Source organism: Rhipicephalus sanguineus, chromosome 11 (genome assembly GCF_013339695.2).
Source record: "Rhipicephalus sanguineus isolate Rsan-2018 chromosome 11, BIME_Rsan_1.4, whole genome shotgun sequence".
Lineage (NCBI taxonomy): Eukaryota > Metazoa > Arthropoda > Arachnida > Ixodida > Ixodidae > Rhipicephalus > Rhipicephalus sanguineus.
This window is the reverse complement of record NC_051186.1, coordinates 23,184,652-23,306,547: the sequence shown is the minus strand read 5'-3', so window position 1 is coordinate 23,306,547 and position 121,896 is coordinate 23,184,652. Positions and strand designations below refer to the sequence as shown.

The 121,896-nt window shown below is 47.2% G+C and overlaps 1 protein-coding gene across 1 annotated transcript; it reads right to left on the bottom strand.

The window, feature by feature from the left end:
- Positions 1-1,712: 1,712 nt before the first annotated feature.
- LOC119374356 (uncharacterized) lies at positions 1,713-45,262 on the bottom strand. Its single transcript, XM_049411078.1, has 14 exons — positions 44,610-45,262; positions 42,385-42,549; positions 41,236-41,391; positions 40,310-40,404; positions 39,036-39,136; positions 38,427-38,543; positions 32,676-32,733; positions 25,193-25,285; positions 24,637-24,798; positions 13,104-13,355; positions 12,460-12,583; positions 11,119-11,275; positions 6,201-6,396; positions 1,713-4,081 (listed from the first exon to the last, which is right to left on the bottom strand). Exons 1-14 carry the CDS (start codon positions 44,668-44,670, stop codon positions 2,378-2,380), a joined length of 3,441 nt encoding a protein of 1,146 aa, XP_049267035.1. The 5' UTR covers positions 44,671-45,262; the 3' UTR covers positions 1,713-2,377.
- Positions 45,263-121,896: the final 76,634 nt, after the last annotated feature.

Sequence of the window (121,896 nt, the reverse complement as noted above, 5' to 3'; positions counted from 1 at the left end):
CTGTGTTCGTACTGCAGCTCTCAGTTGCGTGACGATTGTGCCCGCCAACTCTCCCGAGAGGCGCTGTCTCATGGCCGGAAAAGAAGAGCCTCCTGTCTTGTCCAGCCATAGTCGTATGTTCCACGGCAGGGCTGGAATGCCCGCAGTGTTTCAGCGCTGCTGTTATGCATGGCCACACTGGCAACGTTTGATTTCCATGCCGCGCATGGCTCTACACTCATTGCCCTCCGTTCTCTCGTAACCTCGTGCTCTGATTAGCTTGCGACAGGTGATGTACTTCTCCTGGCAACAAAAATCGTCCTTGAACCGATCGGTGCGACAAAAGCTTTTTCCGGTCACCCGGCGTCGCACAATGTGTCGAGCGATTCCTCAAGTGACCGGAAATCATTCAGTCTGTATAGGGCTTAATTGAGAGCGTAAGGGAAAAGACATGCCAGACAAGAATTCTGACGCTCAGGTTAGCTGAAAGTCAGCTTATATGCAGCAAGCTAGGTTCTGGATGCCACCTTCGATGTGCAGGCGCACGTTCAAAAGAACAAGCACTGACTGTACTACGAGCACGACATAATGCCCACATTCATAGAAACATGTCAGAGGAAGCTTCTTCAAGGTAGCATCAACTAGAATGCCCTAAATAAGAGCGTCAGCATTTGAAAGCCGGTATTTTGTTTTTCGTGGTGAGAATGGACCATAGTTTCCTTGCTTTTGGTCTTAACGTGCGGGCACTGCCTCAAACGGCTATGAGTGCTAGCTGCGGTTAATCCAATATTTGGAGAATGGTACAGGCCACAAGCAACAACTGGACACCACACGTTACGCAGATGCTTTGCCTGGCGTTCCTAACCACACAATCAGCACAACTTTTACGCAATAATTTACCTTGGGTAGCTACAAGTGAAATACCGTCACCAGGGATGGCCTTTGAATCTATAGCATTCTTTTTACTGGTGAACCTCCATCACATCGATTGAGCAAGATTTGCAATCTAATGAAGTTTTCTGCTGCAAGTGTGGCTTTGTTATACTAAGGTTTGACTGTAGTATCATAATATTTTTAAAAAGACAAATGTGGGACAAGATTGACATCATTACAGAACTTTTGATGATGACACATACTTGCCTTCTTTTTAGTTTCTATTAACTAGTATTAATAAAAGGATGCTCATGTTGCATTTCAATATGAAACAAAGTGCACCCATTTTACTTAATTCTTTTCTGCTATCCAACTTGCTCATGCAAAGTCTTCAAACTGCTCTGCTGGTGCTAAACGCAGGTGGTTTTCTGCATCACCTATGTACAGTCCCTTGACTTCTCAAGACCAATACAGCCAACCAAACCCATTCCTATATAGTGCCCAGGCGTGCATGACAATTGCAATTTCCTCTAATCAATAGCATTTTTTTTCCGGCAATTAAGTCATTGTTTTGGCACAATGAAAGCACTGCGAGATTTCAAGGAACGCAACATATCACTAGCTAGACCTGGCATCTGCCTGTCTATTATAATAGAATGTACGATTTGCAGCTACAGTATGTTTTGCAATATTCATTACACACATAAAAATGATTATTAGTTCATACTCCTGGAGCTGTTTTTATTTTTTCAACTCTCTTTTGCTTGCTCAGTGTTGCCCAAATACGGAATGATTATTCAAGTACTGCAAACCTAGAAGGGCAACAGAATCCTGCTCACTTCACACTATACACCAGACTACACTAGCTATAACACTTTACATAAAAGCAAACTAAAAGTGATAGTTTAAACTACACATTGGGCAAAACACAATGGCTCTCGAAAATATGATCCTTACTGTGTTTCAATAGCTGCACATAAGGAGATCACTTACCCTTCCATGCAGCACACATGAAGTGTAAACAACGATAACAAAAAAGAAATTAGGTAATGCCTACATTACCAGCAAGGCTCAATCGAGACTGCAAGTTTCGTTTCTTCTCAGCATTTCAATTGATATAGCCTGATTTAACAGTACCACTGTTCAAAGTCGTTTGAAAACAGAAAAAAAAAAGAAGCTGTGCATGCATAGATACTACTCAATGCAGTAGAGCAGCTTTGCCACATCAACGACACTGACATGCATGAGTGGAGCAAAATAATTCTGCTATGCAGAGCTTGATGAAATGGCCCCAAGGTCACGCAATGCAAGTGATCGTCTTGGTGCCACACTTCCTGCATAAGCAGGGCCACGAAGCTGTAGTAAGCTGAGCTGCCGAAAGTGTGTTGCGCCACCGACATCGTTCCGTGTGAAGTTCAAATCCCGGACACCAAAGGGGCATGCAATGAAAGCAGTGAAGCACCGACCGTACTTTCTTTGGTTCATGCTGCACTGGGCATCCAAGATAGGCACATGTGAATGGGGACTAGGAGTCGGATGCCATGTTTGCCTGAAACTTGTTAACAATATGCTTCACCCAGCCTTTCTGCCGGCACGTCACTGGTGCAGGGACGAAAGACGACACGCACAAACTGGGCTCCGTGGGTGCTTGCTGCTGGTCGACGGGAGTACAACCCTCAGGCAGTTTCTCGGCAACAGTTTGAAGCTTGTCGCTATCGGCTCTACGGTCCAGTTTCACTGCAATGTCACGTTCACTGCCACTGACCTCCTCCGGATCACTGTAGATTGCCGAATCACGGAACATGTCGTCGGCCAGGATGTCCTCAATGGCCTCAAAGTTTCTCTCGTAGTAGCTGTCTGCCGAGGAATCGCTGTTCTCGGAGTCCGTGTCATCGTCCAGCACAACATTGGCCGAGTGTGGAACGGACGACGGGGACTCTGGACTCCTCTTCACCTCCGGCTGCGGACTGTCGGTGCCGATGACACTTTGGTTTCTGTTCAGTATGGCTAGAATTGTCTGTGGAATGCAATAATCGGGCTCTAGCTGCCTAGCGATTCGGGCCGCAGCTGTGGAATTGCCCTGGACACTGTGCACGCTCGACAGCCGCGGAAGATGTCTCGTCTTGGAACTTATAACGCTCGCGCACGCTCTGCCGAACGTACCAATAACCTTAAGCTGCCGAGAATCGTTGCTGCGTACGCTGTCTCGACTCGAACCGTGGCTCAGGTGGCCTTCGTTATTGCGCACGGGGCCGTCATTCGGGTGAGGCGACCACAAGCCGCGCGTCAGCTTTGTACCCAGACCCAAGAGTGCACTACGCCAGGAGCCACCGTGCAAAGCATCCCGGCGGTATATGCGGTGCTCGGGGTGAACCACGGAGGATGTCAGATTCTCCACAGAGTTAAGTTCCTGACTGCTGAACTGGCCCTGAGGCATGTAGCCCGTAGGCCCGTCGATGAAGTCTGCTCGGGAGGGCTGGTCCGACGCTATCGTGAACGGGCGCTGCTCCGGGGCTTGCTGTCGGAGCCGCTCCATGCGAGCTCTGAGCTGGTGTGTTTTGGTGGAGCCCGTCTCGGAGCAAGGCGACGTGTCATGACGGAAACTGCGTGGAAGTGAGCCGCACCTCTTGCAGGCATTCGGAGGGAGGTGTTCCTCGAGACTGTTCAACCAGTCTTCCGGTACGCTGTTCTCCCTTCTGACTCGTCGAGGGTTCTGAACCTCGCTTCCCTCGAGGCAAACCGTCTCGGCAAGCACTGCCTCGCTAAAGGAGTGGCTCCTGTGAACTGGTTTGTCGGAAGGTTGAATCGAAGAATGCACACCGAGCCTTGCACGGACTGCGGTATAGTCGGCATCGGCAGGAGCGCAGGACGTACTGCCATAAGACTGCTGGCTTATGTGCCGACTAGCAAATTCGAAAGTGACATACTCGCCCGGGTATTCCTCAGTGCAATAGCTTGGCGAGCGTACGGACGGCCTGTAGCGGAGGAGTCTGCGTACGTCTACCATGCAGGCACCGTCTTCGTTTTCGGTGTCACTGGTGTCCACGCTAGTTCTGGGACACTGCTTACAGGGCAGCCACGGCTCCTCACTGGAACTTCTCGATTCGAGCCTTTCATCCATCCTTGCCTCTGGCTTGCCTGCATAACACGAGATGTCGAGCCTCGATGAGGTGGGCGAGCTTGGACCGAAATTCTGGCCGGTCGTCGTTGCCGTATCAGGTTGGTTATACTGGAGCGTAGAAGAAAGAAACAATGGTAACCAAAGCAAGTCAACCAACGGGAAGGATAAAAACGCAGGCAACAGGTCAAATGACCAGATCTCCTAATCAGCTTGTGCTCTTTTAACCATGATATGCAGCATGCACCTCCAGTTTAACCACATGCGCAAACTAATACAAATATACAAGTGCAAATCATGTGTTTCAACTTGGTTTCTCACTGAAGTTCTAGCAAGTGTGCTGGCACACACTAAAGACTAGAATGCAATAGTCTTCTTGTTGCATATAGCAGAGGGTACCAAAATTAAAAATACAGTGAACTCCCGTTAAGACGAATTCTCGCTTATACCAAACAACACGGGACCATTTCTTTGGTTTCCCATAGACTCAATGCAAAAAAAAATTCGCTTAAGACGAACCGCCCAACTGTACTCTTCTATTAAGACGAACTTTCGCAGTGATCGACAACACTAGCAATTCTGTGAAACGAACACTGCAGTCTTGGTGGGGCATTCAGGTGACCAAGAAAAAGCAAAAAAGATTAAAAAAGCGCTTCCTGCAGCAAAGACGCGAAGCAAATCGCGACGCAGAGGGCACGAGATAAACGAAGAAGACCAGTCAGGGGATAACGCCGGTATCCCCTCTCACCCCCAGCCTGTGGATGGGAGAGGTGAGGGCTTTATGAGCAAAGAAAGCAACAAAAAGAGTAGGGGATTTACAACTTGGACCCCCAAGCCACTGCGTCCTTTTGTGTTCCCCCACCCCCCGTTCTTCGGTTTCCCAGCTGGAGTACAAAGGAGAACAGAACACAAGAGCTTGGGGCCCCTCCGCCGTGATCAGAGGGGCAAATGCAAGGGGAGTGGGGGAAAAAAAAAGAAAGCGACAACAGGAACAAAAATGGTGTGCATTACAATCGAGTACGGCACCGAAACTACGATTGCAGCGCACTCCCGTCAGAGGGGAGGGGTCAGGTGCATTGTCATCGCCATCACACAATGGCGGCCGAGCACATGTATTTTGTGGTCAATTCGCGTAGGACCTGTGCGCGTTGTATCTGTTCCCAGTGAAGTGTGAATTGTGTGATGAGCCATTTTGATTATGGAAGCGCACGACAAAGGAAGGCTATTTTGCACAGGGAATATAGCTAGGTCGCATCTTTTTCGTGTGCACGAGGCTTGCGACCGTGAGTAGCGCGATGGGATATCTTCAGCTGCACATCGATCAGGAAAAGTTACTACGGGCCGAAAACGGGAAAAATATCCCGGGCATCGAAGAAAATCTTGCAGACTTTCTTAAGCAACTCGGCGTATAATGACTTTGTCAAGACAACAGCACGTAACCGAGGCGTATCCAGAAGTGATCTTAGAGCCAGCAAAACAGGCTCACAGAAGAAAAGGAACTGCCAGGACAATAAATTTTACATTCTTTGAAGGAAAATTGTGCTTGTCTCTTAATTTTTTTCTAATCGTCAACATAGGAGCTTGTTACAGTTTTATCATTAAAATGTGGTAGCAAATATCTTCATGAGCATTTTTATTTTTGAACACGCAAAATCGAGTGCTCGTAAGATTCGTGTAAATACTCTGCTTGAAGGCATAGTTTTTACCTAGATGAGCCAAATAAATGCTTTTTCTTGTTTTTTTGCCCCCATTGTAAGTCTACTCCATTCAGTGTTTTCAAGTAACATATTTGGATGCACTTGGCATGTTAGCATGTCTCTTTTTGAGGGTACTTCTGATAGGCCGAACTCCTGATAAGATGAACAGATGACCGCGGTCCCTTCGAGTTCGTCTTATTGGGAGTCTACTGTATACAGATCCAATGTGGTTCAATTTCATTCTGGCTCTGAGAAACAAAAATTAGTAACAGTTCACTTAACCATTTTAACTGCAGAGCCATTTGTAACAGAAGTGGTCCACTGTGGATCACCAGATACACATCCTAAACTTTATCTTGCTTTATGGCAGCATGTTGTACAGTGCTACCAGCCTACAACACTTTTTAATGTTACCACGGAATGACCTTACTATTGGACTCGCCTCACAAATCTGCCACCATAAGAATTCTTCAAATCTGTCGAGTATAAGCGGCGTTATTGCATGAGACAGCAACACATATCGGTATACACACCTCTGGACTGCCGTGAAACTCTGCAGGGTCCGGTGCACTGATTCTCTGGCATGAGACGGGCTGACAGGAACACGACTTGGTGAGGCGAGCCTGCAAGACAAGATTTATGCAGCAAACACGGCTTCGTTTTATTATGTCAAGGGCAATAGTGAAAGATGCTACGCGAGCATGTCGACTTAGGCGTGTTCCATACTTGCTGTGACATTTTAGTGAGACGACTGTTATATTGAGGTTCAGCTGACAGTTTTGCGGATGATGGCGTTATCAGCACTGGTGCCTCAACATCAATGTTGATGTCCATTTGGCCCTTTAGACCTGGCCGCCAAGCATGAAAAGCGCAGCAACAACGATCACAGTAGCAAGTATGTCGTGCCATGTGTTCCCTAACTGGGACAGTGATAAACGTTTAGCTAGGGCAGTGCACAGTTTAATTTATCTATGGCTAACCCAATCACTGTTTCAACTAACAAACTTTTCAGCACAAGTGGCATGGCTGGATTGTGCCGCTTGCTTCGAATTACAGTCAAATCCCGCTATAATGAATACCACTACAATGAAATTTTCGCCACAACGAATAATTTTCTATTCCCCGTCAGCCGCCCATAGAAAACAATGCGAAAAATATCTCGTCACAATGAATACTTTTTTCCGGGCATTTCCACTTGAACGAAGTTTTTGCGAGTGCCAGAACATAAGGAAAAGGGGCTTGCCGAGGATTGCTGCGAAATTTCTCTAGAAACTCGACCATTTCTCGTTGCCAGAGCCGTGCGGCCGCATCGCAGGACCCGTGTCTTCATCGGAGGCATGCTTTCTGCCCCCACACGCACATCCCGGTAAATTATTCGCCATTGAGATGCTCAGCGACAGATCGTCCATCCGCCATGATGCTGCCGGTGGGTTCGATGCGCGTTTGGGGCGCGGAAGAATCGTTCTTCAAGAACCCCCACCATGTTTTTGACATAGCACTCAAAACAAAACTACTGCTCGTCGTCACGAGCCATGCGATCGTGAACGACATCCACGGCGTTTTGAAGGCACACGCGCGGGCAGCGCGCACCTAGTCCAAGCGTAACTACATTCTGCCGCAACCGTTGCGAACACAAATGCGGTCGTGTCGACGCGATCATGGGTGACCACGAAAGTATTAATATCTGGGGTTTAACATCCCAAAACCACGATATGATTATGAGAGACGCCGTAGTGGAGGGCTCCGGAAATTTTGACCACCTGGGGTTCTTTAACGTGCGCCTTAATCTAAGTACACGGGCCTCAAACGTTTTCGCCTCCATCAAAAATGCAGCCGCTGTGGCCGGGATTCGATCCCGCGACCTTCGGGTCAGCAGTCGAACGCCATAACCACTAGACCACCGTGGCGGGGCGACCACGAAAGTACACGCACATCCTACGTACGCGCACCGACTCAAAGCAATGCTGCGGTCAAAACCGCGGTAGACGCGATCACAGATAGCAACGACGCAGTTCTGAAGGCACGCGCAGGCACACGCACGGCCAGCGTGCACAGATTGGAAACGGAACTATCGTTTGCCGCAACCGCTGCACAGAAAACCGCGGTCGCTATCATCGCGATAATCAATAGCGAATACGCTGAAGTACGCATCTAACACACCGGAAGACAGATTAAAGGCAATAAAATCGTAAAACGGCACGAAGCATTTCAGCTTTCCTTTCTCTCGCTTATGACTGTGGTAGTGCGCAGCTTCGGCACTTCGTTTTCAGTTAGCCTCTAGCCAACTTTGGCATGCTCCTTCGTGGCGCTCGGCACGCTTCGAGGGTAGCCTGCATATAGCATTTGCTCGTGTATAACCCACGTGTATAACTCGCGTATTGACGCAAAGCCGCCATCCTTGCATTACCGTGAAGCCAACTTGCGCACCGAATTTCGCGTATATCCCGCACCCCGAGTTTGGCGCTAAATTTTTTGTATAGTTTGTGCGTGTCATACGCGAGAAAATACATTCACTCGGTGTGCGGCCAAGTATGTGTCCGAGTCAGCGAGAGTTAAATGCAAAGGACAATGCTTGCTGGGACCAAAGGACGAGTCATGATCATCAGATCTTCCGAACTTTTGTGGTCTATAGATGAAATCTCGCTGCAATGAAATTCCGCGACAACAAACTTTTTCGCGCGTCCCGTCAATTTCGTTGTAGCAGGATTTGACTGTATCAAAGGATTTGAATCATTGAGGGGTGGACTAACGAGCTTTTACTGTATTTAATTAATTGGCCCTGCGAGATCAGTAGTTAGTTGACAAACCAGATAGACAATCATATCAACGTGCAGTCATAGGTTGGTAATCTCACTCATGAGTTGACTCACTCGGACTCACTCACACTCAGATCAGGCCGTGAGTCTGAGTCTGAGTGAGTCCGGCTGAGGAATGTGCTAGTGAGTTTGAGTCTGAGTGAGATCGGTTGAGAAAAGGTTTAGTGAGTCTGAGTCCTAGTGAGTCTGATAGAGGAAAATTTTGGTGAGTCTGAGCCCGAGTGAGCCCTCAGAGCAAAATATATTTCTTGAGTGAGTCTGAGTGAGCTCCAATTTTTTCGCAGACCTATGCGTGCAGTGCTTCATGGCGAAAGAACGTAGGCATGATGCAGACACGGACACAGGAGAAAGATCTCATCTCTTGTGTCCCTTCTTTAATCATGAATCCGCACCAACTAGCTCAACTTTCTGTCATTCCGAATGCCGTGCTTATCCTTTACAAGTTCACACTCACACATGCCATTAGTACTAACGCTTCCATATAGAGCTCTATAAGCCATCTTCACTTACATTAACCTTCGATACTGAGCCCCACGGTGCCCAGCATTGCTTAGCAAACTAAGTGATGTAAGAAAATGCAAAAAAAAAGGGGGAGGGGGGGACCTCGCAACAGAATTGGTGAAGAGGTGAGAGGTGCTCCCAAGATGCACCAGCCCTGGCAAATGCGGTTGGTCTCACCTTTCTTGAACCTGCAAGAAGACAAGACACCGGTATCATGGTGAGTCATGGAAGGTCCAAGACACAATGTCACAGGACACATGTTCCAGCACAATTTGTCAAAACAGCAAGTGCTGCAAAACAAGGACTCATATCAATATCATGGATATAAGCTTCTCTGCAGAGTTGTCCCATAAAGCAGACCAGTTACCGTATATTGCCGATTATAAGTTGACGTTTTTTTTCATTAAATGACCTTCCAAAGTTCGTGGGTTGACCTACAATCGGAGTCGACCGATACGCGGAATCGTAAAGTCGATGTATCTGTGGGGTCCGACGAAAGGTCGTCGTCTTCGGATTTCCTGCTATTCGACGCATCGATAACATCAGCCGCAGAGGCAGCGGAGTCGCGGCAACAGCTATCTCCCAATGCACGCGCGCTGCTTCCGGAGCAGGACATCTTTGCGATCTGCCACGACGGTCGCGAAAATATAGCGAAACCACGCGAGGCGAAACTACGGAGCACGTTTAAAAATCACCGCTGATGGCATTAATGCGAACTGCTTGGGAAACACGGTCTCGAAAGCAGCATTTCGAACCTTTGATAGAGGGCAAACAATGTTCTATGAATAAAGAGGAATTTATCTTGCGATGCGTCCTGCAGTTTTGTTTTCATGCAATAGAAACGATTCGTTGACAAACCATCGGCGTTCCACAGAAAAGCTGGCAGCGCCGTGTGGGCTGGCAACACTTCGCGGGGAACTAAACCACATGACCAGTCACATGCACCCACAAGCGTCTTTGCGTCTTTTTGCACTCACGCCTGTTCGCCATTTCTGCATTTTGCTTCGCTTGCGAGCAGTGGTGTGCGCGATTTGCGACGCTGCCAAACGGACGCCAAGATGCCACCGCTACGCCGGCAACAGTACAGCGCTGCTTTCAAGAGGCAAGCGATCCTCTACGCAAAGTCGGAAAGCAACGTGAAGCAGGGCGCAAGTTTGATGTGTCGGAAAAGTGCCTGAGGGAATGGAGAAAACAAAGGACCAAGATCTTCACGTGCGCTGCTACACGCCGTTCCTTTTGCGGACCGAAATCTGGACGATACCCTACCGTTGAGGAGGCGGTTCGAGATTGGGTTCACGACCACAGCCACCCCTTCCGACGGCGAGCAGCAGCAGTGGCTCACACGATGGCAATGACCGCGACTGCGTCCTTCTCTCAAGCAACGACGAGTCGTAAGCAATGTTTCACGGGCAAATAAATGTTTCTTTGCATCGCTCCCTCTTCTGAAAAACTTATTGGTGAGCTATGGCCACAGCATGAGGCTGTGTTCGGAGTCAACTTTTTTTTTTCCCCTAGAAGGGGTTGCAATTTGGGGGATCGACTTATAATCGGAGTCGACTTATAATCGGCAATATACGGTACTTGCTGATCCAGCAACATAACATAGCCCCTGGGAACACACTGAACAAGTTGGTAATGAATGTGTACAGCTATAAGGTGGGGTAAGTGGTGGTCATTCATCTTACAAGGTGCACCAAGTAAACGCCCGACATCGTGTGTCCCTTATTTTTCGTTCTGTGCAGTGTCTCTGTTTACTTAGTGCACCTTTTAAAATGGTGACAAATTATCATTATTTGGCTGACACACCAGCAAGATTAAAGTCATCGTTGCTTTTTGCCAGATAAAATGTGCCCCAGGCTGAAAAGAAGGAGCCGAATAAAAATGGTATTCGCCTGACTTTGCTTAGTGTACCCAGAGCTTTGAAACTATTGTTTGGCTCAAAAAGTGGAATTCACAGTTTGTTTTTTCATCCATGGGTGACACAACAGTCGTCAGTGCTTGTCACCTTTCTAAGCAGCTTCAAATAACTCGTTGCCTCGCTTGTAGTGCTGCTGCCGGCATTATTTCCCATTTGTTCTTTTTTTTTTTTTTTTTGCCCACTGGAACTGCCATGCTGCCGTACTGCAGAAGACACTAGAGTTGAGAAAACCTCGACCCATTCTCACCTCGTGACAACTGCAGGGCCCTCTGCAGGCTGCTCTCGGACTTGCGCCGGTCGTACCTCCGTCTCTTCAAGTACTCTGGTGCACCGAGCGTCTTCTTCACCGGTCCCCTCTCGCACATCAGGCCTCCTGCAAGGCAAGCCAGTCAGGGCTGCTGCTGCTGCAACCGTTCCATAGTGATTCTGTGGTGCAGCCTGCTTAGAGCTCTCCCTTTCCTGTAGGCCAAGCAATGCTTATGACTCCTTTACAACGCTTATATTTCCTTCATATTTGCCAGGGGCACATGCTGTTCAGAGGTCTTCAACCATGTGCGTTTCAGAATTTTTCATCGGCCCCACATACCGAAATCCGAACATGCCACTGGCTGAAATCGCAGAGGTCCGTTGGTTGTAATGCCACATGTACACGGGAAAATGAGCCACTAATACTAAACAGCAGTTTTGTGCGTTGCATTGCACAAGCCTGCATAATGCCACATTGATGAAGCACGCAGTCTGTTTATAAGGAGGCACTCCTCAGAACCCCCCCCTCTTTTTTTTTTTTTTAAGTATTAAAGTAAGGTGAATGAAAATTGTACCACATACAGAGCATGATTTTCTCATTTCAACTCGCGTTTTTATTTTTGGGATAGCTCAGTGCTTTCATGTCCTAAATGCCATGCATAAGTGAAAAACAGTGGTGCAGCTGTTGAAGATAGCAGTTAGCATGATAGTAGAGTGGTGCAAAATATTTTTTCTTGTCCCTGACACTCCAAGTGCCGATAAGCAAAGTAATTTCATCCCCTTGGCAGGCAGCACTTTGAGAGAATTTTATATCTGGTGCATGGCCTTCAGTGGCTGGTGCCACGGCATTTTGAAAATTGTCATCCTTAAACATAGTCTGATTGCATTAAAACCCAGATAAGTGAATTCTAAACATTCAAGAAAACTTATTTAGCCTCACTCCTAAAGCACGTGCAAGCAGGCCTATCTTTTGCCGCCATTAAATGTCCTGGGACTGTCTAACAAGTCACACCATTTTCCATTCTTTTCTATTGCTGCCAGACTTCTTTCAGTGCCATGGTCACACCCACATTTGATGGAAGTGGGAAACGAAATGGAACACTTCTGACATACAAGCCTCAGCGGTATCAAGCATAGGTATCTAAAATATAATTATTACAAAGATTAAAAAATAGTTACGCTAATTTTTCTGTACAATTTAACAATAGAGACTGCACACACTAAAGAAACTTGATTACTTTACTGCCACTACGTAGTTGATGAATGTGCCATGAAACCTTCAAAAGGATTAAAAGCAGCCAACACACGTACTGTCATTCTGGCCAAGCTCCAACACCAGCTGCTTGGCATGGCTTGGTATGACAGCACTGAAGCTCTCAATGATGGCTCGTTTCAGCTGCAGGCACCACTCACGCTTCTGCTCCAAACTGCGAGCCTGCGCATGTACAAGCAATCCACAAAACAATGATCTGCAAATCTGACTACGTATGCTCTAGAGGATTTCAAAGGAAGGCAAATTACAATTTATGCCACAGAGCCAAGTCTAAAACATCAATGTTATCCGCAGCAGCAACTTAGTAATCGAGAAATTAAGGTCACGATTTGTGCCACCAGTGGGACAAGCTAGTACGTTATCCTGACGACATACTAGGCCCTCAGTACAATTAATCCCTATTATACTAAAACCACCCACGATAAAGAAGGGCACTGCAGAGCATTGCAATATGGTATAAGATACTAGCTGCACACTTGTGTTTGATTCATGGAAAAAAAGAACTTGTTGGCACTACCCTTGAGAACTACGCAAGTAATTAAAAAGTTCCATTTTCGACAGTCTTTGCTTCGCTGGTGCAGTCACATCTCAGAGGTAGTTTCATTATCATGCACTGCTGGGGTGTGTCCCGTTGCTGTCCAACCAGCAAGTCCTGAATCCTGGGATAGGAGGACGCCCCCACCTGGAAGGAGTACTGGTAGTCGGGGCTGTTGAAGGGCACCACCTGGAAGCAGAGGGGCTCCCCCTGTATGCTCTCGATCAGCATCAGATTGGAGCACACCACGTGCGTCTTGTAGTGCAGGATACCCTGCTCACGCTGCTTGGCCACCAGCAGCAGCTTGTCAAAGAGGAACAGGTGCCGCAGGGCCTTGGCACCCAGCATGCGGAAGCAGCCCTCCGCCACCAGCTCTCCAAAGGTGGTCAGGTCTTCACCCTGCACACAGAATTTTCCTCTGTGCCCCGCTTCAAAAGATACCACCACAGCAAAGTCCATCGAGTGCCTAATTACACTTTGACCATGTTTCCAGAAAAGATGCGAGAGCTACCGTTGCCAATTCTGGAATTAGGAAAATGTTGATGACCAAACAAAATGCGTGCACCCTCAGCAATCAAATGGGCACATGCCACCCACAATAAAAGTGCAAGCAGCAACCATGACGCAGCCTATGTCTGTAGCACCAACAGTGACTACGTCCACCACATAAGCTACGTAAAGGAAACCTTAGTTGAAAGAATTACCCACGTGACGCTCTAAACAAGGCCTACAATTAGGCATGTAAATCACATAGAAAATCAGCACTGCTTAGAAGAGCCCCTAAAGCACAGCCCAAACAGCTACTAGCATATAAAAACAAACTACTCAAATGCGCTCCCAGACATAATGCTCTCCGCAAATATTATCCAGTGTTAGCAGGCAATGAGCGCCTTACAAAAGTGTTTTCCGAAGTACCACAGTACCCCCGCAGTGTATCCCCGCAGTAGGAATTTTAAGGACGTTAGTGCATGCAAAAGTAAACCCACATAACTCCCTGTTCTTATCCAAGATCGACGACATGCAAACACCTTCAAGGTGACGTTACCATTAAAAGCGCCGAAAGAGATTATGTGCATCACATAAAATTTAGTTTCACCTGCACTATTTCAAACATTATCTACATGATCAAATGTTCGTATTGTCACAAACAATATACACAGACGAAACGGGACAGCCTGTTAATATAACACGGGTCGCGCGGACATGGCACAGGAGTTACCGAACGCAGTGGCACGGCATTTTAATGTACCAGGTCGCAACTTTAAGATCTCAAACTTTACATAATTCAGTCAAGCTTTCAGTCCCAGAGAGACAGAAAATATGGAGAGTCATATCTTATTTAGAAGCAGTTTAATACACTCCAGCCAAGAGGTATAAACATTGTTTCAAAGGGTCCATCCGATATGGCACACACACAACGAAAACCAGCGACAATTAAGCCTTTCTTCTAGGAACTTCTAACCGCTCTTATGACTGTAAAATTATCATTGCCAGGTGGTGCTCACTTTTGACAACCATAATTGAGCGACACAAATGCGCCCCCTCACTTTCTTTCTTTCAGACTGTTTCCTCTTCCACTCACCCAATCAGGCATGCTGGCCCCTCCTCCACCCCCATTTCCACAGTTGCCCTTTCCTCCTTTGTCTGGCATGGAGGAGAGGGTAGAAAGCATATACATCTCATTGATACGATCCTGCACAATATGTGTTTCAGCCTAATACGTTTTTCTTTTTAATCTCGGCCAACATCCCTAGGAAATCATGCCTTTTCATGCATTTAATACCATCACATTTTTGCCCGAAATTGGATAATACGACCATGAAAGTTGATCTTGACCGATATGTCTAGAAATACTACGTTTATTCTTGGGTATACTAACACAAACCGCGCCCCAACAAGCCCCGACCTGCACGTTACACAGCCACTAAGGCCACAGCAGCGTCGGTCTTGCGGTGAAAAGAACCCCGCCAGGCGCGGCCACTGCGTCCAACGATTCTTCTACAGCTTTTTTATTTATTTTTTTTACTTTTCAGAAGAATTTCCTCCTAGACATTGAAAAGATGAAAAATTAACCAGCTACTTCAATGTTAATCATTAGTGAGTTGCTGATGGAGTATCCATATTGTTAATGTGATTTTTGCAAAATACGTTTTATTTTCCGGTTCCCGTGAAAAACGTATCAACGAGGCTCCACTGTGCATACACGATGCAATGGTAGGCAGTTGCAGCCTTGAATAGGACAAGACCGCTTGTTGAAACACTGGCTTCAGCAAAACCCTGTGTCGAAGAATTTTTTATCTCTTCCCGCTTCCCCTGCTTTTTCAAGAGGGTTCCAAGGTTGTTATGGTGCAAATCAAGTGTGGAAAGCTGCACAAGTGGTGTCTCCGCAGCTGGCTCTGCCCTTCAGTTCAATGCCCTGTTTGACAGCATCAGCCGTTCCATCAGCATGCATATTACCAAAGAAAGAATTGTGCATCAATTGAGAAGTACACCTGAGCAGCATTTGATACATCAAGTGCAGAGGTGACCAGGAGTTCAATCTACACGTAGTACAGTTGAACCTGGATGTAACGAAATTGATGAATGCCGGCAATATTTCATTATATACAGGTTTTCGTTACATGCAGTTTCACGTGAAAATCGGCAAGTATCATGCAAAACAAAACCAAAACAAGACGGACATCACTTCAGAAGACCTCGCCTCTCACATTTATTCAGAAGAAGAAAACTGCGTGATTTTGGCTTGTGTTTTCTTCATATATGATGACATCAAGCGGTGCTCCAAGGAAGTTAATTCATGAAATGCAGCTTCATCATCCTGCGCGCAGGCGGCACGATGCAAGATGTCCAATGCGTCCATCACTTCCTTCGCAGTAGGCGCAGCAAACAGTGGATCTTTCTCTGATGCACCTTCGTCGTGACCGCGATCTTGCACCATTTCAACAAGCGCCGCATCTGACATTTCCTCAGTACATACGGCGCCGTTGTCAGCAAAGAAAAATACGCTAAGTTCAACGTCGTCGGGCACTCCCCCGTTCACACATAGCGCATCCCACAATTTGGTTACATCCGCTCGATTCGCAGGCTCCTCTCTGTCATCGCAGATTCCAGCTTCAGCGATCTTTATTTGGGCACTGGCGATGCAACTTGAAACCGTCTGAGCTGCAGCTTCTTGCCACGACACAGCAATCATCTCGACCTCTTGATAGATGTTGATCTTCGTTTGCCGTTCAAAACGGATGTTCGGAAGAATCTTTTCTATCACACGATGGCGGTAACAGCACTCGAAGCTGTAGATTGTTCCCTTGTCCAGTGGCTGTATCAGGGATGTGCAATTGGGAGGAAAATATATCAGCTCTATGTCTGAGAGCTGAAGGCCGTCAACGTGGTGCGCAGAGCATATGTCAAGGAGCAAACAGATTTGGTGGCCTTGTCGCTTGATGTCTTCTTTGAAGTCTTTCAACCAATTGGAAAAGATTGCCCGCAACATCCACGACTTTGAATTGGCCACATACTTTACAGGAATTCGCTTCGTTCCTTTGAAGCATCTGGGCCGGGCGCTTTTCCCAATAGTCAATGGGAACCATTCGCCATCACTGTTGGCACAAAGCAAAACTGTCACGAGGAGTTTGCTTTGCTTGCCTTCGTGGCAGTCTTCTCCTCTAAGCACCTGCGTGCGATTAGGCAGCATCTGATAAAACAGCCATTTCATCAGCGTTATAAAACGTCAGCTGCCTCATAGCGGCTCAAAACACCAGGCAGCTCCTCGGCCACCCACGATGCACAAGCACCGCTATCGGCAGAAGCCGACTCACTGCTAATGATCTTCCCGACGACTCCGTTTCGGCTCTTAAATCCTTGCAGCCAGCCATTGCTAGCTTTGAAGTTGTCGTGGCCCCGGATGCAAGCAAAATCCTTCGCTTTTTGTTGTAGGATGGCGCTGTTTATGGGCACGTTTTGAGCATGTGTGTCCAAAATCTACATAAGCACGGCTTTGTCCACATTGGCATACGTTGACAACTTCATCCTTTTTTTCTTCAAGCTTGTGCCCGACTCTACTGCACTGCGGATGCTGTCTTTCGCACTCAAGAGTGCCCACAGGGTGCTGGCAGGAATGTTGAATCACGCAGCGACATCCTTCTTCTTCTCGCCAGCGGCGTCCACAGTGACGATCGACAGCCTGTCCTCGAAAGACAAAACTTTATGCTTTCTCGCCAAACTCATTTTCGAAGCGAACAATTGCTGTGAGAAATTCGGAATACACACTGCTGATGTTCACACTCCCGTTGATTCTTCGCAGCAGCGGCAGTAGTGCTCCTCGCGCACTGGCTTATGCATTCCTCTTGCTTGTACAGATTTTGGAACATCTGCTGGATAACCCGCACATGCCGTCCAGCAGGCTCTCTTGTCAAGCCAAGCAAGGTCTTCACTGAAGGCCACCAGATAGTGCTGGCTTGTCCCAGCATCGCTACTTAAAGGGAGCCTTCATCTACCATCGACCATTCTTGGCAGCAGCGGCAGCGGCAGTAGTGCTCACGCATTCCTTTTGCTTGTACAGGTTGGTTTCCACAGCTTCTGTCGTTTTATTTATCCTATTTCTGCCGCTGCTGCCACGAACTGTTTTTAGCTACCTGTACCCGTGTTTTGTATGTACAGTGCCTTGTGTAGTTTAGTTAAGATGCCCACCTGTGCCGAACTTGCTAAGAGAATTGATGAACTGGAGTCGAAGCTTTTCAACGAATCTGATCATATGACCGATCACATCGTTGACATCTTCTTTTCCGTAAAAACGTCGTCATGACCTCGAACTAAACACTCCCAACTGTGAATCAGTTTTTATCGAATTTGATTCACATGTCTTCAACATTGACAAGAACTTATTGGTCGGCTGTATTTACCGCTCGCCTTCCTCATCTGTTTCAGAGTTCTGTAATGCTCTTGATCATACCATGGAAAGAATATCACATGCTAAGTGCAACATAATAATAGTATTGGGAGATATCAACATTAACATCTTGGATACTACTTCACCTAATTCTGCTAATTGTTCTAGTACATTTCATAGCTATGGGTATGAATGTTTGATTACTCTCCCTACACGCTGTCCTACCAATAATGATGACACCTTGATTGATCATGCATTATCAAACTTATTTGACCAACCGGACGCTGTAATTGTCAATACTGACATTACTGATCATTACCCTATTGTTCTACGCTTCCAAAATCAATCAGCTTTAAGGAACGCTACTTATTACACATTCACACTTTACAAACAAATGCTCATGGATAACCTATCTGAAACTGACTGGTCGGAAGTTTTGTCATGCAATGATCCCCAAAAAGCTTTCTCACAGTTTTAGGAGCTTGCTCGCCAGGTTCTTAAGCTGGGGCAAAGTCCCGCGCCGTAAGCATAACCTTAGTTCCAGAGGCGACCGCTACAGGCGCAGCTTGCGCGAAAGAGAAGTCATCTTCCTTTTGTTCTTCGAGCGCCTTGATGATGACATTAACGCAGGCAAAACCACATATAGCATAGCCAACTGTAGCATGCGGCGCTCGCTCCACTCCGGCAGTGTGCTTTGATACTAGCAAACTGGTGACCTCTTCCTGCAGGAGGGCTACCTCTTTTTCATACCAGTGATAGCGTTAGCAATCGCCAAAACCAATGTCACTTACATACTTAGCGATTCAGAAACAGCCATTCTTAACTTTGCCCGTGGTTGCGTCCATCCTCCCGCATGGCAAATATTGAAGGTGTGTTCCGTAAATTCCGATAGGTTTATTGAACTCGTGTGGGTGCCGGGGCTCACTCTGGCAATCCCGGAAATGAGGGCGCCGATAACATAGCTTGAGGACTTCTTATCAGGGCAAATGGCGACCCCAGCCGGGATTTCTCGAGAGAGCAGGCACACATGTTCTCTGAACTCACCCAACAAGCACGCCTTCCCCGTCGCCTCTACCCCCCTCCCCACCCCCACCTTTCCCACTCGCACCAAATCATTTGAAGGCGATTCCAGACCCGAACTCTATGCACCCCTCAAGTCCTATCCCACTTCCGCCCCATTTCTCCGGAGTGCACTCTCAGTGGAGAGTCGCCCGCCACCTTAGACCACATTCTCTTTGGCTGCCCTGCCGATCCTCCCCCGCAGGGGCAGCAGTACACGGGAGGCCCTCCTTGCGTTGCAGGATCTGGATGTACAGCTTGGCTGTGTGAACCGGGGTGCCCTGCGTGGTCTGGACACATAGGCGCAATGTGATGGCCGTGTGGTGGTCCAGGGCCCGTAAGGGGCCCAAACTCACTGGCCCAATAAAGTGTTTCCTTCCTTCCTTCGATAATAATAACATGAACGAAGAAGACAAGGCGGTGGAGCGGAGGGCTCGCAAGGCAGCAGCAGCGCAGGCTCGCCGCCAAGACCCTGCGGTAAGAGCTCGCGAGGCCGCAGAGAGACGTCAGCGCCGTGCGGACCCCTAGATACAAGCGCGCGAAGCCAAAGCAGCACGGAAGCGGAGGCAAGAGAACCTCGAAGAAGTACGGGCGCGGGATACAGCAACCAAGCGCCGGAAGCGGTTGCTACCTGAAGTTGGTGGCGCCGACACGTGCTTCAAGCGCGATTTCCTCGACCACACGTTCGGCCACAGCTGCAAGGTCTGCGACCGCTTGTGGTTCGACGACAACCTGACCACAATCGCTACTATAACAACGTGTGACGTCTTTATATGACAGTATAGGAATTGGACGGAGCATTCACGGTTTACCCGATTATGTCCGAGCCAGCTCCTCAATCATCATTCACTTTTTAGCTATGCTTTCACCGTATTTCGACTCCCATACTCACAAACAAAAATGCAGAAAAAAGATAGCATCACCGCAAAACCCTTGGCTTACAGATGGCCTTCTGACAGCTATGCGGTCTCGAGAAAAATTGTATAAAAAAACAAAAAAAACCTTTAAATATTAAATTACTTGCCCGTTATAAGAAATTTTCTAATTTGCTTTCCGCTCTGCTGAGGAGTGCGAAGAGAAATTATAACGAAGTAAAGATTGCTCAATGTGGTAATAACGCTAAGAAGAAATGGGAAATTGTTAACTCGTATCTTAACTACAGCAACCAGTATGCTATATCGAGAATTTTTCATAACAACATCATATACAGCAATCCGCTAGATATTGCTAATGCCTTTCGTGATGCCTTCTTTAATAATGCCTCTGGGTCCGCTTCATGTTGTAAAATGTCTTTAGACCGCCTACCTCACTCATTTTTCCTTTTTCCGACTAGTAATGATGAAGTAAGTTCGATAATTAAGGCCCTTAAAGCCACGAGTGCTCGCCTCGATAACATTAAAGCTCACCACATTAAAATGATTGCAGAGTATATTGCTCACGTTCTTTCATCTATCATCAACCTGGTTTTTAAATCGGGTGTTTTCCCTCGTGAACTCGGAACGCGCTCACGTCACACCTGTTTTCAAAAAAGGTGATCGTACACTGTTACAGAATCATAGACCCATTTGTGTTCTCCCGTTTTTAAATAAAATTATCAAAAAAATAATCGAGAAGCGGATCACAAAATATTTAAATCAATTTAATATTCTTTCCCCCTATCAGTTCGGCTTTCGCTCTGGCTTTTCAACAAATCTAGCTCTTATAACACTTACCGATTACCTTAAAAAGGCGATTGATCAAGGTGAATTTGCAGCATCCGTATTCATAGACCTGTCTAAGGCCTTCGACACTATTAATCACCATTCTTTTCGCAAAACTCGAAGCTATTGGTATAACAGGTCCACCTTTGCTCCTCATCCGCAGTTATTTACAGGATAGAAAACAAATCGTTGATATATCTGGATCTTATTCTAAGGAAGCAACTACTAACATAGGTCTATATTAGGTCCTCTTCTCTTCTTAATTTATATTAATGACTTGCCGACTAGCCTCTCCTCATCTAATTGTATTCTATATGCTGACGACACGACGATATTTAATTATAACTACTCCATATCTACGCTAACACGTAAGCTAAATGAAGATCTTTTGAAAATCTGCACGTGGTGTGAACATACCATGCTGCAAATTAACCGTAATAAGACCAATTTCGTCATTTTTACTTCGCATTAGCATTCGTTCGATCCTTCTCAATCCATTTCTACCATCAATCACATCATCTCTACAGTTGATCACTGTACATTTTTAGGGATGGAACTTGATCGCCACCTTAAATTTCATCTTCCCGTGTCTAATGTAAAAAAACAAATGGCTTATGGTATACGCGCTCTTATCAAAACTCGATTTCATTTCTCCTTTTCTACTCTCATACCGCTTTATTATGCTTTCATTCATTCACATATTAACTACAACACTGAATCATGGGGTAACACGTACAACAGTCAACTGACATTATTACAAGCCATTCAAAACCGAGCTATTCATCTAATAACGTTTTCATCACGTGTTAACACCAGTCATTTACTGCATTCTCATAATATTTTAAGTGTGTCCAATCTTAATAAATATAACCTCGCCATTCTTGTTTATAAGGAACTACAAAATAATATTCCTGTATCCATAATACCAAGGACATCCCTCGTTAATACTAATAATACTAGATTTGCAAGCAACAATAACTTTATTTTACCCATCGCTCGCACCAACTACGGCAAGCAGACTTTACATTTTTCAGCGCTTGCTTTTTGGAATTCATAGGTTTCGATGCGAACTCAAGCACTTTCTGTTAGATTCGTCTAACTCTGGTTCTTCACTGCTCTAGGTGTTTCTTTTGTAGTTTTTTTTTTTCTGTTTTCTTATCTTCCCGCACTTTTGTATCCTTTTTCGAGACTTCATGTTATTTGCTTATTGCATTTCTGTTTTTGTTGTTCTTTGTTTTATTATCTTGAAAACTGCATTACTGCTTATTCATTTTGAAAACATCTCCCACCCTGTCCTCCTTACTCTCACTGACCAGGCCACACTGACTAGGCCTGTATTTTGTTCAATGCATTGGTAACTCTGGTTTCGGGTTAGTTTTTTTCTTGCATAAGATTAGCTTTTGTCGGTATTAAACCTACGTATTGCCATTTTGCTTGTATTATTTACCATTTTATCATGCACAGGAGGTCCCATTTCAGTTTCTAACTATTGGACCTCCTCCTGTACTGTCAAACACGGATATATCGAACTCGAAGGGGATCGCAAATTAGTTCGATATACGAATAATTCGATATAAAAAAATACAGGCCTCGAGACCTTACCAGTGGCGGACGATCACCTACAATCGGCGCATTCAAGAATGACAACTAATTCCACACACACGATGCAACAGAATTTTTCATTTGCGTGAAAAAAAATCGCTTATCTTGGCCTGCTTTTTCGTCTTCGAAATGAAGTTGAAGACGCTGGCCTTGATAAGATCGAGGCTGTCCGGGTGCGACAGCCCAGTTCACTCCACATGTTGCCACAAAAACGGCGAATCGAGCCAAATGCTGCCGCCTTGAAGGACTTGATGATGCCCTGGTCGAGCAGTTGCAGCTTCGCTGTCGTGTTGGCCAGCAGGAACTTCAGCTCGATGTTTTGAGCTCGCAGGGGAGCACGCACGCAAAAGAGGAATGCGGTGGTATGCGACAACTCACGGAAGTGAACTCCACCAACAAAGCGCTCGCGATCAGTCGCGATGGCGGCGATGGCTAACCCGGGCTACCTGCGAGGCCAGCAGCGATGTACGAAAGGCGCGAGCTGTGGTTGGCTGATCAAAACTCACAAAACAGCAACAAAAAAAAGAAAGAAAAGGCAAAAGGAGGAGACCGCCAGCTCCTTCGTTCCTGCTCTCCGAGCCGACTGTAACGCGAAGAGCGTAGGAGAGAGGTAAAAAAAAGAAAAAAAGCCGTTCCGCAAGTTGGAGAACACGCCCAGCAGGAGTACAGTCCGAGCCCTCTCGCCCTCACATTTTTCGAGCGTTTTGGGTGTCGCCTGAGGCGCAGTGCCGCGAAGGTTGCGGTGCTCAGCGAGTGCCGAAGCGCGCCTTCCAGCTTGCGCGGCGTTCGATATATACGATGGCGGGTAAAAATACCGTTCGATATCGACGTGCGAATTTTTATACTTTTACAAAGGATTTTCAAGGGGATAATTTACGAGTTCGATATAGCCGAAAATTCGATATATGTGGGACCGATATATCCGTGTTTGACTGTATATACTAATGATGCACTCATCCCTTTGTTTGACCCGAAATAAATGATTCCGATTCTGAAAGGGGTCATGAAGCACCCCTTGGGCTTGTTGAAGAAACACATCCTGTGGAAAGCTGACACGGCTATGAACTGCTCAGCCAAATATTGCAGTCATATGCGCCGCATAAAGGCTACAAGCAGAGCGCGAAGTTGCTGTTTTCTCAGGCACCCTCTTTTCAAACAGAGGCCGGTTCTCACTCTCATCGGTGGGCAGGGCGCCTGCCAGCTGACGTCGTGTATCTGTTTCTCCGCATCACAAATGACATAAGGTCCTCACTGGCCAATAGCCGACATAAATCGAGCGGCGTTCAGATCAGATGTGCTTCTTGCCACGGGGTGCCGCCACTTGCCAGCGCCACACTCCTCGGTCTGCTAACTTTACACGGTCGCGCACGCGAATCACAGCGAGAGAGCGATCGCATTTCATGACGTGTGCTGACGTAACTTCTTTCCCCCGTGCCATCCCTCCCTGTGTAGCTTCCAGTGCACTCGTCGGGACAAGAAAACAGAGAAAGCGCTGAAAGCGTGCGCCAAACGCCCGGACTCTACTCGTTCTTGACGGATTCGAGAAATTTTTGTGCCAATCGATTCGGGAGGCAGTAAACTCCGATAATGAGGTCATTAGATCATTACTCTGAAAAGTGGTTCATGACCCCTTTAAGGCTCACCTCGCGTCTACTCACACACGATGCACCGACAACAAAATACGCACAAGCCTAAAAAAAAGCAAACAAAGTCAGATACGCACAACAGCGACACCTGGTGTCACGATGCGTAAGCGAAAGAAAAGGGGAAAAAACTGCCACAGAGGGGCGGCTTTCATCATCATCATCACCGAATCAACTACTCTGGCCCACTGCGCTCACATGCGTTCCTCTCGCGATCGCCGCTTGCCTATTTTTTAGCAATTGCAAAAGCTACGCATTATTTATCCGAATTTGCGGCAGATCTACTGCTCAAAATAATGAATCATGAGCCTGGAAAATTCATTACAACCAGGTCATTTGCCAAAATGCCTTCGTTACATGGAGGTAAAAAATACATGGGCTTCTATGGGGATGCAGTTTAGGAATGAAAAAAATTCGTTAAATCCAGGAATTCGTTAAATATAGCTTCATTACATCCAGGTTTAACTGTACTTTTGCACGAGATTTCCAAGAGAATGTTAGAACTGTGCAACATAGAGATAACTGGCTTCTGTTTTGTCGTAGGTGTAGATAAGGGTGAAAGGAAAGACTGAGTTATGGCAATGGCAGCATGGCGACTGTGGTGTTTGGGCCATGTAGACTCCTGGCATTTAGTTTCTTCAACAATACTTGAACTTTAGAAGCTGGACAGCCAATGACAAAGAAAAAAGCATTGTGCTTTAGAATGCAGTGAGTATCTGAATACAACAGGTAAGAGGGGAAAAGTACCGCCCCCTTCAAACACGCATCTTGTTCTCATAAACCCAGCTTACCTGCCATCCGTAAAGGAGTGACTGTATCTCCTGCACTCGTACTGCATGTTCGTGCCTCCGTTTCATGTCATTGATGTGGTACGCTATGCCTGTCATCACAGACAGGGCATTCTTCACATCAGGGTAGCCTGGGCTCTCCTTATCCACGTGCTTCAGTATGTTCTGTGCACATTTCCAAAATGAAAAAAGGAAAATAATTGTCGCAGAATTCTTGTCTGACGGGAATGCAATAGCACTGCTGTACAGCCAGTGAAAGAAATAGCTAGAGTCCGCCAACAGAAGTCAGCAAAAACCATTCTTTAGCAAAAACACCAAGTGCCGTCATTTCTTAAATTAGTGCCGCTATGAGCAAGAACGACGTTGGCTCCCACGCCTGGCAAGCATGGGGTGACATTTTCGTGAGAGCACGGGAGTAAACCATGCCAACAAAAGGGAGGGAAATTTCTTTTGCTTTCTCTTAATGCACTGTCATTGACCAGATGCTAGGTGCACTACACTTGACTGTGCAGTAAAGCACATCTTTTGACACCGGAGAGCCTGTCCAAACAATGTTCACCTGAAGGAGGAGGTGGTACTTGAGAATCCTCTGCACAGGCTTCAGCAAGTAGGATCCCAGAGGCAGGCTGTGGTGCAGCGAGGTTTGGCGTGCCTACACAGGATTCAAACACACGTGCCCCCCCCCCGCCTTTATAAACAGAATGCAGTCGAACCTTGATGGGGATATACCCACGTGAACGAGGAATTCAGAAAATGTTACAAATATATGTTTATAAAGGTTTATAATGAAGATGCCGCAACACTACCAGCCGTTTTTATTCTCCTGTACACCGACAATCCGCAAACAAGTGTGCAGACAAACAAAAAGGTATTTGAGAACGATCACCAATTAGCATAAGCTCGGACAAAGTGGTTGTGTCTTCAGAGGTGAACTTACAACCGCAGATGCACGGATCCTACAGGTGTTGATCGGATACAGCGATGCTCACTGCACCGACGAGCTGAAGCGACTCCGACTGCCCATTGCCTTGCATGCCTTAAACAATGTTACTACTTTGCAAGTCACCAATTGCTAGACTAGCATTACACAATGCTGCTACGGCAATACATGGTGTTCAAGAAGAGAAACATCGAGATAAACACTGTCACGCAGCTCACGTCGGAGCTGCGTGACAGTGTTTAGCCAGAAATTTTTTCCGGGGGGGGGGGGGGGGGGGGTAGGGGGGCTGGCATGTCAACATATATATATATATAGAATATGTGTGTGTGTGTGTGTGTGTGTGTGTGTGTGTAAGCACTCGAATCGCAATTCACTAACAGTTCAAAAGCATATGCACAACAGTAGCTAACTAACACCAGTTCAAAAGTAAACAAAAGCTAGCGTCCGACAAGCCAAGGAGTCGAGCAGTCTGCAAGAGCGCTGGCGAGTCTTCTTGCATCGGATGCAACTGCAGAGCAGTTTTTCTCGGGAGCCTAGTTTCGCCACCTATGCAGGTGGCATTCTCAGTATATATATACACTGGCAATAAATGAGTGGAGATCGACCAGTGTCGCATACATCCTTGTAAACATCCAGTAGGTGGCCGCGGCTGTTGTTGCAAGCCGATGGTTTAAGACAAATGAACCACGATTCCAGTAGTTCTCCTTTGCCTCACTTTCGTTCACGAGTCAACGTCGTTGCATCGATTTAAGTCGAAGCTATGTCCTGCGCAGGGGTGTGCATGGGTGCATATGTGGCAAAACGTCTATGTCATTTTGTTAATAACTGTTTTGTTAAATTGGAGTAAACCTTTTACAATCATGAATTCACCCGTCTTTTAGAAGATTTTTGCATCTAATGAGATGTGTACATCTTGCACCTGCGATTTCCTCATGGAAACGGAATGCTTTATTCATTCCCAGCCCGCGCGGCACACGGTCGTTTCATCATTTTATAGCCCTGACATAAGGACACTCTAAATACCTTTACGTGATAACTTTAATCTAGTGGTATCGCAGCTCAAGGAATCTCAGCAGTACAACACTGCAAACTAACGTATTTTTGCGCCATAAAACCCAACAGAACTAACATGCGTATAAAATCAATCAATCAGCTTACAAGAGGCAAGTATTACACAATTAACAAACAGTAGTAGACATTAACACAGGCTATGCATATAGGTTAACAGCGGATGTTAATCGAGTTAACAGTAGCTAAAGATGTGGAAGTTCGAAAGTAAACATATGAAGGCATACGTGCGATGACTGGAAGCGTTGAGTCCCCGACGATCGGATGCGAGAAGTCACAGAGAGGTAAGGCACGACTACGATGTCGGTGGAGTTTCAACATTGATCTTATAGTGCTTCAAGGGGATCTCAGGCAGGTTGAGCTAACTTGAGATTGAAGTTCCAATGCCTATGTTGCAGATGTTAATTACGCGTCTCAACTAGACGAACGGGTAAGTTTAGGTGGCCAGCCAATACAGAGCCACACTAAAAACTTCCAGAAGAGATATTTGCTCATCTGCTTCCACACCGTGTTAGACAAGTAACTAGACTGATCAGCAGGGCGATATCCCTTTGTGTCTCCTGCTTCTATTCCTGAAGGAAAAGGGACCTCCACATGGGTCCAATCATGCACATTTTATTGTTACCAACTCAGCCCTAAAAATGTATTGACCACGCACCTTTTTAATTACGGGAGGGTACTCAAGTGAGTAAGGATGACAACCTGTTAAGGTGATGGCATACGGCTTGCCCACCTCCTGTTTTCACCGTGAGCATGGGCCATTTCCTTGGCAATCAGCCGGTGCGTCCTGCAGTCTACATCGCGGCCTTCAACAACCCTGTCGTTGCCGCCAGTACAGGTACAAAGGATCAAACGTCAGCGGCAAACGTTCCAAGAAGAACACCCCTTCGGCTCTAAAGACAACGCTCTCTTGTCAAGCGGTATTGCCAGTCAGCGGAGGAGCGCGGGGTCCGGTAAGCGTGTATCCACACGACGGACTTCTCCGCGGAAATCTCTTCCACGGACGATCGTTCCGCCGCCCGCCCGGCTGTGAAGCACATCCAGACGACGGACGAAGCGAGTAGACGGACGCGCCCGAGAAAAAAAAACATGGCGGTGCTGTCTGAAGCGAGAGCTGCCCATTTCGAATCTTTGAGCTCTTCGTCGCGCATTGCGTGGGCTGTTAGTCCCAAACTGACGATTGTGTCGGCTTAAGGTTTGTGTTCTCAAGCTTCGCCGGCAACGTATTCATGACAATTTGGTACTGTTTCCGAGTGCCGTACGCGTTTTCTGAGAGCTGTAGGCTTAGCGACTGCCGCTATTGGCAGAACATGAGCTCAGTGATCTGCGATAGCGCAAGTACGTGCTACCAAATCTCAGAGGTCATAATAATGTGCGAATGCTTGCTTGTTCCTTTTTTCTCTAGATGGCACGAGCAGCCTGAAAGTCTAAAACACATTCATCGCTAGCAAAAGTATTGAAGGTTTTTATGTCTCCGTCTATGGCGCAGAGTTTTTTTTAAGTTGAAGATGGAGTTGGAAAGAAAGCGACCATTAGCTGCAATGGCTGTAGTTTTGTCAGAATTAGACAATGAAGAACTCTTGTTGCCTGCAAAAAGAGCTTGTTGGCAAAAGGACTACATCGCCAACAAGTATCTGGGTATGCAGCATCAACTGTACCGTGAGCTTTGGGTCAGTGACACCGAAGAATACAGGAGGCTGCTACGAGTGTCAAGAGAGGAGTTTGTTCAGTTGCTGTCGTGCGTGGGTTCCCGCATAGAACGACATGATACCGTGATGCGGCTTCGTCGGCTAAATCTAGAAAACAAAACGAAAAAAAAAGAGCAGCGCTTGTTGCCAGACCTATAATGGCACCCTCGGCTAAATCTGTTGTGTTATTCCGCGCGAATCCGAATGCGAAAAAGAGCTTGGCATTTGCCGTCCGCGGACGCGGCATGGATGGCACAAATCCGTGATGCGGGGTCACGTGATGCGCCGTCCGCGGTGGAAAAGACGGATTTAGTCCGTCGTGTGGATACACGCTAATCGGCGTGGCGCCGGGTCGCGAAAATGGCAATCGTGACACACGACAAAGGAGTATCTCCCTCCCGGCCATGTTCCTTTTCGGGAAAGCAGATCCCACATCAACTTTTTGAACATAATGCGGTATTCACACGGGGGACAAATCCTCGGGGGATAAAGGTGGAGCCTTGTGACGTCCGCTCGCGAGGGGAATTCCCCAAAAATGTCCCCCACTGACACGGTAGGGGAGACCAGTGTTACGAGACTACTCTGGTGGCTCATACTGCCCGTTTCACCAGCTGCAGACTGGACACCCACTGCCGCTCTCTGCAGGAGCAAGTGCAACAATGTGGCCAAACAACAGCCCGAAATTCCGCTATATCCACCACCACTGAGGGATCGTTTGTCCTGTTGGGGAAAAGGTCCCCATGTCCTCCGAGGAGGTGCAAGGGGGTCACGCCCACTCACTAATCCGTAACGTCGCGGTAACGTGATCCGCAATTCCTCTGTGTCCCCCGCGGATTTCTCCCTTGCGCACACAACTTGCACAACTCAACAATGCAGCCTTTCAGAGAAGGCTTCGTGAGTGCCGCCTAATCCCCTCTGTGAAGTTGTAAATATGTGTGACCCCCCGAAAATGCACTACCGAGGCAGTGACGTCACCTTTTGTAGACCTGCATCAAGTCGCTAGCACCATCATGTAATTCCGGCAGTGTCATTTGCTTTTTACAGCATGGACCGCTTATAACGTAAGTCTCCGGAGTCACGAATATCCGCATTATAAGCGGTACCACACTATAACCAAAACAACCTTCTTCAAAGGCTGCACTTGCACAAAACGTGTTGAGCATGTAGCCTCGCGTGTCCGATAATCGAGACATGCAATTCGGGGCACTTACAACCACTTAGATTTCCGAATGTTCAAAAATTAACCGCCAAATACCCGCATTGCCAACGAAATGAACGCACAGCAAAAAAGCAAACAAAACAAAGCGCCATTGCGGAAATTCACCGACTACGTTTCAGGCCACCTCGAGGTATGCGCATTACACAGAAACTATCGTGACTGAAATTTCGCGTGCTGAACGGTACCGATTGTTCGATTTCACGGGCGTGCACCCAATGTCCAAGACATTGTAATCGAATCGGGAACCACCATTCGAGAGATGCATGTGCCAACCATGCTCTTGTTTTCACTAACGATAGATCCTTCTTATATGCCTCGCCTGTCGTACAAATACCCCTTGTTTTGTAGGACAGGCGAGGCGTATAAGAAGGATCTGTAGCGACGACGGCGACTACGTTCACCACTTAAGCAACCTAAAGGAAACATTAGTTAAAAGAAATTACCCGCAAGGTGCTCTAAACAACGTCTACAACGAAGCATATCAACTAGACAGGAAATCATCACTAGCTCCAAGGGTCCCCGTAGCACAGCCCAACCAGCCGCCAGCATTTATAACCAAATACTCAAATGCGCTACCAAACGTAAATAATATCCTCCGTAAGTATTACCCAACACTGGCAAGCAACGAGTGCCTTAGAAAAGTGTTTCCCGGAGTGCCAAAGGTCGTGTATCGCTGCAGTAGAAATTTTAAGGACATGTTAGTGCACGCAAAAGTAAATCCTCATTCTACTGCCCACATAACACCTTGTTCTCATCCAAGATGTAAGACTTGTAAACACCTTCAAGATGACGTTATAGTTAAAAGCACCGGAAGTGATTACATCCATCATATAAAATCTAGTTTTACCTGCACTAGTTCAAACGTTATCTACATGATCGAATGTTCATATTGTCAAAAACGGTACATTGGCGAAACGGAAAAACCCGTTAATGTTAGATTAAACGGGAATCGCGCGGACACGGCGAAGAAGTTACCCAAAGCAGCGGCACAGCATTTTAATGTAGCAGGTCACAACTTCCGACGATCTCAAACTTTACATACTTCAGTCAAACTTGCGTTCCCCAAGAGACAGAAAATATACAGTCATACCTTATTCACAAGTTCAATACACTCCAGCCAGCAGGTATTAACGTTTCTAAGGGGGCTCTTGAATCTATTCGGTATGGTACATACACACCGAAAACCAATGAGAGTGAAGCCCTTCTTCTAGGAATTTCGAACCTACTATTGTTAAAGTGCCACATGCTTCCACTGACCATCATTCAGCGAAACGTGCACCCTCTTCTCTCACCCCCCGCTTTTCGTTCCTTTTCTTTGTTTCTTTCGCAGTCCTTATGACTCACCCAGTTCGTCACAGCGGCCTCTTCCCCCCCTCCCCAACCCCCACTCTGGCAGTTGTCCTCTCCTTATCCCTTGTGGTGGAGAGGGCACAAAGCATATACACACGATAGCTAACAAAATCAGTTCCAGCCGTGAAGAAGACAAGTCCACTTGTCGAAATGTCGGCTCGAGCACCCACCCCGTTTACGGATTTTTTCATCACAAGATTCCATCTTTCACTTCCTGCCCTTTTTTTTAATGTTGACATGTGATATATGATGATAACTCGTACTTGAAGGTACAAGATCAAAAGGCGTATCGTAGAGCACCAGTTATGTGATATATTGGGGTTAAATAGGATTGCAAACATGATCGAAAAAGCTAATGTCACGCCAACAGACTCATGAGTTGACTCACTCAGGCTCACTCAGGCTCAGGTGAAGCTGTAAGTCTGAATCTGAGTGAGTCCGGCTGAGTAATATGTTGGTGAGCCTAAGTCCGAGTGAGTCCGGTTGAGGAAAATTTTGGTGAGTCTGAGTCTGAGTCTGAGTGAGCCCTCAGAGCAAATCTATTTCTTGAGTGAGTCTGAGTGAGCTCCAATTTTTTTGCCGATCTACGGTTATAAGTGGTCTGCACTGTAAATAGTGTGGGCATCGTAGTCTGCACAGCGAGTGCCGTCAACAAAAGCCACAACTACGACACTGTGTTTTTTGAAGATGTTTTCTCTCCTGCTGATCTACAACGAGCAGGCCCTCTTTTTTTTTCTTTTTTCTGACTCTTTTTTTTTGTGGCACTCATTTGAGAAACTGCAGCTAATCGCGGAGGCCACAAACCACCTAAGGAACATAGTGCGGTGCCGTGTTATCGCCGCAACTTTCCTGCAAAGGGTCCTTCAGAGCAACGAAACGGGCTTACTGTGAAGTACTGTACTTTTCTCCCGCGTTTGAGGGGCAGTAGTGAAAAAGATGAAGACTGTTGAAAACGACTCCCCGCTCTCCGTACAGGGGCAAGAGAACGAAACATCCCTGGAGAGCTGTCAAAGATGACCACCCCCTTTTTGGGCCCTCTGCTAGCACAATATAATCCTTTCAGTTCAAGATGTCCCCGCCGCAACGGTGCACTCACAATCCCGAGCGTCCAGCTAGTCAACAACAGCTACTCATTCGCGGCAGCACGGCTCAGCGTGGGAGCGGAACCCGTTAATCAGCATGTTGCTGCGCCACAAAATGGCAATCCATGGCACTACGCCTCTGTCTGCAGGGTATTTCTGATGGCCATGCGCTGCGCAGCCAGCATGGCAGCCAGTTACAGGGCCACCATGGGCGTAGCGAGGACAGCCAGCCCAAATCAGGAATGTTCGCACCAAAGTGTCTTTTCGACCGTGGAAAGGAATTCTAGAAAAAATCCAGATAATTTTCAGCGCAGGTGGCTGTTTTGGTCGGCGGTACATGACAGTACGAAAAAATTTCGCGGGGGGGGGGGGGGGGGGGTGCTGTAGCCTGGTCAGCTCCTCCCCCTGGCTACGCCACTGGTATCATGTGGAACAATGCTAGGTAGGAAGGATGCGGGAAGTTGAATACTCATTTGGCTGTGCCACTGCGATCTGCAGCGATTCGCATGTTTGAAGTCTCGTAATTAAACACTTGATGCAGAGAGCTTAAATTGGTCTGCAAATGATCCTTGGGACTTGCTTTACCGGTTCAACGTGTTTGTACAAAATTGCCGAAGCCATTTCAGGGTCCCTTTAAAGCAGCGACTATCTCTTTGCAGTGCACGAGGAAAGGTAGCAAGGACAGCAGTACTTACCTTAAATATTTCCGCTGTCTCTGCTTTGCCAACTAGTTCGGTCAGAGTCGAGACCATACTGAAAAAAGAAAATATTTCCAGCTCATCCGAAAGTAGACAATGGAATCTGCATCCGGACATGAAACCAATGAAGCTATCCTGTCTTTTTCAGGTGTTACACAAGAAAAGAAACAAGGAAAAAAAAAACACAATGGTGTTTGATTAAGCTTCTTTCAAACTGTTGCAATTTTCACCTTGATATCTCAATCGCTTCTTCCAGATCACTGAGACTTAAAGTGGCACAATGCAGACATTACACTAGCGTAAAAGCTTTGCAGCTCATACTGTAAAATTAATGCAACTGTTGCTGCTGAAATAACTATTGAAAACAAGACAATGAAAACTGCATCATGCTATTCCAACTCCATCGATGTACAGTCGAACACGGATATATCGAACTCGAAGGGGATCACAAATTAGTTCAATATATGAAAAATTCTATATAAAAAAATCACAGCATATTCACGGGGTGAATGATGATGAGTGGGGCGAAGCTCCGGAAGGAATCATTGGTAAACCGTGAAACTCTTCCGCGCAATTCGCCCCACAATTAAAAGTGAAACACTTGAGTAAATGTCCCTCGCGGGCTCGCACATCGGGATTCTGTCTTAGAGCGCGCGCTGCCGCCGCCTTGCGCGCTCGCCGCTCTGCAGCCTTGTCCATCCGGCGACTCCAAGCGCATGCCAACAGCGAACGGGTTTTATTACACCGCGCCCCATAGCGTACGTCGCCGAACGATTGCCTTCCACCAATGACACGCGCCATATGTGACATCATTTCTATTATAACATCTCGCATCTTTCATCATCAACTACAAGTACCGCCATCTAGTGAACACTCCAAGAACTAAACTAGAGGTGGCTACCTACTACTACAACTACATACATCGGGGACGACCGACCCACGCCTTAAGGAGCTTCGCCCCTAAAAAAATACAGGCCCGGAGACCTTACCAGTGGTGGACGATCACCTACAATCGGCGCATTCAAGAATGACAACTAATTCCGCACACACGATGCAACAGAATATTTTATTTGCGTGAAAAAAAATTGCTTATCTTGGCCTGCTTCTTTGTCTTCAAAATGAAGTTGAAGACACTGGCCTCGATCTTATCGAGGCTGTCCAGGTGCGACAGCCCGGTTCACTCCACATGTTGCCGCAAAAACGGCAAATCGAGCCAAACGCTGCCGCCACTTCAGTGGCGGAGCACGTGCGTGTAGCCGCCGCCTCGTCCAGACGATCTTCGTCGCCACTTGAGCTGTCGGCCTGGGTATCCTGGGCCCCTGCGACCGCAGCTACGATGTCCTCGTCAGCGAGGCTCGCAACAACCTGAACATTGCAGTCCGCTTCCTCAAAATCGTCCGCAGACACTTCGGGTGGAACGGCAGCCGGGAAGAGGAACGACAACTCGTGAAATGTGTCGTCTATGCGCTCGTCGTCGCCGTCTTCACTGGTTTCCGCAAGTTCCGCCGTCACGAAGCCTGCCTTCCGGAAGCAGTTGGCCACTGTGTCCGTCTTAACGTCTCGCCAGGCGCCCGTCACCATTTGAATGGCACCAAGCAGGTCAACCTTCAGCCCACCTTGAAGGACTTGATGATGCCCTGGTCGAGCGGTTGCAGCTTCGCTGTCGTGTTGGCCAGCAGGAACTTCAGCTCGATGTTTTTGAGCTCGTAGGGGAGCACGCACACAAAAGAGGAATGCGGTGGTATGCGACAACTCACGGAAGTGAACTCCGCCAACAAAGCACTCGCGATCAGTCGCGATGGCGGCGATGGCTACACGGGCGCCCGGGCTACCTGCGAGGGCAGTAGCGATGCATGAACGGCGCGAGCTGTGGTTGGCTAAGCAAATACGAAAAGGGCAGGCTGTGGTTGGCTGGTCAAAACTCACAAAACAGCAACAAAAAAAAAAAGAAAGAAAAGGCGAAAGGAGGAGGCCACCAGCTCCTTCGTTCCTGCTCTCCGAGCTGACGGTAACGCAGAGAGCGTAGGAGAAAGAGAGAGAAAAAAAAGAAAAAAGAAAGGACATTCCACAAGTTGGAGAACGCACCCAGCAGGAGTACAGTCCGAGTCGTCTCACCCTCACGTTTTTCGAGCGTTTCAAGTGTCGGCTGAGGCGCGGTGCCATGAAGGTCGCGGGGCTCAGCGAGCGCTGAAGCGCACCTTCCAGCTCACGCGGCGTTCAATATATCCAATGGCAGGTAAAAATACCGTTCGATATAGACGTGCGAATTTCTATACTTTTACATAGGATTTTCAAGGGGATAATTTTAGGGGTGTGCGAATATTCGAAATTTCGAATATTTTTCGAATAGTGTTTGCTATTCGATTAGATTCGCACTGGAATTTTACTATTCGAACTATTCGAACTTCCCAAAGACAAATACAGGCAACGTCCGATTGAAAGTGACCCCTTCAAATTTTCAATATGCTTCACCTCATTACACTCTCGCATTGCGGCAAAGCTGCCTTTCAAGCTCCGTTACGGTCGAACATAGCAAAGAGACAGTCAACGTCCGATTAGAAGTGGTCCTTAGATTTTCAATGTGCTTCACCTCATCACACCCCTGCATTGCGGCAAAGCTGTCTTTCAAGCTCCGTTACGGTCGAACATAGCCAAGACCCAGTCAACGTCCGATTAGAAGTGGTCCCTAGATTTTCAATATGCTTCACCTCATCACAACCCCGCATTGCGGAAAAGCTGCCTTTCAAGCTCCGCTACGGTCGCACGTGTATTAACTCAAGAAAATGCTGGTTCCAACATGGAGATGAAAGATGTGGCAGAGGTGGGGGCTCAATTAATGCTGTTTGGGACCTGAAATTTGGGCAGGAAGTCCAAAAAATCGCACGCCAAGGCTTTTTAGCATCCAAAATTTTAGGTGTTCTTATATATCGATGTCTATGAGGCAGATTTAGAACTCCGGACTTAAAGGGACACTAAAGGCAAATAACAATTTATGTCAGAGTGAAAGCCCAATGTATGACAACTTCTAAAACGGCAATATTATCAACAGCAGCGCCCTACTTACCGAGAAATTAAGCTAAATGTATCACATGATGAGCGCCACGAGTGGGACATTTTCGAAGTGATCCCGATGACGTAGGGAAGTCGGCCTACAATAAATCACTAGTAATCAAACTAGCAGCAGTAAAAAAAGAACATTCCGAGCATCAAAAGACGTAATAAAATGCTGTTTGTTCGTTTCCGCTTGATTCATGGAAAACAAAACCTCCGTGGCGTTGCCATGGGGAACGGCGCGCGTGGTTCAAAGGTTCCGTTTTCGCCGAACTGTGCCTCGCCCGTCTCAGTGGTAGTTTCGGGATCACGTACTGCCGTGTGTGTTTTGCGCGTTCGTGAAAGTCGCTCTGACAGAAAGTTCGACAAAATGCCGCATGCGTGTGATATTGCCGGATGCCCGAATGGTGCACAACGCCAGTGCTGCAGCAAGGAAACCGGTGTGTCTTTTCACTGGCTGCCGCGGAATGAACCCTTACGCTCGAAGTGGCTTAGTGTCATGCCATTGCGCCAGTGTGCTAAACAGTCTGCGTGTGTGCTCGCTGCACTTTCGTACTGAGGATTACGAGACCAACCGCAACTTGGTGACGGCTTTCAATGTGCCCATCCGAGCAAGTTTTTGCCGCAGCGCCGTTGTTGCTACTGTGGGTCCCGCTACTTCCGCTCGGCTGCTACTAGTGTCGGCGGCCGCGCAGTAAAAGCGGGCAACGTTGGGCACGGCAGCAGTGACGTATGAGAGTCGTATTTTCAGGCGGGAGATTTGAAGCGCGCTAACGCGATGCGGACCACTAAAAACGTGATTTTATTTCAAAATAAGCACTTCCTTGGCACAAAAGCAGCGCTACGAGGTTTCTGGACCGCTATTTCAGCAATCAACGTCGACTTAATATTTGCCTTTAGTGTCCCTTTAAAGGGAGCACATCCTCGTCCTCCACATCAGTTGGGCTTCCACAGAAGTTGAAAGAGGAGGAGAGGCTGAGGAAATGGCATCTATGCTTACCACGTGTGAAGTGTTGTCGGCAACACTTTGGTTGCACCAAATCATGTACACATACAATTCGGCCTCTACATTGCGTTTCAACCTAGCGAAAAGAAACACTTTCATGTTGCTATCTCATAACAATATGCTTAGGAATCCTCTCAACTTTTTTTTCTGCAATTTTGCTTCGAATTACTCGAAACATATTTGATTCGATTCGCACTCACACTTCAATATTCGAATTCGTTTAACACACAAAATTTTGCTTTTGCACAGCTCTAGATAATTTACAAGTTCGATATAGCCGAAAATTCGATATATCCGTGTTCGACTGTATGTGGATGGCATTCACAAAACTAGTTTCAAATGCTTCCTCTAGTTTACAAAGCCGTTGCTTGCTTTACTAGTTAAAGAAGTGTGGTCTAACAATCAACCTAACCGCAACAAAATAGTGTACCATTTGAAAAACACAGCTTAAGATGGTATCGATATAAAGCAGTTCATTTGAAATAAGAGATGGTAAAAGCTTTCAAAAACTGATGTATTACACCTGAACCATAATATGAGGGCCATGCAATGCTCTAGTGTGCTCATTGCCATCTTAAAAAGAATGCAATGGCTGGTGATGGCGCTGCTCATCCAATGACAGAGCTGAAAGTGCAGTCCCATCCGAAGCGGGAAGGGCTGCTCAACAAGCACTGAAAACTAGGCATGGGATCCAACCTATGCTATCATAGCACTATTAATATGCTTCACTAATGGGACCCAATGTGCACTCCTCTAAAATATCTGATGAATGAATCGTGTGAAGCTTTTCAAGAATTCAATATAATTCGAGCTGACAACCCTTATATATTTCGCGTATTGCACACACTTTATTTTTCAAATAGGGAGCTCCTCATTAGATGACTGTCATGCCTAGAGCATCGTGTTATTACAGTTCCCACAAGAAACACAGACATTTGGTTCGTACCGCGTTTCCGCACTACATATAAATACCAAGCCTTGGCCTACAACGTTCCCACAACACGCACGAAAGTACGATCACCTGCAACAAGAAACAATTACACTCTCATTTCTGCTCTTTGGCGCCATAGGAACATGCGCAACAAATTTTTCTCATAGTCTATTTCATATTTTTCATAGTTTAGTCTAGTGTATAAATACATTGTATCATGTTACATCTTGTTATCGTGCATTATATTAGCGATATGTATGTATGTGTTTCACGAAATGTATATATGTGTGCTTTTGGACAATGTATACGATGGTCTATGCACGATGTACATTGATTTTTGGAAACCCTTTTTTTTATTACACATTTATAATATGTATCTCAAAAAAAAGATTCAGCTGTGAAATCATCTTTGAATTAGTAGGTATTGTTCATGTTTTATGTTGTACTTGCATTTTATGTACCTCTAATCATTTCCGCACTACTGCCATGTGTATGTACAGGTCACCAGGGCCTTTGTCAAGCCGTTCTCACGGCTTTTAGCGTTGGCGGCCTTCTAGTTTTGTCTGGTAAATAAAAAATTTGAATTTGAATCACGGGCACCATAACACTGAATTTCATGATGCATTTACTTATACTGCAAATGTGAAACACTGTGCAAAGACAACACTTGAAGGTCGGCTTTTTTTTATGCGGTGACAATTTTTTCTGAACCTTTTATATGACATGCTGTGCATAATGAAAATATGAATGCAGTGCTCACGTTGGATAGCTGGTGCAGAACTCTGTGTATACAGAAAAGCCGCTGCTGTTAGCCACAAAGCATCGAGCAATGGACACTGGGTCAAAGCCACACTTTTCCAGCTGTGCCAGGAACCCACTGCAGGAAAAAGAAAACCTTAATTTAAACACCGATTATTGGAACAAGGCTCATTTGAACGGCTTTGCAGTCCACAGGGAGTGCACCACTGCCAGCTTCAACGAGTTTCAAGCAGGCAAAATGAGCTCTTTTGTCCTCGGCTAATGCACCTTGCAACGTTGCAGAGTAAGCCATTAGCGTGGCTAAAGAGCTCACTGCACCTGCGTGAAACAATCTCAAATCCCTGTTCATGCTGTTTGCTAAAGCACGTCTTTATATCAACACATATGGCGAACTACTATTTTCAAATGTTTCTCTTTAGTGTCTTTTACTGCTTTTACAGCAAAAAAGCTAAGCCTTGGCAATGTTGAAACAGCTGTGGTTACACAACCACAGCTAATGAAACAATCAGCATGAAGGGAGTTGAATGGCTTTTTTCTGCACCCACCAGCTGGCTGCTGTCAGAGCAGTTTTATTGAAAAAACTAAGTGAGAACAGCTAGGGTGAGCTGACCTGTTGAATGCACAGATGCGCTCAATGTTGCCAAACAGACTCCTCAGTTCCTCTGGCTTTATCTTGCTGTCAGTCAGCTGTGACAACGGCTTCAGGTAGCCCTGAAAAGAAACAATATTGCTTCAAGCTTCTCTGCACAAGAAACCTAGCTCAAGTGTCTCACATGGAACCACTGACAAGGTCATGCCAAGGTTGGGTGAAGTTTTGTTTACCAGTTTGCATTTTGGCAACCACTACTATTGGGGCAATAGAAATTTCTGGCACTCCGCAGACAGTTTAGGGTATTTGATGCATTTACTAGACAAAGATGCTTTGAAGTGCTGGTAAAAAAATTCGGGCATTGAAATCACTAGATCAACCAATGTGCTTTATCATTCACACAATAAGCAAGACGACAAATCTAGCAAATTCATTTGACAAGACACAAAGTCATATACTTATGCTGAAACAGCACAGCACTCCAAAGGCGAATAGTATTACGCCTCTGAGAATGTTCTGCAACTTAACGTGTTCACTCTATCGTGGGTCACGTCGCATATAGTATTGGTTGCCCTTCGTGAAATGTGCCGCTCTTTCATGCAGTGCAACAATGTCATTTCTTCGAAAAACAGCTGCGCCTCGTGATCCCATCTGACAGCCCAACGGTGACCGAGGCTCTAAGCTGGTAAGGCCACAGTGTAATTCTGTGGCCTCGCTCTCAGCCCCGGGGGCAGCCAGCTGGCAAGTGAGCACCTGGGAGGTGCATGCTTTTTGAACACCTGCAGCAGCGCAAGTCTCCCCAGAATCACAGACCGGGGCACAAACAGTGCTCAGATCACTCAAAAGGCCTAAACAAAGGCTAAAGTGCATCGCAACACATGTAAATCAAGCACTCGGAAAGATGCCCTGCAACACAGAGTCAGGAAATGCTGCCAATCAAAAGTCACGTCAAGCCTCCCGTGAACACTTGAGCCAAATATCACTCACTCTCCTGTAGGCAAATTACGTAGACGAAGGGAAGGACATGCCCATTGGCACAATGCGCGGTACTGTCACAAGGAGCCAGTCATCGCTGGCTTAGCTGCGTGCAGCATGTCACACTCTGAACTCAGTACGTCCGTCTGCCTCAAATGTTAAAAAAATAACAGAGGTGGTTAGAGTGTGCAACAAATCCCTGTAACTCTGCTGGCATTTTACAGATTTGAAAAATTTTTGCCACAACCAATTCGTCAAGTCCCTCAGTGCTTAGAAAAGTGTGGTGGTAGATATAAAATGAGCGTGTTCGGGAGACTGACCTCTACAATGGCACCAATGTCACGCACATACGTCCTCTCTGTGTCCACCACCTCCAGCAGAACACGATCCAGGTAGCTCGGCTGGTCGGGGCCAACTGCAATGCAACAACTGTACGTCAAGACACCTGCAGAATTGTATTTCCTCAATGTATGCTGGGGCCGTAGAATATGGTGGACAGGGTATAATGAGAATGTTCTGCAGAATAGCTGCAGGCAAGGAGTGGCGCGTTGCCACGACACAACATTCAAGTCTGAGGGTTGCATCCCTCGAACTCACTAGAATCTTCTAATGGACTTCCTCGTGTACAATGTGGCGCAAGTTCCTCACAGAAAATGCCTTTGCAGTCAAAGAACACATCCAAGGTCACGTCGATCTTTGACCGACTGACGTGTGCTTTTTTTTTTTGGATGAGGGAACTGTTGGCCCACCCACTGCAAATAGCGCCTTTGTTTCAATGGCACAGCTACAAGCCCATGTCTCGTAGCTTATGTGAAACTTTGCCAAGCTTGTGGCAAAGTGTCACACAGTGTTCTTCAAGCTCTTCTGCAGTCATCACTTTGGCACTAATCCTACGAGCAGATGATGCTCACTTCAGTGGCCTTTCAAGCAACGGTCAGAGCGAAACGCAGCAAACTGAAGCGTGTGGCCTAAGCCAGCTGCAATGCACTCCCTCAGCCAGTTGACACACTATTTCGAAAGTTCGATTTGGCTTTTGAATAACCTCGCGTCATGAGCATATTACTTTTTATTACACACTGATATTGGTGAGAAAATCTTAGTTGAACCTAGGTTGGAATTGTTTTATTCTTTCTCTTTTTTTCCTCTGTGTTTTATTTCCTCTTCACATTGTCCTCTTGCTGGTAAGAATGGCATATGGAGCTTAGCGATTGCTTTGTTCAGAGGCATGCACTGCAGTGGAACGTACTGTGGGGATGGCCGAGGAGGCTTCTGTGCATGGCCACAGCACTGGCGTCGGCGAATGCGGTGCGACAGAGCGTTCGGTTCCCACGAAGCGCTGCAGGAACATCGTCTTCCAGGCTCTCGACACTTGCCAGATAAGACTTCTTCACACCGCCCAGTCCTGAAAGGAACAGAACTCACAGAGGTATCTAGCATTGTTCTGCACAAGGGAGTCATCTCCGACCACGCAGGTCAGCTCCCAGCCATATTTCGTAAAGGTTGAGGGCAGAAACACAATGGTTCTGGCAGTACTGTGCAATTTTAGCAATGTATTCCAGCACTTAAGAAACACTTCACAAGGCTATTGACAAGATGGGGCACCGTGCCACCACTAGTTATTGTTATCACATAACCTTCGGCAAATTGATGCCACTTGTACGGTTGTTTAGCACGTGTGCTACAGCTGCTCCGGCAAATGGTGCCTATGGTATGCACCACAACAAGTAAAGTCATGCCAATGGTTCATAAGCCTACGTCCATCCAAGCACCAGATGTAGTGAAGTTGGTGTTGCAAATGGCTGCCTAGATAGGCCACCAAAAACTGAGACGTTACACAGTATAGCTGATGGTTAAAGGTGCTGGGTCTTCCTGAAAATGCCTTTTGAATCTAACTGCAATGAAGCTCCAGCAGGTAACTACATCGCTCTTCGGAACCAGGAAGTGGTAATGCACAATTCAGTCAGTGCACATCCTTTTCAGTGACATCAGCAAGCGTGTGTAGAGATGGTTTGTGCCAATACCGTCATGGCCACCATACCAACATCATACGCAGCACATTGAGAAATTGGTAAACAAAATTGTGAAAGCACAACAGGTTCATCTCTCACTGGACGACAAATCAACCACAGTGATAATTCAGTGAAAAATTGCTAGCGTAACAAATTTGATGTACACTGTCGTCACCAATGCTGCATGCTTTCAGTGCTAGTGAGAAGCTACATTAGTGACGTTATGTGCATATTACCACGTGCCACTCACAAAGGCAATTTTGTGTCCGAAATGACTTTGTTATAGTGATGCTCATCTGTCAGTAGCACTTGTCACTGTTTCCTTTTTTGTTCATCTTTATGACTACCTTGCCAGTGAAGAAAGATAAACTCTCTTGAGCACACACCAGGAGGCAAGAGTGATGATGATGAGGAGGAGGATGAGGAGCAGTCTGAGCTTGAGCTGAGCGGCCGACATGCAGGCGGTGGGCAGGAGGAGCCATCCGTGCGCAGCTCAGATGCCAGGCTGTCATACATGGCCAGCAGGGAGCCACTAATCTCAAGTGATGGGCCTGCAGCAGGAATCTGCTATGCATGTTTGTGACACAAACAATATGCAATATGTTTGGCTCTTCACGTTCGTGGTCTTTCAGTTCAATGTTTATTGGAAAGCACATGAGGAGGATAAATATACCAGCTGTTACAGAAACTAAAGAATGATGACAAGTTCAGTAACTAGGCATGAGTGGTGATCTTAGGGTGTTATCCAGGAAAAAGAATCTCTAGATCAGCGAGATATAAAAGCCTGGGGAATCTTATGGGTCGCCTGATAACAATGAACAGTGCAGCAGCTCTGGCACATTGCACACCAGTGCAATAGACAATGACAAAGCATTACTTAATCTTTCGTAGTATTGCTATGCAAAAATTAAGTATTTACGCTATCTTGTGCTGGCTGTTATTTACGACCCCCAACAGGACTCATGCCTGCCAACGAGGCATGCCAGTAATGTGCTCAACAAGAATGTCTCAATGGGTGACATAGCTTCAACATGCTTGCACTGTAAGCACACATAGCCTAGCTAAAACAGTGTTTCTTGGGCAATACACTTCATTGTTGTGAATTTAAACCTGGTTTCTTAGCTGAGTAAAACAAGAGTAATAATAATAATTGTTCAGGTTTTACATCCCAAAACTAGGATATGATTGTGAAGGACGCCGTAGTGGAGGGCTCCGGGAATTTTGACCACCTGGGATTTAACATGCGCCTTAATCTGAGCACACGGGCCTCTAGCAATTCGCCTCCACCAAAATGCAGCCGCCACGGCCAGGATTCGATCCCGCGACGTCTGGGTCAGCAGTCAAGCATTATAACTGAAGTAGGATGGCAGACTGGGCGAGCTGGCTGAAACAGCGTTGTAAACGTCTTTTCTTCCTTGCTCCTGTCTTTTGTGCTGTTGTTCAAGCACTGAGCTCCATAACCACTAGACCACCACGATGGGTGCGTAAAACAAGAGATTTGTTGAATAACAGAATGCACAATGACTTGCACAAACCTGTGCAATTACTGTTCATTGTATGCATGAGAGCCCACCCAACTGCTGAGACATGATACCAGACAGGGAGGTTCTATTTAGGTTAGCTTTGTTGTCTTTCCAAATCTGTTGGCTTAGTTTTTTACCTGCAAGTACGCCTGTCAATATTTACATTTTGATAAAACCACTGTGCTAGTATTGTATAAGTAATAAATACTACAGGCAGAAAGACAACAGTGGGCTGAAAGAGTAGGTTTGGGCTCACTGCTGTCGATGAAGGGCATAGCCAGAAATTTTTCGGGGGGGGGGGGGGTGAGGGTATTACAATCACTTATCAATGATCGTGCATGTATACATACATATGCACAATTTTAAATTTCAGTGCAGTATTCTGCCGCAACAGGCTCCTGAGTAAATTTAAGACGTATACAATGTCTGAAAGTAGAAGAGTGCTGCTTCGCTGTGCATCTGAACAAGACTCGATCAACCATTATCGTGAAACAGTGCGTGGGATGATCAGAACGCAGCATCCTCGGGGGTTCGGTGCGGAGCCAAGGTTCGTTTCACCCACACATTTGATTAATTAATTATTTTTATCGTGTCGCGAAATCGAGGCTTCGTTTAGCAGACACGAAGAGGTTGGCCCGAAAGGCTGACGGGGAACGTCTCCCTTTCAGAAGACCCTCGGGCAAGAAACATATCAACGCGCTCCTTTTGAATTACGAAGATGACCTGTGGACGGCTTACGGAATCACGTCTTCAGAAGACGAGCCGATATATGGTAGTTCCGCTTTCTTAATTACTGGTCGGCCGCCTTCGAGGGCGACGTAAGGTTGTTTGGTCGATGTCAGGGCCGCTCACACATTCGCGCAGAGAAGGCCTCCAGCCGGCGCCAGCGAGGCGCGCCTCGTGCGAAGCGAAGCCCTTTCGGAGGAAAAGGGTCCGCTTACGATGATGTCGAGATACGCTGCTGCGGGTGCTTCTTGCGTGTCTCATTTATTCCGGAAGAGCATCGTCCAGCAAACTTTATCGGCAGCGTGCAGCGCCTTTCGTAGCCGAAAGGGCACAAAGTTCAATGGCGTTGATCGCGCACTTACCGAAAAATTCTTCCCACTGCACGGAATCGTCCGAGTCCGAACGGGCGTCGCCTCGGCCCATGCTCCAAAAAACGGGGCCTCAACACCGCATCAACCGGGGAGGCTCTTCAAGTTCGCCTCGAAAGCCATCGGCCCCATTCCCCACCGTTCGGAACAACGTCAAACCCTTTCACTCCACTGGTCCACAAAGGCCCCTTGCGCACTCAAAGTTTCGGCCGATGCGAAAACAAAAACTTGGCGTTGTCCGTCCCGCGAGCGCCCGAGCCGCGCCTCATCGCATGCAGCACAACTTTCGTTCCTTCGCAAACACACACATGAACACAGCGACAAGGCGCTGCTTTCTTGCGCAACGCACCGAGTGCGAAACAAGAACGAAGCAAGAACAAAACTTCGGGGCACGCACACCACGGCAGCGAGCCGCTGCAGCTGTGCCATGTGCGGGACGCCAGAGCGTGGCCAGGGGCGCGCCAGCGACCAACAAACGCACACGAGTTTCGAGAGTGATGAAAACGTTCACGGTGGCTCCGCACGCGTTTGCGACGCCTGCGGCCGCTTCGAAAAAACTTTGGTAGCGTCACCTTAGTTCGCGCTCATCACAACAGCCATACATACACCATACACCCTGAGGCGAAGGCCACCGCAAACTTCACGTAACGGTGGTGAAACACAAACAAGAAAGCAGCGAGGACGCGGTTCATCATGCATGTATGCACGCAGTATATCTGCTTTGATTGCAAATATACTTTGTTTACCGATTAAATAAAGCTTTATCCTGAGGCGCAACAGTGCTGTGTGTGTGGTGGCCGCATTTCTACGCGTCCATCCACATTTGCGCAAAGCATTCTGGCCACGCTGTAACGTACAGTAGTGAGTAGCGCGCCAAATTTTGAATAAGCAGCGTGGTCTAAAAACGGACAGACGGACGGACGGAAAAAACTTTATTAAGAAAAAAAAAGCACCTGCAAGGTTGCCGGCCTGGGCTCAGACCACCCGGGCATTATGTGCGGTGAGCAGGGGCGTAGCCAGGGGGGGGGGGGGGATTGGGGGGGGGGTTCAAACCCCCCCCCCCCGAAATTTTCAATTTTGCTTGCATATATAGGCACGCACACATACAAACGCACGCACGAACATACATAAAGTATGGTTGAACCCCCCCCGAAAAAAATTTCTGGCTACGCCCCTGGCGGTGAGGCATAGCCTTTCCACCGCTGCCCGGGCGCTGGGAAAACATTATTTTAAGGTGCTAAAAAGACATACGCAATGGAGAACCTAATACAACCAACAAAAAATGAAGCTAAGGGACGTATAGAGAACATAATTTGTAGATTTTTAACTGTGTTGCAGTAATTACGACACAAATGTTGCCGCAGGCAGGGACCGAGCTTACAACCTTCGGATAATGCTGCTCTACCAGGTGAGCAACAGCGGCGGTCGCTTGCCCATTGGGTATTTATGTTTATGTCCGTGTTAGCCAGCGGCGCTCGCAGCCATGACGGCGAGTGTGGAACTCTCTTTTAACAGCGAAGCTATAGCTGTTTAAGTGCTCCGTCGTGCAAAACTCCTCACAGGAAGTGGGCAAGCCCCACTACCGTGTACAGCAGGTGCGAGTGTCAAACGAACACGAGGGAGAAAGGAAGAGAAATGCAGAGGTAATAAAGGGAACAAAAACATAAAAGGATAAAGAGGCAGAAAAACATAAACAGAGAGAGATAGAAAGAAAGAGGAAGCGATAAAGAAGGAAAGAAAATTAGAAGAAATATAGAAAGAAGTAGATAGAGCGGGAAAGGAAGCAATAGAAAGAAACAGGATCCGTTGATGGGCTAGCTAGTTGGTACATGTCTTGATATATAGGCCTACAGAGTATGTGCAGCGCAGTGAAACGAAGACAAAAGAAGACACAAACAGCATAGACTGGCGCTGACTTCCAACTGTTTTTTTTTTATTATTAAATGTGTTTAAGGAGAGGTTGGTGCCTACACTACATGACTCCGGCTACTCATCTTCGCTTACTTATTAATTTGCGTCGCGAACTTACAAATAAAAGTACAGTATTGTAAAACTCACTCACGGCAATGTCCTTTTAAAAGGAATGTTCTCACGTCATGCGTAATGTCCACGTGTCGACAACAATGTTCACACGCAAGACACACAAGAAACGTTCGCACTTTGCCGAAGAGTTCATTTCACAGTCCTTTGTATAATGCGATCACACAACAGTCACTGGGCCCGCACTTTTACTGAAAAGCATGAAGCCCGCTTTTACGTTATCAACAACTCAAACGCATCATGGGTGAGCATGCAAAACTTGCATCTCTTTGTCGCTTTGATACACACTTGGCGTACTTATAACACGCTTGACACCGGATTTCCTAATGTGAGCTAGCCTCTATTATTTCTCCTTCTGTTTTTGTTTTTGCATGTGATCAAAGTGCGGAGTGCACATACACTTGTTGCAGTGGTCTGCAATATGTCCGCCTGAGTTGTTTTTTACATTAAAGAAATGCTCACGTGCTCTGATGTTGAAAATCTTTTCCACAGCTGAGTGGTATCTTGTACACCACGTGAGTCACACAACCAGTGTAACGATAGGCATGCTTCTTCGTGTAGGATTTCTTCTTTTCTTTGGTGAGCATAGGGTAAATCTGACCTAACTTACATTGCGCAGAAAACACCACTTTGAAGTCATACCTGTGGGAGAATCTATGAATGCATGGTATCACCTGCAGTCTTAGTCTATCTTTTTCTTTTTGCTGGTCAGGTTCCTTTTTGATTATGTCCTGTAAAACTGATTCACAGACAGCATTGACAAGCGAAGAGGGAAAGCCCACAGCGTCTAAACGTTGCAACTGGTTATTCATACTATCTAAAGTGGTGTGTAGGCAGTTTTTTGCTAGTGCTGATTGCACGCATGACATCGCAATCCCCCTTTTAAAAAGTTTAGGGTGCGCGCTGTCATGAGGCAGAAGGCTCTTCTTTGTCCTGGGGTTATACATATAGCAAACTTGGTCATTGTTGAAGGTTAGCTTGAGGTCAAAAAATTGCATACTGTTAGCGCTTGGCCTCTCACATGTAAATGTTATGACCGCGTGATTCAATGGTAAGAACACTGGTGATCATCCCGACAATATTCTCAAAATCTGCGAAACTCAAATCTTGTAAAAGTACTAAGTAGTCGTCTACGTATCTAAAAATACTAATGAGTCAGCAACCCGAGCATTTACACGCCTGTCAACAGAGGTTTGAGATCTAAAATGTTTAAGGCTTGAGATCTAAAATGCTTAAAATGTTTAAGCCGGTAGAGTTCTGGAAGCTGAGCTCACCTTGCATGATTTATGGCGTAGTGGGTACCTTGCATGATTTATGCTAGAGCACGCGCCGCAGTGGAGCGAGCGCTCTATCACACGTCTATATGTCAGGTAAACATCCTTTCTGTTCTGCTCACCATGCGCGAGCTCTCCGCTCGTGCGAAAACTTCGTTCTCTTCTTTCTTGCATATATCTAGTGGCACTGCTTTTTCAGGCAAACATTCCTTTCCTCACACCATGCGCGAGCTCTCCTCTCGTGCCAGGACTTCGTTGTCTTCTTTCTTCCATACATCTAGTGGCACGCGGGGCAACTGGTCACGCTGGAGGGACAGGCCTCGTTCATAAGCTGCTTATTCGCATCTAAATTTTTTCTGTTCTGGTGTGGTATGGAGTAGAAGAGCTCCTCGACGTCCAGCGAAAAGGCAGAGCAGGTGATGATACCATACATAGATTCTCCCACAATCTTAAGAAGATTGCCCACAGGTATGACGTCAAAGTGGTGTTTTCTGCGCAATGTAACTTAGGTCAGATTTACCCTATGCTCACCAAAGAAAAGAAGAAATCCTGCACGAAGAAGCATGCCCATCGTTACACTGATTGTGTGACTCACGTGGTGTACAAGATACCACTCAGCTGTGGGAAAGAGTACACTGGGCAGACGGGCCGATGTTTGAACATCGGAGCACGTGAGCATTTCTTTAATGTAAAAAACGATTGAGGCGGACATATTGCAGACCACTGCAACAAGTGTAAGTGCACTCCGCACTTTGATCACGCGGCCTTTATCAAGCATGCAAAAACAAAAACAGAAGGAGAAATAATAGAGGCAGCTCACATTAGGAAATCCGGTGTCAAGCGTGTTATAAGTACGCCAAGTGTGTATCTAAGCGACAAAGAGATGCTGGTTTTGCATGCTCACCCATGATGCGTTTGAGTTGTTGATAACGTAAAAGCGGGCTTCATGCTTTTCACTAAATCATTTGGAAGTCAGCGCCAGCCTGTGTGTCTTCTTTTGTCTCCGTTTCATTGCGCTTCACATACTCATGCAGTCTCAAGAGAAGGAGAAACAAGAAAGGCCGCTCCTTCTTCGGGCAGGGCGAAGCTGCCTGAATGTTTCTTTCCTGTAGTGCCACGTAGGGGATCCTTATTACGAGCTGGAAGTTGACCAATAAACCCACGCATTAACCCAGGCAATAAACCCGCGGTTGGTGACGTGGCGTGGCGAAAAGCCGGCGTGTGGTACGAAGATAAAGCACATGAATCACACACAAAAAAAAAAAAAAAACACGCGTGCCTCGTGGCTTCAGACGCGTGATCTGCACGGCCACTTCGTCCGTGCGGCGTTCACGTAACTAAATAATAAAAAAGCCGGCGTTCGCGTGTTTGTATATATATATCAAGGAGGATCACAAAAGCCGACAGGCAAGCGGCGGATCCGTCCTCGAGGAACACATATTTGCACGTGCGTGTGCTAGAATCCGTGACATTCACCGCGCCTACCTGGAAGACAACGAATTTCATTTCCTCAGTCCTGGAAATTTTCTGCGCTATTGGGCGTCATTCTTTCTTTCTTTCCGAGTCATTACGCCGGGTCACATCTTCGCAACGCGACCCGATTCTTAGAAAAGTAAGTAAAGCGCATTCCATCTAAGGGGCGAAAGATGCGACAACTCAGTATATTGTATTAATATTTACTTATTTAGCGGCATTTAAAGGAGCAGAGGGTCCCCTATGCATTCGACTGCATTTGTATGGCGTAGCGCACCACAACAGGGACAGAGGAAGAGGGACGCTCTTCTCTGTCCCTGTCGTGGTGCGCTACGCCATACGAATTGTGATTCTTAACCAACTAGCCCGGCAATGTGCCTTAGCAAAATTCGACTACAACTTGAAGGTGAAAGCCATTCGGCGTGGCCATTTTACCGTGCACTTTGCATCGAAGTCCAATGTTCACTAATGAACTATATCCAACTATAACTGTCACTAATGTCACTTTAACTTAATTAACTCATTACTGACTTAATTTCCTTCGATTATCATAATCTAATGAACATTCACATATTTAGTGCTCACTAATTAATGTCCACTAATGAACGCTATTCACTATCCAGGAAGTGTTCATTAGTGAAAGCTAAATATGAGAACCACGGACCATGGAAAACGCGTTTGAACAGCCCTGCCATTCTGTTTGAACAGCATGGCAGGGCTTAAAGTCAGGGGGTGGGGGAGGGGCAGGGGGGCCCGCTCCCCCTCCAATTTTTAAGGAGGGGCTCCCCTCCCCCCCCTTCCCGTCGGCAGATCAACTGTAGCACTGCGGCGCCCATTTGCCAAGCTCTGGAGTTTTTTTTTTTTTTGGCAGCATAGTGCTTTGTACAGAGGAATTTCAGCTCTCCAATTTTTTGAATAATGATGTAGTCGCAATTATTCAGTTGATCGGGCATCAGCAAAAATAAAACAGAAAGAAAGAAAAAAAGAAAGAAAGGAAGAAAGAAAGAAAGAAAGAAAGAAAGAAAGAAAGAAAGAAAGAAAGAAAGAAAGAAAGAAAGAAAGAAAGAAAGAAAGAAAGAAAGAAAGAAAGAAAGAAAGAAAGAAAGAACCAGGTGTCATCGTACTGCTGGATGCAATTCCCCGAGACACTGCACACTATGGGTCACCAGCATGTTCGACTAAGCTTCGTGCACAACACACTTTTTGAAGAGGCACCTGTGAGGCTACCAAGGGCGTAGCCAGAAATTTCTTTCGGGGGGGAGGGGGGTTGAACCATACTATAACCTACCTTATGTATGTTCGTGCGTGTGTTTGTATGTGTGCGTTGTGCGTGCATATATACGCAAAAAGAACTGAACAATTTCAGGGGGAGGGGGAGTTCAACCCCCCCCCCCCCCCCCCAGAGGGTATACCTGCTCGCGAATCAGTGAAGGTTCACCTTGGTCTTTTTAGGTCAACAGTCAATCTTCATTCGTTTAGTTGTGCATTAAGATTCTGCTGCAATGCCAAAGACAAATGTATTGTGCCTATATTTTTGGCAAGTAGGTGTGAAAATAAAATATAGCATTGGCGTGCCTGAGGTTCTCAGTGCAGTGAGTGAACTAATGTTCTGCGTTGCAGCTAGACTTATATTGTTTGAGTTCGCATATCTTTATCCTTTGAAATCCCAAGTTATTTTTGAAAAATTATTTTTAGAAAAACGTGGCTGATTCCTGTCATAGTAATCGTATAACAGGAAAGTGAAAAGTGTCTTCGTATACGTAGTAGAATGTTTATAGTGCATTGATATACGAGAGCTTGTACAATGTCTATTAATGCTTGGCAGATATTGATGTGGACGCATCCACGTTGACGCGTAGTGGCACATTTCCATACCGACGACTTACGCCTATGATATATCATGGTTTAACCCTTGCGGTAGCTGAGGTCGCAGCGGCTGAAGTTATTAACATATACCTGGACACTGCAAATGGGGGTAAATCCCACACAAAGCTGGCATGAACAAGCACATAATAAACACTGTACTCGATATGCACTCCTTCAAAGCGTCGTGAAGAGCGAAGAGAAACGCAACGCGCGTCGTGTCTTCGCTCCAGCCTGGCCGTGATTTTTCACTGGTCGAGCGTGGAACGCGGTGTTACAGCCAGGCGAGCGTCGGAAAGCTTTTTTTTAGGGGCGAAGCACTTTAGGGTCTCGGCATGTCGGCATGCATCGTCGTCTGCTGTCGGGATGGTCCATTTGCTTGAGCGCAAGAGAAGGCGCCACCGCCTCAGCGGTCGCCGTGTGGCGAAGAGCGAACGGCGCTTGTTGACTATGGAAACGCTCTTTCTGCCATGAACGCTGAACAACCAGCTCGCAAGGAACGAGAACGCGCCCTCGCCCGCGAGAGACAACACCGACGCAGGCAGCGTCTGCTAGCGAGTTTCTTGACTGAAAAAAACCGACTGCTCGCGCTCCACAACCGTTCATCTTGATATACAATGTAGTGCCGGTGGGAGATTTATCTTGTGCGTAGTCGAACAATAAATATTCGCAGCATGCACGTTAACTAAAAGCGGACTGCGGGTCTCTGTGTTTAATCTTCCTTGTGTCTCTCATTGCCCATTAGCAGTGATTTTGCTGTGGGAAACACCGGCGCACACTGCATGCTTCGCCCCTCCGCAGGTTTCACATTAGTGGAGCTGAAACACCCTTCCCTACATGCTTCGCCCCTCCCCAATTTTTATAAGCTTTCTTTAATATGGATGGATGCTATGAGCGAGGCTTGGACTAAAGCCGCCACCTCGCGGTGTGTTAAATCATTGACAAAATTATGCTTATGCAATTGGAAACGCGCTGAATGGAACGGTCGTAGCAACGGCGCGCGGAGGCCACGTATTCACTATACCGCTTCCAGACGGCACCAACACCCGCGAATCAAGAGCACTATGAGAAGAATGTGTGAGAGATAAAAGACATTTTCGTGTAATCTCCTTCGCGTGCACTCAAAGAAAAAAAAGAGTCAAAAGAGGGACGGCCGCGTGACTCTCTTCGGGTGTCCATTCGACCCCTTTTGGAAGGTACAGGCAGAGAAAGAGAGTTAGCACTTCGGCTGGAGTCACGAGACACTCCTGAAGCGCGTTTCGATTGGCGGCGCCGCCGTATACGCCATACATATCGCGCGCTTGTCCTTTGGCGCCGTTGTGGCGCGTTGGCTCGTCGACGGAGGCGAGCCAACACGCCACAACGGCGTCGGTGTGGCGCGCCGCCGCGCCGCTTCTGGCTCCTCTCTCGGTCTCCTCGTCTATTGGAATGCGTTGTGTGGTTGCGTTGGTTGCGCGGGTTGCGTGTCTGTTCATGCGCGTCTTCGGTGGTGTTGACGCCGGCTCCGAGCTCCAAGTCATGCTTGGAGGGCGGAATATTCATGGAGCTACGGACAACGGGCGCCAGTTAACGGTGAGTGTACTGCTTTCGTAGGTACTAATTATACAGCTTTAGCTGGGCGTCTGCAGCAGCTCTGCGGAAGTTATCTGCCAGCCATTCCGAACAGCAGCCTGTGTCCGCAGGGCTGTTGCGGATGCCCAACTAAAGCTGTCAGTTAACGAGTTGCCACCGTTATGCGGGTTGCTGTGTAAGCTTCCTTATAGTGAGCGATGCAAACAATTATCTAGGGTCATTTTTTGCTGATCGCACGTTGTGCATGCACTACTGAATGTGTAAGATGTCGTTTTGAGATGCACTTTAGTCTACTTCATAATAATATTTCCATCGACCTTGAGTGTGCAGCGTGCTTCCGCGCGTGGGAACGTGAAAAAAAAAAAAAGCCTGTGTACAGAACGCTCAGACGCACTATATATAATGGTTTTTGTTGGCTTAAAGACGGTAGTTTTAGGTGCAGATATAGTACGGTGCTTCCAGAACTTACGCGGTAGTCATTCAGGTTGGACACGCCTCGCCGGTAAAGTGAAAAAGCTCTAGAATTTCGACGGCGCGCGTTGTTGCGGCCGCCGCCGTGCACTCTTTTCCCTCGTTTCTGTTTGCTGTTTTCGTGGTTTGCATACACTGCGATGACGTTGGGCGTTATAACAGAATCGAGTGAGTGTACGTGATTGTGGGAGCTATGTGCGGTAATTCTAGCATATGACATGTCTGATCTCGATGTAGACGGCGTACGCACGCGCTGGGTGTCGTTTGGGCCCTCGTACTCGCGTGTGTTTATCTGAGTATTTAAGGATGGGTTGCGTTTGTAAAACATGCGGTCAGTAACCGCTCACGGCAATTTCATTTTCTCATCATGATATCACGTTCTGCTTTTCAGATACCGTTTTTCATGGTGCTCACGCTGAACAGGAGCGACAACCTAGCAAGCCACAAGTCCGATGCCTCCATCCGTCACCACTTTTTGATTTATTCTTAATCATAAGGAATAAATATGGAAACATGATGCCGATTCCTGCTGTTTATTTAGCACCACATGACACTGTGCACATCACAGTCACACATTTTAGTTGGCTATACTCATACAAGCATGTAAATGGGGAATACCTTAACTTCTTAATTGAAAATCACTGACCATCTTTTCGCGCTTTCTATATAACTTTGCTGGAAAATATGTGTTGTTTTGACGAGTTTTATTAAAGTAATGCTAAAATTGAACTATTCTTTTTTTGCAGGCGCTGGGCAGAACGGCAAGTATTATTGGACTTGCTTAAAGTGAATACTCCACTATTTTCAGCAGTAGTCGCGCAAAATTAGAGCAAGGGTCAAATGAGTAGCTTAAAATACTTGTGGAGTCGCTTGACGCTTCGGTGTGGGTCACTTGACCCCCGTAGGAGCGTTACCGGCAAGAGTCGTCTGACTCCCTATAAGTGGTAACGTGATCCTTCAAATGAGAGTCTTTCCACTCTTCCTAGAGGGTCAGGGGACTCTCCTAGAGCGAGCCGACCCTGACCCGCCAAGAGAGTCACCGTGACTATTTAAAGAGAGTCCTATACGTGGCAAGTCAGAACTCTCCGAAAAGAGTCACGCATACTCTTTTTTTTCTTAGAGTGTGCTTGATGGTAGTGCAATGGGTTAGCCATCTCCGCGGACCGAGCGGTCGCACGTTCGCCTTCCAGGTAGCACAAAACGAATAATTGACGTTTTATAAACGTTTATCCGAGACGATAAAAACGTTTAGAAAACGTCACGGAATAGAAGCTAAAGGTCTAGAAAACGTTTTATATCTCGTCTAATGTCCGGCTAGAATCCGTTTTTAAGACCATCTAGAAAACGTTTTTAAGACGATCTAAAAAACGTTTTTAAGACGTTCTAGAAAACGTTTTAAAAACATTTTAAAAACGTCGCAAAAAATCCCATTTTTAAAACAGATAAAAATATCACATTCCACCGTCTTTGAAAAGACGTTTTCTAAACGTTTTTAAGACGATCTAGAAAACGTTTTAAAAACTCCGCAAAAAATCCCATTTTAAAAATAAAAATATCCCATTGCATCGTCTTTGAAAAGACGTTTTCTAAACGTTTTTAAGACCTCATGCAGGATCTCTTTTCTTTTAGCTGTTTTGTTTTTGCGCATGCAATTATAATAGTGCACGTTTTTAGGAAGCCCTCTCTGTTATAGTAATTACAGTTACTTTATTCGGTAATTACTATTACAGAGTGAGAGCTCAGTAGTTTCACAGACAAAAGTGGTGATGTCATAATTTATTATGTAAAACAGCAACGATTCCTGTACCGCATACTAACGTAAAAACCACGAAATGAGATATAGCATGCGACTATATAATATTATTCAGAAGCGGCAAAAGAATACAAAATATCGCGGTAATTAAAATGCAGCTACATAATATCCAACCTTCAAGAACACTTCTTGTTGCATGATTCATCATTCGCAAAATTGTTGTCAAACAACTAACAGTCCAATATGGCAAAATTTAGGATCTGGCACAGCCATTCTGCAATACGTAAGCGCAGTGGCGCACCGACGGGGGGGGGGGGGGGGGTTTCGGGGGTTGTAACCCCCCCCTGAGGCCGACCAACACCCCTCCCCCCCCGTAACTGCCCCGCTGTCCTTCTCACCGGTAGTCCAAGGTTCATATCCAGAGGCGTCCTGAGGTCGACTTTTCCTGACTGGCTCTAGAAATGTGTTGTATTCACTCATCTACTCCTAAATTGAGGAGTGCTCTATGGCGTGCTCTATGGCTCTGCGTTACTAAATTTCCAGGGAAGCAGCTTTCCAATAATAATATCTGGGGTTTAACGTCCCAAAACCACGATATCATTATGAGGGACGCCGTAGTGAAGGGCTCCTGAAATTTTGAACCCCTGGGGTTCTTTAACGTGCACCTAAATCTAAATACACGGGCCTCAATCATATTTTCGCCTCCATCGAAAATGCAGCTGCCGCGGCCGGGATTCGATCCCGCGATCTTCGGGTCAGCAGTCGAGCGCCATAACTTATCACTAGACCACCGTAGCGGGGCGCAGCTTTCCAAGAAAAAATATGCTTTCACGGGTTGTCAGTCTGGCCCCTTTTTTATTTTCTTGCCCCTTTGATTACTACAATAGAGCATATGCCACGGCAAATATAAGAATGGAACACATCGAGGGACGAGCTCTCATTTCACTCCAGCCGCAACCAAAAATATTTCTCAGATACGTCTAAACGACTGTTTTTCGATCGTCAAGAGATCCTACGTCATAATTTTTCTCTGTCATATAAATTTCATTGAACGAGAATTCAATTCGCCCTTAAAACATAAGACTCTCAGCCGTGTTTGGATGTTCCCGTAGCCTGAAAATAAAACTCTGCAAAAACACCTACAGAAGTCGATATCTTCGGTTTTCTTGAGACCTCCCCAAAAAGCGGAATATATTAGTCTTAGACATTAATACGAAGAGCCGGAACATACTGCAGCACACAACGTGAAAAAACAAAAGAAAAACAGATGATATATTCAAGAAACTCACCAAGAACAGCTACGGAAAGTCATTTATTCAGAAAGCAGTTCACTTCCAAAAACACGACGCAAGCCGATAAATCGAGCAACACCCCCCCCCCCCCCTTTTCCAATCAACACCACCACAGAAATGCATCAGTCTCTACTATCCGAGTACTGATCGAAACCATCGCTCCCAATGACCGGCCGCCGAAAGAGAAAATTCAAGACACCAGCTGAACCGAGAACCTGAAAGAAAGGCGGGAACCAATTTTGCAAGCGATCGCAACTCATAGCCGAAGATTCCGAGGACGCGGACCGCCGAATCAATTTTCCTGAAACAACAGTTTTCGCAGTTGAAACCAACTACCGGAAATTAATCCTGACATATGTTAACGACCCAAACAACGTGAACCGCGCTAAATGCAACCTACCCCTTGTGTACAGCACACAAAAAAAAAGAAAGAAAGAAAGAAAGAAAGAGAGAGGCATCTGCGTACCCACTTCGGCGCGTCCGTCTAAAAAGCTCCCCACCCCCTTCACTGTTCAACTCATGCCTTCCGGTCAAGCCCTTGCACTGCTCTGTTCTTTTGCCGACAAGCACCGCCGCCGCCTGAAGCACCCTTCCATACCCGTCGAACAAGAAAAGAAGCCCTATTCATGTGTTTCCCTTCCTCAAACTCCGAAGAGGGAACCGTATGGTTTCGGGACAATGCTCACTCAAATTTTAAAGATAAGAAGGCGTCGGCGGCATCTGATCCAACCGCCAAGCTTCGACGCACGTGTTTTCTATTTTCTTCGGGGCTGCTGGTGATGTCGCTTAATGGCTGCAACGGAGTTGTCGCGCATTTTTTTTTTTTCTGAACCTCGTTGACAGCGGACGAACGAGACGTGTTAGTGCGGCGAGAAGAAAGGCCACCTCGCAAGCGGCTCGTTCATAAAAGCGACCGCGAACCCACGGAGGCTGTTTCTGAGCAAGCCTTGGAGCAACTAGTGCGTGCGTCGCCAGGCATTGTCGCAGCATCGCACGCACACTGTGTAAGCATGCCCACGGCCGGTCTGGAGGCGCGCGCCGGCCGTGGCATGCCATGCGGAGTCTGGCCGTCACAAAGATGGGAGGAGCAAGAAGCCGTGGCAGAAGAAGTAAATGTTTTTAACGGCGTCTTCTAAGAAAAAAAGAACCTTGGGAAAGTGCGGAAGGTCTGTTGGGGCGGCACGTTTCCTTTTCTTTTTCTCAGTAAACGTCTCTCGCCCTCTCTTTTTACCACTTCTTTTTTGCATGTACATCGGACGGAAACTACAAAGTTTGATGTGCACACATGCGTGCACGTTCAGTTTGCTTGCTAGAACTTGTTGCTGTGTTTGCTGCGTGAATCTGAAGCCCTCTCTCGAAGCGCCAGTGGAACGAGGCTATGGTCGAACACATCCTCACCTACTACCCAAAAAGGATTTCGTGTTCATATTCAATCGACGCAGCAACAACACCGGAATGCCCGATTACGTCCATAGAGGAACCGGTAACTCAGCAGATATCGTCGTCTCATGCGTCCATTAACCAGTCAATTTTTACTAAGGATGGTTCAGCCGCCGAACCTATATGCGCCGGAGTGACCTGGGAATCTACGCTGGAAAGTCAGTAAGTGCGGCTCTAATGCAGTTTATCCGTGAGCTGAGACTTGTACTGTACGTGTGCTGCATTGAACTGTACATGCTATTTATAATCAATACTATGTAGTTTATAAGTAATATTTATGGTGCGCTTTGAAATTTATTGTTTGGTGAGACTCCAAGGAAGCGTAGGAAATTATCAGCTGCAGCGTTTTTTAAGAGTTAAAGTTGCCATGCATGCGGGCTTGTTTGTATGGCATTTTCTTATTACACTGGTAGTGCAAATACACGGGACACAAGAAACGCACACGAAAACACACACGGCGCTAGGTGTCTTCATGTGCCTTTCTTGCGTCCTGTTTGTATGCGCTACCTACCATAGTAATAAAGTTTTAACATCATTGCGCGACCGCCAGCCAGCGGACATGTCGGTTCAATTTGTAGTTTATTTTCTACGTGCACTGCTCCACTGAACGGTTTTTTGGCCTTGTCAAGTTATTTCAAGACCTTTCTGTAAAACGCTGAATAATCATCATCATAATTCATGTTGTTATTATTATTATTATTTGGTATTTTATTTGTTGTCGCATTACTCCAGCTGAAGCAAGGAAATGTCATATTATGCAATGTGCTTGCCCCCCCCCCCGCACTCCTGTAATCTTGTCAGAAGTTCAACCCCCCCCTGAGAGAAATCCTGAGTGCGCTAATGCGTAAGCGTCGACTCATTAGCTTTACTTAATCAAACGCAAAGATGAAGTGAACAGAAATTGTCGAAAAGGGAATGTCGCTGAAGCCAACGCCTCGACAAGGGGACTAGTTTCCGTCAAGCAGGGGCGTAGCCAGAAATTTTTTATTTTTTTTTTTTGGGGGGGGGGGGGTTCAACCATACTTTATATATGTTCGTGCGTGTGTTTGTATGTGTGCGTGTATATAAACACGAGCAAAATAGAAAATTTTCGGGGGGGGGGGGGGGATGAACCACCCAACCCCTTGGCTACGCCCCTGCCGTCAGGGCCCTGACGAAGACAAGCATTCATGATGAAACGTTTCCTCAACGCTTCATCTTCCGCTGAACTTTTTTCTTGTAGGAAGGAGAGAGAGAGAGAAGGAACAGAGGATAGGCAGGGAGGTTAAATAGCGTCCAGTTTGCTACCCTACTCATGGGAGGAGAATGAGGGAGTAAAAATAGAGAGAAAGAGACACATTTCACAACACACACACAGAGGAGTGTATCACAGGTGGTCACTCAGTTTGGTGCCTTGAAGTACTGCAGGAGGGCTCGTGTGGTTTTCTGGGCTGATATGCTATGAAGACAGACTCCCAAGATCTTTCCTTTGGGAAAAGGCCGACCGTCAAGTCTCCTGAAGGCACACTGGAGAGTCCGGCGATGGGTTTAAAATAGCATACAGCGGCACAAATGACGATGAATAGTCTCTATGCAGTTGCAGTTATCGCACATTGATGAATCTGCCCTACCAATCCGATAGGTGAATGAGAAGACGCTACACCGAGCCACAGCCAACACAGCAACACAACAAAAATCGGCAGATCCCACGCACTGTGGGAATCGATGTAACGCGAAGCAGCCAGCAAATAGCTGCATACGTCGCCTTGTTTGTCTTTGAGCCAAATGAAATCATTCATCCCATGGTATGTAGTCCACCATGTATCGCATGTTTGCCATGCACGCATGCACGCACAATCTAGTGTACACCATGCCAATGAAACGCATATTCTGGTATATAAATGCATGACCTGTCGTTTATGTTCATCACGCACTCGTGTCATGCCATACCAATTTTGGTATATATCACGTTAACAAAACGGCCGGAAGCGCACCATGACAGTGGCATGTAAGTCATACCGTACATGACATGCATAACGTGATTCGCATGTTAAGACCTCTCATTTATGTTCGTCATACAGTCACATCGCGCAATACCAATTTTGGTGTATATCAAAGGAGCGAAATGGCCGCGAGTGCACCATGAGTAGAGCATGTAAATCATGCCATACATGACATGAATATTATGGTTTTTCATGTTACCACCCGTCACTAATGTTCATCATACAGTCACATCGCGCAATACCAGTTTTGGTGTATATCAAGCTATCGAAACGGCCGCGAATGCACCATGAGCGCGGCATGTAAGTCATGACATACATGGCATGCATGTCATAGTTTTCCTGTTACCACCTGTTATTCATGTTCTTCATAAAGTCACATCGCGCAATACCAATTTTGGTGCATATCAACCTAGCGAAACGGCCACGAGTGCGCCATGAGCATGGCATATAAATCATGTCGCACATTTCATGCATGTCATGATTATCATGTTCCCACCTTTCATTTACGTTCGTCATACAGTGGCGTCGTGCAATAGAATTTTGGTGTATACCAAGCTAGCGAAACGGCCGGGAATGCACAATGAGCGCGGCATGTAAATCATGACATACATGACCTGCATGTCATGATTTCCATGTTATCACCTCTCATTTACGTTCGTCATGCAGTCGCGTCGCGCAATACCAATTTTGGTGTATGTCAAGCAAGTGAAACGGCATGAGTGCGTCATGAGCATGACATGTAAATCATGTCGTGCATGTCATGCATGTCATGATTTTCATGTTACCACGTCTCATTTACCTTCGTCGTACAGTCGCTTCGCGCAATACCAATTTTGGTGTACATCGAGCTAGCGAAGCGGCCGCGAATGCATCATGAGCGTGGCAATTAAATCATGACATATATGACATGCATGTCATGGCTTTCATCTTCCCAACTGTCATTCAGGTTCTTCAAACAGTAACATCGCGCAATACCAATTTTGCTGTATATCAATCTACTGAAACTGCCGCTAGCGCATCATGAGCGTGGTATGTAAATCAGGTCGTACATAACTTGCATGTCATGATTTTCATGTTGCCACATCTCACTTACTTTCGTCATACAGTCGTGTCGCGTAACACCAATTTTGGTGTATATCACGCAAGCGAAACGGACGCGAATGCACCATGAGTGTGGCATGTAAATCATGACATACATGTCATAGATGTCATGGTTTTCGTACTAACACCTGTTATCCATGTTCTTCATAAAGTCACATCGCACAGTACCAATTTTGGTGTATATCAATCTAGCGAAAGGGCCGCGAGTGCGCCATGAGCGTGGCATGTAAATCATGTCATACATGACATGCATATCATGATTTTCATGTTACCACGTGTCAGTTATGTTCGTCATACAGAAATGTCTTGTCATACCAGTTTTCGTATGTATCCCTTCATTTAAACGGCCTCGAGCGCCCCGAGACCATGTCATGTAAATCATGCTGCACATGACATGCGCGTCATGATTTGCATGTTAGGACCTGTCATTATGTTCGTCATGAACTCTTGTCACGCCGTACCAATTTTGGTATATATGAAATTAACGGAACGGCCGCAAGATCCCAAAGGCCGTGGAATGTAAATCATGCTGTTCATGACATGCGTGTCATGATTTTCATGATATGACCTGTCATTTATGTTCGCGATAAAGCCATGTTATGACACACCAACTTTGGTATACATCCGATTAACGGAACGGCCAGGGATCCCAAAGGCCGTGGAATGTAAATCATGCTGTTCATGACATGCGTGTCATGATTTTCATGATATGACCTGTCATTTATGTTCGTAATAAGGCCATGTTATGACACACCAATTTTGGTATACATCCGATTCACGAAACGGCCAGGGATCCCAAAGGCCATGGAATGTAAATCACGCTGTTCATGACATGCGTGTCATGATTTTTGTGATATGACCTTCATTTATGTTCGTAATAAGGCCATGTTATGACACACCGATTTTGGTATACATCCGATTAACGAAACGGCCAGGAGAGCACAAAGTCGTAGGCAGCTAGATAGATAGATAGATAGATAGATAGATAGATAGATAGATAGATAGATAGATAGATAGATAGATAGATAGATAGATAGATAGATAGATAGATAGATAGATAGATAGATAGATAGATAGATAGATAGATAGATAGATAGATACGCTCAAAGTCGCAGAAGTTCGCTAAGAAATGCTTCGCATTTAAAAGACATGGACAGTATACGTGGACAGGACAGCACTTACTCCTGTCCACTTCTACTGTCCACGTTTTTTTTTTCAGTGTGCTTCAACCTAATTTTCCAAACATGAACGTAAACCAACAGGCCCAACTCACCATCTTGCTCCAACACAGCATTCCAAGCAGGAAAGGAGGCATGCATCAAGCACCTGTTGTGTGTCTCCCTTCGTTTCAAAACAATCGTTCAGTAGCGCTACTTGAGACCACAGTTAAAGGAAATCGTCTCCAATGTGTTGAAATCACTAAGAACAAAACAAAACTGCAAAATAATATTTAGCCCACCGAGCCAAGAATGCGTAATGAAAAAAGAACGTAAATTGCTTGCAAAATCACTGTTGCTGAAGTGTATTGCTCACAAAATGAAACTTTTAGGAACGTTCTTACAACATGCCTCTGTTGGAACATTTCTCACTGAAAAAAATTTTGGAAAAAGCTCTGGCATCATTACAGAAGTAAGATAGACGTTGGGAACAAAAGGCGCCATTTTAGACGTTAGCTAAAAATATTTGTGGATGCAGCATACGTGTTTCAACGGTGCCCACTAAAGGAGTAACGGTTTCAGGCTTCGAAATGCAGCGTACAAAACTTATCACAGAAATTATGGTCTGACATCCCTAGAGAGCACACAGTTAAGCTTAAATGTGCCATGGCTAGCAGAAAATATGAGCACTGTAAATTACAGCGACATATAACAAAAAGTTCAACTGAACCAACTGTAGCGCGAAAACAAAATGTATGAACAGAAAACTAATCGAAACGACCGCAAAAATTACAATGAATGAGCCACTTACTAAAATGAATAAATAAAAATTAGGAATATGAAAATACCAGCCTGATAAAAAAAACATGATTCTTTTATGATACCCAGTATTAGAAAATGTCAGGCTAAAAGAACAAATTAATGTTATAAGACACATCAGCTAAAGAAATTGAGACTCTTCCCCATTTTTTACTCAATAAGCACACAGCTCTAAACTCAGTATTGTCAGAGGCAGATCAGGGTATTGCACTTGGTACATCACATTTCTCAGTGTCAAAATATCACAATGTGTGGCAAGTCAGACTGAACACATGGCTTCATGACAGGTACTTGATGGAAATCACTAGGCACATCAGGAAGTCTGCAAAGAACACTACAAATAGCATACACACGAACGTTGTTGTGCCATTACCCAATGGACAACGAATATCATGACGACGTCCGAAGAAGAGCCTAACGTCCGCGTCCCAGAACGGCGGTTCACGGGGCGTGCAGCGGACGTCGCGTTTTGGATGTCCAAAAAAGGTCTTCCGACAGACGTCCAAGAATATATAGCACGTGGACGTTTTCAATAATCCAGGCGTGGATATCAAGAGGACGTCGACAGGAGATGGCCGTGCGGACATTTCAAAGCTGTTTGGATGCAAACCGCTACACGCTAGTTCATCTGACAATGCGTGAAACTGATTTTGCAACATATGGAAACCGCCGCTAATTTTTATCTTCCGGAAAATATGTGATTGAGGAAATAATGCATGGATAATTGCGCGAGCATGTATGCATTGCATTCGTGGCATTTCTCGCGATTAATTACGTGCTTAGGAGAAAGGTGAATGGGTGACGCACATACGTAAACGTGACTGCAGTTTCTTCCCACGAAACACAAAACCTCTCCCTTAGAAAAATGGCTAGTAACATTGAGTAGACCACCTAGTAACCATCTATTGACATTGGTGACCGTCTAGTAACATTTGCGATCTAGTAACATTTGTCAATAGACCGTCTAAAGACCTCATTCTTACTTTTGTATAAAGACTATTTTATGTAGACCGTCTAAAGACCTGCTTCTTACTTTTGTATAAAGACTATTTTATGTAGACCGTCTGAAGGCCTGCTTCTTACTTTTGTATAAAGACTATTTTATGTAGACCGTCTAAAGACCTCCTTCTTACTTTTGTATAAAGACTATTTTATATAGACCGTCTGAAGGCCTGCTTCTTACTTTTGTATAAAGACTATTTTATGTAGACCGTCTAAAGACCTCCTTCTTACTTTTGTATAAAGACTATTTTATGTAGACCGTCTGAAGGCCTCCTTCTTATTCCCGCAAAATTCGCTAATTAAAAAAAGTCGTTGTATGTTAGGCGGATTTTTAGTAAAAGATAGTTGTGCCTCAGTTGCATCTATAAGCCCACCGCAAATTTACACGTACGCCATGAATGTTGCTTAATTACACGGAAAAGAAGTGTCCCATCTGAGCTACACTGGAGGTCAAGATGTGGTGCCTATATATACTCGGTGACCAAAGTTTGGTTGTGAAGAGCGGGTGGCGAGCGGTTGTCAGTGTGAGTGTTGTATTACTTTGCGAATGTTGTGTGCATGTTTGTGTACGTGTGATCGAGTTTGCGTGTTTCGATGCTAATTTAATTAAATATTCTCTGGCGCATGGTGCAACAGCAAAAAGCTCCCCTATGGATGTAAACAAATACTCCCCTCAGTCCATCCAAAACCTCCGTCCTTAAAGGGGGTAAATTTTTTACTCCCCTGGACGGAGTATATAAAACCCCCATAGGGGCGTGCGCTAGAGGACGAGTCCATTTACTCCCATCTCGGCTCTTTTTTTTGCTCACAGTGATAGGGTGTCTGTTGAACATTGTTGATAGGGCGTTACTATATACGAGGTCACCAGACAACCTATGAACATGAGTCTGTTCAAAGTTGGTGGCCAATTGCAGCCAGAGCGTTGATTGATTGTTGGTACAGACGCCTAAAGACAGTTGGTAGACACTCTTTTGATTGTTGGTAGATTCTAGTAACAATTGTCTTTAGACCATCAACTTAATGTTACCAAATATTTTTGTAAGGGCTAAAAAACGTCTTAGTTTACGAGAAGACCAAAAATATATGCATTTTTTAAATATAGCATTAATTCGCCCCTCAAATGTGCTTGCATACTCTTTATTAGCATTTTCAACAGCTACGGCATACCCAGAGTCTATTTTGCCAAAGAAGTTCATAACGCCTAGTTCGAGACATTTTTCAGACATTTTGTCTGAAAGTACGAGTGCACAACGACTATCTCAATGATTCTTCGAATGTTTTCTCGAGAAGGGCCAATATACAAAAATGGCATGTCAAAAGAGCGGTAACCGTCGGTTTTACTCAAACAAATGACGCAGACAACCATACCCCCAAAATAATTTGTTTCACAACGATGCCTTTTAACAGCACGCTCGCACAGCAGCGACTGACAACAGTACTTAGTAAAACCGGCAAAACGCAGGCACGCAGGCACGCACGCAGCGCACCCGGCGCACCATGCGGCGCACCGTGCAATCAGCTTCGGCGGCACTCATGTTGAAACGTGTCCTTCGCGATCGTGCTGTGCACCGGCGACTGCGGAGACGCCGTTGGCGTCGTCGCGTCGTTTTGCGTTGGCAGCAGCTCGGCTGTCATCGTTTCGCATTTTGCGTAGCGTGCCAGCTTTTCTGTACGGTTCACTGGCTGTTATCTGGCATGAAGTAACTGTGCTCATGCCATTTGCCGCATATTTTCCATCAGTGATTCGTGAAACAAGCTCTACTGTGTGTTTTCGCCGACGGTCCGTTACAACAATGGCCTGATCTGCTCGCCACCTTCGTTGCAGCTAGCAAGCAGCTATTCGGATAACCCACTTCTTTCGGTAAGTGAAATTAAGTGTGCCTGACTTTTCGTCATTACTGCTAGAACTTTTGACAGTCATTTGCTGGTGGTTGAATCTTGGTCGAACGCGAAACTATATACGGAGGACGCGCCGTTGCGAATCGTAAGCCAGACTTACTCGCCCTATTCCAGGTCGGTCATCTTGTTCTTCTGCGGGTTACAGCTCGTGTGTGGGTGGGTGTATGCGTGCGAGCGAGTGTTTGCTTGCTTGCTTGCTTGCTTGCTTGCTTGCTTGCTTACAACCATGCCGGCCTGTCGCTGACCAATAGTGCAACGATTCTACAACAGGTGCCTCGCTTTGTGAGTAGTTATGATTGTCGTTAATAAATACATGACAGCATTTGTGCACATCTGTAATTGGAAATCTGTCTTTAGAATGACTTGATGTTCAATTATTTGTTGTAAATTATACCTAGCTTACTTGCTTCTTCTTGTATGCAGCTTTTCTTCACCGCTGTTTGTACAAGACATGAGGCCCGAGACCACGCCAGCTTGTGTGAAAGCCAGCGCAGTTTTTTTGACGGGACCTGGAGTGCATTCATGCAGAACTTGAATTTATGTTGCTGCTGCGTCAATCAGCTTCACCTAAGCTTGTGCGGTCACCTTCTGTCGTATTTTGTGCCACATTCGGTGCGCTTTATTCATTAATAAAGCCGCTTTTACAAGATCATTGGATAATTTATTGTTTCTGATAAGCATGATTATTTGTGCGCCGCACACTAAACGTCATTTATGAAGTACGTGTTCATCCTCTGCATGTTCAGATTTATTATTTGTTCAGTAGTAAACCGATGTGAATTCTACATGAAAATTGGATATAAGTGGTGTGTAGAAGAAAAGTAAGGACACAAAGAAGCGCTTGTTTGTGTCCTTACTTTTATTGTCTGCGTCTCGATTTTTGAGCTGTACAATAAGCCCATTGGTGCCCCGCTGGATATAGTGAGGCTTTTGGTCATTATCACGTCCAGAGCTGTACTTTCTGTGGATTTTTGGGCACCTTCAGGATATGATATCCTGAAGGTGCCAAAAATACACAGAAAGTCCACCTCTACACGTGATAATGACCAAGAGCCTCACTGTGTCCAGCATATGGGTCATTACACGGACGTTTTCTGGACGTCGGGTAAGATTTTTACTGAATTTGCATACGTCCAAGCACGTCCGAATATCCGGTTTTGACGCCCGGTGGGATTAACTCGGGATGTTCAATTCCTTTGCGCCATATAGTCCTGCAGACGTCCCGTTGAACGTCCCACGGTATTTGTCGTGCATCCGCCGGATGTACGTAATGTCCAGTAAAGTGGTCCGATAGACGTCCCGAAGTTATTGGTTGCCCATTGGGTAGCAGCATGGGGCAGCGTTCCACGTCAAATATATTTTAACACAATAGCCCTAGTGCGGTTTCTTGAAGATGCCGACAAACAAAGACGCTCAAAAAAGTTAACTGCTTTACAAACTGTGACCTTTTGTTTTTGAAAGTTTCCAAGGAAAAGAGGAAAATGTCAATCTCTTTACATCCATCTTTTTTCATACTAAAACCTGTCAGTCAGCCCATCAAAAAGAAGAAAGTAATAATTTAGTTGGTGTAGCCTTTGTTTCTAAACATCTAGGGCAAGTACCATCTGCAATAAATAGTAGAAAAGATCATTTCATTATTTGTTAATATACCTATAGCACGGTGTGAAAAGTTGAAAACTCGATAACACCGCACGGCGACAGAGAGCGAGCCTGCTATATTTAACCAGGTGCGTCTCTTAACATCTAGGGCAGTACCACCTGCAATAAATAGGAGAAAAGATCATTTCATTATTTGCTATTATACCTAAAATAGGACGGTGTGAAAAGATGAAAACTCGATAACACCGTACGGCGACAGAGAGCGAGCCTGCTATATTTAACCAGGCACAAAAGACGCGCAAGAGAACCTCTTGGTTCTGCTAAGAGCTGCAGGCTTTACCGAGAAAGGAGGAGGTTAACAGAGTAGGGGAAACATAAATCAGAAGTCCGAAAGCGCATCGAGATAGTCAAGGCAGCACTGAGAAAAAATGCCGAACTCCTCCCGTGAAACGCGTCTTTGACACTCATGCCCTCAGAAATTCGCAACTAACGGAGAAGCGTGACCAGCCTCTCGTTACATGCAGCTACTACTGTGGAAGAAACCATGAACCAGTACGCTGTCGCTGCAAAGATTCTCGCATCCACAAACTTCAGTGACACAATAAAACAGATGACACATGCCGTAACTTCCAACAATGCAGTTTTAAAATTGGGTGCGCAAAGCTTTGCGTTCGTTCATCGCCATTGCGCATGCATTATACGCTACGTACATAACAAACGCTATCTGCGTATCCCATTGTAAAACTGGCTACTCCGCATGCGTCGCACGCCATCCTCTTGCGTACTCACGTTAAGTGGCGGAATTAGCATATGCGCCCAACGAACGCTATCTTTGCGTACCCCATTCTAAAACTGCTTCTTACGCGGCACACGTAGCTTAAGCTAACGTATATATTGAAACTACCTCATCAAGCGGCCATAGTTTTTGTGCTGTCACAAAACATAGTCATTGTGCTGAAATTGGGTTAACAAATATACATACGGTTTTCGCTCATGTTCGTTCGAACATGGACGGAAACCATGACGTGCATTTACGTTTCAACAGCCTTATCATGTATGCTGAATAAATTCCGCAATCACGTACTGCTGAAACATGTCACACATGCAGCCCGTGATGCAACGGAACACGCTTTTTCATTTGTCATAGTTCTCAAATACTGAGCGCAAATGCAGTAAAAATGAACTTACCTTCAAAAATGACAGAAGCCCGTGCTTTACAGTATCCGCAAATCCACAGAAAACTAATCGCACATCAAAGTAACCACGCCCGTCCCTCGAGCATAGAAGAAAAGAAGTTGCGAGCGCGTCCCGCGCGCAAGCTGATGAGTGAAGATTTCCACAGAGAATCTTACGGGACTCTAACCGTCAGTCAGCGTAACAGTCGCTCCACACAGACATACTTGCATTCGGGTCCACAAGTCTAACACGCAGCGAAGTATAGTTTCTTCACAGCTGCGTTTATAGCCTCCACGAACCACGACACAAGCACGAAATATAGCAAAAGCGTGCATGACCGGTGAGCTCGACCGCCCATGCGAAATCGGCGAGTTTAACTGACATTGCAGAAGCAGCGGCCGCGCGGATGGATACAGTCAGCGCTAAGGCCTTCGTGCGGAAGTTAGACGGTTATTGCTGCGAGTAAATTACAGTAAGTTACGTAAAGTTTACTGGTTAACGAACTTTGAAGTCTTCATTATTGCTGATGCAATGTAGACACCATACGCCTTTATCCTTTTGCGCGTTACTTTCTTTATCGCAATGAGAGATGGCGTGCGCAGGCTCGAGTTCAAATTTCAATTCGCGGTGGTTCATGCATGCCCATGCATGCATGGGCCAAGTGGCGCGCAGTCCGCTGCTGGGCGACAAAACGTCTTATAAAGTGCGTCTTCTAGACGTCACGAACAAGACGTTTTTAAAACGTCGAAATTGGTTTAGGATCGAAGGAACGTCTTGAAATATACGTTCCATACCAAAATGGTCTCAAAAAATGCCTTTTCTAGACGGTATCAAAAACGGATATAATACGGATTTTCTGTGACGTTTTTAAAACGTCGAAATTGGTTTAGAATCGAACAAACGTCTTGAAATATACGTCCCAGACCAAACTGGTCTTAAAAAATACGTTTTCTAGACGTTATCAAAAGCGGATATAATACGGATTTTCTGTGACGTTTTTAAAACGTCGAAATTGGTTTAGAATCAAACAAACGTCTTGAAATATACATTGCAGACCAAAATGGTCTTAAAAAATGCGTTTTCTAGACGTTATCAAAAACGGATATAATACGCATTTTTTGTGACGTTTTTAAAACGTCGAAATTGGTTTAGAATCCGTTTTATCCCATTTATCCCTAAAAAAACGTTTTCTAGACAATGTGTGCTACCTGTGCTCCTGCCAACGGAACTTTTTCTTCTCGTTTTTATTTTCTTTGCCACCTCATCACGTGCATTTTGCTGGCGTATTTCCGTGACGGAAATACGTCATGAAAGTCTTGGTGGATCCCAGCATAAAACACTTTCCTGTTAAAATGCTGTTTTTAGTGGTTGATTGGATCGGTACATTGAGCAAACACGCGAAATACACTCCGAATGATATATTTCTTTGTGTAACATTCATAAGCATTTGTTCAATTCTAGAGACAGCTGGCTTCACTACACTGTGATCGTACCAAACACAACTTAAATGTGAGCGCCAGTGTGTGTGCGTTTCTTTCTTTTGTCCGCGTCCTTATGAGCGCTATCTCTTTCAAGTATGACGAACCAACAAGCCCGCATCGCCTTTTTTAAAGCTCGTTAAATGTGAGTTGTGACGAAACTGACTTTCACCCGGAATAACACTTCACACACACACACACACACACACACACACACACACACACACACACACACACACACACACACACACACACACACGTATGTATGTATGTATGTATGTATGTATGTATGTATGTATGTATGTATGTATGTATGTATGTATGTATGTATGTATGTATGTGTGTAATGTCGCCACCCTATGAGGGGCCCCCCTTCGATGAAGAGAGACTTTAAGCCCTGTATATGGGTCATTTCTGAATGGGATTTGGCATCAGGATTCGAGAAACATCGATAAAAATCTGCAGAATTACTAAAATCTGGACGCCAATTCTGAAATATACAGATTTTGTCCCACGCTCTTAGAAAAAAAGCTAGTAAACAGTTAGTACACTCATGTATTTATACTTGTTTCGAGAGTATTAATTGCTATACCTTCGCGGAAAATTTTGCCGTTACTAACCAGGGAGCCATTCTTAGTGTATCCAGGTAACTACTAAGATACCTGTGTTGCCAGATGTCGTAGTGTATTATTCCGTAATTGTGACTGTCTTATGAAAAATTTAGGCAACAGCTTAATTTTCTAGATTATGTTGGAATAACAGTTTCGTGCTACGTGACGACATACATATATGGAAACAGTGGGATACAAGACACTGGGCAAAAAATAATCGATTATTTCTCTAAATTCTATGGCTGCTAACCAGTACCATGTGTGCTATTCCAAAGTATATAGGCACATAAATAGCCGTCAAGCTGCTGTCAGTGTATACACGGCGCGTGCGTTGAAGTCTTGATATTCTGTGTGTGTTTGTGTGCGTGTGCTCTCGCTTATATGGTCCGTTCATGCCTCAATGTACGTTGTTCTGCTGCTTACCTATCAATGTAATTAATTAAATTAATTAGCGGTTATTAATTAGCGTGTTAAGCAATTGCACTTCGTTTTCTTTTTTTCATTTCACCTTATATATGCTTTTGCAGTATATTGTAAGCAAAAATTAGCCCAGATGGGAGTTTTGTCAGCTTATCAAGCCCGAAAACTCCCATGCCCGCATCATTTACTCCGTCCAGGGGAGTTAATACGGCATATGTCGTCGTTATGCTCCCGTTGAAAAGTGACGGAGTATATGAACGACATGACCTTATTGTACTCCCCACGGGGTATCTGCTCACGTGGTTACAAATTCCCCATGGGAGCTCCAAAAACCACTTTTGGTAGCGACGTGCGCGCGTGTGTGTATGCGTGTCCGCGTCTGTTTACCACGTCCATGTGAAGCTCCAGTGCACCGAGGTCTTGCAACGAACAACCGATTAGTGCTTTCTGTAGACGTGTAGGAGTGTTTTCCCCGCTGAACCGCTCTGGACGGAGACAAGTTCAATTCGCGCCAGTGTCCGACCGCGAACACATCGAGCGGCTGTCCCAGGGGCGTAGCCAGAAATTTTTTTCGGGGGGGGGGGGGGGGGTTCAACCACACTTTATGTATGTTCGTGCGTGCGTTTGTATGTGTGCCTGTATATACGCGAGCAAAACTGAAAAATTGTGGGGGGCGTTTGAATCCCCCCCCCCCCCCCCGTTGGCTACGCCCCTGGGCTGTCCCGTGTTTATCCTCCCCTCGAGAGGCCGTGCCCATGCACACGAGTGCAAGCCTCCGACACGCCTCTGATACCACGCTTCAATGGGCCGAGTTACGAAGAATTGCAAAGAATAATTTCATCGGTACCAAAAGTAAGCTGTTGCGACCGTCAGCGGTTGCTTCTGGAGTTCCACCGGCGAAAACTTCGAAGCGGTAAAAGGTGCTTCGTTACGTCCTCGACATCATAGAGTTTCCTACAATGGTCTGAACTAAGCCGCTGGCCCCGACCGCCGGCGACGGTTGCTCCTCGGAGTGTCACTGGTGTTCCGGCTGCAACTTCTAAGCGGTAAGCAGGCTTCGCTATGCAGTCGGTACCAAGCCGCTGGCGTAGCGAACTCCCACTGCCGCACCGGTCACCGTGGCGAGCTCTACGAGCTCGCACTGGCCACCGGTGAAGCAAAGAGTATGTTTCACAAAAAATAAAGGCTGCTGGAATGAATAAGTTTAAATTGTCTCTTTTGCGCCATGCGACCACCGCTGTCAAACGTCTAGCGACAAGGCGAGCGCCGATACAAGGCAGATTGAACCAACATATGCGGCCGCCGATGCACTGCGAGCAAAAGGAACCGCGACTGCGAGCCGTCTCGTTCGTTGTAAGTTGCCACGCTCCGTAGCTTAGACTCCGCGGACAGCGGGCACATGTTTGTTTTTATTTTTTATTGTGTGCGTAAAATAACGGCGACGAAAACTGCACAGCAGCAAGAATTTTGTGACCGCCAGCAGTCGTGCCGTACTTCTGGGAGAGGCCTAGCGACGCCATCGGCAAGACCGCGGTAGCGGCGGGGCGCCGCGGTTCTTTGCCGGTGTTGCTGAATGTGTGCCGCTAAAGTGTTCGTGCACGGCCGCTCGTGGTTTGGGTACGATTAGGTGCATTTTACGGGCTCACGCACAGTACTGCTAAGGCGGATTCAGCCCATGCGACGAAGTGTCAGCTGATAATTACAATTCGCTAAATAAAAAGGCGTCGAATGTTAGTCGGGCATCTAGTAAGAGATGGGTGTGCTTCAGTGGTGTCTATAAGCTCACCATAAATTTACACGTACGTCATGAATGTTTATTGCTTAATTACGCGGAAAAGAAGTGTCCCACCAGAGCTACATGGGAGGTAAACATATGGTGCCTATATATACCCCCGAATTGTGGTTGTGCAGAGCCAGCAGCGAGCGGTGGTGAGTGCGCGTGTTGTAATACTTTGCGAATGTTGTGTGCATGTTTATGTATGTGTGGTCGATGTTGTGTGATTCGATGGTAACTAAATTAAACATTCTCTGGCGTATGGTGCGACAGCGAATAATGTTTTTTTTTTCGATGGTTATAAAAGTTTACTCCCATACTTACCTCAAAAAGTTCCCCGATGGATGTAAACAAATACTCCCCTCAGTCCATCCAAAAACTCTGTCCTTTAGGGGAGTAAACTTTTTACTCTGCCTGGACGGAGTATATAAAACCCCCCCATCGGAGCGTGCGCTAGAGGACAAGTCATTTTACTCCAATCTAGGTTTTTTTTTTCAACTTGATATGACAGTGCACATGCACATGCACATAATAGGCGCAAAACCGGCTAATTGTAGTCCACTAGAGTTGGTACGGTTACTAAGTTGCTAGTGCGGTTGCTAACAACTTAGTAACGGACTAACTATTCGAGTTAGTACTAAACCAGGTAGCGAATTTACCTAAGCTGCGTTTTACTACCTGTACTTACTAAGTGGGTAGTGCTTTCTGTGACAAGTAAACGCTTAGTATTTAGTTAGTGAATATGCCGACCTTGTTTTCTAAGAGTGACGCATGGTTATGTTTCCATGACCGCATATGGGGTGCCTCAGGGAAAAAAAAAAAAAAAACGCCAGGCCTGCGCGGAATACGCAGCACAGTCACAGCGGTTTTTCTAGAGCCCGACTCTCCTGGGGCAACTAATGCATCAGAAGTGCTTGTTGCTGGGCTAGTTGGTTCATCCTAATGAGGGAAATCCTAGACGCCTGAAACACGCTCTTTCCCTGTGCTTCTTCGTTCTTGCGGTGTTTTATGCGTCTAGGATTTCCCTCATTAATGCATCCACTACGCCGTAAATCAGTATTTTTGCGAGCACCCACTATGCCACAATTCGTCATTTTGCGGATAAGCGAGGTACCCGGTATACACATCTGTAATACATTATGTGCACTTTGTTAATGCTGTGGATGATGACGATGAAGAAGCTGAGCACTTTTACTGAGGAGATGTTATGGTCGATCTTTGCCGTGCGTTGTAGATCGTCATTGACCGGCACGCACTCAACAAGAGAAGCTGTTTCCAGCGGTTCGTTTAAGTCTCGCCTCGTTAATTTTTAGTGGACCAATGTGGTGATCAAGTATAGGGGGATTTGCCCAATTTCTGTGGCGTGCACATACGCGCTATCAGTGGCGTAGCCATGGGGTGGCATACCTGGCCCGTCCCCCCCCCCCCCGAATTTTTTACCGTGGCATCATCATCATCATCATCAGCCTGTCTACGCCCACTTGCAGGGCAAAGGCCTCTTCCATGTTCCGCCAATCAACCCGGTCCTGTGCTTTCTGCTGCCACGTTATACCTACAAACTTCTTAATCTCATCTACCCACCCAATTTTCTGTCTCCCCCTCACGCGAATATGTTACCATGGCATACACAGCTCAAAATGACACTCGACCACATGTGCCTGCCCAGCCGCCACTTCAGATCAAGGAGAAAAAAATTTCTGACTACGCGCCTGCGCACTATAGGTGTTTTACAGAAGAGCTGTCATGTGCCGTGTGGTAATGATCGTCACGAACGCGCTCAAGCCAAACATTCTGTACAGCCGAGAGAAGCTCCCAGCAGCTATGACCCAGCCTTGCGCGACATTGTGCAAGCTGCGCTAGCTTTTACTTTGGGTGGGAAGCCTTAAACTACACACTCGTTGCGCAATTCGCATTGTGTGACGCTTGGTTGTTATTTCACTATTCTACCATATTACGTATGTTAACGAGATTCCTTGCCCGACATGACGCCAGTCTAAAGGGTCTTTTTGCAAAGGAGCGTAACACTGGCGTGTATCTGTGATAGAATACTCGACTGCCGCCGCAGAGGGCCCGGATTCAAATCCCACGGTTATTTTTGTTTCATTTTTTTCTCATTTCGCGGACACCGGCGGCGGCGGACAACTATCGGCATCAAAAATGGCTGTTGTTGTGAACAGCTCTCGCTGTAAAACGTTTGAGACCTTCTCTGCAGTTTACCCGAAGAAAGCGTTATTAATCGCAATAGGCGGCAAAATAATGCGAGTACCATTTAGCAAGGTCAGAAAACTTTATTCCTTGTGAAGCCGCGTGTTTGAGAGTCCTGCTCTTCATCAATGACCAAGTAAATGTCAGGGAGGCAGACAGTGCCTGTGGTTCGCTAAGAAATGCTTGGCATTTAATTATCAACCTGTCGTAATGTCGCACTCCGACATCTCTCTTGTGCGCCCTGATCAATGACCTTTCGCTAGCGGCCACATGACTCAAAGTTCGTCCCATATATTTTTTTTATGCGAAGCATTTCTTTGGCACTTTGAGCGTTTCTATCTATCTATCCATCTATCTAGCCGCCTACCTCTGAGTGCTCCCATGATCGCCTCCTTCGTGTAGACCAAAATTGGCATGAGATGGTTACAGGATTTGACGAATATGGCTGTCGGGTCATGACATGAATAACGTGAAAATCCTGTCGCGTACGTCGTCGAACCCTTTCCTCCAGACACGGGTGGCACGGATACCCGTTTACCACGGGCCGCGGGTATACGCCACAGGTGATTGACAGTTTTATCTACCCAGGAACGGCGAGAACAGACACTTGTAATTTAAATGCGAGTGCATTAAGAAAAACCGGCAGCGTCGACCCGATGAATGGAAACAATAAAAATTACGGTTCCCAGCATGAGTCGAACCCAAGCTTTCTGCGTGGCAATCAGGTATTCTACCACAAAGCCACGCCAAGTCTATTAACTGGTTTGGAAAAACATTCTATGCAGGCGTAATGTCAGTCCAACGTCAATAGTGGTTGTGGTGCTGGCTATCTAATATAACAAAAAGCCAATAAACTTTACATATGTACTCCTACGATACAGGCGTCATATCAGATTAACGTCTGCGGTTCCAGTGTTGGCTCCGCCTTTTATAGCAGTCTAACAAACATTACATTTTTATTCCTATGATTAAGCCAGCTATTTTGAAGCATTACTCGACCCCGGATAACGTAACGAAAGTTACGTATGATATTCACATGATTGCACCATAAAGTGCACTTAGCTTCGATAATACTGACGTATGTTCTCTAACGTGACGGCTGACGTTACGTCGCACCATAAGTTACCCTTTAAACGCCAGTGATGTCGACGTGCCTGATAAGGCGATGATGTGCACACAGGTAATACACTTACAAAAACACGTAGATCCCCCTCGTGACGTTTGGCTCAAAGCCATAAAATACAGCATATAGAAGTACCCGCTAACTGCTTCGCATGAAACCGATTCGCACAATGCGTGGGATCTGCCGATTTTTTTTTTCGTAATACGCATGTTCATAACCTTCACAGGCGTGACTGGTATCAACCATTCTTTTTGAGAGGCACCGCATTCGATCACCATGTGTTAAAACATAACCGTGGAATAAAAACAGTACTTAAGAACCGGCGTCTAGATTTGCAGATTTCAGTCATTCTCGAGAGCAGTATCGATATTTTTCTCGGAACCTGACGTCAAATCCCCATATAAACGAACGAACTTAAGAAGTGATCAGTATGTAAGATGACGGAAAGGCCTGACAAATGGCAACGTTGGCGGACAATTCGTTCAGACTGTCGGTGTTTCCAATACATCCCGTGGTGTCGTCGAATTGGCCACGTATACATGCAAGCGCGTCGATAACTTTCAGTGGTTTGGCGCGACTCAGCTGACAGCAGAAAATAGTGGCTCTCTGTTGCGCGTGCGCTTTTCATTAATATTTTGAGAGAAGGTAAACAGGAAGGGCTCCTCATGCAGAGCACCTCAATTCGAAACACGCGAGAGGAAGCAGCTGATCGGGAAGAGAGATGGCGGGGACACGTGACCTCCCTACCAAGCGTCTCGCGAAGAGAGTCGGCATTGTTCAAAGAGGATCGCTTTGTTCGACGATAACGGCGTCTCCTACAAGAGGAAAGTCTCCGCCATATACGTGACTTTGCAGCTCGAACAAAACATAAACGAAACGCAGTGTCTCATTGCCTTCGATCGTGCGTTGAGGAAGACAACAACATCATCGTTATTATTGTTATTAATACTCTGTACCCTCTGTTTAGAGTTCTTACAGGAAGGGTAAAAAGAAATAAACACGTACACCAAGTGGTCATTTAAATACATGTCTAACAATTTTTCAAATTGACAAACATCCCTTGCATTTACCACAAAGCTTGTTAACGCAATCCAAACTTCAATCACGACTGGGAAAATGCAATAACGAAGCACATCACTGCGAGCAATGTATAGTTCTAAAACATAAATGTGATTAACACGACTGCTTCGTCTCCCTGGTAGGTTCAAGTACTCATCTGTGTTAATTTTTAGTTGTCCATGCAGTATCCTAAAAGAAACTTTGAGCCGGTTCTTTTGCCTTCGTGCCAGTGGTTCCAGTTGCATCAGCGTGACGGAATGTAACCGGAGGTACCAAATGACCGATACATATTCTAGTAGCGGTATAATAAAAGTTTCGTAAGCTATCAGTTTTATATCTCGCGTAGCTAGATGTGCCATAAGAAAGCTAGTCTCTGGTTGGTTCGCTTTCGAGCACACATTGTCTAATGTGCGTATACGCCATTACAGATTTTGCGTAAGATTAACACCTAAATATTTAAATCGGTTAGCCTAAAGTAATAAATTACCGCCGGTACAATAGTGAAGAGGCATCACGTTTGCCTTTTTAGTCATACGTGTGTGTCCAGCAGGGGTCTCAAACTCAAAATTTAGTCGCGCAAGGGCCGGGACAGGGGCGTACTGTAGGTAACGGGGGTGTGCCAGCAAACTTTCTCATTTAAAAGAAAACCTTTCCCATACCTCATATACGGGTCATTTCTGAAGATTTGGCGCCAGGATTATAACAATTTGGCGATTCCGATCTCCGAAATGACTAAAATCTGGACGCCGTTTCTGAAATATAGCTTTTGTTTCATGGTTATGTTTCAACACATATGGTGACCACGGGTGCCTCACGAAAACAATACTTTTGACCAGTCATGCATGTGTAGCTCACGAACATTCTTAGTAAGAAAAAAAAATATATGGGACGAAGACAGCCATGTGCGGGCCGCAAACTGGAGGTTCGCGGGTCGCGTGTTTGAGACCCCTGATCTATATAGAGTAGCTTATTTTCATGCAGATTACACCATTGACTCAATTTTTCGAGACAACGACTACTTCTGACTTGATCGTGCGCGCTCGTTACGGTAGAATAAATTAATCAGCCGTCTGCAAAAAGCTTCACTCTTACCGGATGTTCAACTGCAGTAAAGATATCATAGCATCTGAGAAATAACAGGAGGCCCAATACCGAACCCTGGGGAACACCTGAAAGCACTTGGAGTGCATCCGACGAACTGCCATTTAAACGTACAGTCTGTGTTGGGCACTTAAGTGTTCTTTAACCAAGTCACCAATTTTTCATCAATACAAATTTCTCGAAGTTTAAAGATTAGCTTATCATGATGCACTTTATCAAAAGCCTTTGCAAAATCTAGGCAAATGACGTCAATCTATTGCTTCTCATCTAAGGCCGCAGCGAAATAATGAAAAACCTCGATTAATTGTGCAATGGTGGAGAGTCCAGCACGGAAGCCAAGGAACAATAATAATAGCTGAGAGAAAGAAATATCGGAGCTTACAAAGAGCTTCACTGGCTCCGGCACAGCAGCGATCGTGGCTTCAAAAAAAAAAAAAAAAAAAAGCCACAGCAAGAGCAGCTTTCACAGTGAATAAAGTTAGACTGCTAAATTATTCTTTGAAAACTATCACTTTCATCGTCACAGGATTAGAGAACAGCAGATCAAGTTCAATGTTTGACTTTTAAATTATTCTGAAACGGCGCTACGCAATAAGACAATAAAAGAGAAGAGCCCAACTCTCAGCTGAAGATTTATTCCCATGCGCCGGACGTAAATATGCGACAGACTGGATGAATGAATCTCTTTTTACGATATCCGACAACGATGTCCACAGCGACGCTCCTCGCAGCAGTGTTGTACGGAACGGCGTTCCAAGGAACGACGTTCCAGGAACTAGTTCCTTTTTGGAGGAACGAAGGAACACCACCGTTCCATTGAGGATCAGTGGAACTGTAACGGTAACTCGTTACGTTTACGCAGGAACGGCAGAGGGAACGGCGTTCCTTCTGCAAACGTTCCTCGGCATTGAACAGGCGCACGCACGCGGCACATCATGCAGAACAGGTCGGATGGGCGACCGTGTGAGGCGAAAGAATCGACAGCTCGCCTTTCACTTTAATAAGGCGTCCGCCGGGGGCGGGGGGAAAGATGTCTTCTGTCACACGGTTGCGTGGATAGCGGTGAAGAGGACCGAAACGCAGTGGACGCGGGTGCCGCAGTGGCGCCTGTCCGGTGCCTTCGATGTTTGCGTTTGAGCAGGCATCCCTTCAACATGCGAGTTATCTCCGCGGCTATCGGTCTATAATTTTTATTAGTTCATTTCGAGCCGCCGCACCGATGATGTCTGTCATGCAATAAACCGTACACCCACCGCTACATTCTTGTTGCGCTCGCTGAGCCTGCCCTCGCCCCTACAACTTAATTCGGTTGACTTTGTTCCTACTTGTATACAACACGGCAGTACCCTCAAGCGCTTGATGGAGCGGCTCTTCAACATTGCGAACCAAGTGCTGACGAGAAAACAAGTTGGGCTGTCGGATACCATCAGCGTCATCATCATAATAATAATCGTCAGCCTGACTACGTCCACTGCAGGGCAAAGGCCTCTCCCATGTTCCGCCAATCAACCCGGTCCTGTGCGTGCTGCTGCCACGTCATACCCGCACACTTCTTAATCTCATCTGCCCACCTAACTTCCTGTCTCCCCCATGCGCGCTTGCCTTCTCTTTATTGTACTGTTGGTTTACGTGGTCCCTTCATTATCACCGCTTTGTGATAGGTGAAACGCAGGGAAAGTGTCCGCTCCCGAGCGAAAGAGAAAGCGCGCCAAGAGCGAGCGCCTTTTACGATCGCAGGCATCCAATGACATGCGCCATTCGCATTATAAAAGCGCCATCTGTCATCTTTAAACAGCAACTCTAAGAAACGCATGAAACGCCATCTAGTGAGCAATTCATTAAACTAGAGCTCTAAGAAGTGCATGAAACGCCATCTAGTGAGCAATTCCTTAAACTAGAGGTGGCTACTACTACAGAGGAGGGAACGACCCACACCCTAAGGAGCTTCGCCTCTAAAATTCGTTTAGATACGTTTCTTTAGATTCCTTTTATCTACGTATAATCTGCTGCCGGTGATGTAGAATTGGTAAAATATATGTAGCTTGATGTGAGCTTTAAATTGCGCACGTTATGTCGCCTTAGGATTATACGCGGCACTACATTTTGATTAAAATTTCAAGTGTAACGTTAATGTAACAACACGTTCCAATTTTTGAAATGTAACTGGAACGAGTTCCTTTCGCACTAAAGGAACTTGTAACGGGAACTCGTTCCAAGATTGGAGAGGAACGGGGAATGAGCTGTCGTTCCTGTTTTAGAGGAACGTGTACAACACTGCCTCGCAGCGCGCTACAATATGCGTCTCCGTCTTGGTGCCGTTTCAGAATAATGAATCCTACCAACTAGCCCTATTGTTAGCCCTACTAAATGTTATTTCACATTTAAGTATTACGCCTAAATGTCTGCGCATGATTATCAGGGCGACTTCGTGGGTTTCAAAGACTTTTTTTTGACACATTTGCTTAAAAACAATTTCTGAAACTTAGTACGCCCTGTCTGGGGACCCCTTAGATAAGAATTACCAGTAAAACCTCGGTGATACGAATCTCGCGGGGTCACCAAAAATATTCGTATCATCTGAAATTCGTATCATCAGAAAACATGGAAAATTAATATGCGACAAAAGAAAGCTGGCGTATGTTTTCATTTATTATTTCTCAAGGACGCAGCAACGTCATGAAGAGTTCTGAATGATTGCCAGTAATGTTTTTAGACGTCAACAATCATACTAGTACTCGTAAGTATGCGACGCGTGCACGCGTGTGTAATTAATTAACCAGCTGTACCCGTGACAGCTAGTAGCCCCTTCCAAATCTTAGTACGCTTTTTCGCATGACATGATAGTGCTGCGGCGAAAGAGACTTATGGAGCGCTTTGCACGCGTTTAAACGCCAGAAAATTTTATAGGACCGCTGTCCTTTGTTGCTATTACTTTCTTATCGCGGTGGTGTTTTGGATGTTTTTCGGGAGATTTACGGCCGTGCCCGCACAATCGGGAGGTTTGCTCAAAACTCGGGAATTTGCTGCGGAAATCCGTGACTTGGCAGGTGTGCGCGTCCCCGACAGTCGTGCATGTTGACGTTGCTAGGCCTAGCTCCTTCGCGACGGCTTGTATCTACGTGGCAGGCACCTGTAGACAAAGTACAATGACGCTGCCTCGAGCACAGCTATTCTAGGGACCGTAGCACAGCAGCGCGCGTCGACGTGTTAAAAGAGAGAGAGTGTAGAGTGTCTCGATGCGCGCGCCCCCGCTTAGAGTGGTGTCAGCTTTTGAAAGGGCAGGTGCCACCTCCTCGGCCTTGGCGGCAGCGTGTCCGCCATTTTGAATCCCCCGCCCGGTCTCTTGTGCTTGGCGCGCGTGCTGTTTTAAGGTCGGCGCTCGTTTCCCTCCAGTTTTATGCGCTAGCTTCCGTCACCATGGCCGGGTGTTGCGTGCCGCAGTGCACCGATAATTCCAGACACGCTGGGAGCTGTATCGTTTTAGAAGGATACGAGGTTTCTTTGGACAGTAAAAATCAAACGTGACAAGCGGCATCCGAAGAACACATTATGCACTTGCAGCGTAAGTTTTCGGTCGGTATTTCGAATGCACATGCAAGGATAACTTCTGCAAGGAATACATTATGCGTGTTTGTCTGCAGATCAAATCCTTCTTTTTTCCTAATAATAATTATTTGTGAGAATTTACGTCCCAAGAATCCGATATGATTATGAAAGGCGCCGTATATAGTGGAAGGCTCCCGAAATTTTGACCATCTGTTGTTCTTTAACGTACACCTAAATCTAAGTACGCGAGCCTCTTTCATTTCACCTCCATCGAAATGGGGCCGCTGCGGCCGGCATTCGATCCCGCAACCTTCGGGTCACCAGTCAAGCACCATAACTAAAACCACGGCGGGTTCTTGTTTTTTATATTTCTTTTCGTGTTTCAAGTACGCCTTCTGTGCTGGTCTAATGCCCATGTATGTATGCGTGCAGTTAAATGTTTTTTTATCCTTCCCTGTTTCTGTGTTTCAAGGATAGATTTTCGTCTCTTAAATAATTGCGCAGTTCCTGTTTTTTTAATCATTTACGATCACCGTGAATCGACTAGTGGCAGTTGTGTTTTATTGTGTAATTTGCGTTTTATTTGTGTAATTGCTTCTGCCAGCGCAGCATTAATGCGCACAAATAAATGGCCTGTACACTGTATATAAACGCACAAACACACACACATACGCACACACACACGCACAAACACATTCAGTATTTTATTTCCTTGAGCAAGCATAATTTATTTATTTATTAATAATGTAAGCCCTGAAGGCTCATACAGGAATGCGCATACAACAGTTCTCGCGAAGCGTCTTAACAACGAAGACGCATGAAAACAAGAAGGCGGGGAAGCATTGCGTACAGTAGACACGTTCTGTCAGTAAAAAAATACAAGAAACAAAGTCAAGTTGTACAGTGAGTACGTCATGGAAAACCAGTTAATGAAATAAAACTCACAGGGTCCCTTATGCATTTGCTTAAGACGGCTCGAAAGCGAAAGCCACCTCCTTAGTTTTTTGCGCACCTAGCGTGGTTTTGCATTGCCACCAAGATCGGAAGCACCTCCCCTGGTTTTGCACTGCCTCCGTGATCTGCCCACTTTTAACCAAGCTAGATGTCATGTGATAACGGCATCATATGACGTCACGCCAAAATTTGTGAAGCCATAATGACGTCATATGGTAAAGTCATCACGTGACGATGACTTTTTGCATCCCTCGTCCCCGACGTCGTGGTACGCTGATGCCGTAGACGCGGGACGCCGACGGTCAAATTTCGCGTTTGATGAGGTATTTAAGGCTTTCGCCTTAAAAAATACGTCCGCCACGGTGGTATAGTGGGGGTTCAACCCCCCCCCCCCCCAAATTTTCAGTTTTGCTTGGATATATATACACGCACACATACAAACGCACGCACGATCATACATAAAGTATGGTTGAACCCTCCCCCCGAAAAACATTTCTGGCTACGCCCTTGGAGCCCTCCACTGCGGCGTGCCTCATAATGATATCCTGGTTCCAGCAAGTAAAACCCCAGATATTATTATTAATAAAAGAGACAAATAAACGACGCCCTGCATCTGCTGCACAAAGTGTAAAACAGTATTGGAAACACTCAATAAAATGTGCATGCAATTGGGCAGGCGAGAAAACCTGCAGATACGGAAAAAGAAACTGCAGATACAAAAAGAAGGAAAAACGCACTGATACTGCGCGCATGCAAAGTTTTACGGCATACTACTCAACAACGTATTCATCGTTTTGATAAGGACTCAAGGTGCAACTGGAGTGCCGATACAGCAGCGGCTACAGATTGTGAGCGAGAAATATCAGCAATAATAATGATAAAGAAGCTTTCGTTTCATTTTAGCAGGATATTCGCACCGTACTGCCCCTCAGCCCTTTATTCTGTGTACAATATATATGATGCCATTTATAATAAACGAGTAAATTGTTTGCAAACTTAGCAAAACGAGCCACCTTAATCGCGCTTAGGTAGCTTCGCAACTCTAAATTGTGTGTGTTCAGATACATACAGGGCGTTTCAAGAAATGTGTCCAACCTTCTCAAAAATTCAGGAAAATGCGATATTTGATTGCTGCCTTCGGAATTGGTTTTTCTGTAGTGGCAGGGATTTTAAGATGGTTAAAGAAACTATTTGGGACTGTAATTAAAAAAGTTAAATTAATTAACTTTTTAATTAGTGAAGTTAGGTGGTTGTGCCAAATGGGAGAATTGAAGGTCTTAATGCCAGAAACCCAACCCAGCTTTGAGATTGCGAAAAAGTGGCATCTGGTAATAATTACAAAGTAATGAAATTCAACCAAACTCAATGGCGAAACCTAAACAGAAATATGGAAAAACGCTACTTCCATATTCTTCTGAGACGTCCAAAATGAGTGAATGACTTTTTCTGTAGCGCTAGGCATCTTAAGATGATTAGAGACATGACTTGAGACAGTAATTAAGAAAGTTAATTAATTTAACTTTTTAATTAGTGGAGTTAGGTGACTGTGTCAAATTGGGGAATTGAAGTTATTTGTGCCAGGAACCCATCCCAACAATGAGATTTCGAAAAAGCGGCCTCTAGTAATAATTACGAAGTAATGAAATTCAACCGAATTCGATGGCTTTCGCTGTTGAAAGCCGTTGCATTTCGTTGAAACGCCACCACAATTACTAGAGGACGCTTTTTCGAAATCTCAAAGCTCGGATGGGTTACTCGCATGAAAAACTTCAATTCTCCCATTTGACACAATCACCTAACTCCACTAATTAAAAAATAATTAACGTAACTTTCTTAATTACTGTCCTAAATGATGTCCTTAACTGCCTTAAGATTTCTGCCGCTACAGAAAAGGCAATTCTGAAAGCCCCGAGCAAATATCGCATTTTCCTGATTTTTTGAAGAGGTTGGACACATTTCTTGAAACACCCTGTATACTGCCGCTGCTGAAATGTATACAAATACTTTAAACGATTATTTGTGTATATGGAATGCAGAGCTTACGAGAAAGTTAAGTAAGGCTTTAGACTTTGTCGTTTCTGGCGTAAGGAAGAGGATTCGTTTTCAACATAACAGAGTGTACGTCTACCTCTAGCGCATAACACATGCACAGGCCGTCAGCTTACATGAATTGCATGCTTCATTAATAAACATTTAGGCAACAACAGCAATAAAAGCTGCCCAAGCTTCAAAAAAGAAAAGAAAAAGAGAAAGCTCACTAGCGTGCACTTATTTCCGGACGTATCCGCGCACCGCAAGCGCTTTGTGTATAGCGCGTTTCGCATGCTGCCGAGCTGCGGCGGGATTCGCAATGGCGGTCGTCGTAGCAGACGACGCGCCTGTCCTCACCCTGGACCACCGCGGCGGGTGCACCTGTACAAAAGTCCCAAACGTGCAAACACACGTGTTCACTAAACGTGTCTTGTTTTAAAAAAAAAAGTATCAACGGGGAGCCAGAATTAAGCCTTTTCAAGTTTTTTCTTCGACATAATCAGAGGGTTCGAGGCACATTCGCTGCAGAAAATTTAATATACTTGTGCGCCACGCGTGGTTCTGAAAAATTGCGGTCGCAATCAAGCACGGGGCCAGTCGGCAGATGCCAAACTTGACTCCGTATGGCTCGGGGATAGGTGCTTTTCCTTCCTCGCTTGAAATCAATGAAGCTGTAAAAGAAAGCTTAAGATAATTGTCACACAAAAAATCATCTGCTTTGGGTGTTGTGCCGTGCAGAGCCGACGGAAGGCCATCACCGTGCCACCCTCTTTTCCTGCTGCTTCGCCCCCAGAACACGTGCGCCGATTTTCCCGGCGTGGGATGCAATAACTCTGATGGGCGAGAGAGAGAAAATCGAGCTCCTTCACGCACAGAGCCGGTCTGGCGATCTCTCCTGCATGTTGCAATGACGTAGAAACACTCGTCCAAGTTTTTCAAAAACTCTCTCAGAAAACCAACTATCGAGATTGTAATGCGGCACCTTGGTCTGCCAGTTACTTCAACTGTACTGTTGTCATTTGGGGCTTCTGTGCTGGGGCACTCGGACGGGAGTATATGCAGTGCTATAGAAAAATGCATATGCGAATCAGATCGTCTTACTCGACACATAAACCGCTAATAATTTTTAAATTGTCATAATGACATAATCATTTTGGTCATTCGGGAGGTTATGCAACACGGTCTAATCTAAAACTGGAATTAACTATAAAAAATAATAACGCTTCCTTCTAATTGACACTGTAACGTCTATTAGCACTTGAACATTTCAGGCTACACGAGCCGCCCGACTCTCGGCCGATCCTCCTGTGTGGGTAGGTCATCCCAGGAACACCATCATCATCATCATCTTCCTCAGGCTTGGCACCACTAGTGCAAAGCTGCCTTAATTTTTTTTTTCTTTCCCAGCTCGGCTCCCCAGATTCGAGTTCCTCAGGACTTCAATAAAGTTCTTGTCATGTCATGTCCCAGCTTCTTGCGAGGGCTTTAAATGAAGTTTTCCCGGAAGATGAGTGTATCGCTTATAATCGAACTTGGACTTAATTATTTATTTGTTTGTTTGTTTGTTTGTTTGACCTTTTTATGCTATAGATTCGAGTGATAAATGAGGGTTCTCGTGAACAAAAAGCGTGCCGCATACGAACGTCGGCAGATCGCACATGAAGGTGCCGATTCACTGACTGACTGATCACCGCTTGATTTGCATTTAATAATTCTTTTTTCGACAAGGACATCAGCGGTCGAGGTCGGCTGACATTACGAAAAATAGTGGAGGCGAAGTGGCCTCATTTTAAGCGTTGCCAGCCACTCTTCAAGCAGAATTGAATCCACCTGAATGCAGGACGCAAAACGGAGATCCTCCTCTCGCTCCTCAGCCGAGCGCTTTTCAAACAAAAGTTTGTCGCGATGCAAGCAGCCGATAGCTGGGACAACACTGGCGATTGTGCTTCGACGAGGGCAGCTATCTTCCATCCGACACAGCAGGCACGCCCACGAGGAGGAACTTCCCGCTCAGGCGCCAAGTAAACACACGCACGAGAAATGCGCCACCCTTTGTATTTAACGCCGCCGCGACGGGGCATCTCGGGACTCGCCGCTCTCCGAAGGTGCGTATGCGCTGTCTCAACATTGTTGCTCCTCCTCCTGGCAGGCTGTTCGTTCGAGTGTACATTGCGATAATAATGACTCTACCGCGGCATATATATATATATATATATATATATATATATATATATATATATATATATATATATATATATATATATAGTTGAAGGAGTATATATATATATATACATATATATATATATATATATATATATATATATATATATATATATATACAGGCACGTAGCCAGGATTTTTTTTCGGGGGGGGGCCCAAGGCCTAACTGTCCGAAAAAAAAAGTATTTCCATGGCAAAAATAAAACAAAAGTTTCCCGGGAGTATAGAAGGCCGGAAGAATTTCGGGGGGGGGGGGGGGCGCCCCCCCCCTTGCCTACGTGCCTGTATATATATATATATATATATATATATATATATATATATATATATATATATATATATATATATATATATATATATATAGCATCATCGACATATAAGGCAACGTATGCGAAATTATAGTGTAAACAAAGATGTCTAATAAGCAATAAAGACACTTCAGAAATACAATCTTATTTCAATCGGCATTATCTCAGGAAAGAGAAAAAACTGACTACTAAATGTGATTGTTTTGTACGGATATCTTCATATACATTTTTTTAAAATTATCTCGGTGAAGGGGCACTGGCAAACCTAGAATGCAAACGACGTTTTCTTTTAGCACTTCCGTCACGTAACGATAAATTTTTATAGTAATAATTAGGGACCGGATTTTAGGCAGATGCCTATTTTGTTCCTTGCGCTCACATCGCGCCATTTTGATTTACGAGCATGAATTGGAGGTTAAGAAGGGCTTCTACAGTGTTTTATAGTGCCTATAAACCCCGAACAATTGTTACGAAACCACGAACATTTGTTACGACGATCAGACAGACCTTCGTGACGATAAAGCAGCAACTTCCAGCTTTATCTTATATATGCTGACAATATAAACGCTCAGTGTAAACACGGAGCTCATTGAACCGCGACTCAAAAAGGAATCGCCAACAGCTGAATAAAAGAGCCGTGGTACTCACGGCACGATATTTAACTTTGCGCTGTATTAAACTAACATCATCCGCTGTTGTCACTTCACCTGCGGTTGACTTGGAAAGCCAGCGCGTACTCCCGAAATGGGCAGCGGCTGTCTACTTGAAGTACACGTTGCTGGGCTGGTCGGTTCGTGTTGCGCTCCCCTGGACCCCTTCCCTCGTTATTTCACTGCGCAAAAACAGCCATACTCTTGTGGCTGTCTACTTGTTGTGCGTACTTTCGGTTCACTACGTACTTCCATTTCAGATGAGCACGGACATAGAGCTTCTCCCAGTGAGTAGTTGATACTGTGAACAGCAAAAAAAAAAAAAAAATCACATTAAGATGACAAGACTGATCTCTTGATGCGGCGAACTGCCGTAATCCATTCTTGCCGCCTCTGCTCCTCGCACTGCTTGCAATGGCAGAACTGGCAGATTTCGGCTCTTCGTTATTTTTGAACTATTTTGTCACGGTTCACAACGCAGCATGACGAATGAGTGTCAGCCATAGCGAGAAAAACGCGAGACAAAAGCCTCGAGAAGCAGAAGACCAAGCAAGCGCGTCCGCTTGCTCGCGCTACCTAGAGAACTGCCTATAAAAATTTCGCGCAATTGAACTTAGTTAATGAACTAATTAAGCGTCATATAAAGATGCACTAACGAGCGAAAGGTGACGGCAAACATATAAGTCAGTGGTGTCATATCGTTGCGTTGGTTTCATTCAGCGTCGATTAACCGCTTCCTTAAAAATTCCTCCTTAAAAAAGTTTCGTTCTAGTTACGTGAAACAGCCTATGTATGTATGTATGTATGTATGTATGTATGTATGTATGTATGTATGTATGTATGTATGTATGTATGTATGTATGTATGTATGTATGTATGTATGTATGTATGTATGTATGTATGTATGTATGTATGTATGTATGTGCGAGTGAGTGAGTGAGTGAGTGAGTGAAATTACAGGTGCCCGCTGAAATCCTGTATGCGCTTACTGCTTTTCTCCCTCTACCCTTACAAGCGACCTACGCAGTCGCCAGTCGCCTCCACGTGTTTAATAGTGTACCAGTCACCACTGGTACACTATTAAGCTTACTTAGACACGTGGAGCTCGCAGGGGCTAATCACGACAGTATCAGTAAAGCTTTCAGACATGGGGTCTAATACCTTTTCACAGGTCGATAGCAACGTTATGGGCGCACTGACGGCATTCTTACGCAGGCAAACCCCACAATGGGCCCACGGATTTTCTTCTTGCTGGGCGTTCTGGCTTCAGCCAAAGGAGGCCAGTTCAGCCAGAGACTGGACACGCCCGTCGCAGCGTACGGCTGGGTGCCGCTCGTCCCAGTGTCTACTAGGCCAGTGTCACAGAACGGACAAGTGTACGCAACGACTCCGTATCAAGAGAACTCGCCGCAGGTTTATCAGCAAGTGAACGGGGCAAACGGTGATGCTCCGAGACAGCTGAGCGCCAGCAGCCCTCAGTCGAGGACCGTTACAGCCTCCATCACGTGGCCACCGGAGCAGCCGGGACAGCTTCCTCAGGGCGAGGTGGTCGGTCCAGGACAGCCGGGCGAAGACATCGCCGTGCCGGAAACTGACCCGCCCGTTCTGGACAACAGCCGTCCCGAAGACCGAGTCGTCGAGACGACACTGAAGACGCCGCAGTCTCACGGCTACGTCGTCGCCCTCGTGAAAAAGCCGAACCACCTCAAGTCCTACTTCAAGTCTAAGGTTCCAGGAGCAGTGAGGGACGACCAGCCGGCCTTCTTCGTGTACGTACCGCCCAACCAACGAGCGCCCACATCTAGCGCTCCTCAACTGAGGGCCAACAATAGAGGAACTTCGCAGGCCAGCGGTGTCCCGAGGTTCTTGAGGCAGCCCTTCTCAGTTACCACGCTGAGGAGCCCGACCGTCTTGGTCTACGTTCCTCCGGAGCTGAGCGCTCCACTTGTGGTCCCCGCGAACCCGTTCCTGAACGCCCTGCTGGAACAGTCAAAGCCCAAGACGTTCCTGGACTCACCGCTGAACGCTCCCTGGTTCTCTCAGAGCCTCGAAGCCCCGCCCGAGGAGATCATTAAGCTCACTCTGTCCCAAGCAGGAAAGTGGGCCTAGTACGTGAATAAAATACACGCAGCTGCGACAAATGCGTTCCATCCGGTTGTCTTAGCTCTAGCAGTGATACGTCATGCAATACGACACTACTGATTTCAAGATACATTTTAAGTATTTACTTAGTCTCAAACACCGGCACTCAGCTTGAAAACAAGCTAATGCGTTCTTCAGGACCCGTAGTTCGCGCCCCTTGCGAGGGCTTTGTTTCTCGGCCCATTTTACTCGGCGACAAAGCGCTCTCCGGTGCTCTCTTGAGAAACGGCGCCTGCCTCGATTATAAGCGAAACTTTTAACTGCCGCGCAATCCCAAGTTCATTAACGAGTGAGTTTATAGATTCATCACGCTCTTTTACAACCCGCATTGTTCGGCGAGGTCTTGTTGCAGAAAACCACGCATCTGTGTCGGTTCTCCTTCAGGCAATCCGGGTCACGGATTTCAAGGTCTGACGTCACACTCTGCTGTGTGAGTGGCTGCTCATCGCAAATGTTTTCGATGCTAATACTTGGCGAACGTTTCTTTGCCACCATGGCGGTGATGCGAATTATCACCTTCGCCCTTCTATTGGTCATCACAGCCTGCGATACAGCGAACGACGATTCTTCGAATCAGGACAGTACCGGTACGGAAGAGGAGCCCTTAAAAAAGAGGGCGTGTTTCCTTCCAAACGGTGAGCGGTCGTTTTTTGACACTTACCGTTTGACGTTTTCAAACACAGAATTCGTTAACATCTGTAAGCATCTGACATTATACGCACATCCGAGAGCGAACGGACCACACGAGACTCTAGTGGACGGATGGATGGATGCTATGAGCATCCATCCATAGCTGCGCAGGACTGCTTATAGCGCGCATGCGCGTATTCTCGTTCATTTCGCCGCTGCGCTTCGTTGTACGGCGCTTACCAACTCGGCGGTCGATGCTCGCGCGTTCAGGCTTAAAAAATGGGTGGCTGTACCTTCCTTGTGTGCCGTGATTTTATTGCGCTAAGTAATTTTTGTCAGTTTTTGACACTTACAACTTTTTTGTGTTTGAGCAGCGCGCTCCTTTCGCAAACGTGGTCGCTGCAGCAAGCGAAGTGGCCTTCGTGTACTCTGTAACTTCAACGTAAGCTTGCGGTGAAAGCACAAGACGTACAAACCGCCCCCATCACAAGGTATAAACGCGCGCGGGCGCGGACGACCATGCCCTGTAGGGCAAGGCACAGGTGGGGGCGCACGCGCATCGCAACGAGCGGGGCCTTCGCGCCATCTCGCTGGTCATAACGAAAACAAGTGCCTCCGAGCTCTGCGTACCGCCAGCGGTAAATGGTGCATATAAATAGCTCGAAGTCTTTGCGGCGGAGTCGTTTCGCGCAGAGCATTGCCGAGTGAGGGGTCGTGGGTTCGATTCCCGGTGATAGTTCTCTGCCCCTTACGACAGAATGTCTTTATTTGTCCCACTATTTAGTTTTGTCCTTTCTCTGTAGGTTTCTGCCCCCATACTCTTACCACCTTTTAATTATTCCTATCGCGGGCGTGTACAGCCTTCCATTGTTGCCCCTAATACCCAAGGCTTCATGTAGGCTCGTGCCCAAACGTACAGCTGGGTGAATATCTCCACATTCACTCAGAACAGGCTCCGTCGTTTCTTTAGCTTCCCTACAGCACGTGCATTATTCTTCTTCTTTACTGAATCTCGCTTTGTAACTACGCGTTTTAAGGAAACCCGACCTCGCTTCAAACAGTAAAGCGCTTCCCCTTGAATCGGGGGCGTAGACAGAAAGATTTTGGGGGGGGGGGGGGGAGATGTTCAACAATACTTTATTCATGCTCGTGCGTGCGTTTATATGTGTGCGTGTACATATATGCAAGCAAAATTGAATTTTTTTGGGGGGGTGTACACCCCCCCCTGGCTATGCCCCCTTGAATTATCGTAAAATTCCTCCCTCCTTATTTCTTTTTTTCCCTTTCAGTAGTTAATGAGAGCCGGTTTTTTTTCCAACTCAGCCATCCAGTAAATCCTCTCCGCCCCTCTGACTTTCCGCTCTTTGTCGCCATATCGCTCACACTGCCAGCCGTATATGTGGTGAGCCTCCTAGTTCTTTTTCTCCACAGTGTGAACGGAACACCTTCTCTGCCCATCTACTCTCTTTCATATTCCTTAGCCTCTTTTCGAACCTTATTTTGCTCTGAGCTTCCCTCGCCTCAAAACCTGCCCGTCCCATATAGCCCTTTATAGCCTCTTTTGTCGTCTTCCCTTGAGGTGAGCGTCCAACGCGAGGCGTTCCACCACCAGTGCCAACCCGGGTGTCGGAACGAAATGTTTTTCGTTTCGTTCTTAGTTTCGTTCGACCTCAAAAAGTTTAGTTTCTTTTCTGTTCCGGAGCGAAAAAAAAATGTTCCGTAACGGTTGTAACGGTTTTTTTATGCAAGAATTTGAAGTTAAGGTAATAATAAAAAACATTGGATTTGTGATGTAGTTACTTGCCCTCCTTTTAAGAAAGTGGGACAAGGGTAAAACACGTTCTTCAGAGGAGCGGAAGTAACGGTACCATGAATTCCTACCAACTAGCACAAACCAGTATTAATTTCAGTCACAGTATTTATTTTCTCAAAAGGCAAATACGATTTCTTTAGTGGGCTCAATGCTTTCTGTCAACGGAGTGAGCACGATCTCAGAAGCAGCACGTCACTGAGTGTACTCTCTGATGTGCGAGACCGCTGCTCTGATCAAAAAGATCGCAATTAATAAGCCTACGTGGAACACGCAGCACAGACACAGGGAAAGCTGGAAGAGCGGACTTTGTAGAGCCCGTTGTGGAAGCTCATGGGGCAACTAATACAAGTACACTTGTAAGGTACCCACTACACCATAAATCATCGTAATTTTTCTGAAGTAGCGAAGCACCCACTGTGCCATTTTTCGTAATTTTTCGGAAAACCGAGGTGCCCGCTACACACGTGTAAGGCATTATGTGCACTTTGTGATGTGGCTGATGATGATGATCGATGAAGAATTATGGCACATTGCAGTGGGCGGGAAGCAGTGTTGCGGGATGGGCGCCTCCATTCCAATCCCATTCTGGTGAATTAGAACTTGCCGCAATTCTATTCGTTTCAATTCTTCAAAATGAAAAAAAAAGAATACAGCCCATTCTTACTCCGGGAATGGCCGAGCAGTTCAATTCCATTCCTATAATTCCTCAACGTAGGAAATGCATCTTGATAGTTTTATCGAGTTAAGAATGAACGCCCCGTAAAGCTGATGTCATCAGATGCAAGAAGAACTGGAAAAGTACGCAAAACACGTTACCAATGTCGAGGGATAGTAGCTTGGTGACATATCTCGTGCGTACAACCACCCTACTAATTCCCATAGGGACAGTACTCCCGCTACCTATAGTATTTGCATGGTCAGCATGTTTGAAGGAATGGTGGTGTTTTAATATTGTTTATGCTTAAATGTGCTAATGCCAAAATGACGACGTAGCGTATTTTTATGCTGACAAAAGTAGTATTCAAAAAGACTAAGCAGTTTCGCCACGCGTCTGGAGCGGTTGGGAATATAGAGAAAACTAAGATTTGGTTAATGGGGAACAAAACCCTCTTGGTCTGATCGTATTAGTTGGAACACTGCACCGCTAGGACAACTTGTGCCTTAGCATCGAATACGGAACACTGGTCCGCACTGCTCGTCGGCACTCACGCTTGTCAAGCGCGCCTCGCAAGCATGGATGGGGTGAGGAGAACTTTCTGTGTTCGCCTGTGCGCAGGTATGCAATGTCTTCCTAGTCGCAAAGGTTATTTACGTGTGTCAGGTACTAAACTGCTCGTGAGATAAAGATCAGGCTGTGCATAGAGTATTCGGCACTTTCGTGTGGGGGGGTTATCACTGGGAACAAGCGTGCAGGGGTAATTTGTTTCTCCCTTCAGTATCTGCTGGGATAATGCATTTGTTTGTACACTAACTTATGCCTCAGTTTGCAGTAGGCGCGTTGCTTATAAATGTACCGTGCTTGTAATCAGCCAAGCCATTTTAAAAATACTGCTCTATTGTTAAATTCGAGGCTCTGACTTACTAATGTTTCAAGTTTGAAAAACAACGCGTAGAAGAAAGAAAACGTGCTCTATTTTGGGAAAAAGACGTAATTCTATTCCCATTCCATTCCGTGCAAAATGCGCTTAATTCCATTTTCATTCCATTCCTCCAAGCATTGTCCCCATTCCATTCCGGGACCGCGAAAATGCGGAATGATTCCGGAGTCATTCCGATTCTGGAGTGGCAACTCCGCTACACTGGTGGGAAGCAATAAACCACACACTCTTTGCGCTATTAACATTGTGTGATCACTGGTTGTTATTTTACTCTTCTGCCCGCTATATTACATATGTTAACACGATTCCTTGCCCGACATGACGCCTGCATAGAGTATTTTTGCGAAGGAGTTACAAGCACCAGCGTGGAACCGTGGTGGAAGACCCGACTGCCACGCAGAGGGCGCGCGTTAAAATCCCATACGATCCTAGAAATTTGTTTCTCACTTAACTTTTTTTTTTATTTCACGCGATAGCGGTCACGGACACCGGCGGCTGCGGACAACTACGGCGCCAAACTCAGCTGTTGTGATCTCATAACAGCTTTCGCTGTAACAAACTTCAGCGCCGACAATGCCCTCTCCACTTTGGCCTGCGTAACAGGAGCGCAAAAGTCAACTTGCGTTAATATAAACATCTCTGGTTGCCACTGTTTTCGTTTTTCGCACAATTTCAACATATCTTTGCTTTTGAATTCCTGCCTGAGGTACGCGCTAATACTGTACCCTGAGATCCCATTGAATGAGCTCAGTTGTTCCGGATTGCGAAGTTTTCTCGTGAACTGAAAAACGATTGAAAAAATTTTGGTTTCACTCAGGAACGAAGTAATAGATAAAGTTTCGGTTACGTTTCCTTTCCGGTCAAAAATATCGTTTTTTTTTTTGTTTTCGTTCCGTTCCGACGGCTAGGCCGCCGCCCGATCTAAAGGGTCCAGCCTTATCTATCCATCCATCCAGCCCACTCGACAAGACGGGCTGAGCTCGTCGCTTTCGTCGCGTCTTCCTTGGACGTTGCAACGTCTTCCTTGGCCACACGTCGGACGATGAGCCCTGATTTCGTTCAGCTGCCATTCCATCAACGGCAATGTTTCAGGCGCCTCAGTCGTGCACTTTTGTCCATTGGTTGCTGCACAAGATGGCCTACTGCAAGACCGCGTTTCTAGGCAGTTTTAGAATAGCGTACGCTAAGTTAGCATTAGCGTTAGCGGCCCGCTATTTCCTTCACTTAACGGGAGCCCGCAAGCGGTTAGCGTACGACGCATGCGCAGTTGCGCGAAAAGCTACCGCAAAGCTTTGCGTACGCTATTCTAAAACTGCCTACTGCCTCGTGATTGCGTCACGGTTAAAATACCACGTTTGGCCTCGCGCGTCAACTTGATACGACTATGTGCAACAAGTGTGTTGTTATCGTTGTTGCGTCGGTTAATATTGAACTGTAATTGGAATACCATTTTTGCGAAGGTGAGTGAAGCGGTAAGTAGTTGCCAGGGGCGCAGCCAGAAATTTTTTCGGGGAGGGGAAGAGGCGGGTTCAGCCATACTTTATGTATGTTCGTGCTCGTGTTTGTATGTGTGCGTGTATGTATATGCAAGCAAAAATTGAAAAATTTCGGGGGGGGGCTTGAACCCCCCCTCTCGCCTTGGCTACGCCCCTGGTAGTTGCCCTTCTTTATGCTCGCTACTCCACGAACATTACTTCAGAATCGCATTTTATGTTGAGTTTCACGTACCAAAGAAGAATCTAGCATACGAGATACTACTACACGCGCGGCCATTTCCTATATATATAAATCTGGATAATGCTACGCGTGCGCATTTCCTATATAAGTCTGAGCAATTTAAAGCGCATGTGATCAGGAATGTCGGTTCAATGGTGAGAGTGATTAGATTTTCAGAAATATGTGATTGTAATGCAGTTAGGACTGTCTCATAATTTCTACACGGTGTGTGAAATTAAAAAAGAAAAGGCTGCGTGAATGTTTGGTGGTCATTCGCTCTAGTACATTCACGCATTATGATGCAGCTGTGTGACGCCTGTTAAAACGTTCAGCAAGTTAGATTTCGGTTTTCTTGGCATAATAATATAGCTGTGTAGCTGAGTGCTGGGCGAAGATAAAAACGCGTGTCTTTTGTGCGTTTCTTATGCAGGCATACAACCGTAATATGCATTGTTGTACTGTTTAGGGTGTTAAATAAAACAAGAATGCTGTTTTGTATTGCAACAGTTTTTATTTCATCTGTGTTAATAGATCACGCAAACAACTTAAACGCATGCACGTAAGAAACGTACGCAGTGCATCGCGCGTACGCATAAAAGAAAATCACACCATCTCCCGCTAAAGGGGACCATGAGGCGATGCGAAGCAGCGTTTCGGCATGTCGAGCCCGCGCTTCAGAGGGGGACGGGATAGGGGTAGTGGAGAGGGGGATGGGAGAAGGAGTGGAGAGGAGGTGTGTGGAGAGGGTTACGCCGCACACCACCGGTTTGAACTCCGCCAAAAGATGCTTCGCATTTAAAAAAATTACGCCATCTCCCGCTAAAGGGGACCATGAGGCGATGCGAAGCCGGAGCACTTGCACGATCGCGTTCCGTTGGCGTTCGTTGGGCATGCTACCGACCTCGCGTCGTGGAACGCGAAGAGGGACGCTACGCGCGTCGTATCTTCCATCTAGCCTGGCCGTTAATTCTCACAGGGCGAGCGGGGAACGCGGTCGACAGGCGGGCGAGAGGGGGGCAGCGTCCCAGGCAGCACGCCGCCATTGGACCGATCTTGGCCCAACGTCGGCAAATGACGGCAGCAATATTGGCCCCACGTCGGCAAATCACGCTCGCGCTACTTTCACCCGCTTCGGCCCGACGTCGGCTAGCCGCCGTCGGGCCGATGCGGGCTTGCCCGCTTCGGGCCGACGTGGGCTAGCCAGCGTCGGTCCGAGACGGGCCTGCCGTTATTCAGCCGATGATGGCAAGCCGTCATTGGGCCTATGTATGCTAGCCGATGGTGGCGTGGTGTCTGCCCCGCCGACGTCGGGTACCGCCGGCGTGACCGTTTACACCCGTTATTATGTTTTAGCAGTGGTGGCTTACCATGCGTTAAGTACGGTAGTACTGTACCGTCGTGGTCTGCACGTAGCTAGTTTATATGGGGACACCGGCGGTAGTTGCTCGATGCGTAAAGTAACCTGATCAGGCAGGCTGATACATGTGTTTAAAATAAAATGGCTGCGTGCCGACCACGGCAGTTCGGTATTACTGTGGTTACTGTACTGTAAATAAGCAGCGCTAAAATAGACTATTCGCGGCCCAACGGCATTCATCGACTACCATTGGTGCCATATTCGAAAAATGCTTCCTAATTAGAACGACTGCTCCACTGATGTCTTAGTGTGCGATTAAGACCCACAATTCTGTCGAACCGTGCAAGGCCGCGAACGAAAGTCAATATTGTCTCTAACACAACTAAATTGATGAAAGGCCTGCTGCACCAACTACGCATGCATCTGAGAAATTAAGGAGCAACACATTTGCAAGGTGATAAACACAAATTTACTCACAGATATGAACACATGCCAGCAGTTCCGGAATAATTATGCCATAAAGGAATATCTAAACATTTATAGATACCGTAGCCCACATTTAAAACAACCCCACAGCCACAGTATTCCTCAAAAAAAGCAGGACAATCCTAATCGAGAATGGGGTTAGGCGCAAAATCATAGGCGTGAGCAGGCTTCCCCTTCAGAGGGGGGGTGGGGTGGGGCGAAGGTTCATCGCGGCGCCCCCCCCCCCCTCCCTATTAAGTTATTGTGTTTGGCAGACCTTGCGCCCACCTCTTCTTAGGTGACTACGGGGGCCAGCCGCCCCCCCCCCCCCCCCCTGCCCCACTGTGCGCACGCCTATGCGAAGAGTTACAATCTCTTCAACGTTATGCGCGGTACATTCACTGTAAATATTGAAAGAACTAGAACGCGCAAAAATAGGAATAAGGATTAGCGAAGATTATCTTAGCTACTTGCGTTTTGCGGACGATATCGCGCTTTTCAGTAACGACGGTGCCGAATCACGAAAAAATTCTGGAGATGTAAACGCGAAGAAAAGAAAGATAATGTTAGGCGGCTTGCCGGAAAAGCGAGATTAAGAGTGGCAACTAGACTAGAAGATTGTGCAACGCGTGAGCTAATTACGAGCAGAGGAGCACCCCCCCCCCCGACCTTTATTGAATTCACCAAGGAACGGTAGGCATTCGCAACACATGACTGGCAATTAAATTAGCGTTATCCTATAAGCGGAAATTGCAATTTTTCAGTGATAACTTAAGGGCCAAAAAGGTGGATAAACTGCTGCACGCGACGCGAAAAACATTGCGAGCGGTACCACAAGATCCCATGAACTACATCTAAACAAGATAGACACGCACGCATTCCTAATCTAAAGGTAAGATTGTAACAGAAAGGAATCGTGCATAAAAACCACTCACGTGTGCCCGTTGGTTCGCTAAAAACACGAGCGAATAAAAAATCAGAATACACAAAACACGATGGTCAATAGAAAATACGCGATAAGAAGAGAACAAAAATCTGATGACACGTAACAGTAGTGAACACGTGGCCTTATATGTGGTGAGCGAGTTCAACATGGAAGCAGGGGGCCACTGGTTTCTCGCTGCGGTGATCACTGCCGAAAACAATGCCGGAATCCTGCCGCGTATCCGTCTCGTGCACGATTTTGACTTTCCACCGCACATGTCCACACACCGCACTTCTTGAAGAATTCTGCTGGTCGGAGTGAAAAAAACCTGCTCCCGCAGCTACGATTGTCCCTCCGTCGGGACGGCCACCCTACCCTGCCTGGTCAAGCGAGTTTCGCGACAATGACGCTCAACGAGGGGAAGGGAGGGAGGGTGGGGGGGCGGGGGAGTAGAGGTTGAAGAAGACGAAAAAAAAAGTCGAATTCTCCCTTCTTGAAAGCACGGCTCAGCCTACCACAATGGTGTGCGATCCCCCCAGCATGTCTATGGGCATGCCGTTTGAGAAAGGCGTTCGTCGAATTTTCGATGCATCAGTTGTTGCCACATGTTGCTACATGAAAACGTATACCACGTTGGAGCCGCATTTTTCATCGTATTTCACGTGCCATAATAATAATTTTATGTGACTGTTTCTGAAAGCACGTGGGAAGCAATCGTTGAGCGAGATATTTACTTGAAAAAGATATGTATGTCACAAAATGGACGGCAACGAAGTGCAAATACGAACTGACAAACGCGTGGCAAACACGCGTTTGTCAGTTCGTTAAAGTTGGTCAGCGGGCTAGTTGATTTGGAAACATTCAAACGAGAAAACGTGTCTTCACTTCGTCCGGTCTTTTTTGCACCATACCTATTTTTCTCAAGTAATGAACCAACTAGCTCAGCAACACGCCTTGCTGAGCTTTTTACTATTTTCATAAAGTAAAATTATGTCACATCACTGAAGCAAATGCGCTTGTTACGCTTGACCCAAACACGCGCGTGAGTAAATATGTGTAAACACAGAGATCGGAAACTGTCCGTGTAGTATATGAGCGCTCGCGCCACACATTCAGCGGCTGAAAGGATATAGCGCTATGAATATGATGACAGGCTCGATTTATGCAGAGAATTAGTATTCACATAAAACTTCTTCCACTAAAAGCATTCGTGCTGTAATGTTTGGATGAATTTTGATGCTGGATGCATTAGTCAAGTCGGCCGACCAGTGGCAAACACATTTACAAAACAAAAGTACTTCGAATTTGGCCCATGAAGTTAATGGTATGTGTTATAACGCTTCAACATTTTTTGATAGCGTTGAACAGCTGGTCAACGAAGTGGCCATCTAATTTGAGTCAGTTATTCTTCTAAAGACCACCTTTTTTGGTAGAAAAGTGACTGTGCTAGTGATAGTTGTTAGTCATTGTCATAGCAGAAACTAATAAGAGAATGCAAGCTATTCAGTCGGCGATACTTCGCGCCCCGAGTCGTACGTGCGGCATTAGCACGGTACAATATTTGAACTTTGTTATTTGTGCTAGTACAGCAATTCATGTAGCGGCATTCTGCAGCTTAAGCTACAAATATTCAAGCGCCTAATGCTCTATTGCATTACGATTCTATCCTAGGCGGGTGAGCTGCCGGGCTTCTTCGGCGGGCTGAAGGTAGAGCGCAACGTCGAGGTATTTTGCCGGCAAAAGTCAACGGCTCCGCCGATATCGGCGCCAGGCTGGCAACGCTGGCCCGAGGTGGGGGCGCGCACAGCCGCCGTAAAACCAATATCGGCCCGACGTTGTGTGCTGCCTGGGGTAGGAGAGGAGGGAGAAGGGGAGGGGACGCGCATGCGCTCGAGCTCATCGCGGCGTTGCGCAGGAGAGAATTTCGGCATGTCTAGCCCGCGTTTCAGAGGAAGAGTGGAAAGGGGGAGGGGAGAGGGGTATGGGAGAGGGAAAGTGGAGAGGGGAAGGGGAGAGGGAAAGTGGAGAGGGGAAGGGGAGAGGGAAAGTGGAGAGAGGGGTATGGAAGAGGGAAAGTGGAGAGAGGGGTATGGAAGAGGGGGAGGGGAGAGGGAAAGTGGAGGGGGGAGGGGGAGGGGAGGGGTGAGTGGAGAGGAGGTGTGTGGAGAGGGTATGCGCATGCGCAGTAAGGGTGGTCACGCCGCACACCACCACCACCACCGGATTGAGCTCCGCCTTAAGATACTTCGCATCTAAAACATGGCTGATCCCCCTGCCATAGGAATCGGCATAACACGAAAGTGAAACGTGTCTTCACAGACGTAGTTGAGCGTTTGTTGTGGATTATTTTGCCCCAAGCGCGAAAGAATTATTGCTACAGCTACAAATTGTAATGTCACGCAAAGAACGACAAGCAGCTCGAAACTTCCAAAGCGCTGCTCAAGCAGAAAGGGCGCACGGAACGAACATACACAGGATGAGCGCGAACTAACTGTCACAGTTGCAACTTATTTCTGTGTGAGCAGCGCGCTCCTTTCGCAAAAGCGGCCGCTGCAGTGAGCGAAGTGACCTTCGTGCTCTCAACAAGGTATATGTAAACTGGTAGCGTAACTTCCGTAGAAGCCCACGTGTCAAGCCGGTGGCTAGTTGTTGCAACAGTCGCCATCTATGTGAGGAGGGGACAAACAGAATAAAAAAAAAGAAAAAGATGACGTCACAACCGGAAGCGGAAATGACGTCACGTTTTAACGCGATGGGCGCGAAATTACGATTTTTTTTGACAGGGCGCCGCTTCTTGCTTTTTTTATAGCTGCATGTTCTTTTTCTTATCACTATGACGGCTCCATAATGGAAGCCTGCAAGATAACGGGAAGACGAAAAATACAGATTTGATAAATAAGGTGTATTTTATTGGCGAAATATTGCAGTTGAACAGGATATTACCCCAAAATATATAACACAGAAATCAGTAGTAGCATAACAATTAAACGTGCACACTGTGATGGTGTAATGTGGGCCCAGGATCCGAATAATTCAACCAGCAGTAGGTGATTCTGTACACACAACACAGACTTTAACACAACCGATAACTCTGACGATTCACACACAACACACTACAGCATTCCTTATTTACATCCTAAACGTGCGCCTCGCACAGAAACTGTCCTACTCGCCGTTATGAACTGTTGCCGCTGCGGCGAGGTCGGTCGTCACCGGTACTCCTTGGGCAGTCAACAGTCACGCTGCCTCGACCGTGGCGAGGTGGTAGTGGTGGTGATGATGGCACTGCAGGCCGGCAGATCACCAGGCCACTGCAGCGCAGGTTAGCTGCCCGTCGCCAACATGAGCCGCGGCCACCTCGTGACACCACTCGGGCCCCAGGACCTCAGGCCAGGAAGAGACTAGGCTGCCGGTCTCTGTGTCAGCACCGGGCACAGAGCGGGAATCAGGCTCACCAGGTCCACATGGCTGCCGGACGCCTGGTTAAGCGATGTCGCGACCCGAACCGCCGACCAGCGGCTGCCGTTCCAACCGTGTCGCGCTCCAACTCCTCGAGCCGCACGCCCCGCTCGCGCTCCCTTTTCGTCGTCTTCCCCTCCAAGGCGTACCGCAGAGCAGAACTGTCGTTCCCTCTTCGCCCCGTCACGGGCCACACAATCCACATCCTCACACACACAAACCTTGCATACGTGTTGCTCTTGCATCCGTAGACAGCGCAGCGTTTCTTCGGGTAGCGTGGCGGACTCATCGTCCCGAAGGGCGACAGCACGCCGGCCGTGCGCTGGCAAAACACAGTCACTGAAACGGTTCCCGATGGCTGCGATGGGCTATATTACCTTCTGCCAAGTACCACGACTAGAAAACAACGGTTATGCGAGGAAATATCTACGGACGACAGGCACAAACCTACTGCGCAAAAACGAGCGACGCCATTTGCATCTCAAAATGCGCAAAACCGTTGGCCCATGTTACCAGACTGCCTGCATGTGCCCGCTGTTTCTGAAAATAAACGAAAAAAATTGGCCACTCAACCACATACCCAAGACTAAAGTTTGATTAAAGTAATCTACTAATTTAATTCGTGACAAATAAATTTAAAACTAATGAAAATAAACGCTTAATTAATTTTTTGTTTTCATTATTTGTCCCCCCCTCACCTAGTAGCGCTTTAATCGTCACGCGGGTGTTGATGTTTGTCGCAATAGGTTTCCGATCACTTTTCGTTCCGACTTTCGCGACCTATTTAGATTGACCTTGCTCTCAACGCAAACTTGCGGTGAGAGCGCAAGACGTACACACCACCGCCATCACGAGATAAGCCGCGCACGAGCGACCACGCCCTGTAGAGGCGCGCGTTCATCCGCGTGGGGCGATGATGGGGAGTAGAGAGGGGGAGAGTGTAGCGGAGAGGGAGGAAGGGGAGTGGAGAGGGTTTGCGCATGCGCAGTAAGGGTGGTCACGCCGCACACCGTTTGAACTCCGCCATATTGGCCTCGAGGCCCACCACTGGAAACGCCGGCGCCACCGTCGGCGTGACGTGCTTGGCAGGATCACGTGGTCTCAGCGGCCGCGTCGGCTGCTTCTGGAGCGCTGCCGCGTGCTTTGAAAATGAGTTTCAAGTACCACATGCGCTGCGGTCTGTTCAAAACTTCAAATACGGAAGTTCTCTCGCATTTTCTGCTCAATTGAAACCGTTGCAGTAGAGTTGCTGCCTCCGAAGGCGACGAACATGGGGCTCTACCGCTCGATGTCGCAGTGCCGGGCTTAGAGCACTGCACGGGCCCGGGCCGGGCCGTCCGAGGCGTTTTTCGGAGGGCCCGGGCTGGGCTCGGGCGTGAAAGTGCGGGCCCGGGCCGGGCCCGGGCTTGAAGCCGCGGGCCTGGGCCGGGCCCGGGCTTGAGGCTACGGGCCGGGCCGGGCCGGACTCGGTAAGTCGGGCCTTCGAGCACACGCGAACGTTATGCATTGCTTGGTTTAAGGTATACTGTGCCAAGCTGAAGTGACACGTGCAAAGAGCGGGCTCTTAGTAAAGCTTAGCAATAAAAATAGAAAAACAGTTGAAGTGCAATTTTTTTTCACCAGTATAGTTATAGATTGGCACTGTATATTTTCGCTAACGTTTCGTCTGCGGACCACACTTTGTCAAAGTAACAAGTACGTCGTTGTGGGTTTCCTTATAAACACGCCAGATCACGTATATATATATATATATATATATATATATATATATATATATATATATATATATATATATATATATATATATATATATATATATATATATATATATATTAACAGCACTAACAATGGGCCAGATCACGGTTGTTTCCATGGGAGGAATAAAGATTTCGGTCTTTTATTCTAGGTTGACACATACGGTACATTTCATTTATATTCCTTGGTATTACGTGCCAAAACCACGATATGATTACGACGCACGCCGTAGTGGCACCGGATTAATTTCGACCACCTTGAGTTCTCTAACGTGCACCTAAAGATAAGTATATAGACGGGTGTTCTTGCATTTCACCCCCATCAAATTGCGGCCGCCGTGGCCGCGGGAATCGCACTCGCGTCCTAGGACTGAACAGCGAAACAGATTAACCGCTGAGCTACCATCGCAGGCAAAGCAACATTTCGTTGCATGTACACACCGGATTTTCCGTCCGATCGCCCGCTACAAAGCGCACGGCATCATTAATAATCATCATCAACAAGTAATATCCTCTAGCGGGCCCGGGTCGGGTCTGGTCATGAACAAGCGCGCCCTGGATTAGTTTAGTAATGAACGCCCGGGCCCGGGCCGGGCTCGGGCTGGGTACGGTCAAGTAGGCCCGGGCCCGCGCTTGGAACCACGGGTCCGGGCTGGGCTCGGGCTTCATAAAGCGGGCCCGGGCCGGGCCCGGGCCGCAGAATCCGGCCCGTGCAGTGCTCTAGCCGGGCTTACGCAACGGAGCCCAGTGTCAGCCTGCACCGGTAACCGCGGGACAAGAAACTGCGTGAAGCATGGGTTGTAAAGCTAGGAACCGGCAAGTAGCCATCGGCTACGAGTCTTGTGTGCAACAAGCACTTCCGCGACGAAGACTTTCGTTACTGCGTCGGGCCTGCGATGTTCGGTGAGTAGCAGACAGTGCGCACTGAGACGATGGCTCGCGCGCGCTTGCTGCCGGCAAATGATGCTTATCTGCCACAGGATGGTGCGATGCCATCTCAGAACACTCCCGTGCAGCCTCTTGATCGTCGGCCACGTGCTCAGCATCCACAAAATCGGCTGCAGATGCGCAAGTCATTGTTTAGATACATTAAATTAAAAAACCCACAGGGTGCCTTATGCACTCGCCAAAGATGACTGGAACGCGAAAGCCGTCTTCTTCTTCTTGTCAGTCGATGTATTGATTCTCCCGTGCCCCCCTCCAAAAGCGTTCTGCACCTAACGCGGTTTTGCACGGCCTCCGTGACCGATCACGGAGGCAATGCAAAGCGACCATGACGTTGAATACGTCATCATGTGACGTCACGTTATGTGCCGTCATAATGACGCTACATACTTTGGCGATCTGTGACGTCATGATGACGTCATATGATAACGCAATCACCGATCACGGAGGCAATGGAAAGGGACCATGTCGTGTGAATACGTCATCATGTGACATCACGTTATGCACGTCATAATGAAGTTACAAATTTAGGAGCTCTGTGACGTCATGATGACGTTATACGGTGACCTCATCACGTGACAATTATTTTTTGCGTCACTCGTCTTCACGCCGCGACGGTCAATCTTCCCGTTTGAAGAGGCATCTGGCTTTCGCCTTCATAAGCTACGCGACATTTGCTGGTGGACGTATATAGCGAGAGAGTCAAATGCTGCAGCTGTGTGCTGAATTTATGTTGGCAGTAACATTCTTTCAGTCAAGCTTGCGTTCCCCTGACGCAAACACTATGTCCCAAATTTATTTGTGTCACTCTCAAACTAACGTTGGGCCTCTCCATCCCCATGTATTTTCTTGGAGCCTCATTTATTTACGTGGGAAAGATGCCACCCTGTTGGCGTTAAACACGACACTGCTGCCAAAATTGCTGGGGTGCTCGTCAAATATTTACTATCTTGTTTTGCTGCTGCTGGTTGCTGCAATAACTTCTATTTTATTCACCGCTATTTCAAGTTCACGTGGGTCCTAGTTCACAGCCGACGTTTGCAGAACAAGTCCGGCGAACGTTACTGTATTTTCTTTTTTTTCCTTGACGTTGCATGCTACTACCATGCTCGGTCTCGTAGACTACTTCTCCTTCCACCAGCAATCTCGAAGTGGTGAAGCTTTGGTCTATGAATTTGCTGGTGACAGAGAGCGGCAATTAAGTTCACTGGAATGCAAACGGAATGATAATTAAGGAGCATTAAAAAAGGCGTCGCGCTTGCTCACATTTTGTGTGAGCACCAAACGAAACGAATGCACTGAAGAAACAGAAGCAGCGGCGTTTGCCCGCTGAGAAGGCCGATCAATACGCAGTGCGAGACAACTTGTCAAATGACATTGAAACGTACACGAATTTAGACCAAAAAAAAAAAATACTGAATCGTCGGGACGGCACGTCACAAAGTTGCCATGCGCACCGAAGCCGTAGTTGTAACGAAATTGTTTTCGAACTGCTCTGATAGCGTCCGCGCAACAGCAGTTGTTTGTGTACTCACATATTCTCATATTTTGCGGCCTAAAGTTCACAGCGCGGTGCCAAAACGCGCTCGTAGCAAAAGCGAAACCAGCATACATGCAGACGCTCATACTTGCAGAGGCGCCGTCAGTCGTTGCGAACCCGTACGATCGCTGACTTGAGGCTTCTTTCTGTTATGCTCCGTTTGGTTGTACAGACAGTCTACTCTAACAAGATATTTCACATAGTTTGCACTCAGCGAGTGACTACCTTTCACGCAAGGAGCCGGTTCAGGGGTCTCCAACGCGGTGACCGCGTGAAGCGGGTGCTCGGTTTTCTGCAGAGAGACAGACTGTAGACTACCTTGTGCTTTCTGTTCGTCGAAAATTATTCTTTTGACAGGAAAGAACATATTTCTTTTCGAAAGTATCTGCAGAAATGTCCCGGAGGGCTTCCGCGAGGTGATTTTGTAGAGCGCCGACAGCAAAACCTATGGGGCGTGCGCCGGCGGCATCCTGCCTAGCATGCAATCGAGGCGCGTCCGATAGAGGGCGACTCCGTAACACTTCGCCGCCAATTCGCCGCGAGATCGACCTATAGGAGACAGCACCGTCGCCGCGTTAGTGTGGAGAGGCGGTCGGCGGCGCGTATACAAATGCACACAGCGGCGCTTCGTTGTGAGCTGTTTGAGCCGATTGTCGGCGAATAAAATGCGTTGATTGCAGCTTACTGGTAATATATACGCTCTTCATTGTTGAATCGATGCACGAAGATCATCCAACGTTACTATTACTAGTGAGAGAAGCGCAATCTGCCGATGAAAGGTATGCTCGCCCTGGGTGACAGTCTGCGCTTACGCACTATACGACGTTTTTTGTTGTTTTCTTATTACGTGTTTACCTTGTGTTCTGTGTAATACGCACTGCTGTAGCACGCCTGAACTACTTAAGTGTTTACTTCTTGTTCATTTGTATACCAGCCCATATTCCTGTGCAATGAGTTCAATAGCACTGTTCGCGCGAATACGCATTCGCATGTCAGAGTGTTTAGCACAGAGTTTTCATCGATTGATTACGTGCACGACAGTGGTGCTACAAAGGTCCGGTTATTTTATGGAATAAGAGCTTTATTTCTCGAACTAATCATGTCCGCTGCCTTCCATCAATAACAACTCCACACAAACGCTCAAGATAATGTAAAAAAAAAGGATGAGGTTTTGCGTGACATTATACGACAGAAATGTAAGGCACGCCGTTGGGATTGATTTTGAACATTTGGGTTCTTCAAAGCGTATCTAAATCTAAGCACACGGGGGTTTCTGCATAAATTTCGCCCAAAGTTAAAATTGCGCGCGGGAACTCCGTTATATCACTGCCGTGTCATTCCATTGTCTTTTTTTTAGGGGACAGTTTGAGTACCGAAGTGTCAGACTTTACTTGATAGAAATATTTCACTGCAGTGGGAACACGACCGTGCAATAAAAGGACATCTTAAGCACAACTAAAGCTCATCGTGAACTACAGTGCCGCAGTTATACACCTCACAACAACGCGAAAGTGCATGAGCCTCACTTTTGTTCACCACCGAGTAGCTAAAACGCGGCATTCACACACTATTTAATGCTCCTTATATTTGGTACTATGCCAAGCGCACTTTACGACGTGCTTGAACCAGAAAGCGGCGCCAACAGTGAAATGATTCTGGCGAACGAAGGGTACGACGCCAATACACAGCCCTCTCGAAAGTCGCACTCACTGATCTTATTACAATGCGCATGCAGCCGAGCAAGCCCATTTGCTTCTGTACACCATGTTAGGTATACGTACGAGCAGTTAAACTCGCGCTAACATAACAGAACAAACCGCCCTTTGAGAACGTGCAGGACGTACGCGCACATGCAAACACGACGTGGCTAGCAGACGACGCAGGGAGCAATCCACACTAGGCGCGCTTCAGTCAGTAGCCGGCAGGCGGCGACTCCGCTCGATCTCGCGGCCAATAGGGAACCAGCGCTGGAGTTTCCGCGTAAAGTTTCCGCGTATTTCCGCGCGCCGCCCTGGCGGTCAAAACGGGCATACTCCACCCGCTCCCGCGGAGGAGAGTGGCGACTGGTTGAGGCGATGCGGGCGCGTATCGCCGAAACAAAACTAAAGGATGCTGGCGGTACTGTTGCGCATTCAAGTGCCACAATACGTAGAAATGAGGGAGGGCGTATCCTTCTATGATTTTTCTTCTAAAACATTATAGGAACGGATGTGGCGTTGCATCCCAGCAGTCAGGCGAGCAGTATGTTCTGCTCTTGCTCTCCTGTTTAGTGGCGTCGTGCAATGAATACGATACTGCCACGTGCGTTTCTTATTATCACTTTTTCTGTATTCGGTTTTCGCCCACAAAGACTGTCAGCAACGCTCAGCGCGAACCGCGCCTCATTGTCGGAGAAGCTTCGCGATAATTGTAGATCGTTTTGTTAAGATTGCGCGCAAGACGCGCACACTCGAGCTTATTCTAGAATTTGCGCGACAGCCAGCGATAACGCTGGAATATTCTACGGCACATGTTTCAATGCCGACGCGCCTCACCACTTGTCAGTTGATCGACGGTCGACGCTCTGTTCGCCGCTATCAGTTTATTGCTGTAGCTTGACTTTCAGTTTCCCGGCCACAAGTTCGGCCTAATAAAGAGTTTCATTTCGGACGCGCTGACTGCTGCCTTCGTCGACGTCACGACAACGTGACATCTGGTGGAGATGCTGTTCGTTCATGTTCCGGACGCCCCCGTCAAGCCGTGAACCCAGCCCACAGCGCGGAGAAGACATCGACGCCAACCACGACCAGCGAGCTAGCCGTAGGCAACAAGGCCTAGCACCGGAGTACGGGCCTCTACCCGACAAGACTCGGAACACAAAGGCCAGGACAACGACTGCGGCAACGATGACAGACACTGCGCCCCCGCCCGCAATCGTGATGCATCAACCGAGGGAGCCACCTACCTTCCGTGGGTCACCGCTGGAAGACCCGGAAAGTTGGCTTGAAAGGTACGACCGCGTCGCTCTTTTCAACAACTGGACTGATCCCGAGAAGCTACGGCACGTGTACTTCGCCTTGGAAGACGCCGCTCGAACATGGTTCGAGAACCGAGAGGCCACGCTCACAACCTGGGACCTTTTTCGTGCCGCTTTCCTGAACACCTTCACGGGCGTCGTCCGGAAGGAAAGAGCCGAAACTCTGCTAGAGACTCGTGTACAGCTGCCGAACGAGAACATCGGCTTGTACTACACTGAAGAAATGGTCCGCCTTTTTCGCCATGCTGACTCCGCCATGTCCGAGGAGAAGAAGATCCGCTTCCTAATGCGAGGAGTCAAGCAGGAACTCTTTGCCGGCCTTCTTCATAACCCACCTAAGATGGTCGCGGAATTCGTCTCGGAAGCCACAACGAACGATCAAAAAGGCGCTTGAAATGCGTACGAGGCAGTCAGGGGCGTAGGCAGAAATTTTTTTCGGGGGGGGCACCTCCTTGATCTGTAGTGGGGACGAGCAGGGAGATGTGGTCGAGTGTCATTTTCTGCTCTGTATGCTATGGCAAAAAAAAATTTCGGGGGGGGGGGGGGGGGGCACGGGCCCAGGTGTGCCCTAACGTGGCTACGCCCCTGGAGGCAGTACAACCGCCGGATTCCCACGACGACCTACGGGGAGGTTCAAGCGCTGCAATCCGACGACCTGCAAGACACGATCAGAGCGATCGTGCGAGAGGAGCCGCGAAAACTGTTGCCGTCCTCGCAGCCTCAAGTAGACTCGATTACTGACGTCGTACGCCAGGAAATACAGCAATCCCTGGGAGCACCTCAACTAGTGCAGCCTGAGCCACAAGGGATCAGCTACGCCGCTGCAGTCCGCCGCAACACTCCTCCTCGCCCGCGTCAAGACGCCGCGCCGCCGCAGCAGTTCCGCCAAGCACCGCCGCCACCACCGACGCCATACCGCCCGCCGACAGGACAACGCTGCGCACCCCGAAAGATCGACGTTTGGCGTGCCCCTGACAACCGACCGCTCTGCTATCAATGTGGGGAAGCCGGCCACACATACCGCCGCTGCCAGTACCGTCAGATGGGCCTACGTGGCTTCGCCGTCAACGCACCGCCCCCACAGCGTGGTGAGCTGCCACGCGACATCGCCGACTACTTGGCCACCACTGAATGGGCACCTCGACGTACCTCGCGTTCGCCGTCGCCTGGGCGCTACCGTTCCCCTCAGCGACGACAGATGTACAGCGGCCCTAACCGGGGCCGTTCCGCGAGCCCATATCCGGAAAACTAAGGGCAGCAACCGATGGAGGTGCGGTTGCTGTATGACGAACTACCGAAGATCTTCCGCCGCCGACGACGACGACGCTGCGGCGAAAAATTCAGAACACGACGCGAACCAGACAGACTCCTGACGACGAAACCTCGCGCACCGAAGATCTGACGACGCGACATAGAAGCAGCAGAACAAACCGACGCAGCCGTGATCCGACGCCACGACCTAACCGCAACGCAAGACGACGAACTAGTGACCTCGACGTTCTGATCGACGGCCACAACGTCACCGCTCTCGTCGATACTGGAGCCGACTAATCCGTCATCAGTGGGCCGTTCGCTGCAACGGTGAAGAAAGTTAGGACTGCTTGGGAAGGACCCGAGATCCGGACCGCTGGAGGCCATCTAATAACGCCGTCTGGAGTCTGCACAGCAAGAGTCACCAATAATAATCGCACTTATGCTGCGAGCTTCGTAATCCTGCAACATTGCTCGAGGGATGTCATACTGGGCATGGACTTCTTAAACCATCACGGCGCCGTCATCGACCTAAGAACCAAGTCAATAACTCTATCGTCGGAGAAAGCGACACCACCGGATACGAACCCATTGTGATGTTATGCTCGGGTTCAGGATTCGCTCCAGAAAGAATGACGCAGCACGCAGGTGGACAAGCACACGTAAGACATCTTTACACACACGAAAGGACTCAACGAATAGTGAAAGTTACATTGACATTAACGGCTGCTACGCGAAATAGTCAAGCAGTGGCGTACAGTTTGTTGTCGGAGCCGATGAGGTTGCCGAGTCGAAGGCGTCGTGCGTAGACCTCTGTCGATGCCGTAGCTCGGTGCTTGGTCTGCGCGCGTGAAGTCACGGAGGTCTACTCCGCGGCCGTTGATGTCAGGACTCTGTACCCAAGGTACCCGTTCCACTGTTGACGCCCTCGGCTCGTGGGCCCGAACCCTGAGGGTACCCGCATTTTCATAAGGGCGGCCCCTGGCTCGATCTTCCCGTAGCGGGAACGGCGGGAACGCTCCGTTACGTCGAGGCACCAGGAGGTAGGGCTGTGGTTTCTCCCATGGACCGGACGCCCAGCGAAGGAGATCCCAGCCTTGGAATTCTACTCTCGCGCACGGCCCACGCACTGGTCACGCTGCCTCGAGGCACGCCGCGCACGCGATCGTCATACTCTTCGCCACCGCACAGCACATACGCAATTCGCCCCCGCACGGCGCACACATCCAAACGTCCACAAAAGTCGCCACACAAGTCGCCACCGCACGGCGCACTGTTTTGTCCTTGCCTATCTTAACTCGCGCGCATCATATATTATTACAGACGTAAACCCAAGCCTTCCCGCCCGCCAACAGCAACAGCTCCGATGCCTTCTGAAGAAATACAAGGACTGTTTCTCGTCGTCATCACGGGTCCGGCAAACGCCCCTTGCTAAACACCGTATCATAACGAAAGAAAATGCTCGACCACTCCGTCAGAGTCCCTACCGGGTTTCGACGCGAGAAAGGGATGCCGTTAAGAAACAAATCGACGAAATGCTATGCGACGACATCATCCAGCCGTCCAAGAGTCCGTGGGCGTCTCCCGTAGTGTTAGTGAGGAAGAAGGAGATCGAACCCTACGTTTCTGCGTCGATTATCGTCGCCTAAACAAAATCACGAAGAAGGACGTGTACCCTCTTCCACGGATAGACGACACCCTAGATCGACTCCACAACGCGAAGTACTTTTCGTCGATGGACCTCAAGACCGGCTACTGGCAAATCGAAGTCGACGAGAGAGACCGAGAAAAGACGGCCTTTATAACACCAGACGGCCTGTTCGAGTTCAAGGTCATGCCCTTCGGTCTTTGTTCGGCACCTGCGACATCCCAACGTGTTATGGACACAGTGCTGGCTGGCTTGAAGTGGCAGACGTACCTTGTGTACTTGGACGACGTCGTTGTGTTTGCCTCAAGCTTCGACGAACACCTCCGGCGCCTTGAAGCTGTACTTGAAGCAATCAAGACCTCCGGCCTCACCTTGAAGCCTGAAAAGTGCCGCTTCGCGTACGAAGAGCTCTTGTTTTTGGGTCACGTTATCAGCAGGGATGGTGTTCGCCCAGACCCGCGGAAAACAGCTGCCATCGCTGCCTTCCTGGCACCCACCGACACGAAAGCCGTGCGCCGTTTTCTCGGCTTGTGCGCCTACTACAGGCGCTTCGTCAAGAAATTTTCACGAATCGCCGAGCCGCTAACTCACCTCACGAAGACCGACGTGCCATTCAAGTGGGAAACGGCGCAAATCGAAGCATTTGAAGAACTGAAACGACGCCTTCAGATGCCTCCGATACTATTGCATTTCGATGAATACGCCGATACGGAAATCCACATCGACGCAAGCAGCGTAGGACTCGGCGCCGTCTTTGTGCAGAAGACTGACGGGCAGGAAAGGGTCATCAGTTATGCTAGCCGGTCGCTATCAAAGGCAGAAACGAACTATTCCACAACAGAAAAGGAGTGCCTAGCGAGTGCAGGCTCTTCAAACTTGTGAGCGACCACCACGCATTGTGTTGGCTGGCTACCTTGAAGGACCCTTCAGGTCGGCTCGCACGGTGGAACCTACGACTTCAAGAATTCGACATTACCGTCGTTTACAAGTCCGGAAGAAAACATTCCGACGCTGACTGCCTGTCTCGCGCCCCCGTCGACCCACCGCCGCAGGACGACAAGGAGGACGACTGCTTCTTGGGAACCATAAGTGCCGACGTTATTGACAGTGAGCGGACGACAGTTTGCGGACCCAGAACTCAGGGGCCTTGTGGAATACCTCGAGGGCAGGACCGCTGTTGTTCCGAAGGTATTCACGCGGGGACTGACGTCGTTTTTCTTGCGCAACGGCGTTCTCCTAAAGAAGAACTTCTCACCGCTTCGAGCCGATTGCCTTCTCGTGGTACCCTCGACATTGCGGCCAGAGGTCCTCCAGGCTCTGCACGACGACCCGACGTCTGGACACCTGGGTGTTTCTCGCACGCTAGCAAGAATACAGGAGAAGTACTACTGGCCGCGCCTTTCCGCCGACGTCACCCTTACGTAAAGACCTGCCGGGACTGTCAGCGACGCAAGACACCGCCCACTAGGCCAGCCGGACTTCTGCAGCCTATCGAGCCACCTCGACGGCCGTTCCAGCAAATCGGGATGGACTTACTGGGGCCGTTCCCGACGTCCAATACCGGAAACAAGTGGATCGTCGTGGCAACTGACTACCTCACCCGCTACGCGGAGACAAAGGCCTTGCCCAAAGGCAGTGCCGCCGAGGTAGCGAAGTTCTTCGTGGAGCACATCGTCTTGCGTCATGGCGCCCCAGAAGTACTCATCACAGACAGAGGTACCGCCTTTACTGCGGACCAAACTCAGGCGATCTTCAAATACAGCGAAACGAGCCACCGCCGCACCACCGTCTACCACCCGCACACCAATGGCCTCACCGAGCGTTTAAATAAGACCATCGCCGACATGCTGGCCATGTACGCCGACGTTGAACACAAGATATGGCACGCCATCCTTCCGTACGTGACCTTCGCGTACAACACGGCCGTACAAGAAACGACACAAATGACGCCATACAAGTTGGTCTACGGACGGAGGCCGGCAACGACGCTCGACGCCATGTTACCAAACGTGACCGACGAGGAAAACATCGACGTGACCACCTACCTACAGCGCGCCGAAGAAGCACGGCAGCTCGCCCGCCTACGGATCAAGAACCAGCAGACGACTGACAGCTGCCGCTACAACCTTCGACGACGCCACATGGAATACCAAACCGGTGACCGTGTATGGGTATGGACGCCAATACGCCGACGGGGACTTAGTGAGAAGCTTCTTCGACGATACTTCGGACCGTACAGGGTACTTCGGCGCCTCGGCGCACTCGACTACGAGGTTGTCCCTGACGGCATTACGAACTCTCAGCGGCGCCGTGCGCGACCTGAAGTCGTCCATGTCGTGCGCCTCAAGCCATATTACGCGCGTTAGTGAATCTGAGGACTGCACTTTTGCTTATTGTTTATTGTACTTTCTTGCTTTATTCTTGTTATTTATTGTTGCATGTATTGGCCACCCCCCACCCCCCGTGTTCTGTTTTAAGCATCGGGACGATGCTTTTTCAGAGGGGGGCAGTGCCACGTGCGTTTCTTATTGTCACTTTTTCTGTATTCGGTTTTCGCCCACAAAGACTGTCAGCAACGCTCAGCGCGAACCGCGCCTCATTGTTCGAGAAGCTTCGCGATCATTGTAGATCGTTTTGTTAAGATTGCGCGCAAGACGCGCACACTCGAGCTTATTCTAGAATTTGCGCGACAGCCAGCGATAACGCTGGAATATTCTACGGCACATGTTTAAATGCCGACGCGCTTCACCACTTGTCAGTTGATCGACGGTCGACGCTCTGTTCGCCGCTATCAATTTATTGCTGTAGCTTGACTCGCGTTTCATCTTGACTTTCAGTTTCCCGGCCACAAGTTCGGCCTAATAAAGAGTTTCATCTTGGACGTGCTGACTGCTGCCTTCGTCGACGTCACGACGGGGCAGGTAGTCTACATTATTTGCAAACAGTTAAGCAGAAGGAAAGCTGTCTGTCTACGAGATGCGTACGGGGGCACGTCCGCCGAAGCCGCTGAACTGTTATGAGAAATACGCACGCGATCGATGCCTCCGTTGAACTTCACTTGTGCTACAGACAGAGTTGTTGTCACGAACAAAGCAGCGGACTACTCTACTCGTAGCTTTCTCGAGTCAGCCGATGCGGTAAAGCTTCTTTGTGCATTGACTGCCGCGGCGAAGCGACATCGCAATTTATGCCTCGCTAGAAAAGGGTCAAATGTCTTGGATTTTTACTCGCCGTTTAATTCACCTAACGTACTGTGTTAGCTTTTTCGCTTACCTGTGTCTGCTTAGAATAAACGTGTTTGATGAACATCGACAATTGCTGGCGTTTTACGTGCCAAACAAGGTATGATTATGAGGCACGCCGTTAGTGTGGGAATCAGGATTAATTCTGGCCGCTTGGGGTTCTTTAATGTGCACATAAATCTCAGTACGCGTGTGTTCTTTGTATTTCAACCCCATCGAAATGCGGCCACCGTGGCCGGGAATTTATCCCGCGCCCTCGAGCATAACAGCGATGCTATGCTAGCACGGTGGTTTGCTTGATCAACGTCCGCGTGCATACATACCGCGGGCTGGGCATACATACCACGGCAGAAAAACGTTGACGCAGCTACCCCTTGCCTCTTACTGTTTTTTTACTGCAATAGTGGGCAGCTGGTATCGACGCAGCACGTACTTATCAATGGAGGCTTGTGAGCCCGCACTAGCTTGACACAAATCCCAGGACGCAACCAGAAAATGGTGACGGCGGAGTCGCCACCACGGCACAGCACTGTCTCTTCGACGCCGTGTGCACAGACGTAGTCTGCTTTGCGGGCTTCTCTCCGTTTTCCAGTGCTTTGCCGAGAAAGTAGCCTTCAGACAAAGTTATTTTTGTCTAAACCATACAGCAGTATTGCTGGCGCAATGGCTGCTCGAGCTGTTCGCGCCAAAATGAAGCACGGCAACAGCGCACGCGCGTGCGCTCACCTCGGTACAGTGCGGCCGGTAGTCTGAGCGCGAGCGGCATGGCCTCTGAGATTAGCCGGCGGCGCGGAGGCCATGCGAGCGGCTGAGTTATGTCGCGACTCCCCGCCAGGCGCCCTTTTTCGGCGCGCCACCTATCCAACGCTGGCCTGCCATAAGATGCTTCGCATCTAAAATTCCTCACGAGGCCGGATTCGAACCCGCCTACCCTCGATCCGACGGCGCTTGAGGGCCCTACCACTCGGCTATTCAGGCACGCTAGGAGAGCATAGCATACCTTGTACAGTATAGAGCATCAAGGCGGTTGGTATTGAGCATGTGGAGGAGATATGTCACGTTGAGGGGGAGGGGAGAGAGTAAAGCATAGCATGAGCGTAGCAGAGAAAGAGAGAAACAGAGCGAAAGAATGGCAGAACGAAAAGGAAGAGAGACAGACAGAGCATCAACGAAAGAAGAGAGAGAGAAAAAAGATAGAATGATAGTGGAAGTAAGCATCGCGTCGTCTAGCTACCCGATACCGCACCACTTGGCGAAGCCGCGCATGCGCGGTATCTAAGCCACGCCCACCAACGGAGACATCGCCTGCAACCTCCGCTCTATAGTGCATAGCCTGGCTGCGCCCGATCGTGTCCAGAGCCATGGGGCGTCCGAAGAAAGTGCTCAAGGCCGTACCCAGGAATTTTTTTCGGGGGGTGTTTGTGTGTATAACGGCTAACTTTGGCAACTAGTGGTCGCTGTGAATGCGTGAAAGTATTTTATTGCCACACGAAAAGTTAAAGCATGAAAAGATTTCGGGAGATGTCTTTACTCCCGAAGAGGAAGCCGCGGATCTCAAAGCTAGACGTGTCGGTATAGACGGAGAGTACGAGCGGCGACGGGCCCGTGCTTCGCTGTGCCGAGCTTTGCGCGACTTTGAGCAAACTGCCCGTATATTTTGTATTTTCAGAGGCTGTTTTGGGGCACATTAAGGACCCAAGAGAGTAGTCAAGGCACCGCAGGCGCCGCTAACAACTGAAAAATCATACAGCGGCGGAAAAGGAGGTAAACGCAAGTACTTATCTGCGCATTCGCACGCAAGAGGCCATACCTAGGAATCGGGTGCACGTGGCGGTCTACGTGAGAAATAACTGTTTATTTCCTTGACTTCTCTGTTGTGTTCGCGCTGGCACGTCCTGTCTTTTTAACATCAATACCTAACAACTACCTCCGCTATCTGCTGTTTTTTTTTTCTCCATGGTTGAAGCATATTCCGTCCCTCATTTTTTTTCGATAGTTGTGAAAGCTTCGTGACGTCAAAATGACGTTGCAGAAGAAAACCGGAAACAAAGAGCGCGCTGTTTGCCGAGCTCCGGCCAATCAGCGGCGGCTGAAATGGGCAGTCCCTTACATAGACACATCAAGAAGAGCTTCCCCGGTGCAGTGATAAATTTTATGTCCCGATTGCCCGTTCGGGTTAAAAGAATAGACTAACGGCGACGCGCCGCAATTATTGTGCGGCGGAGGCGGCGGCGTGATCTCTCTCGAGACTTCGGCGGCGGCGCCAGCGGCGTGAGCGAAAACAGGCAGCGGCGCGGCGCGGCGGCACACATCTCTACACAGGACCCATAAGCGTGCGCAGGGTTCCCCTTCAGGGGGGGCGAAGGTTCGTCGCAGCGCCCCCCCTCCCTATTATGTCAATGTATGCGGCTGCCTTTGCGCCCCTCTTCTCGCCCCCCCTACAATGTATAGGGCTGACTTTGCGCCCCCCCTTCTCGCCCCCCTTGCCCCCCCCTGCGCACGCCTATGACAGGACCCGACAGTAAAAGTTAAAGGGACACTAAAGAGAAACAATAAACCGGTTTAGATCGATAAATTTTGCTCTGAGAACTCGAATGTCGTAAATTTCGCCATCATAGGTTTATTAATAGAGGAGAAAAAGTTCAAAGTTTCATTTTTAAATTTCGCGCCGAAATCTGCCCGCGTGACGTCAATGATTTCAAAGTGTATTTATCGTATTTTGGCGCCATTGGCTTAACAAAATTACCCCAAACTTGGTATGTTAAGTCTATGGCCCCCTCAGAGGACAATGTAATTCATTTTTACCGATTAGGAATTACGTAGTCCCTAGAAGGCGCAGTCAAAACATGTGACGTCACGGCGAATGGTGCGGAAATTTGAAGGTAGCGTCGCCACCGACATTTTGTTTTTGCATGTTTTCTCGCTTACTAAGTGTCTTCTTGTAGCAAGCGTGGTGTTTCTTGGTATCGTGAAATAGTACTTTACTAATATGAGAAAAATCGCTTTGCCCTTTCGTTTTTTTTTTTTAGAGCGCAGCTCTCAGGTGCCCGTTCCTACGTTGAGCAGCGTCGCCGTTGGCGTTGCAGTCGTCGGCGTAACCGATAGAGCGAACGAGGACGGAAGAGAGGGAACGCGGAGTCTCGATATCACGAGCCACTGAACCTCGCTTTCTTTCTCCGTCACCCCTCGGTCGGAGCTCGTGCGCATGAAGGGCTGCCACGTACACTGCGGCTGGCTTCGTTTGTCGTAACGGGGCTGTCGGCGACGCCTGCAATGCACAGAGTGGTGTGCGTGCGCTGGCAGTTTCTGCGGCAGTATGTAACGAATGTTACATTGCTACAACTGCGGATAGCCAAAACTTCAAACGCAGTTGTCGTTGCCCCAACACGAAGCTGCGCTCAGAATTCGCATTAGGGAGTAACGCGATCGGCGGTGAATATTTGAACTATATATACATATATATATATATATATATATATACACTGAAACCTCGGTGATACGATCCCAGCTCATACGAATTTCGGTGTGATACGAATTTTTCGATGCCAAGGCTCATTGGCCTGCAATGCAATGGAGTACGGTTGTTGCGAACCGATTTTCACACAGCGACGTTTGATGCGAACGTACGCTACCACCCAGGTACGATGAGGTGCTGTCCGCGCTGTGGACAGCACCTCATCAAGGTGGACGATGACCGAAAGAAGGCGAGGACGGTCTTGGCCAAGGAGTCAGGCCTCACAACGTCAACATGCGCGACCGTTGAGGTCGCTCTTGTGTGGGCACGGCCGCAGATCTCCCAAAAAACATCCTCAACACCTCCGCAATAACAAAATCATAACACAGGACCATGGTTTTGCAATTTTGTGGCCTTGATCCATCGCGTCAAAGCGCTTTTGTTACTTTCGCTGCAGTACCATGCAAAAAAGCATACTAAAATTTGGAAGGAGCTACTGCTGTCGCGAGTCACAACGCACCTGGTTCATTAATTAAATACGCGCGTACAGGCCGTATATTTACGAGTGCTGGTATGATTGCCAAAATCTAAAAACTTAACTGACAATCACTCAGGGTTCTTCCTGACGTTGCTGCGGCCCTGAAAAGCAATAAATGAAAATGTACGGCAGCTTTCTTTTGTCGCATGCTAATTTTGCATGCTTTCTGGTGATACGAATATTTATGGTGGTCCCGTGAGATTCGTATCACCGAGGTTTCACTGATATATATATATATATATATATATATATATATATATATATATATATATATATATATATATAGAGCGTCGACCGTCGATCAACTGACAAGCGGTGAAGCGCGTCGGCATTTATACATGTGCCGTCGAATATTCCAGCGTTAGCGCTGGTTGTCGCGCAAGTTCTAGCATAATCTCGAGTGTTCGCGTCTTGCGGGCAATCTTAACAAAACGATCTACAATAATCGGGAAGCTTCTGGAACAATGAGGCGCAGTTTGCGCTGAGCGTTGCTGACAGTCTTTGTGGGCGAAAACCGAATGCAGCAAAAGTGATAATAAGGAACGCACGTGGCAATGCCCCCCTCTGAAAAAAACAGAACATGGGGGGGGGGGGGGGGGATGGTCAATGCATGCAACAATAAATAACAACAATGAAGAAAGAAAGTACAATAAACATTAATCGCAAGCAAGAAAGTACAACAATAAAGAAAAAGTACAGCATTCAGAATCACTAACGCGCGTAATACGGCTTGAGGCGCACGACATGGACGACTTCAGGACGCGCACGGTGCCGCTGAGAGTTCGTAATGCCGTCAGGGACAACCTCGTAGTAGAGTGCGCCGAGGCGTCGAAGTACCCTGTACGGTCCGAAGTATCGTCGAAGAACCTTCTCACTAAGTCCCCGTCGGCGTTGTTGGGTAACAGATGTCTCAGCTTGCGACTGCTTCTGCGCAGAGCTGATAGACGAAACGATCAAGGTGACGGTGAGTTAAGGCAAATTTATATACATATATACAGAGGCGTTACATATTCGGCGCTGGGGCCGACAGCTTATTGGGCTCGCACAACAGTGCGACGACGACCCGGGATTTCTTCGTTCGCTGTCTCTCTCGGCGAGTTTGGTTCTTTTATAGCCCTGGGCGATCGCTTGCATCAGCCAGGAGCTCGAGGCCTCTAATCAGGAACCGCCGTTGGTCGCTGGCTCGAACCGGATCCGCGGATGAGAGGGCTTGTCGCACGTTGCGGGAGAGATTTCCTTCGGTTGCGTCAGACGCAGCGCCGGAGTTGCCGGGGGTTGCGTAAGGCTCCCGCCTCGTTGCATCAGCTGGTGTTGACGCTGGTTGCGTCAGACGTTTTACCAGATTGAATGCCTTGTTGAAGCATGGAAGTTTGGGTTGGGAGCCCTGGCATAACAGCGTATTGGCGTCCATACCCATACATGGTCACCGGGTTGGTATTCCATGTGGCGTCGTCGAAGGTTGTAGCGGCGGCTGTCAGTCGTCTGCTGGTTCTTAATCCGTAGGCGGGCGAGCTGTCGTGCTTCTTCGACGCGCTGTAGGTAGGTGGTCACGTCGATGTTTTCCTCGTCGGTCACGTTTGGTAACATGGCGTCGAGCGTCGTTGCCGGGCTCCATCCGTAGACCAAGTTGTATGGCGTCATCTGCGTCGTTTTTTGTACGGCCGTGTGGTACGCGAAGGTCACGTACGGAAGGATGGCGTCCCACGTATTGTGTTCGACGTCGACGTACATGGCCAGCATGTCGGCGATGGTCTTATTTAGACGCTCGGTCAGGCCGTTGTTCTGAGGGTGGTAGGCAGTGGTCCGGCGGTGGCTTGTCTGGCTGTACCTCAAGATCGCCTGAGTTAGGTCCGCGGTAAACGGCGTACCTCTGTCGGTGATGAGGACCTCTGGGGTGCCATGACGCGCAGAACGATGTCTTCAACGAAGAACTTCGCTACCTCGGCGGCACTGCCTCTAGGTAGGGCCCTTGTTTCGGCGTAGAGAGCAGGTAGTCGGTAGCTACGACGATCCACTTATTACCGCTAGTCGACGTTGGGAACGGCCCCAGTAAGTCCATCCCGATCTGCTGGAACGGTCGCCGAGGTGGCACGATCGGCTGAAGAAAGCCCGCTGGTCTTGTAGGCGGTGTCTTGCGTCGCTGACAGTCTTTGTGGGCGAAAACACCGAACGCAGCAAAAGTGACGATAAGGAACGCACGTGGCTATATATATATATATATATATATATATATATATATATATATATATATATATATATATATATATATATATATATATATATATATATATATATATGTGTGTGTGTGTGTGTGTGTGTGTGTGTGTGTGTGTGCAGAGAGCTGCAAGTTTTGAGCTGCTTGCAGTTCTTCGTATGACATTACAATTTGTTGTTA

What these genes read in the sequence shown, in the direction of transcription:
- LOC119374356 (XM_049411078.1), bottom strand. Translation starts at nt 44,670, where the DNA reads ATGGGCCGAGGCGACGCCCGTTCGGACTCGGACGATTCCGTGCAGTGG. An exon ending in GCAGTGGGAAGAATTTTTCG is followed by an intron (nt 42,550 to 44,609) that starts GTAAGTGCGCGA and finishes TTCCTGCTGCAG; the next exon opens with GCCCATCACTTGAGATTAGT. An exon ending in ACATTGGTGCCATTGTAGAG is followed by an intron (nt 39,137 to 40,309) that starts GTCAGTCTCCCG and finishes GTTTCTTTTCAG; the next exon opens with GGCTACCTGAAGCCGTTGTC.